The sequence below is a fragment of the Emys orbicularis genome, chromosome 9 (assembly GCF_028017835.1).
Source record: "Emys orbicularis isolate rEmyOrb1 chromosome 9, rEmyOrb1.hap1, whole genome shotgun sequence".
NCBI classification, from domain to species: domain Eukaryota; kingdom Metazoa; phylum Chordata; order Testudines; family Emydidae; genus Emys; species Emys orbicularis.
In genome coordinates this window covers 40,981,315-41,125,493 of record NC_088691.1, presented here as the reverse complement: position 1 = coordinate 41,125,493, position 144,179 = coordinate 40,981,315, and the positions used below count along the sequence as shown (strand labels likewise).

The window sequence follows — 144,179 nt, the reverse complement described above, 5'->3', positions numbered from 1 at the left end:
TTTGGTAAATATTTCAGTTTTTGAAACTCAAGATTTTTACCAAAAATGGTTTTTGAAAACCCAAAAGTTGTTGGTTACTTTTTTCAGTTAAAAAAATCCGATTTCCCCTCCCCCCAATAAAACATATAAACAATTTTTTTCTTAATTTTTCACAAAAATTGCCATTTTCTCACCAACTCTAGGATCAAGCCCATGTTTATTGTGAGGCTGTCATGAAAGTCACAGATCCCATGGTTTTCTGTATCTGTCCGTTAAAAAATAATAAATCACAGGTCCAATTACCTCACCTAACAGAAACATGTGCCAATGCTACAGCAGGAGATGTCCCCAGCTGTCCGTCTCAGCAGGGTATGAATAGCTTCTACTGCCATCAGCATTCACTCACCACAGGGCATGGAACTTCTAACCAATAGCAAAGAGCAACAGTGGTGCTGCTTGGGGAACTACTGAAGCTAAGTGCATTTTGGGGTAGTGAAGCTGCTGACTGTTGTCCTCTCAGGATATGGTGAAGAAGCTGGGCCACCAGAAGCAGGGTGTTGATGAGTAGCAGCTGGTGGTGATGAGATCATCTATGGTAAAGGGTGGGAGAGGGTCATGACAGTGCAGCTGGGGAGGTAATGGCTGTGGGGGGAAGACAGGGAATGGAGTATCTAGGGAAACTCACCAGGACAAACTCCAGGTCCTGAGTTTGCATCATAAGGGAAAAAGCTGGACTTTATTTTTTGTTTTCTTAGATGGCATCTCAGATTAGAACTGTTTCAGAGTAGCAGCCGTGTTAGTCTGTATCCGCAAAAAGAACAGGAGTACTTGTGGCACCTTAGAGACTAACAAATTTATTAGAGCATAAGCTTTCGTGGGCTACAGCCCACTTCTTCGATATGCATCCGAAGAAGTGGGCTGTAGCCCACGAAAGCTTATGCTCTAATAAATTTGTTAGTCTCTAAGGTGCCACAAGTACTCCTGTTCTTTTTGCAGATTAGAACTGACATCAGAAGGACTAGCCACCAAATCCTTGGCTAAATATTTCATCTCCACAGCTGCTGCTGTCTAGTCACTTAGAAGTTCTAAAAGGTGTTCTTGCAGTGTGTTTTCAGGTCATTTTGTTAAAAAAAAATCACACTATGTGCTAGGGTTTAGGATGGACTGTGAGAATGAGAAATTGGAGTGCAGAAAGCCACTGGGCATGAGCAAACAAAAAGGAGTCACTTTCTGCCAGGAATCAAAAACATAATATTTTCACTCCCCTATAAATCCATGTGTGCACAGCTGATTTGCTTCATGCTTTCCAAAAGCAAAGCTCTCCTGTGGCTTGAGGCTCTTCCTAAGAGTTACAGGCCAAAGAAGAGGGTCTGTTTTTGGCTAAGCTAAAGGATGGGGTTAAATTAGGGCTTACTTTGGAATCTTAGTGGCAATTTGAACCATGGGTCTGTAGCCACAGTAGCATTAAGCCTTTTATCTTTCCTTGAGCTATTAAATATTTAACTTAGTGAAGCATGATGGGATACAGTGGGCATTAAAGGCCCTGTAGAAAATTGTATTCTATTGTATCAGAATACCTAAGATGTGTAGACAATCTTCTGCATTTGGTTGCTCAGATACCACAGTAAGGGTGCAGAGAGAGAGAGAGAGGATGCACAGTTCTCCTTTGTTATATTTTAATGGTTCATACAAAAATATCAAGCAAAATTATTCTTCTGCCTAAATATCATGAATAAAATTCACTCCCTTTCCCTTCTGTATTTTTTTTTTTAAATCCAAATTCAGCCCTTGCTGACACTGTGCAACTCTGGAATAAATCCACCAAAGTTACTCTCGATTTCCACAGGGGCATCCGAGCACAGAATGTAGATCCTTATTTATTTTTAAAGATTGAGCGTGTTCAAGATTATCACTTGCCAGAGGAAATGGTCAGTATTTTTGTGTTCCGTTATGGAAGGGCTCCTTGTTGGGCGATGGGACTGTGACATCCAAGGGAACAGAGCCTGTTTGCGGAGAGATGGCTGATATCCATTTGCATACTGCAATCCCTCAGCGTCTTTGCTGAGAGTGGCAGCTTAGGCGAGAGTTGACCGGGTGTCTCCTGCGTGTGGAGCCTTTGACGTAAGAGCTGCTGCCACCTCAAGAGAGGGAGTGGTGGATTAAAATAGTGGCGACATTGCCAGTCTTACTCATGACTACAGTTTGAGTTAAACTCACTTGTCAGTAGAGCAGAAACCTTTGTATTTTTTTCTTTAAAGTTGCCAGTTTCCCTCTTGACTTCACAGTTGCTTCGGTCCCAGGCTACGTCAAAGGCACTGCACTGGAGTTGCCTCACGATGATGCTCCCAACTTCTGCCCAGCCCTCGGGTGCCAAACACAGATGGTGATGCAGACCCCAAGCCCCATTGCCTAGCAGTGCAATACACTAGGTCAACCATCTTCAGACTCCACAAGCATGTTCCAAACCAGTCATCATCCTCAGTAAGTATGTTTTGAATATGTGTGGTCCAACAGGTAGGACATGGGACTTGTAGTCAAGAGCATGCGTACTAGTTCCAGCTTTGCCACTGACTTACTTTTGTGACTCGGGGCAAGTCACTGCCTCGCTCGTTGCCTCAGTTTCCCCCACTTACAAAATGAGGCTCGTGGTACTTAACCACTTTTGTAAAGCAACTGGAGATCCATGGCTGAAAATTGTTACTTATCAAGACTATTCTTTTTAGAGTGCTGTAAGCTATGAGCACATCCAACCTTACCATTAAGAGCTGTTATGTTACCTTTCATCTATAAACACACACATGAGGGTATGTTTACACTATATTGCAAACCCCAGCTTGTGGATTCAGTGGGTATGTCTAACACTGATAAAAACCCCATGGCATGAATCTCAGGGCTTGGGTCAGCTGACGCAGGCCAGCCAACCCAGGCCAGCCACAGCCACGCCACAGGTCTTTTATTGCAGTGTAGCTGTACCCAGCATTTCTAACCCTGCACTTAGGTGTCCACACTGCATTGCAAACCCAGGTTTACAATTGCTTGACCCAGGTCTCACAGTCATGCTGACGTATTCATACTGCACTACGCAGACCTTCTGACTGGGTCTGCAGCTTCAGCTGTGTCCACACTGCAAAATGACAGGGCTTGGACCCAAGTCACAGCTGTACGCTGTCTCTGACCCACCACCCCAATAGAGTCCTGTCACCGGATGCCCCACTTACTGCTACACTGGTGCCTCCTGCTGGTCACTTTGAGGATTAGCTCACGAGGCCAACGCCTCTGTCCACAGTTTGCACATCACTCCAACTCTCTGCCTCTCCAGTCTGCAGCTGCTCTTGCTCCAGGATCCACAGTGTCCTCTTCATGACTCAACCCTCCGGCTAGGTCACTTCTCCCTAGGAGTCCACGCAGTCTTCCCTCTCGTTGCCCCATGGGGTCCACTCCCTCCATGACTGGTAGGGGAACCTGGACTCACCCTTTACTCTGGGTTCCAGTCCAGGGACCCTCAGCTCAGCAGTTCCAGGTTTTCCTCTGAGTCCTCACTGCTTCTTCCCTGGATGGCTTCCTACCACACCTGGTTCCCCTTCTCTCTCTGGATGTACCAGCTCCAAAGTCACAGCACTGCAGTATTGCATTATGATATCACACCACAGCCACACTTCTATGCCACCTTAGGAGCTCAAAGAACTTTATGAACATTAATAAGCACTGGGGGTCTAAATTTAGGCACCTAAATCCATGTCAGCACCTAAATTAGTGGCCTGATTTTCACAGCTCCCACTGAAAAAAAGACATCTCATCCACATAGGCCGAAGAAATTCCACCTAGTCTCTATGGGTAGAATCTGAGTTGGGTGCACAGCCCCCTTAGGCATGGTTGAAGATTCCCACCCTACATGCAAATTGCACTGTAGGCCCATGTTCTTAGCAGATAACTTGATAAAGATTTCTTCTGTATTTCCGCCTCTTAGGGTCTTTTAACGAATGTTTAAAGTATTTTAAACGCCCCAAACCTCTAGGTTTCCAGGTTTGAAAAGCTTTATCCGCAGACTTTCTATGCCTCATGCCCCCATCTGCAGAATGGGGATGATTGATGTGAAATGCTTTGAGAGCCTTACAGTAAAGTCACCACAGAAGTGCAGAGTATTATATTCTATTAGAACTCTAAAAAAGTCTTTCCCCCGCTATATAGTGCAGTTACATTCTAATATCCCTGACAAGCCAGCCCAATGCAGGGGCTGGAGTATAGGAAGGTGCTTCTTAGTCAGCTGGCAACACATGTTGAGCCTGTGTGTGCTGCACCCTATAGGCAGGGCTCCCTCACCAGCTGGTACAGGTGAGTCAGACTCAAGCAACATGAGCTTCCCAACTGGAGTCAATGTCAGGGGCAGAGCCAGGTGACAAGCCTACCTGAGGGGCAATACGGATGCACCTCTTTAAATGGATGCGTGTCAGTTTGAATGAGGCTGCGGGAGCGGGCAAGCTGTGGGATCCGGCAGGGTTGTGCGTGGCAGGAGATGGGGTGAGAGCAAGTGCAGAGTGCGGGGTTTGGAGAAGAATTCTGTGTTATCTGCAGACAGCTCTGTAGATCTGGCCACCACCCATGCTGCCCGCCCTGCATCAGACCTGGCGAGGGAACAAGAGGGCAGTGCTAGTTTGTGGACCCCTCTGCAGGATCAGCTTTTGGTCTCTTTCAAGACTAAGGGCAACAGCTAATTCCTTGAAGAACCAAGCAGCTCAGGTCAGTTTGGGGCTCTCCTTATGCACTCAAGTCTCCAAATCTGCTTCTAACCCAATTCCCCAGCTCTGTGGTGTGTGGAGATCAAGGGAATTACCCAAGGTCAGCCAGAGGGGTCAGTGACTTAACCAGAGTTAGAAGCAAGATCAATCTAGCTCTAATCATCAGGCCACGCTGCCTCACTCTTATGCCTGAAGGTGGGTAGGCTCTGGGGTGCAGCGGTAGGGGGCGAGCTGGGAAACACCAATTTCATCATTGCCTTGCATCCCGTGTGATCGTTTACGTCAGTGCAGACGCTGCCAGATCAGAGTGATATCATTTGGCACCCACTCTGCCCTGGTATAAATACCAAATATAAACATATAAGCTATATCCATAGCCCTTTTCAACTATCGATCACAATGCTCCTAACAAAGGAGGTCCGTATATTACCCCCATTTTACAGATGGGGAAACCGAGGCACGGAGAGTTAAAGTGACTTGCCCAAGGTGACCTAGCAGGCCAATGGCAGAGCCAGAAATAGACTTGAGGTCTCCTGAGTCACACCAGTGCTATCCACCTGGTTCAGGCAATGATGAATTGAGCCCTGAGATTTTGTTCACATCCATTTTCAACCTCATTTTGAGCCCTGGGAAGTAGGATTCTCTTTATCCAGAGAACAGGGGCAGCCGTGGAACAAATGTCTTTTACACCACTCTTCCTGTCTGTGTCTTACCCCGTCCTCCACCATCGACTCGCGTTTCAGAGAGCAGGTTCGGGGGGGTGATGCACCAGGATGACTCACCCATGTCAGATGAGACGTCTGTCTGCAGACCTGGGGAGGAGTGGGGGTAAGGAAGGAGAGAGTGGGCAAAAGAGAGGTGGGAAAGAGGGAAGGAATGAAAGAAAAGGAAAGCAGGAAAGTGGGGCAGAAAGGAAGGAGAGAAAAAAGGGGGGTGCAACTGAGGAAAAGAAGTATCTGAGCTGCAGCACATAGGCCTCGTTAAAGAAGCAGGGAAGCACCAGAAGCAGGGTACGGTCCACCTGCTGCTGCCTGCACTAGCCCCCCATTGCCTACTCTCTCCTTCCTCCCCTGCTGGCTCCCTCCTATTTAGTTGCCATCAGAAGTTTTTTGTTTGTTTGTTTGTTTTGTTCCTGCTGAGTTCATGGAAAAAAGATGACCCTGTTTCACATACAACTGCCCTTCGCCGGGAGAACAGCAGAGCGAGAGTGCGAGCGCACGCTGCCTCGCTGGATAGTTTGTAGATGGAGCACCAGTGGGAGCCTGACACGCTCTCCTTCCCTGAGCCGGGAAGGCTGCTTTGGTGATGTGCTCAGCTGGGCATGAGAAGGCCTTGTTATGGACAGAGAGGTCCTGCGGGCCCTCGCTCTGCTACTCACAGGCAGCTCGGCTGAGAGGGGATGCACTCACCAGCTCTTTTATCTGCATTGTTTCGTACTGGGGATTTGGATCCTCTCCTGTCTTTTACCCCTGGATGGGCTGGGGCCTCCTGTTCTTTGGGCTCAATCCTGGGAACTTCCTGGGGTCTTTGTGTGGCACTGTCCAGCTAATGTTGAGGGGCTATGGTTTTGGCTTGTGGATAGGCCTATGCATGGACTGAAGGGGGCGCTGTTCCATTCCTCGCCACCCTACCATTCCCCTGCTACACACACACACAAACACACACACGGGGAGGGGGGTTGGTGAGTTACAGAGAGGAGCCTGGATTTCTTTTAAACACTTACAGAACACCTGTTATGAGGGCAGGAACATTTCTCAGCATCGGGATAAGGAGTGCATAGAATACCATGCCCATCTCTAGCACCTTTCACATAAGGAGCTCCAAGAAGGTGCAGGGCCACCCAGAGGATTCAGAGGGCCTGGGGTCGGCGGCGGCAGGTCCCCGCCGCCGAATTACCGCCGAAGACCCGGCGCTTCGGCAGCGGGTCCCGGGGCAGAAGGGCCCCCCGCCGCGGGTCTTCAGGGCACTTCGGCGGCCGGTCCCGGAGTGGAAGGACCCCCCCGCCGCCAAATTGCCGCCGAAGGCCCGGAGCGGAAGAAGCTCCGGGGGCCCGGGACCCTCGAGAGTTTTCTGGGGCCCCCGGAGCGATTGAAGGACCCCGCTCCAGGGGCCCCGAAAAACTCTCGTGGGGGCCCGGGGCAAATTGCCCCACTTGCCCCCCCCCCCTCTGGGTGGCCCTGAGCAGGTAGCAGGCCTTCATTAAACACCATTACCATCCCACTGTGCAGGATGCTTCTCCCTGCTGTACAGATGAGGAAATGGATGCACTAAAGTGGCTCGTCCAAGTTCACTCTGGCAGGGTCGGGAGTAGAACACAGGAGTCCTGACTCCCAGGCTCCTGCTCGCACTGGACTAGCCCACCCCAGATTCTGCCCTCATGCAAATCCGCTAGCTTCCAGGAGGTTATCCAAGTGCAAATGAGATCCAAGATGAAGCAAGGTTAATTCCCAGCTCTGCTACAGTCTTCCTGATTCACCTTGAGCAAGTCACTTAGCCTCTCTGTGACTCAATTCCCCATCTCTAAAATGGTGATAATAGCCCTGTGTCCCAGGGGTGTGAAAGTGTGAGGTGGTCAGACACTAGGATGATGGGGGGGCAGGGGAGCTATATAAATACCTAAGAAAAAAGAATTCAGCCTCATGGAGTTTGGAAGGTAGATTAAGTTCTAGCTCTGTCTCCTTTGCCCAGTTCCTCTCCCCACCACCCCTCGTTGTAGCCACCATGGGCACTGTTCTGCTATTGCTACTGCTCTGACTGCATCACCAGCCCAGCTATATGAATCTGTTGCAGGGAAAGGAGAAACTGGCTTTGCCTGCCCTTCATTCAGAAGCTGCATTTAATGCCCAGCACCCAAGATGCCCTCCCTGGCTGGTAGGTAACATGTCATTTAATTCAGTGGTGCAAATGCCATAATTATCTCTGTACACATCTATGGGCAATTTCTGGTCCACTTAGGCCTATTCACTTAAGAGGGCTGCCACTACTTTCTAGGTGTAGGAAATCCCAGCATTGTTTTAATATAGCTATGCTGGTGTCATACTTCCAGGTGTATGCACCAGCTTTCTAATCTCTGGGACTGGCATTTTGTGCCATAGCTCCATGTATATGTGCATATGTATGTAAAAAGATTTGGCACAACTGAGTATCGGCACATTGGCATTTCTCTATAAATCAGGGATTTAGCTGTTGGAATGTCATCCGTCAGCAGAAAAAGGCCTTCTTGTTGTCTCAGAGGGATCTGTCCCAGCTGCCTTTCCCCAGACTGCACAATATCTGCAAAAGCATCCGTGTTCTTAATCAACCCCATCTCATCGAATTAAATTCCAGAGCTGCTGGACCGAAGCTTAAAGAGTTATGTTAAGGGGGAGAAAAAAGGACAACTCCATCCTTTATGAAAGATTTATTCCCTCCGCCTGGAAAGCCCAGTGATTCCCTGCTGCCCAGGTTCCGTGTAATTTTCCATGTCAACCTGTTTTGGGGTATTTTTCTTTTTCCTTCTAATCCTTGTACTCGTTACACCTTCTGCATGGGAAACAAAACCAAAAATAAATAAAAGCCTGATCCCCAACTAATGCAGAGCGCTTACTCACTCAGATCTGTGTGTTTTAATCATAATCGCTCAAAACACAAAAAGCAGGAATGACAAAGCCAGCAACCCAATCCTGCCGACTAAGTTATTTTTTCCCCCTCTCTCTTCCTCTGGTCTGAACACTTCTGTAAATTGCTGGTTTGATTCCTTAGCCTCTAGAGACCGTCAGCTGAAAAAGGGAGCTCTTTATGTTTTACTCTCTCTTTTTTTTTTTTATCCTCCACTCAGCTTTGTCTCCTCGCTTCAATGAAATCCATCATGGGGGTCATCTAAGCAGACGTAGGCAGATTCTGCTGGCCTGGCTGATGCCTTCAGATCTCATAAGAACAGAACCAGAGATGAGGGGTGGGTAATAATTTTGGGGGGCCGCTCTGATACATGGAAGCCCTGAAGCCATGAGATCTGATTAAAGCAGCTAGTCGGCCCCAGCAGGGAGCGTGCCAGACCTAAGAACACCCCTTGATTCTCTCATTGCAGAACAAGTTACTGTCTAGAAGAGGTTGCTAGAGTTGGCTATGGGGTGTTCACCCAATGAGTCACATTTCATAGTACAACAGGTCCCAGATACTCAGGTCCAGACTTTGGTAGGAAGTTTAACTCCAGATCAAGACCTCAATGTTTCAGCTCTGGCCCATATCACATTCACAATAACCACCCTCACTGGAATTCTCCTGAAGGATGGGGCATGGGGATGTTCCTCACTGAGCCCTGGGCATGAACTGAGGTGGACCTTTTCAGTCTGTCAGTCCAAATGGCACTTGTCTCTCATGAATGCTATGACAGTGTCAGTGTTACCAATCATCCAGTGCAGTGACTAAATCAGATTCATCTGCAGGCTACAGACATTTGGGCTAATTCACCTTTCACCCATCGTGATATCTGGGTGTAGAGCAAAAGATAAATGAGTTTGCTGATCTCTCATTCTTGTCCTGGCTTGAAACAACACTGTGCTTGGCATGACTGGAAGTATCCGAGAAGTAGGGGCCATGAACATACCAATAGTGATGCTGCAGGGCAGGACTGAGATGCATCAGCTGAGCAATGTGAGAGGGTTCCCAGGACTGGAATTGCAGAGAGTGCTGCAAGCTGAAACTGAAGTGCATTGGCAAATCTGTGGTAGGACAAGAGTAGAAGGGGATGCTGCATGTCAGGACTGAAGTGAATTATCAGAGCTGTGAATGGTAGGGTGGGGTCAAGTGTAGGGGAAGGAGGAGAATAGGAATGTGAGCTGCCTGTCAAGATTGAGCAACACTAGGTGAGCTGCATGGAGAAGCAGGACTAGTGAAGCAGGGGTGCCACTGGTCAGGAATGAGTTGCCTTGAGGGAGCTTTGGATACTATTGAAAGAGAATAAGAAGAGAGAAGGGTGTGAATGAAACTGCCCTGCAATAAGGGAGAGCTGAGAATCATATCAATGAGAGAGAGTACGTGGGAGTCTCGCTCTGAGAGAAGTTCTGGAGGGCAGAGGACCTGAGACCTCAACCCCTTGTGATGTAGGAAGCATGTTCTCTGGCATAACCTTGAAACCCTAATGAAGAATCATAGAATCATAGAATATCAGGGTTGGAAGGGACCTCAGGAGGTCATCTAGTCCAATCCCCTGCTCAAAGCAGGACCAATTCCCAATTAAATCATCCCAGCCAGGGCTTTGTCAAGCCTGACCTTAAAAACCTCTAAGGAAGGAGATTCCACCACCTCCCTAGGTAACCCATTCCAGTGCTTCACCACCCTCCTAGTGAAAAAGTTTTTCCTACTATCCAACCTAAACCTCCCCCACTGCAACTTGAGACCATTACTCCTTGTTCTGTCATCAGGTACCACTGAGAACAGTCTAGATCCATCCTCTTTGGAACCCCCTTTCAGGTAGTTGAAAGCAGTTATCAAATCCCCCCTCATTCTTCTCTTCTGCAGACTAAACAATCCCAGTTCCCTCAGCCTCTCCTCATAAGTCATGTGCTCCAGCCCCCTAATCATTTTTGTTGCCCTCCACTGGACTCTTTCCAATTTTTCCACATCCTTCTTGTAGTGTGGGGCCTAAAACTGGACACAGTACTCCAGATGAGGCCTCACCAATGTCAAATAGAGGGGAACGATCACGTCCCTCGATCTGCTGGCAATGCCCCTACTTATACAGCCCAAAATGCCGTTAGCCTTTTTGGCAACAAGGGCACACTGTTGACTCATATCCAGCTTCTCGTCCACTGTAACCCCTAGGTCCTTTTCTGTAGAACTGCTTCCTAGCCATTTGGTCCCTAGTCTGTAACAGTGCATGGGATTCTTCCGTCCTAAGTGCAGGACTCTGCACTTGTCCTTGTTGAACCTCATCAGGTTTCTTTTGGCCCAATCCTCTAATTTGTCTAGGTTCCTCTGTATCCTGTCCCTACCCTCCAGCCTATCTACCACTCCTCCTAGTTTAGTGTCATCTGCAAACTTGCTGAGAGTGCAGTCCACGCCATCCTCCAGATCATTAATGAAGATATTGAATAAACCAGTGCCTAGGGAGACGGGCATATGGGAGCTTCCATGACCTCGTCTGTTATTCATTACTTCCCTTTTCTTCACACTTTCTTTAAAAAAGAAGCTAGGAGTTGGTCTGAAAGGTCAGGCTGTACTTTTGAGGACAGCAACAGTAAAGCCCTCCAAATGTTACATGCCACTCAGGAAAGAGTTTGCTTTAATTATTGTTCTTTCATAAATTAATTCTCTTTATCTGTTGGCAACTTTTCCTCCCCTAAAAGCAATTCCTGGAAATTGAAATGTAGTGTGTGACTACAGTCATCAAAAGGTGCCAAATACAGTGGTTTGGCTGTGACTCCGTTGCCAGAATGACTCTGTACTGACTGCCTAAAACTGTTCTCTGTGCAAGAGTACATGGTGAGAGAGGCTGTGGACGTCTAGAGAGACAGTGATAGAACACGGGATATGAAACCATCCAGACAACCCCCCCAACAAACTCAAATGGTGGCTCACAATGCATGTGGATGGAATCTGCTCATAAACTCAGCCCAGCCCTACCCAACTGTGGTGCTGGAAAAAAGATATGATGACGATGATGAATTATGAGATACAGGTCAGGCTTATGTGACTTACTCTATTTACTATTCCACAAAAGATAGCTCGGCTCTCTCTCTGTTTAATGCACTATGTTTTTCACATCAGGACAATGAAGCTTGGAAATAAGTGTTGTTAAGTGTTGAAGGCTGGAATGTCATTGCCTTAGTAACGCTGTTTAGGCTGCCCAGTTCTTCTGTCCTTGGAGCTCCAATGTTATTAGTACTAACAGCAAATAGAGCAGTCTACTAATTTAGCAGACCCACAAAGGGTTACGTCGAAGTACCCCAAAATTTATTGACTGAGACAAACAACTGGGATAAACAACTTACATATCACCTTATGTGTTTCATAGCATTTGTTACCTCCCATTGTTCCTAATATCTTGGGTAAAACATTCCTATTCATTATTTTGTCAAACCATCTTATTTTGTAAAGTAGAACCTCAGAGTTACGAGCACCTTGGGAATGGAGGTTGTTTGTAACTCTGAACAAAACATTATGGTTGTTCTTTCAAAAGTTTACAACTGAACATTGACTTAATACAGCTTTGAAACTTTACTATGCAGAAAAAATAATGCTGCCTTCCCCTTTTTTAGTAGTTTACATTTAACACAGTACGTCCTGTATTTGCTTTTTTTTTTTTTTTTTTTTTGGTCTCTGCTGCTGGCTGATTGCATACTTCTGGTTCCAAATGAGGTATGTCGTTGACTGGTCAGTTCGTAATTCTGGTGTTTGTAACTGAGGTTCTACTGTATTAAATTGGGATGTGTCTGTGCTAGCTGGAATAAATTTATGTAAATATCCAGTGCTCAGTACTCTAGCAGCAACTTTGCCAAGTTCATATACTAAACAGTGAACTTGTAAGCATCTGCTTTAATACATGGCCTAACTTTTGTTTACAGCCTCTGTTCAGACCTCAAATTTTGCACCAAACCCAGTGCTCCAGGTGCTCTCTCTCTATTACACTAGGGCCCTGTGGAATTTTAGCTTCCTTCTCCGAGATTGAAGATCTTTGTTAGTGTCATCAGAGTCAAACAGACCCAACACTGATTTAATATTTTTTTATACTTGTGGACACACACACATGGGCTCCCACAGCAGCTACCAAATAAACAACCAAATGAGCACTTGCTCCTCTGACATATATATGCTTGTTCTAGGCCTCCCACGCAAATACCTTGCAAACTACCCTTGCCAGTTACCTTTACCTAATTAATGGTCTGAAGAGGGCAGGCTTCATACGCACAACTGTTATCCCCTTTCTTCTTTAATTACTGTGTGTACACTTTGAACCCTTGTCTACTGTATACCCTGTTGCTGAGGTACCATCAACAGGCTTCCCCATTCACCCTGCTGAAAAGGTCATAGGAGGGTGAGGTGGCAGGCCAATAGAGAAAAGGAGGAGGACACCCATTCATTCATACTAAGCGAATTGTTCGGCACTCCTATTGCCACTACAAAATGAGATGACAGTGTGGTCTAGTGCTCAGGGGACTGGACTAAGAGTCAAGAGATCTGGGGTGAAATCATGGCCCAACTGAAGTCAATGGCAAATCTGCCTTTGACTTCAATGGAATCAGGATTTCACCCCTGGCTTCTGTTACTAACTGTGCCTCTGTGTGACTTTGGTCAAATCACTTAGCCTCAGGGTGTCTTCATTTTCCCTCCTGCCCTTCAACTCTCACTTGTCTATGTAGAGTGAATGCTCTTCAGAGCAGGGAATGTCTCTGACTCTCTGTTTACACAGGGCCTAGCACAATGGAGCCCTGACCTCAGCTGGGCCTCCAGCTGCTACCACAGTACACAAACTACAGCAATAACACTAACATAGCCACAAACCCCTTCCCATCTGGGCAGCCCCACCCCCAACCACCTCTCAGCTAAAGGGATGAAGGAGAAAACCCTAATCTAGGAGCTCCTCTTCCAGGGACCCTAAAACAAGAAAGCAAGTGGTCCCCAGGCCTGCCACAAGCAGGGTAGATTTCACACCACAGATCCCTGTCTAAACTCCCAGTCAGACATTGTGAAGGCCTATCTATTGTGTCACACATCTTTGATAAATGGAGAACATGAACTCCTTGCTCAGCCAGGAGGGGAAAGTCTCAGCAAGGTGAATCCAGTACCAGTGAGAGATGCCAGATTAACAGTCTGGATTCCTCTAGCCACAGTACAAGCAGAGCAGGGGCAGTCATCATGGAAGCTTTCATCACACACTGTCCCACCCGTGTGTCACAGCCCTGTGACTTGAAGGGCTCACATCCTGAAGACACCTCTTCAAATCTTTGTTGCTCAGGCCACCAAAAAGGATGCTACTTAGTGCCAGCTAAGAGTGGCAATTTTGCAGCGTGGGGCAGTTGTTGACAAAGAACCAGACTCAGTCCCACCTACTCCTTTCCCATAGATAGGTTTGGCAGGATTCGATTTTTATTGGTAAATGTCGGTAACCATCAATTTCTCTGTACACACACAAAGCAAAAAAATATATATTTCCATCGATAATCATTGAAATTTACAGCTAGGAAAAGTAAGACAAACACACGTGGGGACTTATTAGATTTTGATTGAAGGATATTTACTTCCTATATTTTGACATGTGATGTTGACAATCTGTATTTAACTGTTATAAAGCTTTGACGTTTTGAATCTCAACATCTACTGTCAATAAATAATTACTGTCTGACAGCCCCCACTGTCTGACCCCACCCTCATAATTTCCCGCAGCTGTAAAAATTGTAATTGATAAAAATTTTAAAAATGCTTAAAAATAAACATTGTGATTTTCTGTCAAAATTATAAAAAATTTAAATTCTGCTAAGCCTACCCATAGGCCAACCGACGGGATTCCGGTCCATCTGCGGATGGGACTAACGTAGGCATTAATGAAGTCTGCATTTCCCTGACTGCCATCCTTAGGTGACCCAGGAGACTCCAGACCCTATTTGTTTCAATCAGTTATGGTCACCGTCCGCCTTTCTTCCTGCCACACACTTTTTTTTTTTTTTTTTTTAAGAAAATTAATCATTTAATTAAAAATCTTCAAGGAAAAACACAAGTTGGCCTACGTAATGAATTTCTACACCAGCTTTGTCTCTAGTTACAAAGAACTGAATCAATTATGGTCGCGCGCCATCCATTCATCTACATTAGTGAGTTTATGTGTTTCCTGCTCCAGGGTGGGTTTTTTTTTTCTACTGTGGTTGCTAAAAGTGATGCCAGGGGATTTTTAACAGTTCAGTCTCTGTGTCACAATGAGCTCCCTTGGCTCCAATACTTCCTTGAGCAATAAAGAAGGATGGACCCAGACTTAACTGGTTGGTGAGTGTTCTGTGCAAACTCCAGTGGGTAGAGCTAGCACATATCAGATCTCTGCCCAACACCTTAAAGGGGCACTGTCCTTTAAGAGACTATGGGCCCAATTCTCAGATCCACTCTGGTGGACCAAAGCAGCTGGAAAGAGGACTTAAAAATCTCTCGAGGAGTCATTTGCATGCATGAGTAATCCCTGGGTGATGCAGAGCTGCTGTATTAGCTCATATACTCCCCCACCCAGCCACTGGCATTGGGGTCACACTTGGGAGAAAGTGGGCATAATACCTTGGAATATCCCTGGCTGCTCTAAATAATGCCAGGAACAGGACTACCCCTCAGATGGCCACAGAACTGGGGAAATGGGGGAAAGAGCCACCTTTATTCCCTTCCCTCTCTGTCTTTAGCATCCTTAAGCTGAGGGCTGGAGGGAATTGAGAAGGTGCATTAGAAAGGTGGATCACAGAGTGGGGCAGGGAAAGGGCAGAGTATTAGAACAGCCTCGAGAGAGCTGAAAAATGAAGTGACTGGAGACTCTGGGCAGGCCCACGGGAGGGCAAAGCACATGTTCTCAATCTGGAGGGTCTTTTTTTCAGAGGAAGGAGAACAAAGCCAGGTCTCCATGGGGAGTCCAGTGAGTGCATTACTCCTCTGTAAGAGGCTGAAGAGGCACACTATGGGGATACTGCTCAGGGCCTGAACACACCCCAGTGAAGTCAATATGAACTTTGCCATCAACTTCAGTGGACAAAGGTCTGGACACAGGTGCCTTCGATGTTTAAAGGCACAGGAAACAAAGACCACAGAGGCGTCCACATCGCCAACGAGTAACTTATTGGCTGTATGCAACTCTTCTACTACCCCTCTATTACACCCTGCTCTTCTTTCCCCCTTCTATATCTCCCCCACTGCCTTTCCCTCACTCCCTCTGTCCTAACAGCATTTCTCTTTCTCTCATCTCACTCTGCTTCTTCCCCTCCCCCCGGTGCTGCCTCTGTAGTACAATGCTCCTTGCTTTCTCCGCTTGCCTTTCCACTGCAGTATGGAACCTCTTTCTCTCTCTCTTTCCAACCAGGTGGTATTCTTTCCCCTTGAGAGCCTGGCCAGGCCACCCAGACCCACTGCTTGCACAGGCTGTGTTCTCCGCTCCTCACAGGCACCTGTGTGGACTGAGCGGGGTTAACCGCCCTGGAACTGTAGGGGATTCTCAGGTTAATTTGCGAAATTAACTTCAGACTCAGCAGCTGCTGCTGCTACTTCAAGGGGGAAAGAAAATGCTGATGGTAACAGCTGCCTGTGTGATTTATGAGCACTCCGGGAGCAGCCGGCAAGTTTTGGAGAGCCGCACATAGAGAAGGGGATTTTCCTGAGGACAACCTTCCTGGGGAAGGGTCACTGTGGGTGTGTTTGGGGGGAAGTTTGTATATCAGCCGATGTTGGGGGGAGGTTCCCTGAGCAGTGACAAGCTCCATCTGCCCTCCGGTCTGTCTGCTCATCCTCCTCTTTTGAAGCCTCACCCCCCTTGATGGAGATCCAGCCAAGAGGACAAATGCATGGGGTAGTGGGGGGAGGTGGGGCGGGGGGGAGTATGACATCCTTAGAGACCATGGAACAATCCTGATCGAGAAAACGGTCTCCTCCACGTCTCAATGCTGCAGAGAAAATGGAGGGTTAAATGGGGGCCTTTCACAGCCCTCCCACCCCAGAGTGACTGTGTAGGCAACCAAGGCAGCCAGGGTGCATATAAGAGGCCCTCTCACTCCTTCCATCACCTTGATGGTCCAACCTGCTTCATGGTTAACCCATTAAATACATCAATTTCTATTCACGTCACGTTCAGATTACAACACCAGCTGGTCGCCCTGCTCCAGGAGAGCTCTGGCAGGACTAATTCGTGCCCAGGAGCAGTGGGCGTGCTGCCCCATCCCTGAGGAGACTGCAGTGGGTTCCCCTCTGATCTGGCTGGGCAGCTCCACTAACAGGTGCGGTTCTCTATCATCTTTGGGACGGGAGCAGCCCTAGAAGTTCTGTGTCTGGAACTTGCATTGCATGGAGACTGTTTGCGTGGTGCACCGTCCCTATTTGTGTACCTAGACAAGGCCATGCTTCTTTGCTGCAATCTAATATGCTCCAGTGGCCAGGGCCCTGCACCAGGAGTCAGAAGACATGGGTTTGAGGCCTACCTCTGAGCAAGTCACTTCACCTCTGCTTCCCTTCTTGTCTGTTCAGACTGCAAGTGCTCTGACTCTGTGTATGTACAGCACCTAGCACATTGGGGCCTCTACTGTCATATAAATAGTATTGTAGCTTGAAACTAAGTGGAAATTTCAACCCACGCATTTACAAAACAGAGACTTCTAGCTCTGTGATTTTTAGTTCAGTTAATAATTACATTTCTTCATTTGTTTATTGGTCTGGAGGCTTGTCCTCCATGAGCTTTCAAATGCTAATGCTCAGCTCTTCCTATGTTACATGCATGTGTGTGGGGGGAGGAAGCTCATGTTCTTACCCTAGATACAGCAGTAGAGCCATCTACAACCACTGAAAAAGTATTAGTCATGCCCATTGTTGCATGACTAATAATTTGCAAGAACACATCCCCTCCCCATGTCCCGGGGTGACTCTGAAGCAGTCCTGCCTCAGTGTCCCCGCTCAGCCTGCTTTGGCAGCTGCTGTGACTTGCTGCACTGACTTGGCCCTCAGCTAAGTCGTTAAATAAACACCCACCTGTTCCAGAGATTCCAAGTACAAAAATAAACTGAGAATAAAGGCTCTTCCCCCAAGACCCTAGCTGGGCTCAGTTCCTCCTACCTGAGGGTCTGTCCTCTCTGGTTCGCTGCAGTCTTCTCCACCTGGTAGAGGATCCGAACTAGCCATGGTAGTTCAGGTAGACTCTTCACTGATTGCTGTTCCCCTTTTCTTTCTCAGGCCTCTCTTATCTACAGCCAGTGTCCTCATTTAGCCTCATGACCCATGTGTCACATGACATCACTCATCATGACTCATTCTCCTCATGTGAGGAGATGAGTTAAGTTTGTCACAGGTAGATTCTGCCTAGCTCCCCTTAAAGGAGCCAGCCACCCCATGACACCCTCCAGAAATTATGAGCTTTGTCTTAAATATCATGAGATCATTACAAATTAATAAATGTTAGGTTCTTTTCATTTGCCGTCTGGCATTTGAGCCTTTAGGCATCCCATTTTCAAGCTTTTCTCTGCAGCCATGAGGGCTAGAAATTAACGTTTTTGTTTTTAAATGGAATCTGAGATCCTGATGTCTTCAAATGAATCCAGCAGCTGGGGCTTTAAGAAGCATTTAAAACACCATGTGACTCATGCTGAAGTCACGAGAGCTGGCACCTGGATTTAAAGGTGGCTCTGTTCATGCTTGCATAACTTTAAAATGGCTGAATAGATTTTGCTCAAACTTTACAGAAAAACCAAAACAATCTTTGGGTTGAGAAACAAGAAGAGAAAATGTTGGCCCTTATGGGGAATTCTTAGCAGACGTCTTGATAAAATCATAACCAGGGCCGGCCTTAGAGGTGGGCCTCTGGGGCAAATGCCCAGGGGCACCATGATCAAGAGGGCGCCATGTAGCAGCACAGAGGCACATGCTGCTGGTGTAAAGTCAGAAACTCTCCCAGCTGGCAGGGGAGCGCTCGGTGGGGGGTGGGCGGGCGTCCATATTTCTCCCTGCTTCCTCCCAGCAGAGAAACATGGGGTAGGAGGGCGAGCGGTGATGCAGATACTGCTGCCCCGCAATGTTCCTCCATGCCCCCCTAGGGGTCTGCGAGGTGGGGAGCAAGGAGCAATACCAAGTGCTCCGTGCATCCAGGTCACGTTCCCCACTGTGAGGCAAGCATCAGGAGCTGCTGCTCTCTGCCCACCCCTTACGCAGCCAATGTGGGGAAAGTGACCAGGATGCAGGGAACCCTGAGGTTGATCTTCACTCCCCCCTCCCTCACAGCCCTTAGGGGGGCATGGAGGAGCAGTATTGGAGAGGGGGAACAAGCAGCAATGCCAGAAGCTACGTGCATCCAGGTTAGTTTCCCCAAGTGGGCACAGGGGGTGCAGGGGTTCAGGGCAAAGGGGGCACAGTGCAGGGGTTGGAGCACAGGCGGGGGCAGGTCTTAGGGGTGCAGGGGGCACAGGGTAGGGGTTAAGGGTGCAGGAGGAGGCAGGGATTAGGGGCGAAGGGGGACAGTGCATGGATTAGGGGCACAGGCAGGAGGGGGTTGGGGTGCAGGTGGGGAGTGCAGGAATTAGGAGTGAAGGGGGCAGAGTGCAGTGGTTAGGGGTGCAGGAAGGCAGTGGAGGGGGCAGAGTGTAGAGGTTAGGGTGCAGGGGTTGTGGCAAAGGGGGGAGTGCCGGGGTTAGGGATGCAGGAGGGGTGATCAGAATTAGGGGCGCAGTAGGGGATGAAGGGCTGGGGAGTCCACGGGGGCCAGGGGCAATGGGGGGTGGCACCACACCCATGGGGGTGAGGGGCGCCAAAATACAAGTTCACCCAGGACAAGTTCTCCCAAGTGAACAGCGTCATAAACAGTGTCCACGTAGCCCAATGTGCTGTTCACATCTGTGTCCTAATGTCCTACTGTGTCACTCAGTTTTAAGCAGACGGACCCAACCGACAGTGGCTCCCTTGGCAGGTGCAGGCTGGAGAAGGGATGTCTTTTGAATGTGGTGTGAGGCTGAGGCCCAGGTGCAGCACTGAGACACTATACCACAGAAGTAGTAGTGGCAATATCAGCAGATTGCTGACCTTCTACCCTCTCCCTGGGGAAAAGACTCCAGCCTTCCATGTAGCAATCATCTTAGAACTCAGAACGTTAACAAACAGGGACGCAATTAGCCCAGCTCCCCTGATGAGAAGTGCATCTCTTTGTATCACCTGTGGCCTGTAGATGAAAAACCAGGCATTTGAATTGTAGTCAGTATTTACTGAGATACAGACAGTGAGAATTCATGATGGGATGTGTGGGGATGTGTGTGTGTTTGGGGGTGGGGATCATAGCAATACACCATTGAATCTACACCAATTTATATCTGCTCTGGATCTGCCCCATTGTTGACATGATTTGGGGTGTCTGCAAAGCACACAAATACACTAGTTTGTTATGCAGGTCATCCTAAAACAGGGCCAGTGAATGTTTTGCTCCATACCATCATGTGTTCTGTTCACACCAGGTTTCTAAACTCTTATGGGCAGCAGGGCTGGCTCCAGGCACCAGCGTAGCAAGCAGGTCCCTGGGGCAGCCAATGAAGAGGGGTGCGGCACATCCGGCTGTTCGGTGGCAATTCGGTGGTGGGGCCGTCACTCCCTCTCGGAGCGAAGGGCCTGCTGCCGAATTGCCGCCGTAGAATGAAGCGGCGGTAGAGCTGCCGCCGATCGCGATCGCGGCTTTTTTTTTCCCTTCCCTGTTTGGGGCGGCAAAAACGCTAGAGGACCCTGATGGGCAGGGACCATTTTTCCTAAGTAGTTGTACAGCACAAAGCACAGTGACACCCCACCCTGCCTGGGACCTTTGAGCACTACCGCACTGTAAATTATAATAATTTTATCCTTAAAAGTTATTTTTGGAGTGTTTGAATGTTTTGTTATCGGTATTTAGTTTCACAGAGCTCTGGCTGGACTTCCAAATGAGAGGACAAAACAAGGCAAGAAAAGTTTTGGACCAAGCTGTAAACCAGAATGGACTGATTGGTTTCATTGATCTGGTTGTGCCTGTAACTTCCTGGAAGGTGGAGGTGTCAGGGCACAAGGAACTTGGTCTTCGGTCCATGCTAATTCATGCAATCGGTGGTTAATAAAGTGTTAGCCCTCTGATCTGATCAGGAATGTATGTATTTCTGAAATTTGTTGGGTGACACTGATGAACCAGTCTGCCTCTGTTGGCTTCTGCCACGCATTCAGTACAGTATAAATCAAAGGGGTACTAGCAGGTGTGTGGGAGAGTATGTATAATAATGCTATGTGCATCCATCCTTAAATGTAGGAGGTTGCCCCCCATCCCAAAACTAGATTGAATTCAGCGTGTCCATCGTGTGTCAGAGTCTAAGGATGGAGTTAGGACGAGACTAGTGTTAGCATGCCGATTGCACCACTGCACTGCGGAATCCCTGCATGATCTAGGTGGGGCACTGGATGCACCAAGGCAGACAGTGCATGGTGACTTTAATATCTACACTGATGACAATTCTTCTGAGACAGTGCTGGGTATCAAGGCCATCGTGATGGCCATGGGTTATCCCCGGTGGTTGCTGGTGAACTTCGTACAGATCTATTGTGTGGGTTGGGATTGGAGTCGGGGCTACTGGAAATTTTCCCCATGTCCTAGACTAATCATTATGATGGTCTTATCCAGTGTTTGATAGATATTGGGCCTGGCTAACAGCTAGCTGGCTGAAACTCAGTCTGGAGAACATTGAGATGATGTAGTGGACATGACCAGAAGACAAGGCAATCGTTTAACTGAGGGTGTTTTTCCACCATTTGAGTTTGCAGCCAGAGTTCCGCAGCTGCAGTTAGAGGATCATAAAGCAGCAGTGGCAAGGAAGGCTTTTTGTCTCTGTCTGGCTCAGAGACTGCGACAGTTTTTTTTGGATGTGGGCCTTTCTGCCGTGATTCATGCCTTTGTCACTGTAACATGCTTAACATGAGGCTACACCTTAAATCAAACCAGAAACCAAAGCTGGTGCAGAAGGTGGTAGCTGCTCGGTGATCGGTAAATGTTTCTGAGAGCACGTGACCCTGCTGTTCTGGGGATCTGCACTGGGGCCCAGATCCTCAAAAGTATTCAGGTGCTTAACTCCCATTTATTTCAAGAGTAGGTGCCTAAATACTTTTGAAGATCTCGGCCTGGTTGTCTATTAGTGGAGTTATGAAGCTGTAAAAGGCCTGGGACCTGGCTATTTAGGAGATGCCTCTGTCCTGTGCCTACTTCTGCAGAAGTGGTCAGCGAAGATACCTGAGTTGAAGCCTTGTGGTATAAAAAACAGGGAACCATCAGTAGGTGTTTTGTCGATGGGCCCTCGACTGGAATTCATCCTTCTCTTGGCCTGAAATAGCCCAGACATGCTGGCTTTCAGGGCATGCTGCCTGGCATGATTTCAGGAAAGGAGAGGTGAGATAAGGACCAGCATTGTGTGTGTGCGGGGGGGGGGGGGGCTGTCTTTGGGCTATTGTTGATTGAATGGCTTTGCTTGGTAGTAGAAGACCAGGCATGAGATTGGAGGTTGGTTCCCCTTTCTGATAGCGCTACTCCCACAGGCTGGCCACAGCACATGAATGTTTAATATTTAAACTGCTGTTTGTTGTTGACACAGTGGCCTATTTAGCTGCCTCACGTGCACCCTCATTCAGACAGCTGCAGAGTCTGAGGTGGCTGAGTGATCCTAAATATCCAGCATGAAATACCTAGGTTCCCTCAAACCACAGGCTTGGAGCCCCCTGTAACCTTCCCAGAGAGAGAAACTGAGATCCAAGCACCTTTCTGCATGAGAGTCTATTGGATGAGACTTTCAAACTAAGCTGCTGTCTGCTCTGTGTGGATCCCATTACTCTTTACTTTCAGTTGGGGACAGCTCATGTGGCCACAGTCAAAATTTTCCCCTCTGAATGGCTGCTACCCTTCACCCTGGAGGTGGCTGAATTTCAGTGGTACTTCACGCATTCAGAGCAGTTTGGGCTAGAAGGTGCTGTAGCAATATAATACACTATTAGTGCTAGTCATCCTGGAGGCATGTGTCTGTACCATAGCAATGGTATGTCATATACAAATAGTTCTATACATGGTGATAGTATTTTACACATATGGGGCAAAATTTGCAAAAGTGTCTATGTGATTAGGAACCTAAGTCTATAGCAAGTCAATGGAATGGAGACACTTGAATCACGTAGGTGCTTTTGAAAATTTTACCCATTAGCTAATCCTTGTTGGGGACTTCAGGTGCTACCATGATATAAATACTTCCTAATATTCACCACTACCACTAAACCACTGCTAATCATCACGATAATCCTCACAGCATGCTGTAAGGTAGGTGGGCAGGTTAATCTGTTCTGAAGGGGCGTTGTGGTTGCTGCTAATGGTAATGTAGACCAATCTAGCCAGCTTTCAAGAGGGTTTTGGTATATAGTAGTCCCAATTACAAAGTAAGCATACTGCATACAGCTGGTAAATATGGTACAGAGGGTGAAATTCTAAACTGGTCAAAACTCTTAATAACTGGTAACAGAGAGCAGTGAGAAATGGGAACAGATCAAGTAGGCAGGACATGACGACTGGGAGTGATACAGGTATTGATGTTGGACCCTGCTTTGCTGTCACGATCCACCAGTGGCCTGGAAGATGGAATATACATGCAGTTGTGCAGGTAAGTAGATGGTATGACATGAGGTATATCTAATATGTCTATCTATCTTCACATCATTGTAGTATCTAAGTAACACATATAAGGTTAAGGGTCATGTTCGGCTGTCCGATAATTGATCTAAATCTCTTCCCCATTTCAAGATGCCTTCTGAAGTTGGATCATTTGTGGTGGTTGTTCTTCCAGGAGAAAATGTGGATGGTCTGTAACACTAGTCCATTACTAGGGAAAGTCCTGCTCAAACAGAGGAGTCTTGCAATGAGTAAAAGAAGTTTGGCTTTTAAATGGACACATTGCAAAAGACAGCAGTGGATAGGGAAGCAAATGAGACGATGACATGAAGTCTAGACCACCCTGCAGAAGAGTTTGATAAGCATCCATACAAAGTCTAGCGAGACCACATTTAGAATACTGTGTACAATTTGAGACACCAAGGATGTGAAGGAACTGGAAGCAGGACAGGAGAAGGAAACTAACTGGAGAAAGAGTCTCACTTATATATAGAAGAGGCTAGATTTATGTTCACCAGTAGACAGGTGAGCAAGAGGAGACATGGCTGTGGTGTGTACAGTTCTCAGGGATCTTAAAAGACCAACGTTACAAAATAGTGTGAGAAGGTAACAGGCTCGGAAACATATGAGCATGGTGTGAAACTAAGGAAGTAGCTTGGGGGGGCTTCTTTATGGAGAGGGTAATTGGTGTGCAGAACAGTCTTCCAAGGGCAGTGATAAGCTTGTGCATCATCATCATCATGGCAAATCCCGAAGGGTCCTCCTTGCATATCAAGAGCCACCTAGACAAAAAGTCCATGCCACAGCACCACTATTAATGGATTTTATAAAGTGTTAGACACTTAATAAAAAGAAACATATCCAGGAATTAACATTAGCCAGGTTCCTTCCCATCCAGAATGTAGGTTCTTCTTCAGCTTAGCCAATAAAGTAAGATTTATCCCAGACACTTTCCAGGAAGTGTGGGTCATAAACTTAACAGGAGTACTTGTGGCACCTTAGAGACTAAGTACTCCTGTTATTTTTGCGGATACAGACTAACACGGCTGCTACTCTGAAACCGGTCATAAACTTGTTTACTCGTGTTTCAACTTCTCTGTCAGTGTTGCTCTTCCTACCACCCTTCTGGGAATGGGAAGAGTGACAGTTTGCAGGCCTTTGCCTGTTGCAGACACAAAGAAGGAAAGGAAAGAACTAGGGCCGAACTTTCAAAAGCAGCAGCCTGAATTGTCCATGACAATCCCTCATGTGTGCATGCAAATTGACTTGTATGTGCACAAACCAGGCAATAGCTTGTCTGTGTGTGTGTGTAAATGCAGAATGCACATGCACAATTTAGGCAGCAACTTCTAAAAAATGGAAGTTGTCTGTGTAATTCTTTTGTTCCTCCTTGAAGAACAAAGGGATGCTGTGAGAATGAGGTGTTGATTGATGGAGAAACCTTTGTGTGGGTCTGGCATAATCTGTCATGCTTTGCCTGATAAGCTCCCACTGACTCACCACCCACTGGGTGAGAGCCAGCGGCTAGCCTTTCCTCTTGGTGAAGAACTAAGTCAAATAAATAATAATAACATAGGTAGTGAAGGGTCCCAAAGCACTTTACAAATGAAAAATAGATTTAGATATAGAGGAACGTGAAAGGACACAAAGGATGGTAATGTGCCTGGCTCCCAATGAAAATCAATGGACATCAGGTGTCAAAGTCTGATTTCTACCTTTGAAAATCTCCCCCGTAAAGTACACATAGAAGATTCATTTAATCTGCCACTGAAATGCACTAACATCTGGGAGAGGAATGCAATAGCTGTTAAAGCAGTGTATAGCAAGTTTACGCTACAGTTTAAGACAGAAAATAAAGACAAATCCTATATCTAAGAGAAAGTGGAAGGTGATGAGAGGTTAGCACTAGAGCTGGTCAAAGATGTTTAGGTAGAAGAGTTTTCCACTGGAAAATGCAGTTATATCAAAATCAAAATGTTTCACAGGAAGGTGTCAATTTCATTAACGTTTTCAATGGGGAAGTGTTGAAATGAATCATTTTGACTTTCTCATTTCATTTCAGTAATGTCAAAATGCTTTGTTTTGATGAGGTAAAACCGTTTTACTTCAACTTCATCATTTCTATTAATTGCATTTCAACTTTTCATTATATTAAAATATTAATTATATTTAATATTACATCTTATTTTTAACATTTTAGATGATGTTTTGACACTATCAGAACAAAACATTTTACCTTATCAAAATAAAACCATTTGACATTATCAACATGAAATATTTTGATGTTTCTGAATTTTATTTTATTTTTATTTTTTGAAATTTCAATTCTGTGGTACATTTTGAAATTTTGTCTTTTTCATTCTGATTCAGAATGAGAACAAATTTTGAAACATCAGCATTTCCCACAGGATGAAAATTCCATTTTACAACCTCCTCTAGACTAGTTAGCAGGTTTAGCTGCAACAGGACCAGAACACTGGAGCTAATCCCCCTACTCTTCCAAAAAGTGTCATTACTGATCGTAGTTTATTGGAACATTGGTTTTATATTCCATCCACCCAAAACCTTAACCGTCCTCTTCCCTTTTAAACTGAAATGAAGATTATCTACTTTCTTCTCCCCCCCACCCCATTTTTCTCATCTCTCTAATCCATTGGTCCCAAACTTTTCCACATCATGACCTCATGTTATACCAGAGAAATCCTATGGAAGCCCCCTCGCCTTTGTCATAAGTAAGGGGATGATGATGGTAACCCCTTGAAATCTATTTGAAGCCCCCTAAGTGTCAACCTCTCAAGTTGAGAAGCCATGGATCAAAATCTATCTAATCTATATACCTATCTAATATTCATTAGCATTATATCAAAGCCTCCAATCCTTCAATGAGCTCTGCATCTTTGTGGAGTTCCAATGAAGTCTCTCATGTGGAGCTCATTACAAGACCAGGGCCTGCATGGTCCATGAAATGTGACCATCAGACTTGGGCGTTGGTATGAACTTTCCACCATTTGGCATCCAGAATTGACTCAGAGCCAGTAGATAGTGAACTTCGAGGTGTCGGAGGTTGCCAAAGGGCTACAGAGACCATGGTGTTTCCTTTGAAAAACTGCCAGTTGGAGCTAGGTCATCATTGACCTCCCTGTCTAGATACTCCACACCTCCCAGTCTCCCCCTGCTACTGATCAACCCGAGTCTGAGGGCAACCCAGTGATATGTGATCATTACATCACTCAGCAAATGGGAAAGAATGAATTCAAATACTGAGCAGTGGAGAGAGCTGAAGGAAGAGGGTGGTCTGTCAGCAGCTAAACTCACACTAATTTATCCCTCTAAAATCATCTGAAGGCAGGAGGAGAACCTAGAGCAGGGGTAGGCAACCTATGGCACGTGTGCCAAAGGCGGCACACGAGCTGATTTTCAGTGGCACTCACACTGTCTGGGTGTTGGCCACTGGTCCAGAGGGCTCTGCATTTTAATTTAATTTTAAATGAAGCTTCTTAAACGTTCTAAAAACCTTATTTACTTTACATACAACAATAGTTTAGTTATATATTATCGACTTATAGAAAGAGACCTTCTAAAAACGTTAAAATGTATTACTGGCACGCGAAACCTTAACTTAGAGCGAATAAATGAAGACTCGGCACACCGCTTCTGAAAGGTTGCCGACCCCTGACCTAGAGCATGACCAAAGCATCCCATGGGCTCTAAGGAGTGACTAGTTAGCGGGAATCATAACTGAGGGCTTGTCTACATTACCCACCGGATCGATGGGCAGCGATCGATCCAGTGGGGGTCGATTTATCACGACTAGTATAGACACGATAAATCAACCACTGAGCGCTCTCCCGTCGACTCCGGTACTCCACCAGAATGAGAAGTGCAAGTGGAGTCGACGGGAGATAGTCAGCTTCACAACTTACCGCAGTGAAGGCACCGTGGTAAGTAGATCTAAGTACATCGACATCAGCTACGTTATTTACGTAGCTGAAGTTGCGTATCATAGATCAACCCCGTGCGGTAGTGTAGACAAGCCCTGAAAGTCAAAGCAACAAGGGACTTTATGGCTGCACTGTTTTCCTCTACTTGTTTTCCTCCACTGCAAGAAATGAAACCATCTTTCACATCATGCTTCTGGCAGATACTATGCAGTTGCCATTTTTTAAGGCAACCAAATATTGCCTTATTTTTCTGATTCTCCACCAGGCTGCAAATATCCTTTTAGCTTGAATCATCCTTCTAGGGCATGCACTAGACGGTCTTGTGGGGATGAGATTTTAAATGTGGCCTAAAATATTTGGATGACAATTTCCCAGTAAATTCAATGGGAATTGGACATCTAAGTCCCCTGGATGGCTTTGAAAAATCTCAACCTTACGCAATAAGATTGTGGGAGTGTAAGGGTGTTTGCGTGTGCAAGAGGCAGAGAAAAAGAGAGAGGGAGGCACATAAAGAGACAGACAGACAGAAGGAAAGCACATACGTGGCCAATCTGTCACACAGATCCCAACATAGTAGCTGGTGTGCCCTTTCAGCCCCAAATTACTCTCCCAATAAAAAGCAGGATTTTAATTACTGTAAATATGGGGATTTTCTAGCAGCTCATGAAGAAATGCAAAAGTTTAATTGTCACATTTGAAAAAAATAAGGTAATGACTATATTACAGAATTTGTACTCAGTGAAAAATCCAACCAAAGGGGGGGGGAACAAACCCCAAAACCTTCCCCAAAAGAATTATACACACCGTTTGCTGAATGAAAAAGCATTTCCAAGTATTAGTCAGTGCTTAATAGAAGAGCAAGAGCTATATTTTACATTGTGTGTTTTGAATGTAGCTTCTAGTGTGATTCTTTCCCAGCTGTTTATCTGTGCTGATAACTGGGCCTGGTCAGAGCCTGACTGAGGGCAGCATCCCCAGCCACCTGGTGTTTCCCTGAACCAGAAGCGTGTTGTGTATAGCAAACATTTCTGCTCTGCCAGTGTAACCTGCGGCCTTGCAATCTCCTAAGCTCTCAAGAAGCAAGGACTGGATCTCCAGCTAGAAGAGAACTTCAATCACCCAAGTGCACTGTCAGCCTCTTTCCAGACCTCTAGTCACTGGTGAGACCTGCTTTCCTCATTGCGCTGTTTTTGGTGCTTTACAATTGTCACTCAAGGGTGACATGATTTGTGGTGCCCCAAACTGCCGGTAGGGCAGAGGAAGAAATCAGGCTTTAAGAGGTCTCCACATCCAGACCCATGGCTGCCAGGAGTGAGGGATTTGAGGGGCAATCCTGGTAGTCTGAGCCATTTAGAACCTCTAGAGAAATTGGACCCTGAATGCCTAAGATTTCCCCACTGACCCCAAAGTCCCAGGTGTAGTCACTTGTCTTAGTCGTGTAGTTGGCCATGAGTCACATCTTCCAGGCAATTTACAGAGAGAAGCAACCCTCTCTGTCTCTCCATCATTATTCTGTAAGTTATGCTGCAATACCATTTCCTCTCGCACCACAGCTGTTCTCTCTGCAGCTATCTTTCTTTGCTATACTGGGGCCTGAGGGTAAAATTTTCAAAAAACTCCTAAGTGACTTAGGTACGATCAGTCCCATTGACTTTCAGTGGGAATTAGCCACCTGAATATCTTTGAAAATCTGGGCCTTAGTGTCGGTCACTTTTGAAAATAGGATTTAGGCGCTTTTGAAAATTATATCGCTAACAGCCTGCCCCAAAAGTCAATGCTAGTTACTCGCAACCTATAGTGGAAGAATTGGGCCCTAGGTTTTACTCTAATCATGTCTTTCCTCCCTGCTAGGGCAATTTAGAAATATTATGTTTTCCCAATCCCCAGTTTCCAATTCTGGACTCTGGCTCCATTTCAGCAAAGCAGTTAATCATGTGTATAACTTTCAGAATGTGTTAAAGTCCCAGTAAGTCAGTGGGACTTAAACACCTGTTTAAGTTGAGTTAATGGGATGTGCTTAAAGTTAAGCATGTGCTTAAGAGCTTTGCTGAATAGAGGTGGTTTGCTGAATTGAGGCTTCTATTGCAAATCTGGCCTAAAGACTGCAAACTGAAACCTGCATTCAAACCAAAAATGGAACATTTCTCCTTTCAAGGCTATATTTTAAAAGTGTTATTTCTGGTCTGGGTAAGAAAAAAAAAACCAAGAAAGATTCCTAACCAATTAATAATTAACAACTTTCAAGTACAGTTATGTCCACATACATTGTCATTTGTTAAAAAAAGATATTTTTTTTTAGTGTTTTAACACTTTTTTTTCCAAAAAAAGAGAAGAAATTAATGTACACATTACATAATTTTGGCACTGTTATGATCATTTTTAAAAACATTTTTGTTAATATTTATCGTGGTTTGTACAAAACTGTAAACTATTTTCAAGCTTTTTTTTGTTTAACTTTTGTTCATCGTCAGCTTTCAAAAACTGTCGCTTTAGAAGAAAAAACTGGAACAAAGCAAAAACCGAGCACAATCCATCCACCCTGGAAAAAAAACAAAACAGAGACAGTTTTTGAAAGGACACACAGGAAATGATTGGTGAGCATGCCCTTCCTGACAAAGTCGTTTCATTCTGCAGAATGTGGATATTCAATGGCAGTCCAACACAGGAAATGCCTGCCTCAAGACAGGGAGTGCCCGCCCACCAATCGCGCTGTCACACCTGTAGGGTAGACAAAGATGGCTCTTTAGGTCATTTTATTTTATTTCTTTGTTCTTGTTTTTTCCCTTTTTTTCTCCTTTTTTCCCCCCTTTTTTTTTTTACAAAAATTTCTACATCTAAATCACTTTGCTAGAAACATTATTTTCTTTTTTTCCTTTTGTTTCTTTTACATTTGTTAAAGCAGAATTCACTTTTGTGAAAAAAGACAAGGATCAAGGTCTCATTTCATGCAGAAAATGCAAATTAAAGATAAAAATGGGTGTTGAGTTTCCTTTTTAGTTGTTTTGTTAGGTTGGGTTTTTTTTTTTTTTTTTTGGTTTTTTAGTTTTTTAATTTTTTTTTTAGGTTTTTTTTTCAACGCTGTACAGGATGCAACGCAGCCACGCAGAGTAGGTATCGATGGTCCATAGCAGTCCCTGCAGTAATATACACTGATATGTCATGACTACACCATTGGTCTCCCTGTCTTTTTGTTGGTGGTGGTGTTAGGTTGTTTGCCTGAATTTCTGACCACACAGGATGTCCCCCAGTTACACATAATGTTGCCTCTTCTCTAGCTTTGAGAGAAAGATGGATGGATGGAGTCTGAGAGGTTGACACATTGGCATGCGAGGCCTATAGATTCTTTTGAAGGATGTCCCGGCCTTATACAGTCCGAAGAACAACTGATGCCACCACTGTGGCAAACCTTTCCGTGTTCTGTTTGTACATCCTGGAGGAAGGTATCTCCACATAGCGAGCACAGCCCCGACTGGACATCTGTCCTTGTTTAGAAGCTGAGGGCAGCATGGGCCAATGGGAGTGGTGACCCATTTTAACTTTTGCAAAATGGTGTGATTTTACACAATGATACAATATCATGACATGCCAGGCAATGGAAAGTTGTTACCATGGAGTGTGCAATGTCCTCCAATATCCACACCAGGAGAGTCACACATATTTGCCAACCGGTCTGATTGTCCTGGCATACTCCTGAACCTACCCTTTGTCCTGAGTCGCTCAGACAGCAGGGCTTAATATTTTTGATTACAGTTTTTTCTTCTGGCATAGCTCTCAGTCTATCTGTGCGTTTACACTGCACCCAACACCGTGACATCTGCTGAACCCTTGTAGGGGACGTTGTTGTGATGGCTTCTGAGGTTGCTCATAATTGCCTCTCTTGGGGCTTGAACCTGCAATATGCTGAGCATTCCAGCTCCGATCCAGCAAAACACTTTAGCCCGTGCTTAATTTTAAGCATGCGAGTAGCCCAGTCGAAAGCAGTGGCACTGCCCCTGTGCTTGAAGCTAAGCATGTGCTTACATGATTTGCCAGATCAGAGACTGAGTGTTCTGCACCTTGCAGGGTGCAGTGCTTACTGCTTCTAGGCTCCCCCATCAGCTCCCCGTGCTGAGTGCTTTCCTGCTGCAGCATGGGGCAGAGATCAGACTGAGGGGGTAGGGAAGACAGGGGGAGCTGGGAGGAAGAGGAGACAACCACCATCACACCAGCCACCTCATTGTCCCTCATCCCCCACCACTCCTCACCATCATCAATAGTGGCAGCTTTCCCCAGAAGGGGTGTGTGGGGTGGGGGGGAGAAAGAGAGAGAGAGAGAGAAAGTATAAGGAGGCACCTAGGGAAATGTGGGGAAGGGAAGGGAAGGAAGGCGAAACGCCACAGAGTGGGGGTAGCATTGGGAGGATCCCGTGGGGCAGAAGAAGCAGAGACACCCCGGGGTGGGGGAGGGAGAAGGTGTGGTGAAAGATGGCGGGGAGTGTGGAAGGAAGGTCTCAGGGACTGAGGGGAGGAAGGGGGAAGAGGGAGAAGAAGTGACTCGTGGAGTTATTGGGGTAGGGTCTAAGCCTGCGATCTGCCCCATGAGGATACCAGCAGGAGAGAGCAGACATTCCCCAACACACCCAACAGGGCTGGTTTGCAATTAGGGCTTGCCCCAGTACAACAGGGACAGGCAGGGAGAAGCCAGGCTAGCTTAGGCAAGGGCTGACTGTGCTGGAGAAGGTCCCAGGACCTGCTGTGAGACTCTCGGTTCAGAGAAGCACTCAGGATGAAATCCCAACCCCATTGAAGTCAATGTCAAAACTGGGTTTCACCCTTAGACTCATCCAAAATCTGAAGCCCAGGGCCGTTCCCTCTGCTGGTTTTCCACCTACTCTTGCTACGTTGGCAGTGGCGCTGCCTGTGGCTTGGTAGCATCGTGCTATGGTGATGATATATCAGTATGTGCTGATGCAATGTTGTTAGATGTAACAGCCGGCAGGGGTTGAAGTAGGTTGAAAGAGAAAAGGGGAGAGGTCCCTCTTCTTCTGGCAGAAGAGGGGCAGCTAGAGTGTCCCCCCACCTCTTACTTCAACCCCTGTATTAAGGGCATCCCTGGCCATGGGGATCCTTGCTGGCTTAGGAGATGCTGTCTATTTTCAGGCCCTGATGAGGAAGATATTCCTATAAAAAATAACTAGGATCCATACAAGTGTCCCGTGGCGGGTGACCCAAGGCTCTCCAGAGCTCCAGCTCTTCCAGACTGTTGTCCCAGGAAAAATGCTCTAAATGTTGGCAACTATGTCAGAGCCTCAGCTCTTGACCAGGTGTATCTCATTACGACAGCCACGCAGCTCCTGCGTGACATGTCATGATACGGCGTGAGGCTCTCTGTAAGGCAGTCAGAAGTTAACATGTCACCAGGGCTGGTCATTGTTACAGCAAGGGGCTTTCCATTTGCACCCCACCCTCAGCGTGCTAACACTAGAGATTACCCTCCTTAGGAACAGCCATTCTCTCAGCAACACTCAGCTCTGCACATGCAAGCCTTCACAGCTCTGCTGACAGCAAGAGGAGGACAAGGATGGCAAATAGACAATTGACAAAATCCACAGCACTCCAACGGGCCATTCACGCCTAGGGCATTGCAACATGGGGCATGCTGGCAGGGCCTTGCAATGTGGGCACGGATTGTGGCAGCAGTGAAATAAAGAGGACCATATCTGGATGTGAGAAGGACAGAGCCAGCCTTTCCCAGTGTGGGACAGAGAAGACCCTAGAGAGCAAAGAGAGGAACATCTCTTCTAATGGAAGGAGGAGTTAGTGAATTCCTCTAGCAAACCCCTGAGAATGGGTGAGTCCCTCTCTCAAATGCCCAGACAATATCTGCATGTTAGCAAGTGAAGCCATGTTTTCTTTTCTCCTTTATTAATAGCTCCCCAAGTTCCAGTGCCAAGCACAAGCTATGTTTACTCTGCTTCTCACACCCTTTCAGTCTCCCAAGAGCCCAGAATGAGAGCCAACCCTTGGGTCGCTCTCTGCCTAACCACAGCCAATGCTAGCAAAACGCACCTGAGCGCAACAACCAATCTGATGGAGCAGTCAGCAGACCTGGTGCAGCTAATGATGGATCTTGCCAGGGCACTTGGGACAGGGAAACCATCACCAGTCCTACCACTTGAGCAGGACTGTCCCCTGGACAGGACCACCAAATAGAGCCTGGAAAGAGAATGTGACTGAGTATAGTATTTAACCCTTGGGCTGCCACACATCATCCAGCTGGCTGGCTGGAATGGCATAGCTAAGAGAGAGGAGCCCTAGTAGAGGGTAACTGCTGAAGCTGCAGCAAAATGAGGGCAATAAGGGTATTGTGAAGAGAACACCCATAACATATATCGATATTGGGGGGCAGAAACAATTGCCCTCCTGGTTGCACAGTGATAGTCAGAAGGCAACATCACACTATCAGGAACTTTTTCAATAACACTTTCCAGGACTGTGGCTTGCCCCATATAAACTCCATCTCCTCCCCATGCAGGCTTTGAAATATCAATATCACTCAAGAAGCACCTTCTACACAAGGTACATGCAGATTATGCAACCAGCTTGCCCATATCTTCCAAAAGGCAGGCAGCCAATTACTCTCCTGCTACAAGAGTGGGAGGGGGAAGTATGCAAATTTGGCACACTTGTATTGGGGCTTTCAAAAGTACCTAGCTGGTTTAGACTGTAATATCTCTGGGGGCACAGCCTGTCTTTTTGGTCTGGGATGGTTACAGCACCTAGCACAATGAAGCCCTAGTCCAGGACTGGGGCGTGTAGGTTCTATCACAATACAAATTGTTAATACTAACCACAACAATGCAGGTGCAAAGGTCTTGTTGACTTTCAATAGAATGTGTGCTCCTAAATCACCTAGGTGCTTTTGAAAATGCTACCAGCAGGTTCTGATGTGGGACAGATAGCAAACTCTGCAGATGAGTGGATGTGAACTTCTCTTAAGCCTCCCTGCTAGTCAGAACAACTCCTCCTAGTTCAGTTTTGCAAATGACCTGTAACAGACCATCCTTTCCTCCCTGCTATTCAATTTTAGGCCTCTCATGAGCAGAGTCCGACACCGGTTCCATATAGTTTGAGGGCTGTGTGACATGGGCAAATATGGGTACACCCTAGGCTGAGTAGATGCCATTGTCACTGCAGTGGAGAGAGATTTTGCTGTTTAAGAATGACCATTCCTAAGAGTCTAGGATCAAAATCCCACCCCCCTTGCAAATTTTTCATGCACACACAATACAGCATTCATTGGCCAGCTGTTGAGCCCACCTTTCCACAGGTTCTCTGTCAGTTCGACTGCCCACTACTAACCCAAAGCAATTTAAAGATGAGATAGACAAGCAATGTCTCAGCAATGCCAGGACTTTGTAGTTTTCACCCACCAAATCTCCCCCACACAAAGAAAGATGTGACTGTCACTTGATGGGTGGTCACATTTATCCCTGCATTGGCCATTCTCCTCTCACTTGATGCAGAAGAATACCAAGGTTCTTATGCCCTCTTTCACCACCCTAGTCCACGACCCATCATCTCCGCTCCAACAGCGCTGAGCCAGGATAGAAGCCAGCACAGAAAGTAGGTCCCCATCAGTCTGAATGCTGACAATTCCCTGCACTTGAACCCATTTGCCTGCACTACTGACCTAGACAGCCCCAAAAATCCAAGGATGCAGCTTTGCATGAGGTTTTACGAGCAGTTCAACAATGTCAACAGCCACTAAAAGAGGCAACTAACTATAGTGTTAGGTACCTGCTCTTTCCCCCATCCCCATCTCCACAAGAAACCAACCTACAGATGAAGGTGAATTAAATTAGAGAGGGTTTTAAAATGTCTTTTCAACTGGAAGGTTTTCTCAATAATTCTGCTGAGTGCCTGGGCATCTCCTAGCCCTCATCACCTCCTGCATCCTCAAAACACTATGAGAAAGAGCTCAGCAGCAGCAGCAGCAGCAGCAGCTACCCTTCAGAGAGGGCTCAGACTGACACTGCCTTCATATCATCTGAACCATTGTTCAAGGTTTTTGCACGTGGCTCCTCCCTTATGATGCTCCTTGCCCCTCAACCCTACACCCTAAGATTTGGTAAGGCAGAGTTTCCGCCAGTGGAATCAATGATGGTGGAACCCTGCTTTGAAAAGCCACCCATGCACCATCATCTCACTTCTCTTCCTCCCACCTCTAATTTACTCTGGCTCAGAGGAATCAGCCGGTGCCAGCCACTCAGCTCATCACCACAGGCAGCTGTGTCACACCCAGCTCCCCCCCTTGGAAAGGTTTTGGGAAGGGGTGTCAGAAGGCTGAGCCAGAGAACATTTATCACATTTGTCACCTTTCAGCTGTTTCACTTCTCTTCTGAATGCATGGAACCACTTTTATTTGGTTTACAACAAGACATTATAAATCAAACAATTTTTTTTTTTAAAAACCCACTATGTACAACCCTTTCTCCCCAACCCTCCCCAACCACACGGTATCTGCAATAGGACCTGTTTTCAATGCATCTGCTGGAATTCTCTCCCTCCGCCCACACCCCATCTTTCCAGACTCCTAAATGCTCCCACCCCTTGGTAGCCCCCACCCTCATCTTCACAGAAGCATTTGGCAACTCATGTGGTTGGCTTTGACATTTGGAACTAGGGTTGAGCTCAGCCTTTGATCTTGGTTTTGGGTGACCTCCCCTCCAGTTACTTATCCAAACCCAGCTCCTGCAAATTGTCAGGATGCAAATGATTGTCCCAGTCTAAAGGAACTGAGCTAGCACAGGGGCCAGATCACTTCTGAGGCTCTGTCTACATTTGAGCTGGGAAGCGTGATTCAGGAACACATCCCGATTCGGGACAGCCCTTCAGCCTGTCCTTAAGTGCTTTCCTAAACTGAGGGCCTAAATTTATTCTCCTGGATTTGTCTTGTATTTACTTAAGAGTGTGAACTCTTCAAGGCAGGAAATGTGTCTTTACTAGAGTTTGTAAAGTACCATGGAAATTTGTAACACTGCATACCCATGTTAGCAGTGCTCCAGCTAACATGCTAAAAGTAGCCGTGTGGCTGGGGTAGCAGGGGCAGCGGCTCAGGATAGCTGCCTGAATCCTCCCCCAGGGGATCTGGATGGGTATGCACTCAGGCAGCTAGCCCAAGCTGCCATCCATGCCACCCTGGCTACCCAGCTAGTGTGCATATGTCTACGTGAGCTGAGAATCACACCTCCCAGCTCTAATGTAGAGATAGCCTTAGTCCATTCCCTCCCCTGTCTCCTGACCCCACTCTCTTCCAGAGACTGTGGTCTCTGCAGGTTAGGGTTAAGAGTCACAAGGCCAGGTCCATTTATGGCTGCCTGCAGCTATACCCAGTCTGTTTGGATCAACAGAGATCTTCAGTGTCCAGCGCCCCCAACCCCTTTAAACCCATTGGAATTGCACATCTTCCTCATGCCATAACCATCTCCAGCTCACCACTAACTTTTCAGCAGCCGCCTTCCCTCTGACCAGTGACCCTTGGCCTGCAGCTCCAGAGGTTTCTACTGTTTTGCCATATAATGACTATAAGAGGCAAAATCTCTCTTCTCCCTACCCCCCAACCCCAAGGTCTCTGGAGGAAACCTAGTCAAATAGACCAGCTTGATCAGTGACCCAGATGGTTCTGTTTCTGGGAAGTGTATGGCGCTGTCCCTTGGTAGAGGACATGCCAAGCTTTGGCAGGTTCCCCACTTATTTGCAAGACATAAGCTGCTGGTGCGGTGTCAGATGTGCATGCGTTAGCAAGAAAGCTGGATGCCACTACAGTCCTGTTTGTTTCATGCACTGTGAACTTATCCTATATACACTATGGGCAGGGTTATGGTTGAAAACATGAATACAAAGGCATATATTTTCTTGTTCTCTTAGTAACCAAGGCTTCAGTCTCCCACGGAATAGCAGGGGCTTGCTACATGGACTCTCATTTTTCCTCTCTGTCTCCCAACCCTCAATTCTTATGTCTCTAGCTTGAAGGAAAGGGATGGGTAGGGGACAGGTAGGATATAGTCCCAAGGTCCCAGTTCCTAAAGGTCCCTGAGTGACAGCCATACACCAGTGTCAGAAAATGAAACAATTGGGGTAAATTGGCCATGTTTATCCTGAGAGAATTTCCAATTCTATTTCTCTTCCTTTTCCTCCTCCTCTTCTCCCTTCTTGGACTTTCTGGGAAAGAACAAGCACTTGTCTCCTCCCTTCCCCCCTTTTTGATGACCACATGGAACATGGGGCTTCTCTCTTGGATGTGAAGGAAATCACTACCAGGTGATTAATGCAACGGACAGTAATCCTGTCCCAATCTGAGATTAAACCCCCCATACAGGGGCCTGGATCACCTTCACCACTGAAGCAAAGAGGCAACATCAGAGATAAAACCAGAAGCTTTGATAAAGAGGAGTAAGGTCCATTCCTTTCTTTCCCACTGCCCTAGCTTCACAAAAACGAAATGGATGGTTGTAGCTGTGACCAATATTTCTAACCCAAGCAGTACCTTTGGGTTCCACTGTTTTAAATGAAATGTTTATGTATGGTTGTGTTCTACTCCATGGGGGAGGGCTACCACAGCTCCTCCAGGAACTAAAAAGAGTGGGTGGTGATATTAAGGCAAATCAGCCAGGCTGAACCCCTGACCCAGAGAGGTACCACCTATGGGGGAGGCTCACATCTACTAGTTCAGACTGGACTCTCCAGAGGCAACAGACAAAGAAAGGACTTTTGAATAAATAGCCTGTGTTTAAACTGACTCAGGGCTTTTGTTGTGGATCTAAGACAGATTAACTTGTAACCACGCAGAAAACCCAGTTGTGGGTTCTGAAAGACAAAGATCCACCAGAGCCCTAGGTCAGAGTTTGGGTGACCTCTGGGAAGATTTTTAGCATGCGTGCAGGTTCTTTTATTGTTTCTAATGTGTTTTCTCTGTAATGCTTTCACCATAAGAATAAATGTGCTTGCTTAAAAGGAGCAGGGTGGTAACTCGTGCCTGTGAGCCATGTCCTGCACATAGTCCTCAGAGAGAAGGCAAAATGCAGTTGCTGGCAGATAGTCTGGTTTACCGGGAATATCACTGTGTAAATTAAGGAGCTGTGCAGCCTTAAACCCCCCAGTCAGAAGGGAGTGAGACTCTGCCCAGAAGAGATGAGGACTGGGAGCCTGAAGCCTAAAGTGGGTGCCCTTGGTGCACCAAGGAGGGGACTACAGGTGCAGTCACCCTGAAACTGTGACATGGGTGGGGGCAGCGTGTATGGGATCTATGCCAGTGTGAATTGCCATAAGAGCCAACAGCACTGGAAGCAAGCACTATAGAGGGGAAACGCTCGCTGTTTTTTTGGGAAAAGTATAGCAAAAAGAGAGACGGGGAAAATGAGTTATGAGCCGCTGAAGAAACAGCAGCTGTTGAAACTTGTATGAGTAGCAAGATTTGTCTGCTGATCTGAAGACAGCGGAGGCAGGATTGGGACAGCAGCTATGAAAAGTGAGTGTTGCTTTCCCCTCATACCTCCAGTGGAACTTGCCTTGCATTTCCTTTTCTATAGGCACGTCACCCTTTTCCTGCACCCTTATGAGAGCGTCAAACCTGTGCATCGTAAGAGCACTGTTAGCAGATTTAAGATTATTTCCCCTATCTGCCACCTCCTTCAAAAGATCTTTCTGGAACCACTGATCCCCCATAGTAACACTGTGATTCATTCTCCAGACAGCTGTGGAGTGGAAAGAGTACAGCTTTTGCCTTGGAGGGAGGTGTTTTGAGGGTTCTCCTGCATTTATCCCCTCTCCCCCATACAATAAAACAAGAGAGAGCTCTATTAATCAGTTGATTTACAGGGCTCTTTTGTTCCCTAGCAGTCTATCTTGTCACCAGAAATTAGGAGGCTGTCCCTGGATGGTGTGAAAAGTCCTGACCGCATACACTTTGGCAAGATTATAGTGTAGAACCAAGGAATCAGGATGTCTGGAAATAGTAAGACTGATTCTATCAAGCAAACCTGACCTAGTAATGATAGGTCAGAAACATTCAAAGAAAGAAAGTAGGGCAACTCCTGATAAGAAAGAGAACCCAGCTGACAGAGAACCCAGACAATAACAAAGGAGGCTGAATCAAACTCTCAGATGGCTGCATCACCAGTGGACCATGGCTTAATCCCTGACTGCTGGAGCCTCTAAATGGAACGAAGGCACTCTGGGCTCAATCCCTGATTGAAGCCTTAAATAGAAAGTACAGGACTTTGTGTTCACTCTCCAGCTGCAAAAGGCCCTGGAGAGTAATTATGGGGCCCAGATTCAGTCAGTGGCTGGTAGAGGCCCCAGTGCTCAGATGGCAAATAACCTTGATGATCGTTCCATCCTCCACGTGTAGCCACGTGTCTCTATCACTGCCGGGCATCAGTATTGGCTGAAACTCAAAACATTTAGCCCTGAGGCCTGGGCTCTCCCAGCCAATAAGGATTAGCCAGGCTTTCCCCATCCCTGCAGAGCTAATGACTGTAGCTCCTGAACAATATTCCACAGCATCATCTCCTCTATAACTTGGCTCTTTGCCTTTGTTCCTTATCTACCATTTGAAAGCGTCCTGTGCTGTAGCTTTTATTTATTTTGGCCACACTTCATAGTAAGGATCCATTTACATGGAATTAATAAACAGTAATTGGCTGTTTTAATAAATGGCCAATTCATTGTTATCGACACTTATGAAAATCCAGCATGTCAATAGGTAGCATATAACCATGGCTTATAACCACCAATAACATCTTCTGATGTGCTTATAACTTTCTATAACACATGCCACTCGTGTCTGGAACATGCTATGCTTCTACTAAATGTTTGTAACCTTTTTTAAACCATTGATAAATGGAAACTTAGTATAAAGTGCAATTTACTTTCTTGCCTGCCACATTAGTGTGACCCCGCTCTGTACCATATGGACATGGTTCACCAGTGCAGTTCTAATGCTATGCTCATGCTACACTCAAACCCCAGGCCCTTCTTTCATGCCCTGCCATATGGGAAAGTGGTTACACTAAAATCCCATCTGCACCACAAGTGCAACAGCATTGGGGAAACCCGCTTACTACAGCATTGTCCTCTGATATGAATAAAACATGAATCTTGTTTTGCAGCGTAGTCAGAAACATGAGCAAGATTTAAGAATTGCGGAGGCAGGGTATGTGTGCATGTGCAAGTGTATTAGTGCAAGAGAGATACACAGGTGACGGCTGAGAGGGTGTATCTAGGATCCTATTAGTAGAAAATGTATAAGACACATTGCTCATATGAAAATAACAATACTTATTACTCATATAGGACCAGATCCTGCACCCACCCATGTCTCCTTGCCTTCAGCAGTGCCAGATCAAGTCTATCGTGCTTTACATTTTCAAAGCACTGTACAGACACAAATTAGTGAATAAATCAATATACAATAAGTGCACGTGTCACTGGGGATATGGAGCATCCACTGGTGTCAGAAGCTCTGAGCTTTCTTAGCCAATGGGAATCAAGGATGGAGGGGGAGAAAGGAAGAGAATGCTAGGGACATTTGCACTAACAGCAATGTGTGCCTATTGCACGTATAACCTTGAATGTATACAAGCAAAGTTCTCCATGACTGCACCATGTATGGAAGGCATAATGGAGAATGATCCTAGGGTTAAAGTTTTGCACTTGTGAATTTATTTTTTTCATGGCTTTTATTGGCGTGCAATTGTACAGGAAATATTCTAGGCCAACTTTTTCCAAAATGGCCCGTGATTTTGGGGGCTAACAATGGAGGAACCTGAAATCACTGGCTGCTTTGGAGAATGTTGGCTCTAACGTCCCAGGACAAGTTACTTTCGTGTATCATTAACAAGTGCTAATGGTTGGAGGCCACCAAGAACTTAGGGCTTCCACAAGCACCAAAGGGATCAGTGTTTCCATTTCAACCTCCTGCCTACCCAGCCTTTGGAGACCATAGCCTTCCAGAATGATGTTTCCCTAGCTCAGTGGAACTCTGACATATAGTTAATACACCTTCTGCAAGAGGTGAAGTGGTGTGTTCCCTTCTACACTCTAGCTGCATTAATGGATCTGCAACAAGGCCTGGCTTAAGAAGTATGCGTCAGAGGGCCTCAGCCCGCCCCTTGCTTCTAATGCTTTTACGAAAGGGCCTAATTGCCACTCACAGGTTTCTCCACCCAGAAGTCTAGAAAGACAAAAAACACACTGGAGTGGTCTGAAGTCATCTAGTGGCTTGGAGTCCAGAAAGTTGTACACAGAGAGCAGGTGGAGGAGGAATAGGGTTTGGTTTTAGACTCCTATGACTGGTTCTCTCCCGAAACTCAGCATGCCAGGATGGAGGGTGGGAAATGTTAGAAACACTGATCTCTGTCCCTCTCATTACTGGGCTGACTCAAGCTTAGTCAACAAGAGATCAAATGCCAACTGCGGACAGTGGCACAAGTTTCCTGGCCAATCTTGGACCCCCTCTCCTTAATATTTGTGTACCTCACTGTGTGACCATTCCAGGCTGGGACCCCCTCCCCAACATTTCCTGCAGTTGTAATATGCACACAAAACCCTGCTATTCCCCTGGAAACACCACCGGTTAAACGTGACCTGTGTCCTCCTTCTACAAAAAAAATTACAAACCCTCCCCTCCCCACCCCAGAAAACATGCACACGCGCACACACGCACACACACTCGCATGCTCACACTGGAAAAACAGCTTGCAAACTCCTGAAGGTGGAAAAAGGCAACTTGCAAATGTGCCTTTGTTTTTGATATGCACCCTCCCGCCCCACCCCGCCTCCCTCCATCTCCCCTCCCCAAGTAATTCCCAATGCCCTCCCCCAGCTGTTCCAAAATAAATATTCTTTTTGTTTGTTTAAAAGATTCTTTTACACCTGTAAGCAAGAGACAGAGAGAGAAAGAAAAGAAAGACCATGCAGTGTGAGAATGGAACTCCCCGATCTCAGTGACTCCAGGTGGGAATAAATGAGAAGGAGCTAAGAGTGAAAATGAGAGAAAGATTAAAAAATAATATCAAGAAGAACAAAGAGATGAGACTTCAGTGGTAAAATGGAGGTGTGGGCAGCGCATCAGTGAGCACATTCAAAGATAGCTTATTCCTCCATCCCTGTTTTCGACTCCGTTTCATTAAAACTTTTCTTCTTCTTTTTTTAAAAACTTTTCTGTGTTTTTGATTTTGGGGTTGTTGTTTTTTTACAATGGTGAAGTTCTTCGGCACAAAACCGAAATCAAGACGAGGCCAACCCTCCCGAAACCTGAGACCCATCCCCGACCCCCCTGCCCCACCACCCCATGCTCCGTGTTTCTAATGTGCTGAAAAGAGAAAGTAAGCTTAGAATAAACCTACCAAACAAAGGAGGAAATGATAATAAGAGAAAAGAGTAAACCCAAACCCAAAAGACCACAGCGCTCCTGTGTTGTCATTGTCTGAGTGTCTGTGCCTATCGCTCCTGGAGGCCGCAGGCATCAATTTACATAGTACAACCAGTAAATGAGGTTGAAGAATCCAAAGGTGATTGGAAAAATGATCCGTGACCACTTGTCAATGGTGCTGACGTCTGCCAGGTCCGGGATTTTGAGCTTCAGCTTAGAGGACCGCCGGCGGAGGCGGCAGTTGGCACGGTTGCGGACAGCAGCATGGTGGGTCAGTGGGACATGGCGGTCTAAGGTGGGGTGGTGGCCAAAGCCATCCCGAGAGGCCAGCTGCTTGCGGAACTGGATTCCTGAGCCTTCGAAGGACAGGACAGAGTTTCGAGAGTCGCCGACACTGCTCATCATGTCCGTGGCCAGCAGCTCGTTGTTCATCTCCAGGGTGCTGAGGAGGATGTTGCCATAAGGGTCAACCTGGAACAGGGAAGAGAGAGAAAGATGGCAGTGATAGTCTGAGCAGAGCACACTCGGGGCCAGATTTATCTCTTGCATCTTTCCACTGGCCTCAGGGATGGTTTTGGACTATTGTCTGGGTAACAACAATGCCCCGGATTGAGTCATTTACAGAGACTGAGCATTGGCCTTCTGATCTAAAAGCAAGGGGTGTTACTGCTGTAGCTGAAGAACATGCTCCATCATCTTAAAGACGGGGGCTGACTCTTATAGCGCTGTATGTGATTCCACCACAAGAGGGGGACAAAGTCCCACTCTGTTAGCGTTGAATATACCGTATCACATCCTCGTCTTCTCAGAAGAGGATGGACCTATGGGGCAGGGTGAAGGGTGAGGACAGAATGAGCACTCTAACCTCAGGAGTGTTTGGTCCTCGTGGGCATCTGTTTGCGTAGGGTGTACGCTTTAACCTAGTGTATAGTGAACATGGGGACTGTCACAAAGGGGAGAACAGCCCTTCCAGGACGCTCCTGGACCGAACAAAGGTGAAGAATCTGAATTCTCCTGCTAGAAGGTAGGAAGGGGACAAACCTGCTCCCTCATCCTCTTCTCCTCATATCGTTGGCGCTCATTGTTTGCCTTGCTGAGCCGCTCACTCTGCTTCTTCTGCTGGCGAGGGCCTCGCCCAAAGAAAATGTAATTGACAAAGGCATATTCCAGGAGCGCCAGGAACACGAAGACGAAGCAGCCCATGAGATAGACGTCGATGGCCTTGACGTATGGGATCTTTGGGAGGGTCTCCCGCAGGTGGGTGTTGATGGTGGTCATCGTGAGCACCGTGGTGACCCCTGCAACGAGAGTATGCGTGCTCCGTTACCGAGATGGGGTGGTGCCACAGCGCGGCACTTGCTCACTCTCCCCTCCATCTGAGCAATGCAGGGAAGGGGATAGATCAGGGAGTGAAAGGAGGCCAGGGCTCTCAGACACTCCCAGCCCCATTCTCTCCCAGCAGGTGTAGCTGCAGAGAGGGATAAGCAGGATGGCTGAGAGATAGACTATAGCTGTTCTGATCCCCACCTCCCAACAGGAGTCACTGTAGGGAAGAGCCAGGAGTCGTAGTGAGAGAGGAGGGTATAAACTGTGCTTTAGCAAGATGATCTGTATCAACCCCCTCTGGCTCTGCTCCACCTCTTTGTCCCCTTCCTCCTCCACTCAGGATGGCAGAGAATACCCAGCTCTGCTCTCTTCTCCTCCCCCTCCCTCTCTTCTCTGACTCCAAGGTCTCCCTTCTCATCTCTGTCCTTCTTCCACCTGACTCCATTCCTTCCTCTCTGCCTGACTTGCTAATTCCCTCTCTTTCCTTTCCCACTCACTCCCTCCCCATCTCATTTCCCTCTCTGTCCAGCTCACTCATGTTCCACCCATCTGAAAGTAAATGTCCCTCGGACCTTGTCTTCCTCACCCACTCTGTCCCCGGAATCCTGAAGTGTCTTGTTCATTCTCACGGCTTTGATTACCTCTCCTCCAGCTCCTTCCACCGCCCCTGCCACTCTGTCTTCCCCACGCTCCAGGCTCTCGGCACTGCCTTGCACAAGGTCGCTGACAGCCTTCTCACAGCTAAAAGGCTCTCCTTGACCACTCTGCTGCCTTTGAAGCAGGGAAGCACTCTGGCCCCCTTAGCTTTCACAGCTCAGCTCTCCATGTACCTTGTTGATCACCCTGTCAGTGTCTCTTCTAATGATCCTCAACCTCCTCTCCTGGCTGTTGGCAATCCCCACGATCCTGTCCTTTGCTCTCTCATTCTCCTTTTCTCTGTGACCTTAACTGTGCCTGTGGTTTCAACTACAATCTCTACAACAGTGGCTCTCAGTCCCAAGCCCCTCTATCTATCTGTGATGCTCTGTACCTCGAGAGAACACCCTATACCCCCATGTTCATCTTTATAAAATGATTGTGTGGTATCCAATGCAAAGTTTATCATGTTGGGTGTCTTCGGAGGGCTCATAATGCACTGAGCATGGTTGTTATAGTGATGCTATAGTAATTGTTACAGTAATGTTATAGGTTATAATTTCATGTATATAGTTATGAGGCTGAAAATGTATCCTCATGGCTTAAAGCAAGCCCAGGCAAAAACTCTCCAGGAATAGAGGGGCAGTTCACACTTCATCAGGGCAGGTATGGGTCAAACCCAGCCCATCCTCACAGGAACAAAGGACACTGGCCTAGGCAGCAACAAAAGAATTTGTTAGACTCTCGAAAGAGTCACCCCCCTTCCTTTGGTCAGTTTGGAACTGCGATGAGGTAATGCTCACCTGACTCTGAAAGGGGGGGGGAGATAAAGCCAAGAGGGAAGAAAGGACATGATAAAAGCGAGAGATGTTTTGCCACGCCCTTTCCCTCTCTTCCACCTCCATCTACAGACACCACACCAAGCGACTGAAGCAATGATCAAAGAGGAGAGCTTGGCTGAAGGGCAACCAGCCAGCCTGTGGTGGGAAGCATCTCAGTTTGTAAGGGCATTGAAAGTGTTAAGATCAGCTTAGAATGCATTTTGCTTTTATTTCATTTGACCAAATCTGACTTGTTATGCTTTGACTTATAATCACTTAAAATCTATCTTTATAGTTAATAAATCTGTTTGTTTATTCTACCTGAAGCAGTGTGTTTGGTTTGAAGTGTGTCAGAGTCTCCCCTTGGGATAACAAGCCTGGTGCATATCAATTTCTTTGTTAAATTGATGAACTCATATAAGCTTGCAGCATCCAGCGGGTATAACTGGACACTGCAAGATGGAGGTTACTAGGGTTGTGTCTGGGACCAGAGGTATTGGCTAGTGTCATTTAGTTGCACAATCCAAGGAGCAGCTTACATGCCAGAGGCTGTGCATGAACAGTCCAGGAGTGGGGATTCTCATAGCAGAGCAGGGTAAGGCTGGCTCCCAGAGTCAAGGATTGGAGTGACCTAGCAGATCACCGGTCCAGATAACACCAGAGGGGAATGTCACACTATCCCTGACCTCTTCCCCTCTCTCTAATCTCAGATCTTTATCCCCTCTCTGATGTTTCCTTCTGGGTGTCCAGCTGCCACCCCAACCTCAATATTTCTATACGTGAATTCTTTCTCTAACGCCACTCCATTGTCCTTCCTCTCACCAACACGGTCACCCTGAACACTTTTCTCTCCTTCTCCCCCAATATCCAGTCTCTCACTTTACCTTGTATAACACCCACATCCACCCTTTCCTTGCTGCTAAAACTCCTATCTGTGCACTGGTTACCTCTTGCCTTTATTACGGCAACCTTCTTCCTTCTGGCCTACCAACTCCACCCCCAAAGTCTGCCTGAAGTCATCTTCCTCTCCCATTGCTCTGTCCGCACCATCCCTCTTTTGAATCTCCCTATTGGCTCCCTGTCTTCTACTGTAGCAAATTCAAGCACCTTATTCTCATCCAGCCTACATCTCAGTCCTGCTAAACCTCTAGCCCTCCTCTTACTCCCTACACTGATCTCAGTTCCCTCACCTTACTGTCCCTTCTCTATTCTTCCCTCCGTTGAACCTTCTACCAGACTGCACATGTCTGTTCTGGTGTTCCAATCACCCTCCCATCCTTCAACTCTTTCTTCCAAACCCACCTCTTCAATCAACCCCACCTCCTGTCTCCTGATTAAGGTTCATTCACCCAGGCTCTGATTCAGGAACACATCCCGATTCGGGACAGCCCTTCAGCCTGTCCTTAAGTGCTTTCCTAAACTGAGGGCCTAAATTTATTCTCCTGGATTTGTCTTGTATTTACTTAAGAGTGTGAACTCTTCAAGGCAGGAAATGTGTCTTTACTAGAGTTTGTAAAGTACCATGGAAATTTGTAACACTGCATACATTCCCCCTGTGCCCATAGTCATTCATTCATCATCTGTCTGTCCGTCCATCCATCCATCCCCAGTGCCTATCTATCCACCTAACCTAACTGTTTTATCTGCCTCCCAGTCAATCGTTAGACAGACACACACACACACACACCAGCATGCGCGTGCGCACACACACACACACATACAGAGTGAAAGGAATGCCATCTAAGTGGTAACATGGTTATGTCAGAGGAGGCATGTTCATTTAAACCCCTGTTTTAGAGTCTCATTTTGATGCCGCTGAAGTTCATGGCAAAGCTCATGATGTGGGATCAGACTCTTAAGACATAGACCTATCTGAGGGGACAAATGCCTCTTTGAGCTGAAAATTCTCAAGCTTGTTCTGAGAAAAACGGTGAGTTTATCTTGCAAAGTCTGCCAGAGTCTGTTTGGCTTGTTTTGTGTGTTACCTGAGCAGAGAACAGGTGGTTTTCACACATTAAAAGATATTCAGGTGCTTTTATATACTGGGGTAACTCCTCAAGAGTTGAATCCTGAAACTAAGTCGCCATGGACTTAGTCCTCTGGCAACAAGTCTCTTTGACAGATCTGAAGAAATGACTTCAATGGGTGAGCAGGTTACAGGTGTTTTGAAAATGGCATCATGAACATGTGCACTGCACATGCTTCCGCTAAGGGCTCCCTAAAAGTCCTCCTTCCTTCCCTGCACTGCTCAACCACACAAAGGAGGGGAGCAGCTGCAACTGGGCAGACAGGCAGGGACTGGATGAAGATTGGGCTCCATCCTCCATAATGTTCTGATCAGCATAGCTGAGCCTGCCTGGCAGGGGAAGTAAGGTGCACCAGGAAAAGGGCTGGCAGAGTTTACTTCTGCCCCGCAGCGAGAGAGTAGCAGGCCCTGATCTATGATTCAGAGATGCTATTTTCAAAACACCTACAACCTCTGCTCTTGGGGCAGCATAGTCAAGCACTGCCCCTGACTAGGGATGGCTGAAGGTGCCACTTCACCCTTAATATGTTTCCAAGCAAAACACCCGTATGCCTGAATGTGGAGCCTCATGGAAATACAAGCCAGTGCATTGATTCCAGTGATTAGATGTGTCACCTGTGCATTTGTTTGCATGTCTGTTTGATTACTACATTGCACAGAGCTGATCACTCCAATAACTGCACAGATGTCTGTATACCTGGATCTCTGCATATTTGAACTGCATCTCACCAGATATGTTGTGGTATCTTCAAGACTGACCCTCTTGGGAGATAACAAAAGGTGCAATGTGTATTTATTTTGCTGTGCGATCTCTATCAGTCTTTTAACCACTCTGTTCTCCTTTTCTTTTTCAAACAATCCCAGCCCACTCCCCTCCCCAAAGGAAACCCTTATAGAGTGTAGAGTGAAAAGGGACCTACCCAATGCCACCCGGGCAGCAGAGGCATCATAATTGATCCAGAAAGAGACCCAGGACAGGATGGTGATGAGGATGGAAGGCATGTAAGTCTGGAGGATGAAGTAACCGATGTTCCTCTTGATCCGGAAACTCAGGGATAAGCGGAGATAAGAGCCTGTCAATCAGATACCAAAAGGAGCTGTCATTTGCGGAAGGGCCAGGGCTACAGGTGTGATAAGGGGGCAGGAAAAGGAATGGGAATCACCTGGGAATCACTCATATCTCTCCCTCTTTAGAAGCAATGCTGGGGAGGGGCAGGGGAGGTAATCCTGCTAGTCTGCCTCTCCATTGATGGCATAGATTTATCACCTTCAGGAAGAGCCTCTTTGGAGCCTGGTCAATTGGGCCCAATGCCTTGGATCTTTAACCACCTTGAGTGGTAAGCAGCCCAGGCTTTCTGAGCATTAAATGGGAACAGATTCTCCCATAAGCAGTTGCAGTTGGAGAAGACAGAGGATCTCTTCTGCTAGATACCATGTGCTCACTCACAAAAATAAGAAGAAAATTTACTCCTAAATAGTGGAAGGCAGTGTGTTAGGCAGCTGCTGGGAAAACTCGGGACTGTCCCAACCACAAGGTTCCTGTTCAGCCTCATTGCTCAGATAAAACTTCCAGTTTCATGTGTAAGCTCTTCCATAAAATGCATGTGCCATTGCGAATCTTATTTTCCCTGTGCAGGTACCATAAAGGTGTGTGCAAACTGGGCAAATGCAAATAGCTTATCTGTGCAAGTCTGTAGAGGACTCCCGTAAGAACTCACCCTTCTGTAACTCTCCCCTTTGCTATGAAGCTGAAAATTCAAGAGGTCACCCTGCCTCAACTGCTATCTTAACAGCCGAGGAAGGGGATAATGTGTTATGACAAAGGGACCCTCAAGGCTAGCAACCAGCCTAACTGGGCAGGCAGTCTGGTTTAATGGTTAGGGCACTAGACTAGGAAGAAAGAGACCTGGGGTCTGTTCTCAGCATGCCTCTTTATCTCCTTGGACAAGTCACTTCACCTCTCAGTGCTTTTGTTCCCCTCCCACTTTTTGTCTGTCATACTGTAGGCTTTTGGGGGCAGAGACTGTCTTTCACTATGTGATTGCCCAGTGCCCAAGCCAATGGGGCACCCAGCTTGGTTGGAGCCTCCAGGCAATACTGTAATAACAACTGATGATCTTGGCAGTGGTCTCATGTAATTTAGAAGGTCTTAAGAGCCAATGTTTGTGGTTTGTTTTTGGCAGTGCACACATACTAGATAAAATTAAGTCTGTCACCAATCACAGCAAATTTTCCAGCTGCACCATCAGATGTGCAGTCTCACCAGCTCCTTTCCCCATGACACGCAGGCAGGTTTGCTTCTCGTTCATAGGTTGCACACTTGTTTTTATGGAAATGTTTTTCTTCTTATTGTTATTTTTATTGGAGCTTCAAGAGCCACTTGGAAATCACATGGAAAGAGTGGTAAAGGTGGGAACCTACCAATGAAGCCCTGTTTGAGGGAAGTCAGCATTTTGGCCTGTCAATCTTGAGGGTATCTGCAAAAAATGGCACCATTCACCTCTTGCTGTCTGAGGGCAGGGATCTGAAAAAGCAGGGTTGGCAGGAATGGAAGAGAGACCAATTTTCCAAAGTGGCACTGCAAGATTAGAACCCAGATCCTCAAACATCCTAGACGAGTGCTTCTACATCTAAGTTAGAGAAGCAACTGCATTGATTTTGCAAAGAGAATCCTTTATATGTTCCCCAAACCCCTTTGCACAGAACCTCACCTGTGGTGAAGACCACTTCTCTGGTGACCAGTCTCTGCTCGATGATGGTGAACTGGGGCAGCTCCAGCATCTCCATCCCCGTGACGGCCGAGTTGTTTCCTTGCCAGAAAAACACAATGTCATCGACTGTGTAGCCATCTGTGGGGTGAGGAAGCACAGTACACGCAGAGTTAACAAGTCCTGGCAATCAGCATCTCCATCTCCATGAAGACTTTTCCCATGGGTCCCAAATGGAGTCCATTTATGAGAGCATAGCAACCATTCCCCACCTCTTGATGCACCTTCGCTCCTTAGCCCAACTTGGTAGAACAGCTACCTGGAGAAAGAAACAAATGGCCAAGACTCCTTCTGAAGACTAAGAAGTGGAAGGTGAAGGTGGTAGCTGACCCCTAAGACTGCCACACAATCCTTGGTTTGCTTAGCGGGGATTTGTACATCAGAAACCTCTCTCACAAGCAATATGCACAGCTTTTCCCTGCATGTCAGCAGGGGGAGATCACACAATGCTTTTTTGGTGTGGCCCATGAAAATGGTGCCTACCTGTTTACAAAATACAAGAGCAACAGGGTGGTGGATTATGAACAGCAGCACTAACAAAAAAACCCACAACATTTGGGCCTTTCCCCTCCAGACTCTCAACATTTTCACCTAGGTCAAAATGTGAACTTCTTTGTTAGGTGAATGCCTTCATTAAGCAGACATTTAGAAGAGCTTTAGTGGGAGAGAGGGCTGGATGGCTCTGGGAGATAATAATGAGCTATCAAGTCTTTCATTTCAGCATAACTGGTTCAAATGCAAGCCTGGTCCATCATGACCTAATGCAAATCCCCCTTTGGGTTTGGTCCTGCACTGTATGCATGTGGGAATCTGCATGTACCATCACTAGGTAACAAATGCTTGGCAGGACTGGGTGTGCAGGGGAGCCCAATTAATGAGAGCACTGCTGAGCAGCTGCCAAACTACTCCTGTCCAGTAGCAGGAGTGAGGCCAACAAGGGACACATACAACTAAGTGTCTCATTGGCATAATGATCACACACCCATTCCCTGGCCTGTTTTTACCTTGCACCCTTGAGAGTAAGGGTGCAAGAGGTTTATTATTTCTCATTGCAGAAGACTCCACCCAGTGGTTCAACCTCACTTGCATCTGAAAATAGCCTCTGTTCACGACCAGCACAACAGCCCTGCAGAGCATGCAAGTACTTGAAGCATCAAGGCATTTTGCTAGTTCGTGTGGAAGGGACTGGCCGTTCTTAGTGGGAAGGTGTCCACAACATATAGCCACCATCACAACTGGTACCGATTGTCAGTAATGTCCACAGAGAGACCAAGAACTAAATGGACCATAGAGACCTGTAGGGCCCTAGAGGTGCATAGTCCCTCCAGAATAGAGTTGAGGCAAAGGATGGCAGCAAAGTTTGCACTATCTCCGTACCTGCCCTGTAGATAAACAGTGAGTCACTTAGCCTTAGATATCATTGCATTTATTCAAAGCTGCTTTAAAAAACATCCCCAAACATTGGACCAGATCCACAGCTGGTTAAAACAGCATAGCTCCATTGACTTCAATAGAGCAAGCCCAAGTTCCACCAGCTGAGGATCTGGCCCATGAAAGCTCACTGCTTCTGTGCATTGGGCTGGGGGTTCCTGCTGAGCCCATTCTTCCCTCTTTTGGGAGGAGAAGATCTGCACCACACTTGAGATGTGGCTGATCTAGGTCCTAGGGCGACCATGCTCCTGCTCCCACTAAAGTCACTGGCAAAAATGCCATCGGCTAAAGGACAGAGTCAGGTCATAAGCCCACACAGACGCATAGTGTTTAAGGCCAAAAGGGACCATTAGATCATCTGGTCCAAGCTCCAGTATATAACATGACATTAAATTCCACCCATTGACCCCTGTATTGAGCCCAGTACCTTGTGTTTGTTTGGCTAAAGCATCTCTGTCAGAAAGGTAGCCAGTCTTGATTTGAAGGCATCAAGAAATGGAGAATCGACTACTTCCCTTGGGAGTTTCTTCCAATGGTGAATCCCCCTCGCTGTTAAAAAATTGGGCTTAATTTCTAAATTGAATTTGTCTGGCTTCAGCTTCCAGCCATTGGCTCTTGTCCTGCCTTTCTCCATTAGGTTAAAGAGGCCAGTATTTTCTCCTCATCAAGATACTTATACACCATAATCAAGTCAGCTCTTAATCTTCTTTTTGATAAGCTAAACAGATCAAGCTCTTTAAGTCTCTCTCTGTAAGGCATTTTCTCCAGCTCTTGAATCATTTCTATTAGTCTTTTCTGCATCCGCTCCACTTTAACCGTGTACACCAGACCTGGATGCAGTATTGTAGTATCAGTGTCACCAACCCCGTGTACAGGTAAAAATCCCTTCCCTACTCACTCGCTATCCCCATGTTCAGACATCCAAAGATCACATTAGCCCTTTTTGCCTCAGCATTGCACTGGGAGCTGGTGTTCAGTTGCTTTCCCACTATGACCCTTCAATCCTTTTCAGAGTCACTGCTTTCCAGGGTACAGTCCCCCATTCTGTAGGTCTGGCCTACATTCCTTGTTCCTAGATGCATACCTATGCATTTGGCCGGATTAATACACATGTTTGTATGGGCCCAGTTTACCAAGCGATCCGCATTGCTTTGTCCTTATCATTATTTACCATCCTGACACCCTCTGTGTCACCCACAAATTTTATCAGCAGCGATTTTATATTTCCTCCAAGATCATTGATGAAAATGTCGAATAGTGTTGGGCCTAGTGCTGATCCCTGAGGAACTCTACTAGAAATCCCCTCATTCAGTGATGATTACCCATCGACAACTACTTTTTGAGATCTGTCAGTTAGCCAGTTTTTATCTATTTAACGTGTGTTCTGTGGATACCATATAGTGCTATTTCTTTTTAACCAGAATGTCAAGTGGTACTGAGTTAAATGCCTTAGAAAAGTCTAAGTATATTACATCTAACTACCAAACTTGTAATCTGTCAAAGAATGAAATCAGGTTGGTTTGACTATTTTCCATGAAACCACGTTAACTGCATTAGTTATATTCCTATTATTTATTGGTTGAATCCCAGATCAGCTTTTCCATTACTTTGCCCAGGATTGATGCCAGGCTAACTGGCTGATAGTAATTGGCACAGCAGTCAGGAGGGCACGTGAAGAAGAAGCTACCTTTCAGGATGCAAGCTCTCAGCTCACAAGGTTATGAAAATGTAGCCTCATCTCTTTATGACAAACTCTTTTGTGAGTCTTATATGACATCCTTCCCCTCCTCCAGCTTGATCTTCCCACACCATTTGGGTACTAATCATCTAGGTATACCTCACTTGGGGCTCGCCTAGACATACAGCGTGCAGCAAGCTAGGGGGAAATCTACCGCACACTAACTGTCCGTGTGGTCAATGCTGCAGTGCTCTGAAAATTCCATAGTGGATTTTGATCTAATCCCATTTCAAAGGGGGATAGGTCAATGCATACTAAGGAACTTCTAGTGCACGGCATCAGAATCCACATGGACAGTTAGCACATTGCAGGCTACTGTGGGGTAGATTACCATCCGAGCCTGACGCAGACTAACTATTAGTCTAGATGAGCCCTTACTCAATTCCCTGCCATTTCAGAGGCCTCAGGCATTGGTGCACCTCGGTCCCTCCTGTTCTCTGCCTGTGGCACACAACACTTTAGTCTCCTCAGGGTTGTAATGCTTTGGCCTAATTCTGGTTGTTATTTGGTGTGGAGATGGCTGGTGGTGTTCAGTGGTCTGTGATATGCCAGAGGTCAGACTAGATGATCTAGGGTTCTCTTCTGGCTTTAAACCTTATGACTCTGCAACTGGCCTATATTATCATAGCCCTTGTTGTTTGGAGCAGAAGAGAGGAGCTAAAGGGGCTGCAGTTGCTGATGGGATTCAGGGCAGAACTATCAATCTGGCCCCCATGCCCAATAGAATCCTCAGAGCAATACGCTGCAGAGATGTCCCATCACACCACTGCTCCATGCAATTAGTCCAAGCCTCCTTAATCCCTTGTATCCGAGAACTGGCTCACTGTTGGAGTCACACAAACATCATCACACCATTTGTGTCCCAAATTTGACCTATCTTGCAATTGCCATAAGCTGATGTGCCGGAGGAGAACGTCTTCTGGATTCTAACTGTCCACTGCTGTTTCATAAATCCATAACCCTGTCACTGTGAGAGGGATGTTTTGGTGGGTTTTAATTAAAAAACATTTAGGTAGGACCATAGCAAAATAAATAAATAAATAAACAATGCTTCTATTCCAAAGCTGTGCTGCTGACACCATTGGCAATGCTGGCACACAAATGAGAAAGGAAACAAAATGGAGCTGTGCTAGTTTCAGACGCGCCAAATATGTAAAAGACAAAATCATTAAGGAACTAAACCCTCCTCTGCATGGGTCTTTTACATACTGCAAGGAAACAGAGCTCTGATGCTAACAAATTAGCTTGAAGGTGTCCCACTAAAAACACAATCACAAGATGGGGAGCTGTGGGCAACTCTCTGCCTTCTGTTTTCTTGGTTCTACTGTAAACTACACTCAATATACTAAGAGACACCAGCTATGACATGTCATTACTGCCTCCATCAGGACCTAATTTACATTCCATTATGCACCATGCTAAGTGCTGCAATTTGCAATTTGCCCTAACCAAATCAAAACTATTGCTGGAACTCAGGCTGCCCGGCACATGAAGCATTATGAAGGCAACATGGACATTGCAGACTGTGGACATAGTGGGGACATTCCTTATGAAAAAGGAAAAACTCCAGACACTTCATCTTCACTACTGTGAGAGTTGTGGCTTTGGATCGTTTCTGTAGGATGCTGCGATGCATTTTCATCTTTCCTCTCCTGCAAATATTCAGTAGGCCAGAAAATGCTGCTGGTGCAATGGCAGCTTCTAAAACCCTTGCCACAGTGAGTAAGATTTTCGATCTCACCCTGATGCTGGTGCCCTGGTATCCTCTTTCCTGACTCTCCATTGCTGGGGGTTCACCTGAGTGGTTCCCACCCTTCGAAAAGGGAGACCGAGAAGCCAGGCCAGACTCTTCCATATGCCCCAACCCAGCCACAAAAGAGACAAATGGGTGTGGAAGGCACAGCACCCAGTCAGGGGGAGAGTGCGTGTACTGCACCAGTGGGGAGAGAGAGAAGAATTGTGGATCCCCAGCAGCAATCAGTGGAAAACAACACAGACTGGAAGGGGAAATAACATGCAGGGACCCCCTGCTTTCCCTCCTCTTATGACATGTGCAATGCTAGTCCTAGGGGAGGCAGGGGAAATCACGAGGCATACGCACAGCTCTCAATTTCTAGCGTGCAGTTCTGCTGGTCCAGAGGGTATCTTCTCAGATCCATCATGCAAGCAGCTGTGGTGGTGATTCTGAAAAGGAAAAAAAATATATTAAAGGAAGACATGAAAGTCAGGCAGCATGAGGGGCCGCTGTTTCTATGGTAACCAGGGAGAGCCATGGTGGGGAGGGAAGTATGTGGGGAGGGGGAACTGAATGAAGCTCACCCTCAACTGCATGGCTTAAGTCTTTCGTGACTCACGTCAGCCAGGCTGCATCTTTATTAAAGAAGGCGGGGGGGGGGGGGAGGCTGTGTTCCCTCTGTATATACATGAGAGAGAGACAAAGACACTGAGAGGGGCAGGGCTTTCGAAATGAGGGAAGAAGAGAGACATTTCTGTCTGTGAAAGAGAGAGAGCGAGGACACTCATGCCTATAAAAGAGAAGACGTGTGTTGATTAAATTGCTCTGCATTGGGGCATAAGGAAGAATAATTCATCTGATTATCTGTCTATTCAGCCAGCCAGCCAGCCTCTTCCAGTCACCATGACATTTGTCTATCACCACCCGTACCCCTCCATCTAATCTATCTTTCTATCATTGAATCTGATTATCCAAATCCCACTTCTTTGACCCTCCCTTTCTAATGAATTGCATGTCTCCTTTTCTATCAACTCCCAATTATGTTAACATATTGGGCATAGCACAAATGGGTTGGGTTGCGATAGATATGTGTGTGTGTGTGTGTTCACACACACACACATATCTCACACAGCTCTGATGCGGGGATGTGAGAGTGCGTGGATGGGGCTGTGCACGTTTGTATGCGATGTGCTGTGTCTGTGGGGGGTGAATGCGGAGATACGTGTCTTTATGTTTGTGGGGAGTGGGACTGCGTGTGTCACATGTGTGAAAGACGGGGAGCAGCAGGTGAAAGAAAGACCGGGGGGGGGGTGTTCACTCTGCTGCACTCCCTTTGCATGTGGCTGCCGTGCGCTTCAGATGGCAGGGGGGCAGCCAAGGGGGGATAGAGCAAATCACTGTCTAGTTAACCAGCCTGGCAACACAACACTGTCCTCATACTGTGCTGCCCCTCAGACATGCCGGCTTTGCTCCCCCTCACCTGACTGCCCGATCTCCTTTGAATGCAATCTCCTTTCTGTGCAGTGTGTGTGTGTGTAGCTGGAGGTGAGGGGGAAGGGTTGGTCTCCCTGCACCCCTTTCAATTAAGCATCTGGAAGGCATTAATCAAGCAACACATATTTTAGGATGCAGGCATAACCAGTGAACTGTTAACAGGGAAGCTTTGTTATCTTCTGAGCCCTGTGGCCTGGGAGGTGGAGAGAGGAAGGGAGAGAAAGAAAGGGTGATAAAGAATGAGGAGATAGAGAGCCAGAGAGAATGAGACTCAGATCAAGCAAAAGAATCAAGGAGGAAGGAAGAGATAGAAAGCCAGGGTGTATGTGGGGGGGTACATAGAGATAAAGCGGGGGGAGGGGGGCAGAGAAAAGAAATGGAGAGAAAGCACTCAGCTGAGCCAGAGATGCACTCAGTGCGAGAGAGCACATCACTGAGCAGCTGTCTCTTTAAGAAATCTTGTGTGCTAAATTTATCTCTCTGCTGTCTGTGAAGACTGTTTGTAGGAGATGAAGCCTTGAGGAGAGCCTTTGCCACTGCCTGCCATGCTATAAATAGATCTGGAGAGACGGAGGGAATTTATATATATCCTCACGGGGTCTAGATACAACATTGCAACTGCCCTTTGTCAGAGGAAAGGGCCAGGGTGGGAAGGGAAAATTAACCTGTTAATCTGAATGCTGGACAATGAGGGGGGAAATGAGCTGCCTAAAACTGATCGCAAATGACTGTGTATTTCATTTATTGCTTTAGCAGCAGTCAAATTTTGCACCTCCAACTGGAGAGGCAATGCCTGTCCCATCCCTTCTCAGCAGTCTTGCTATGGTCAGGAGACATCTCAGAGGGGCAAAGATGAGGTTTCCATGGGGCATCCATCCCTACTGAAGACAGACCTCGGAGTCAGCACAGCGGCTAATGCAGGCATGCGCCAGGACTGACGAGTTGCAAATGTGCATGACTCATCCCCTATGCCGCACATGGCATATACTGTACATATTATGCCACACCTGTGGGAAATAGCATCTACAAATGCATTCTTCAATTTTCCCTAAAGTGCGAGATGCAAAAATGTATTAAATGAACATTTTTCACCCCATTTGCGGGACCCTGTGGGCTAAAACCTTCCCAGAGCCTCTGTCCTAACTTTGCCGAATCAAGGACGATTAGGGGAGGGCTGCCCTGATTTTCAAGTGACCCTCTGGCCTCCCAGCAGGACTCTGCCATCACCTGCAGTGCTGGCTTCAGATCCAGAGCACGACACGGTATGCTATGGATGCTACACTCCAAAGGCCAATTCCATTCTAGGCGTAAATCTGGCTTTCAGTGGGTTTACTACAATTTACAGCAGCGTAACTAAGAGCAGGATATGGCTCCTTGCATTTTGGAGCAAATTCAACCACCAGTTAGGGATGATCATTATTGTGCAATAAACAGGATTGAGATATATTGGCCCCAGAGAATCAGATAAGTTGCCCCCTTCCCCTCCTTAAACTACAGCCCAGCCAGCAGCGTGTGCCATGCATGCCTGGTTACATGCCCTCCTCCCTTTGCATGTTGTGATGTTACCCACGGGATCGAACGGGGGCATGTGGAGGGATGAACCTGCCCCAGAAGCTGATGATGATCCTGCTGCTTTTTGAACATTCATGTGCTGGGATCCCCTCTATCTGTATGACCTGGACTCCGAGAATTCTGCCTTACTCGTCTCCTGGATTAAAGTCGGTAATGGCAAGGAGAAAGGTGAGGGTCAACACCAGCTGCCTTCATGCCTCAGATATGGCATGGATGAGACTGGCCATGTGCCCTCTGCTGCCCAGAGACAATGCGGGCATGTGGATGAACTCCACCCCTGGAAGTGTGTTTATGCTGTTAGGGCCTGATCCAATGCTTTGGCAGCCCGTGGTCTCTGCCTAGGTGGTTGCATAGGTAGCCCATTTGGCTCAACCCTCCATTTTGCCTGCTCTATTGTGTGGCACGTTCAAGGAATTGTAGGGCTGACATGGCTTATTTGGCAGTGACTGAAAGCCATGACCATCAACCAGCTTGTCGGTGGTCTACGTGACAGGAGCTGGTAGGACTCAGCCTACATCACAAAAACCAGAGCTGCCAAGATGGTCCAGAGCAACTCTGGGGCACGTCAGTGAAGGGATTGCTCCGCCACTGACCATGCCATACCTGCTCTGTGCATAAAGCCTATTAGTCTCCAAGGTGGTAAGTCCAGCATCTATCACATGCACTATGGTGACTATTAAAATGGTATATCCATTGGGCACATGTAACAAATCCACATGGGAGGATAGATAGATCTGTTCATTATATAATATGGACTGTTGGATGGCTGACCCTTATTAGGAGAGCAATCAAGGAAGAGGGGATGTAAGAAGGAGAAAATGGGAAGAGGGGCAGGAGAGATGAGAGAGCGAGGAATGACAGGGGAGGATGGAGGAGAGGTGAGACAACAAAGCAGGTGGTAAAGCACAGGAGGCAAATGGGGGAAAGAAGACAGAAACTGAGGGGGATCCAGAGAGGCAGTGAGGGGAAGGAGATGGGAGAGGGATGGCAGAAGAAGAATGAGAGGTTAAAAGACAGAAAGTAGGAGGAGTGGAGTCTCCCCCTGTGAGAAGGGAGGTGAAGAGACAGAGAACAAACTATGCCATGGTAAACAGTTACAGACAGAGCGCACTGCCTCCAGGGGGAAGACAAAACAGAAAGGGAGAGAATGGCGAGGGGACATGGGGGGGGACGGACAAAAGGGAAGGATGTCACATTCTCTTTGACATTAGAATGCCGCCAGATTGTATCATTTATTTATTTATTTATTCAAAATTTGTGTGGTCTGAAATTTTGTCTGCTTTGATGGGAATTCATAGAGACATTGCCCATCAGAGGGATAAACTCACCAGCCTCTTGCACACAGCATTCAGTGCAATGGCCTGATTTCGTGGCCTCCCACTGACCACAAATGCTGGCTAGCTCCCTGTGGCTTGGACACAATCACCCCTACTACCTTTGCCCCACCCCACTTTCCTTGAAATCACAATCTCCTCCCCTCACATACCTCCCAAAGAGGATTTTGCCCTTCCATGTAACTCATTTCTGCTCAGCTCTGACAGGCAGAAGAAGTCACACAGAGCTGCTATTTCTGGTGAACAAGACAGCTTTCATTTGGTGGGAGATGGAGGCTAGGACAACTCTGGAAATCTTTTTAAAGGAGGAATCTAGCCCAGGGATACACAAAGTACGTTGGATAAAAATCTGTGGCTGGTCATGTGTCGCCACTTCCCTCTAGGGAATGGAAACAGAGCTGAGTCTGTGTCATAGACACCATACTGCTAGCAGCTAGTGGGGATTCTCCTTCAGCACAAGTAGTAGAGGCATGTGCCTTGGCAGTTGCCACCATGAAGCTCTGAGTAGGTGTGAAATGCCAGGATGAGACAGCAGTGAAGTTCTGAGTTGGCTCCCGATTTGTTACAACATGAATGGATCCCAAACTGCAACTGGAGCGTGAACCAAACCTTAAGGGAATACCCACTTAACATAATCTTCTCATTGTCACTTCTGGGCAGCAGCAGAAGGAGGCTGTTCTCTCACTATGAGCTGCCGGGCACCCTGGTCTCCCACTGAATTCAGAGAAATACGTCAATCTATTCCTGGCAATGGTAAAGGGGACACTGTTCTCATGAGATGTGCAGCCTGATCAGAGGTCTGTACACAGTTGTGAGAAGCATCTTATCTACTGGGAAGCATCAAATGAAACTGTTAGGGGTTTTCCCATCGCTGACGTAGGCAGAGAATTATTAGGCTGTGTGTATGTGAAGGGGTGTGAAGAGCCAATTCAACCTCCTAATACTTCTGCTTATCATCATGAGTTAGGAGGGACCAGGGGGCTTTATCCTGCCTCACCTTGCTCGTAGCTCTGGCAGGACTCCTGAATCTTAACGCGTCTCATGCTAGGGACTCCCCTCTCCCAAGATAATCTGTCTTTTCCCCCTGCCTAAGTGTTCCAGCTCAGACAGACACAATACCAGCCATTTTGTTTCCTTCTCTGATCCTCCTCATTGCTGTTTGTTTATTAATGGCTTCTTCTGTCTTATGTAGAGTGATTACATAAGATCGCAGACACGGAGGGAAAGAGCTCAGAGCTGCTATTAAAAACCTGCCATATTCAAGTCTCTGCCTGTGCCAGGCCCATGCTTCGAAGCCTGTAGATCAGTTCCAGCATTCTTGGGCACCTGGTCCTGACAACTGCCCCGGCTGGACCTGCTTTTGGATTTGGATTTCCCTTCAGCCTGCTTTTTCCCAGTTGTCTGTCTCACTTGTTATCCCTGTGCCTTGTGCTCCTCCCTTGATGACAGCAGCTCCCTCTATCAAACTTCTCCATTCAATTCATTCAAGCTCTTTTTGGCCTCTCACCATCCATTTGCCCTCAGTCCCTTCATCAAAGAGGCCAGGGGAAGAACACTCATCAGCTGGCACAGTAAAGTGGCAAAGCACTTCATCAAAACTTCCATTGCCTTCAAAAGAAATGGGAGCAGACTCTTAATGTGGTGTGTGTGTGTTTGCACACGCGTGAGCACAGGGGGGAATTTCCCTCCTTTGAGGTCTTCCCAAGTAGAATGAAGTCCCTCTCCTCCTAAATTTTCCTCATCACTGCAAAGCCCGACACCGTGACACCATGAACTCTGCCTTATCTCCAGAAAGTCCGTCCATGGTTGTGAATGAGAGAGGGGAACACTGTACACAATTGCCAGTTCCTGCAAGTGAGTGGAGATGGAGCCAGCTCTTTGCTAATTTATTTCAGTGTATGAAGTAGGTAGGTACTGGTACAAACCCTAAAACACACACAGTCGATACCAAGAAAAAAAAATCATGTTTTGTCTCAAACTGGGGATCGGGACCCCTCAGGGGGTCGTGAGGTTATTACATGGGGGGTCGCAAGCTGTCAGCCTCCATCCCAAACCCTGCTTTGCCTCCAGCATTTATAATGGTGTTAAATATATTTAAAAGGTGTTTTTAATTTATAACGGGGGGTCACACTCAGAGGCTTGCTATGTGAAAGGGGTCACTAATATAGAAGTTTGAGAACCACTGATTTAAATTCTCCCAAGAAGCCAAAAAAGACAAAGTCCATCAAGGCAAAGACTCCAGAAGTGAAGGAAAGTGAGCAGGGGCCACCTCAGAACTGAAACGGCAGAGGGCCAGTGAGCCATGAGGGGGCTAACCCCACAACTCTGAGCAGCACAGAGTGAGTTCACCTCAGAGGGTTATGTCTACATTGCAGCTGGGCATGAACATCCCAGCCCAGGCAGAATGACTCACACTAGCAGGCCTCGACTAGCATGCTAAAAATAGCAGCATGAACTCCGGTGGAGACTCAGGCTAGCCAGTCCAGCTCAGGCCCAGTGGGTCAGGTCAGCTGCTGCTTGAGCCACAATGTCCACATTGCTGTTTTTAGCACACTAGCTCAAGCCCCGCTTGCATGAGTCTGTCTGTCCAGGCTGGCAAACTCACTTCCTGGTGCAGTGTAGACATGCCCATTTGGACTCCTACTGACTTTAATGGGGACTTATAAAGGCAAAATTATTAATTGCTCAATGAGAAAAATCTCAAACCTTTAACCTTTCAAAGTCTCTCAGAAAAATATGCTGGCAAACATCGCTTTCTGCCTGGCAGCGAACACAACTTCTGAAGGCCCTGAGTGGTTTACAAATCCCTGGTGAATCCCTGTTTTTCCCTTACTATGGTGGTGCAACAAGTTAACACAAGCTGCTATTCATGGCTGGAGTGCACAGCCCCAAACCCTCCAGCCACAAAGCTGAAAGAGTTTGTTTTCTATTCAGCCTCTTTGTTCCATTACAAAGTTGCCACATGACCAGCAACCACTTCTCAGGATTGAGGGACATTGCAGGGGTCTGGAAATGGAATAGCAAGGGGGTGATGCAGATCAGGATTGAGGTGAGTTGACAAAATTGTGGGGGAGAAAGCAAGTTTTAAATCCTTGGAGTGCAACAGATCTAGACTGAAGTCCACTGACAGCACTGTGCGGTGCCTGGGACTGGACTAGCCCAAGGTCAAATGTAGGAGCATTGTCAGAGCTACTGTATATGGTGGAAAGTAGCTTATATAGTACTGGCCTTCACAATGCCCGGCATGAAGATGCAGTTGCTATTCAGCATTTGTGGCTTGATTAAACTTCTGTTTTGCTTATGGTATCTTTCTGGTATCTCTCACTCTTTCATTGGGGGAACCAAAGTTTAACCAATGGCTCTTGAACCCCAAGGGCAAGGGCCTTTTTCACAGTAGCTCAGAAAGGGTCTGACATTTGCAGAAGATCTGCCCCAGGTTCCAGCCAAGTTATTTTGGCTTTTTCCTTTTTCATGGGACCATGGGCATTAGAGATGTCATGCCCATGTCTCTTCCTGCACCACAACTCCCCAGGCTCCTCGCCCCCGAGCTTTGGGTTACCCTCCCTACATATTTGCATTTTTTCCTCAAAATTGAATCAGGTCTGGTTATTTCCTGCCCTGGTGTATGACTCCTCCAGGATTCCTGGCATTATAGAGTAGAGGTCCCATTTGTTTATGGTCCTCCAACTAGCTCTCAGTCCAAGCCAATACAAATTAGTTGTGGAGTAAGTTTCATCAGACATTGTGTATCAAACACATCCCCAAGACAAAGCAATATTACATCTGCTGCATTCCCTTCATCCACTTATCTGCTAATTCTATCAAAAACAAGCATATGTGCTTCGCCCCAACAGAGGGACTGTCACAATAGAGCAAAGGGGAAGAAGAAAAAGGCCTCATTTGTCCATGAAAACAAAGTACTCAGAACTCAATCTTGTTCTCATTGACGTTAACAGCAAAGCTCCCATTGACTTCAGTGGGGCCTAAATGGACCCTGGGGGCTCTATCCTGCAAGGTGCTGAGCTTCTGGCCCTGGTACAGCAAAGTACTTAAGTGGGTGCTTAAAGCCCTTGGTTTGTAACTTTCTGAATGCCCCTGCATTTCCGACATCACAGTCTGTTGCAAAGAAAATGACTGGGATGCCACAGCAAGAGGGAGTAACTTCACTGCAAGATCAACTTAAAGGAGAGGATGGGACTGGAAGGAAGGTGGCACGTGAAGAAACAAACATAGCTATGGTACCTAGTAAAAAAGGCCAGGAAAACTATGAAAAACACAAGACAGAAACAAAAATCACCTTGCTTAGCACTGCGTGTCAATTTTCTCCACTCTGGAAGCTCTGTTTGAAAGACTGCCCTTTCAGCGAAACTCCCACATGCCACAGAACCCAACAGATCTGGCACCAAAATACAGAAAGGACCTGATGTTCAGAAGAACCCTGCGATTTTGCTCCCATGTTTTTGCAGATGCATATGTAAGCAGAGTCAGGATGAGCTCTACCCTGACATCTGGTGGTGAATTATGGCGAGTGTGGAAAAGAACTCCAGGGGCTGATCTTGTTTGCATAGGCACACCCACCCACCTGGCATGAGACAACAGCAACTGAAAGTGGTTACTTTGGCTGGTGTGGGATCCTCAGTTTCTCTGTTATTGGGGCAGGAAGAATAAAGTTTTGTTACCCTGATTCTGTGAATCAAGGCCAGTGGAACTGTTGTATGACAGAAGGACTCACCATTAACTAAGTAGCACTCGCTTGACAAGGGGCATGGGTTACAAAACCTAGTGAATTGAGAGAGGTTGGGAGCAAATATTTGTACCTGGTGGTGTGAGCCTGAAACACCAATTGCACCTTCTTCTCTCTCCACTGTTGAATGTCAGAGCTAACTTTGATTCCATTAGAAGTCTAGTTACAGGCTGCTGAGCTGAATTCACTTTGGGCCAATAGTGCACCAGCACTGGGGCTCCCCTACTACTAGCTGAGATCACTGAGTGCTGTGTTAACTAGTGGCTGGCGGAGCAGCTAGCAGAGCGGAGCCTTGCGGGGACGGTTGGAGCGACCCAAGGAATAGCGAGCGGAACCCTTTGTGGGAACGGCTGGAGCGGAGCAGCTGGTAGAGCAGAGCAGTTCGTGGGATGGCAGGAGCGGCTCGTGGTGAAGGCTGCGGCGGAACCCCATGGAGAGGTGGCCGGTCGGCCTCGGATCATGTAAGGTGCCCCTTAACACCCTGCGCGCCCCCCTTTGAACTCTGGGGCTGCACTGACCAGGGACAGAGACTTTGGGGGTTGTTGGACTTTTGGGACTTTGGTGATTCTTGGGTTGCTGGTTTCAAGAACCAACGGGAAAGGACACGGTTCAATTTGCTGGGGTGGGTCTTCGCTCATGGTTTGGTCTATGAACTCTAGTTGTGGTGTTTTCCCAATTTAATGCTATGTCGTTTACCTCATGTTATTAAACATTTTCTGCTACACTGAGACTCTGTGCTTGCAAGAGGGGAAGTATTGCCTCTTCGAGGTGCCCAGGGGTGTGTGTAAGATTTCCCCAGGTCACTGGGTGGGGGCTTGAGCTGGTTTTGTGTTACGCTGTTGGGAGGGGACCCCTATGTACTGAACCCGGCCCTTGCTGCTATCAACTCAGCCTGGCAGAAGGGTTACGCATATAACTGAGGGTGCAGTTTTGTGGATCTAAATAATTGCAAGCATAACACTTCAGTATTTAGCTGCCCAATTGCACCTGCCGGTCAGGTGTCCACATACTACTGAATGTGCTAGAAATTATTTGTGGCCGCAAAATTGCACCTTGCAGTTATCGATGTCAGCAAAAACACAGGTGCAAAATGAACGGCCCCTAAGAAAATGTTGCCTCAAACCTCTATGCACATGATGGATGGACTTTTTAAAGTGTCCCTCAGAAGACTGCAGTTTCATCACATTAAGACTTCTGGCCTGCAATGAACATCGGGAACTTCCACTGAATGCAACAGGACTTGCAGACTCTGAACCTCTCATGATTTTTTGTGGTGGGTTTCATTGTGCTCTGCCATCAAGGGAGCAGACTCCAGGCAACCCAACAGACAGTGTTTTATTTAAACACAGATCTTAACAGGAGCCTGTAGGTAACAGTGGCAAATACCTCAGTCATCCTCTTCCTCCTTAGCCCAAATACCAGGCCCCTTGTCTCACCCCTGAAGATGGCCTGTCTAGGGTAGTTCTGAGCAATTTTTAGCTGCAGCCCCAGCAGTTAAGTAGAAAGGAATCGTTGTAGAATGTATGAAATGGAAATTCCCCCAAAACATGCAGCATCAAAGGAGCTGGTGCTGTGTATGGTAAAGATTGGTGCAGTCCATTCCAAATGGAGATGTTTCCTTCCCCTTTGCTGGGCTGGGAAGAGAGCCCAGTGCAGCTCTCTCATTTATTTGTGACTGTTGGAGGCAGGTCTAAGAGCTGTGTGTAAACTTGAGCACTATTTCCTTGCTAAGTATCAAACTTTCTATCCCCAACCATCCTGGCACTAGTGTCAGCCAGAAAAGAAAAAGCTGCAGGAAGTTATTTATTTTATACTGTGGAAAGTATATCTTTATACTGTCTCATATTAAGAAACAGCTGATCTGATTTGCTTCAAACTTTCCATCAATATTCACTTTTGGGCAGAGAGCAGACCTGGAAAATTTCATCTCTATTATCCAAACTTGCAGAAAGTTATAATTAATGTATTATTAAAATACTGAGCTGTTAGATAGAGCTTTTTATCAGTAGAACTCAAAGAACTTTACAGAGGAGGTGGGTATCATTATCCTCATTTGACAGATGGGGAAACTGAGGCACATGGCAGGGAAGTGACTTGCCCCAGGTCACCCATCAGGCCAATGGCAGAGCTGTAAACCCTGCTCGCCTGAGTCCCAGCCCAGTGCTCTATCTTCTAGGCCACACTAGGACCTTTTGAAAGGGGCATTTCAAATGGAAACATTATGCAACCTGAACTATAGCAACCTGAAACAGTATGCAACCTCAATTACTCCTCTGCCCCTAATACTGGTCTTCTCCAGTTCAGGGATCACTTTGCCCACCACTGAAATGCAACCACTTCTGGTGTGGAATGCGATATTAGACCACTTAGAAGTAAGCAACTCTTGAGCAAGTCTTTCTTGGCCTGGCTGTGCTTTCTTTAAAGACGGATTTTGAGAGCTGCTCTGCGTATGGCCAGAGAGTTGGATGATGGGAAAAGCAATGTCATTCATGAGCATACAAGTAATGAAAACTTCTCCCACGCTTACCTCAAGCCATACAGCACTGTCCCATCTGGATGGAGCCGAATCATGCGGTTCTTCACTGTCACCCCATGCAGGAAGGACTTCTTGTCATTCAGGAAATAGGTGTCAGGAAGCCACAACTGGTCAGCCACCCGGTTGTCCAGGGTCAGGTTCAGAGGAAGGTCACTGTACGCTAGGCGTTTGTCCCGCCAGCTCTGCTGGAAATACATGGTGATAGTGTAGTCCTGGGAGAGAAAACACACAACCGTCAGGTTGTCCCATGGGAGACACCCTGGTCCCTTGTCTCACTCCTGCTGCCACTGAGATGCCTGACATGTCTCCAAAGCTTTTGCACCCAGGGGTCTGCATTCCCCACATGGTGTGTTATAGGAACTGTGCCTTCTTTTGGAAGAGTAAAGCTACAGGGCACTAGAATGAGCTTTCTAAGGGGAGGAATTGGCTTGACTTGTCACTGATTCAACACTCAAAGGAGAGAACTTGTTGCAGTTCAGCCACCTCTTCCCTGCTCCACATTCTGCCCACTGCTCCTTAACACCAGAGTCACAGTGTGGTGGCGTGTGTCTGAGATCAGGGAGACAACAGAATACATGCAAAGTTGGCTAAATGTTTTTGAATGGCAGTGGCCCCATCAGTAGAATTGGTCAGTAAGGTCCCGTGGGAGGAAAATCTAAGGGATAAAGAAGTTCAGGAGAGCTGGCAGTTTCTCAAAGAGACAAAATTAAAGGCACAACTGCAAACTATTCTGATGTGAAGGAAAGCTAGGAAGAATACTAAGAGGCCAATATGGCTCCATCAGGAGCTCTTTAATGACCTGAACATCCAAACGGAATCCTACAAAAAGTAGAAATATGGAAGAATTGCTAAGAAGGAGACCAAAAGAACAGCACAAGCATATAGGGACAAAATCAGAAAGGCTAGGGCACAAAATGAGTTACACCTGGCAATGGACACAAAAGGCAATAAGAAGAGATTCTTTAAATATATTAGAAGCAAGAGAAAGATGAAGGTAAGTGTAGGTCCTCCACTTAGTGGGAAAGTAGAGATAATAATTGATGACATCAAGAAGAATGAGGTGTTTAATACCTGTTTTGATTCAGCCTTCACTGAAAAGGTTAATAGTGACCAGATACTCAAAATAGCTGATATTGACAGCAAGGGGGAAGGAATGCAAGCCAAAATAGGGAAAGAACGGGTTAAAGAATATTTAGATAAATTAGATGAATTCAAGTCAGCAGGGCCTGCTGAAATTCATCCTAGGGCAGCGGTTCTCAAACTGAGGTCCGCGAGGGCATTCCAGAGGGTCTGTGAGTCATGTCCAGGGCCACTGGCCCCACCAATCAACTCCCCCATCCCAGTGCCTCCTGCATGCCACGGAACAGCTGTTCAGCAGTGTGCAGGAGGCGCTGGGAGGGAGGGGGAGGAGTGGGGACAGGGTGCGCTCGGGGGAGTTGGCAGAAAGAGGAGGGGCAGGGGTGGAGCAGGGTCAGGAAGAGGTGGAGCGTGGTGGGGCCTTGGGGTAAGGGGTGGACTGGGGGCGAGGTCTGGGGCTGAGCGGGGGTTGAGCACCCCCAGGGAAAATTAGAAGCTGACTTGGGGGTCCATGAAAAATTTTAAATCAAAATGGGGTCCTCAGGTTGCTAACGTTTGAGAACCGCTGTCCTAGGGTACTTAAGGAATTGGCAATCTCAGAACAGTCAGCAATTATCTTCAAGAACTCATGGAGTACAGGTAAGGTCCCAGATAACTGGAGAAGGGCAAACATAGTACCTATCTTTAAAAGGGGGAACAAAGGGACCCAGGGAATTATAGACCAGTCAGCCTAACTTCAATACCTGGAAAGATATTGTGACAAATTATTAAACAATCAGTTTGTAAGCATTTAGAGGACAATAGCGTTATAAGGAATAGCCAGCATGGATTTGTCAAGAACAAATCATGCCAAACCAACCTAATTTCCTTCTTTGACAGGGTTACTGGCATAGTGAATGGGAGGAAAGCAGTAGATGTTATATGTCTTGATTTTAGTAAGGCTTTTCACATGACAGTCTCATAAACTAATTATGGAAATGTGGTCCAGCTGAAATTACTATAAGGTGATGCACTTGTTGAAAGTACGTACTCAAAGAGTAGTTATGAATGGTTTGCTGTCAAACTGGGAGGATGTATCAAGTGGGGTCCCACATGACAGTCTCATAAACTAATTATGGAAATGTGGTCCAGATGAAATTACTATAAGGTGATGCACTTGTTGAAAGTACATACTCAAAGGGTAGTTATTAATGGTTTGCTGTCAAACTGGGAGGATGTATCAAGTGGGGTCTGACCGGGGTCAGTCCTGGGTCTGGCACTATTCAATATTTTCATTAATGACTTGGATAATGGAGTGGAGAGTATGCTTGTAAAATTTGCAGATGACACCAAGCTGGGAGGGGTTGCAAGCACTTTGGAGGACAGGATTAGAATCCAAAACAATCTTGATAAATTAGAGATTTGGTCTGAAACCAACAAGATGAAATTCAACACAGACAAGTGCAAAGTACTTCAGTTAAGAAGGAAACATCAGATGCACAACTATAAAATGGGGAATAACTGGCAAGGTGGTAGTACTGCTGAAAAGGATCTGGCAGTTAGAGTAGATCACAAACTCAATGAGTCAACAAGGTGATGGCATTTGAGAAAAAGGCTAATATCATTCTGGAGTATATTAACAGGAGTGTTGTAAGACATGGAAGGTAATTGTCCTGTTCTATTCAGCACTGGTGAGGCCTCAGTTGGAGTATTGTGTCCAGTTGTGGGCGCTACACATTGGGAAAGAGGTGAACAACTTGGAGAGAGTCCAGAGGAGAGCAACAAAAATGATCTTAGGTTTAGAAAACTTAACCTATGGGGATAAGTTTAAACAAAATTGGGCATATTTAGTCTTGAAAAAAGAAGACTGAGGGGGGACCTGGCAACAGTCTTTAAATAAGTTAAGGGCTGTTATAAAGAGGATGGTGATCAATTGTTCTCCATGTCCATGGAAGGTAGGACAAGAAGTAATGGCCTTAATTGGCAACTAGGGAGATTTAGGTTAGATATTAGGAAAACTTTCTAATTATAAGGTTAGTTAAGCTCTGAAATAGGCTTCCAAAGAGAGGTTGTGGAATCTCTGTCATTGGAGGTTTTTAAGAACAGGTTGGACAAACACCTGTCAGGGCTGGTCTAGGTTTATTTGGTCCAGCCTCAGCACAGGGGGCTGGACTTGATGACTTCCCGAAGTCCCTTCCAGCCCTGCATTTCTGTGATTCTATGAAGACCCCAAAACTGTTGGGGATCAGGCTGGGGTTTGTGTATATCCCAGATTCATTCATCAGTCATATTAATGGTCATGTCTATGGCTCTCATCACCACAGTGTTGATGGAGTGCTGGCACATCAAGCTTCACTCGGCACCTCTAGCGGTTGGACCTCTAGAAGGGAATCTGTTCCAGGTTTGGGTGTATAATTATTATTACGTGTCTTGCAGTAGCACATAAGGGCCCCAACCATGATCAAGACCCCATTGTTCTGGATGCTGCACAAACAATTAGTAAGAGACAGTCCTTGCAGAGCTTACAATCGAAATAGACGAGATACACATTGGGTAGAAAGGGAAACAGAGGCACAGATAGAAGTGACTTCGCCAAGGTCACCCGGTGGGTCAGTGGCAGAGCTAGGAATAGATGACGGGTCTCCTGACTCTCCCTGCCCACTGGATCATAATTCTCGCTCTCTTATACAGCACTGCCTTTTAGCAACCAAAAAAGAAGAAATTATATATATCGATATATACATAAACTTAAAGAAAATATATCCCAGGGGTAAACCTGTGAGGGCGTGAGGCAGGGAGGGGATTTCTGGCTGGCTCGGCCATTGTTTGTTGCAAAGAAGCAGGCAGTGGAAGCCACTTTCACTTCATTTATTCTTTTAAAAAGCAGAGGGATTGTTAAGGAAGATGGCAACTTTCACCTCTAAGCCAGAGTTTTAAAGTCAGGCTAGCTTGGCAATGACCAAAAGCCATTACCCCTAGATTCAATATATGAAGCGAATTGGGGGCTTCATTGAAGTTCTAAGTAGGCAAGGAAGCATGTCTTGAAAACCACAATGAGAAGGGGACATTAACAGCCCTATGGCTTAGCAGAGAGGCTGACTACATAATGAGGCAGGGAGGCTGAGATCTTGTTCCCTGTGGAGCTGACCTGTCTGTCAGGGTTGGGGCATGTTGACAGGATGGCGGGGAGTAGCTTGCGCTGCCATCGCCCATGCTGCACTTGTTCTGGGGATTAGCAGAGGACTTTGCTCTCTAGGGCTGTCAGTCCAGCACTAAATCCAGCTAAAAGCCCAAAATAATGAAATGATCCCGCATGTGTAGGAAGCCCTCCCTGGGTGTCTGAAAATAGGCCAAATCTCAGCCAAGTGAATGGAGCTTGAATTTCCATGAGAAAACATCAACACAGGGCAAATGGGGGGGGGGGGGCCTTGATTACTGTGCAAATAATTGCTGCTAAATCTTTCAGCCCATTCCACCATGACTCTGTCACCTTATAAGAACAGTCCTAGATGGTAGGCATAGTAATTACACAATACCTATACAGAGCGGCTGCTTGCTGTTCCCAACTATCTTGCTTCAGCTTCAGAGCAGCCTGGAATGAGTGTTGTGATCTCATGACCCTGTGTGTGAGCAACCTCCTCTCATCATCTTGTGAAACGCTGATTGGGCTGGAGGGGACAGGGTTTGGCTCATTCCATCTCGCTCTCAATTCAGGATTTTTTTCATCCTGCAATTCAGCTGCCCTTGTCAGGATACAAGATGGGTTTGTGAAAATTGGTTCTTTCTCCTGAAGCTTATATGGGTGGTCAATTTATGCACAATGGTGCCATATTTAGGAAGCAAGGAGATTATGGTAGCCCAAGTTGCCATAACACTGATGATGGAGTGCTGGCACACCATTGCTTTCTGTTTACATGGAGAATATCCGTACAAACAGTCTTGATTCCTAATCTATTGTACTGCTATGGTATGCTATGGAGTGGGTGGGGCTAAAGACATGTAAGAGAGTGGGGTGGAGTTACGATATATCCAGTGGGGCTAAAATAAACTGAGTGGGTGTGGCTAAAGTAGGACAAGGAATAGGGTGGGGCTAAGGCAAACCAAGGTAGGGGATAGGCTACAGAAGTTGAACTGAAGTTTCAGAATGAATTACTGCTGGCGAAATAATGGCTAAAAAACATTTCATAAATAAGAAGTGCCCCATCAGTCACTGTAGGAAATCCCTGTAAAGTAATGAAGAGATGGTACAGGAGGCACCCTACCCTGCGGATTTGCACTGGGGGCAGCCAGACTCCTGCAGCTTCTGAGGGTGCAACCTCCCTCCTGAGGGATGTAGGAAGCCTGAGCTACCCCTGCGGTGGGGCTGCTTCGTGGAGCAGCTAGCTGAAGGGGACCCGTGCTGGGAAAGTCAGGGAGGCATTCTGCCAGCCTCACTCCTGCCAGACTTCAACTGGAGCTGTGAACGCTCAGTGCCTCTAAAAACTAGGCTCACGTGGGGCACCCAAGAGTTGAGGTACCCATAACTACTTGACACTTGCAGGAAATTTAGGCCTAAGTGTGGCCCAAGGCCAGAGAGCTGGGGTAGACCCCAGGCCTCCTGACCCTTACTCTGTGTTTTAACCCAAATCCACATACTGATATCGCCTTCTGACTTCACCCCCGAACATGCCAGGAGTTTGGTTAACAAACAGGCTTTTTTAAGGATTGCTGAATTCCTCCCTCATCTCTGAGGGAGCTCAGCATTATCTTCAGAGGGCCTTTCCCCAGGAACTCCACACACTTGCAGTGAAACACCCTTCAGCAGTCTGGCCCCACATTCCCCTGTAAGAGTGAAGGAGCAGAACAAATCAGCATGGTGCCTATTTTTATTATTATTGAACCACCAGTTCTGGTATTCCTCCCCAGTCATGCCAATGCTCCTCAGGTCACCAGCAGTACCTTCTGCTGTCCCAGTCCTAGAACCCCTACCTAGCTCTGCCAATACACCTCAGTTCTGACCCTGGCTTTCCTAGTCTGGGCTCCCCTCAGGACTCTGCACCTCAGCCCTTAAACAAAACACCCCTCTGTGATATACACTGAGTTCCAAAGAACAGGTGATGTCCCAGAGCACCCCCTTGTGGCCTGGGACAGCCCTGAAGGCACCTGGCCTCAGTTTCCCTCTGAGTTCCAAGAATAAACCATTTACACCCCATCTTTAAGAACACTATTCCCCTTTTATCAGTGCTAATTTATTCAGATTAACCATCTCCCCTTTTTGATTCAGGGTCTTTCACAACCCATCTTCTTGGGCCTGTGCATTACCAGTCCTGGACTGTCAACTCTCCACTCAGATTCAAGGACTGCACAGCCTCCATCTTGGGGCTGTGAGCTTTGCTGTCAGCCCTGGCCTTAATAGCCTACAGACTCTGCCCTGAGGTTCAGAGGTTTCACAGCCTTCCTTCCTGGTGACTGAGAGTTTTCAATCCTGACCTCCCCAGCCTGCATGCTCTCTCAAGTCCAGGGTTTCACAGTCATCCTTCTAGAAACTGTGCACCTCAAACTCATTCATCCCTCCCTCCAGGCTTTTTCAACAGCTTCTCCTTGACTAAGCTTGGAGCCTCCTCTTAAGTCACCAGCCCAGACACTAATCAGACTCTTGATTCTCCCCAGGTGAGTCTAATAACCTCAAACACCTGTCTGCACTGGTTGGGAGAGATGGGACCCTGGCCTGACTCAGTCTATAAGGCTCCTAGTCCCAGGCCCTTAAAGGAACAATATATTCCCCCCTCCCCAACACTAACTGCTTCCCGAGACCATTTTCCTCTCTCCAAATGATTGCTCTAATTATTTTTCTATTCTTCATCTGCTTGCCCTGGATATCTGGGGTAACTGCTCCCCCCCCCCCAAACAAACCTATCTCCCCTAGCTTTAAAGGCCAGTACCCCATTAGAGGGCAAATGATCAGTACTGACCACAATGAGAGTATATAAAACTCATGGCTTTTGTGCTCTGATCCAGGCTGGAATGAGAGGATCTGGGGGTTAAAACATAAGGTATTAACCTTCTGAATCAGCATACTATTTCCCTACTGGTTTTATAAACCAGTCATCTAGCACTGGTGAGCTACAGAGAGCTTTCTGGGAAGTGGAAGAGCAAATATTCAAGCCAGTTCTTTCCCAGGTTCCCTGACTGCTCCTGTGTGCTTCCTTTCCCTCCAACTCACAGCCAGACATTATTGTGCAATGCCATGCATCTGCATTTCCAGATAACCCCTCTTATCTTTTACAAAGCACTACAGTCCACCTAGTATTTAGTGCTTCTCATGGACTCTCCCCCTCTCTGGCTCTCTTTCCCTCTCACTCCTCCTCTCTCTCTTTCTGTCCCCCCCACCCATCTCCTCCTTCACTTTCTCCATTTTGATTTTTCTCTCCTCCTCCTCCTCCTCCTCTTTCCCATAATCTTTCTCACTCCATTTCTCAGTATCTTCCCTTCCTCTACCAGCCCAGTGCCAATCTCTGCTGAGTGATGTGTGTGATTGCTGGACAGAAGTGAAAGAGCCAGGCAGGCATCCAATATTCAGAGGTCAGAGTTCTCTTCAGGAGAAGAGGTGACACTGACACTGAGGTATTAATGGGCTGCAGCTCCAAAGCACAGGGAGGGGAGACTTTGAGAACGGAGCGTGCTCTCTGGGAGCCGCTAGCAGAGTGCAATGCACATAACAGGTACCTTATCACATCTGAAGGAGAGTGCACCAACCCAGAGTCCATGCCACAGGGGAAGGCACTGATAAGTTACCCTACAGCATGCAAGAGAGACTGTATCACAGAGGAAAGAAACCGCGCATGCCAATCATGTACTATGTTTGATAGATGCTGAATCCCATGGAGGAAGCAGGGACCCCATGAGCTCTACCCAGTTCACCTGTATCTTCCTAATATTAACAGACGATAGACAGATGAAAAAATATCCGGACATGGATGAATGGCTAGAACTAGAGGTATCTATCTGTTCAATGCGGGTCACAAGGCTACAAACCTATTAGAAAAGATTACAGTGGAAGCCTCCCCTTCAGACATGGATAACATCTTAACTGAGGGTGACACCATCCTTTTGGAGCAGGGTAACCAGACTGATTCAATGTGTGCAGTATCCACAGGCTCTGGATTCCTGACTCCCTAAACTGACATTCTCACAAGGCTTCAAGCAGGGACCCCACAGGGCATCAGTCAAGATCCCTGTGTTCTGGGGTTTATCCACCAGCCATGCTAACATCGTAGCTTCCCAAACCTCCCTGTCTCTGCACACTCTCACAAGCCAACGGGCCCCCCAGGCAATGAGTTGATTCTCAAGGGATGGGCATCCCCAGCAAAATGAACACCTACTGTCCTCCATCAGCAGTCTCTGCAAAGAGGTGAGAAACTGACTGGGCCTGGGGACTGAACACACCTTGCAGCCCTCGGGCTGTTCTCCCCAGGTCAGCGTTAGTGGGACAGTGTGGGCTATGGTCACCCTGCTGCCTGTGCTGGGCTGGTGCGGAGGATAAACAGAAGAGCTTGTCGCTATGGGGAGGCTCGCACTCTAAGTGATTTTCTACAGCAGTGCAGCTCTCTGGCACTGCTACCCACAGCGGGAGCTGCGCTACAGACACAGTGATGGGCATTTTGACCTCCTTGTTTTCAACCAGGTTGGAGGGCACAGTGGTACCCTCTCTATGCTGCAGCTACCCCACTGGTGGAAATGTGTCTGTGCAAAACTGCTTACACAATTCCTAGTACAGAGGAGGTGGCTAGAGCTCTCAGTTTAGCACCTTTTCAGCTGCATGCATTCACTCAGGGCCAGGAGAGCCCACTGAGTTCTTACATGGGTATGCAGTGGGAGGTGAGGGTTGCATGGCCCAAACAATGGCCAGGCAGAATTCCCTTCTCTGCACTAATGAGGGGGCAGAGGCTGATCCCTCCCCACTTCCTTGGAGGCACACAGCACCCCAAAGTGGATATGCCCTGATGAAGTATACTAACCATGAGCCTAATTACATGTCTGGATCCCCTGAACTATATCTTAGCGCCTAGTCTGTGCACAGTTACTCAACCTGCATGCTCAAATTCTCGGATTCTGCAGGCGCAGTGGCCGTGTGTTTCTGTGGGTACTGCCATTGCATTTCTGCTTTACCCTTTAAAACTTTGTCATCAGGGCCAAATCCAGGTTCCACTGAAGCCTAGCATTTGTGTTACAGATGCCAGTTGGTAGCAGGACACTGCGTGGGATTACCATGTGGCTTGTATTGTCTAGGATTACCTTGATTTGAGAGCGACCCCACACCCAGCTCATTTAACTCCCTGGGACACTATGCTCTTGCAAAGACACACACAGTTACATGGGCCACAGCAGACTGGCTCCAGCTGAACTTGGCTGCCATGGCTAGACTTGCTGTCACTTGTCTGTGCCTGGCATGCACGGTGCCCCAGCCCCACCACAGGGAACTGAAATAGGCAACAGGCAGCTGAGGGAACAGCTCCTTCTGGCCCAAGTGGGAGCAGCTGGGTTAAGTCTTGCTCAGCTGGAAGACACTTGCACGTCCATCACAATAATGGGAGGAGAAGCATGTGTCCTGGGCTATCTCTAGATAGGGGGCTTCCCCTCTCCAAATACCCTGCCAGGGTCCCTTCACCTAGTTGCTGTGGAAGAGATGTGGAGAGGCCATGTTGGCTGTGGAGAGGCCATGTTGGCTGGCTGGTCTCTGGCTCTCCAGCTACTGCTCTAGGTTTTTTTTATTTATTGTCCCATTTTTTTTCATCAAAGAGTCAGCCCTGGGAGCCCAGCTGCGTGACAGGCCCCGCTCAGCGCTGCGCCTCCCATTCACCCCCTCCTGGAGCAGACACAGCACCTGAGCCTGCTGGAAGGCTTTCCGAGCATAACCGTCCTTTTGGGATCCCTTTGGGATCCCCCTACGTTACTGCCATTCCCTCCACATCACTAAGCCACTGGCTCTTTCCGAGCTGCCAGCTCCAGTCCCCGTCTCCTCCCCCGCCCCCCAGTCTCCGGTTTGGTGGAGGGTTTTTTTCCCCTCTCTCCCTTCCCCTCCTCCTTGCACACACAGAAGAAAGGTAAGAACACCCCAGGGTCAGACAGCCATTCACATTCCAGAGCTGCTCCTCTCTGCTGAGGAATGCTGACTAAGGCCTTGGCTACACTTGCGAGTTACAGCGCTGTAAAGGCTCCCCCAGTGCTGTAACTCACTCCCCGTCCACACTGGCAAGGCATTTGCAGTGTTGTATCTCCGTGGTTGCAGCGCTGCATGTACTCCACCTCTCCGAGAGGAATAATGAGTATTGCGCTGCCGCTTAAGCGCTGCGGCGCCAGTGTGGCCGCCCAATGCGCTGTGAATGGCCTCCAGAATTATTCGGCAGTATCCCACAATGCCTGTTCTAGCCACTCTGGTCATCAGTTAAAACTCTACTGCCCTGGCCTCAGGTAACCAACCATGTGACCGACCCTTTACATTCCCTGGGAATTTTAAAAATCCCCTTCCTGTTTGCTCAGCCCGGCGTGATGTGGAGTGCTACCAGCGAATCTTTCCAGGTGACCATGCCTCCACGCACCAAGCGAGCCCCAGCATGGAGCAATGGCGAGTTGCTGGACCTCATCAGTGTTTGGGGGGAGGAAGCTGTCCAGTCCCAGCTGCGCTCCAGCTGTAGGAATTACGATACCTTTGGGAAGGTATCAAAGGACAAGATGGAAAGGGGCCATGACCGGGACGCCCTGCAGTGCAGGATTAAAGTGAAGGAGCTGCGGAGTGCCTACCGCAAAGCCCGCGATGCAAACGGCCGCTCGGGTGCTCCCCCCGCGACCTGCCGATTCTACAAAGAGCTGGATGAGATACTTGGGGTTAACCCCACCTCCACTCCGAGCACCACCATGGACACTTCAGAGCCGGTGGGGGGGGGGGAGGAGGAAGAGGAGGAGGAAAACGGGAGTGAGGGTGGTGGGCCGGATGGAGACAGCCCGGAATCCCTGGAGCCATGCAGCCAGGAGCTCTTCTCGAGCCAGGAGGAAGGTAGCCAGTTGCAGCGGCCGGTACTTGGTGGAGGACAAACAGAAGAGCAGGTTCCCGGTAAGCGGGTTTTTTTTTCGGGAAGGAATTTTTTCGGTGCGGGCTCTTTGGGAGAGGAGGATTAGGCATGCATGCCTAGATGCGGAATAGTGCATTGATGTGGTTTATCACATCGCGGTAATCGGCCTCGGTAATCTCCTCGAATGTCTCATCCAGAACGTGTGCAATGCGCTTGCGCAGGTTTATCGGGAGAGCCACCATGGTCCTTGTCCCAGCCAGGCTAACGTGTCCGCGCCACTGTGCCGCGAGGGGCGGGGGGACCATTGCTGCACACAGGCAAGCTGCATATGGGCCAGGGCGGAAGCCGCATTCCAGTAGAAGACCCTCCCTTGCTTCCCAGGTCACCCTCAGCAGCGAGATATCATCCAGGACGAACTCCTGTGGAAAATGTTGGGACAGTGTTCAGTGTAGGTGCTCCCTGAAGCTGTTGGCTCTCCCCAAGGCACAGAAACCCAGAGGACAGTGCAGCCCTGAAACAATCAGTCCCCCTTACTCACCATTTTGAGGCTCCCGTGGGATATGTGTGCTCCGTTTCGGACGGGAAAATTATGCTATTGTGTAGACCCTGTGTGTTTTCTACTCCTTAAGTGCGGGGGGAATCATTACTCTGTCTGGTATAAACAATGCTGCCGCTGTTAAATGTTGCATTTTGCCTATACAGCTGCATCAACCTTGAGACCTCAGCCGTCCCTCTTATCGCCTGCTCAGAGACTGCAAAGACTCAGGAAGAGACCGCGAAAAAGCAAAGAAGACATGCTGCAAGAAGTGATGCGGCAATCTATTAAAGAGAATGAGAAAGCACAGAACTGGAGGGAGAGAGAAAGCAGGATCCGCCAGGAAAACGCAGCGCACCGGCGGCAAAGCACCGTGCACCATCAGCAAAGCACGGATTGGCTCATAAGCATCCTGGAGCGCCAAGCAGATGCTATCCAGGAGCTGGTAGCCATGCAGAAAGAGGAGCAGTACCGCAAACGCAAACGCCACCTCCCCCCTACAGCCCTTGTCCCAAAACTCTTTCCGTTGTGCCCCACTGTCACCTCCAACCAACTTTCCCCAACTTCCGTGTTCTTCACGCCACCCGCTGCCTCCAACACCAGTATCTTCACCACCCAGCCCTGAAAACCACGACCCTTACCCTCTGCACTCAACCCCCATCACCATGCAGTATAGCTGTCCTGAAGTGCAGCACTCACTGCACAGCACACCAGACAGGACATATGCAAATCTGTGATTGTACTGTTCCCCACTCCACCCCCTTGTTTCTTTTCAATAAATATTTTTTTTTCTTTTCAATAAATGGATTCTTTGGCTTTGAAAACATTCTTTATTATTGCATAAAGTAAAAGACTCCTTAGCCCAGGAAATAAACAGGCACTGCAAGTCTGCTTGTCTGCTAAGCAGACACTGATTCCTAAAGATTGGAACTACTGCACTTCACTCCCGTGCAGGGCACCAGATATCACTGCTGGTTTTCAGCCTCAAATTGCTCCCTCAAGGCATCCCTAATCCTTGCAGGCCCGTGCTGGGCCCCTGTAATAGCCCTGCTCTCTGGCTGTGCAAATTCAGCCTCCAGGTGTTGAACCTCAGAGGTCCATGCCTGAGTGAAGCTTTCACCCTTCCCTTCACAAATATTATGGAGGGCACAGCACGCGGATATAACCGCGGGGATGCTGTTTTCGGCCAAGTCCAGCTTCCCATACAGAGATCGCCAGCGGCCCTTTAAACGGCCAAAGGCACACTCCACAGTCATTCGGCACCGGCTCAGCCTGTAGTTGAACCGTTCCTTGCCGCTGTCAAGACTCCCTGTGTAGGGTTTCATGAGCCACGGCATTAACGGGTAAGCGGAATCTCCAAGGATCACAATGGGCATTTCAACTTCCCCTACCGTGATCTTCCGCTCTGGGAAAAAAGTCCCGGCCTGCATCTTCCTGAACAGCCAAGTGTTCCGAAAGATGCGTGCGTCATGCACCTTTCCGGGCCAGCCTGTGTTAATGTCAATGAAACGCCCACGGTGATCCACAAGCGCCTGGAGAACCATAGAGAAATACCCCTTCCGATTAATGTACTCGGATCCTAGGTGGGGTGGTGCCAGAATAGGAATGTGCGTCCCATCTATCGCCCCTCCACAGTTAGGGAACCCCATTTGTGCAAAGCCATCCACTATTTCCTGCACGTTACCCAGAGTCACGGTTCTTCTGAGTAGGATGCGATTAATGGCCTTGCAAACTTGCATCAACATGATTCCAACGGTCGACTTTCCCACTCCAAACTGGTTTGCGACCGACCGGTAGCTGTCTGGAGTTGCCAGCTGCCAGATTGCAATAGCCACCCGCTTCTCCACTGGCAGGGCAGCTCTCAATCTCGTGTCCTTGTGCCACAGGGTGGGGGCGAGCTCCTCACACAGTCCCATGAAAGTGGCTTTTCTCATCCGAAAGTTCTGCAGTCACTGCTCGTCATCCCAGACTTCCATGACGATGTGATCCCACCACTCGATGCTTGTTTCCCAAGCCCAAAAGCGGCGTTCCATGGTGCTGAGCATGTCCATGAATGCCACAAGCAATTTCGTGTCGTACGCGTTACGCGGCTCGATAGCATCGTCGGACTCCTCACCCTCACTCTCACTGTCACTTTGGATCTTAAGGAATAGTTCGACAGCCAAACGTGACGTGCTGGCGAGACTCGTCAGCATACGCCTCAGCAGTTCGGACTCCATTTCCTGCAGACAGATCGCGCTGCACAGAAACCGTTGAAAGATGGCGTCAAAGGTGGACGGAAACAAAGGGATTTCTGGGATGTGAAGCGATGCATCACGGGGCATTGGGACAGGACCCAGAATCCCCCGCACCCACGCCCCCTTCCCACAACCCACGGCGCCAGAATGGGAAAAGGTGCTCTGTGGGATAGCTGCTCATAATGCACCGCTCCCAATAGCGCTGCAATTGCTGCAAATGTGGCCACAACAGTGCGCTGGGCAGCTGTCAGTGTGGACAGACTGCAGCGCTTTCCCTACTCAGCTGCACGAAGTCAGGTTTAACTCACAGCGCTGTACATCTGCAAGTGTAGCCAAGGCCTTAGAGGCTAGCAACAGCCTGCTGTGGTACTGAAATCAGGAGCCTGCTTGCAGGCCGCCTGTGCCTTCTCCCAGCTGCTGAAGGCAGTCCTAGCCTCCTCCTGCATTAGGCAGCCATATCTGGGAGAGTCCGACAGTTGTGGCCCCACTGATTATCTCAGTGTCTGGTGAAGCTCAGCAGAGATCCCTTTTCACGCCATCTAAGGGCGCCTAAGGAAGTGATCCAGGGAGCATGGTGAAGCATTTCAGTATTAGGCTAGGATTGCACCAAGGGGAATGTGGCCCTGCAGAATGCCAGAGGGAATGGGCTTAGGTCGATAAGGGATACACTAGGATGCTCTTCAAGGTACTGGGAACAACCAGTGTCCCAGGGGGCATGCTGGATAAAGCTGAGGGAACAGCAGCAAAAAAAAAAAAAAAAAATGGTTGGCATGTATTAATTTGAATTCCAGAGCAAATTTTCATTGGATCATGTTCATGACACCATTTGTATTTGCTTTCCTCAGCTATCAGAGCCCTCAAGCTTCCCTAGCCATGCACACTTGTGAGAAACAAATTCTGAGCTCGAATATCCATCAGGAGCAAACTTCAGCTTGTACATTATAAATCACAATATATTGCTGTGTTGGTTGGTTACATAAGCCATCCAATCAGGGAAGAGAAACAATGTCACATGACTCACGTAAGTAACCCACACAACGTAATGGGTGAATACTGAGAATGTGCTGCAGATGGAGAACTGTTCACTGAGGACATTGGTGTGTATCCCCATAGAACAAGAATCAGCTGGGTTGTGTGCAGACAGAAAGGAATTCACCAGTGAAACACAGTCTGGTGAGCTCTAGAGTCAGGATGTGTGAGTCCGGGATGCACCAAGGGGTAGCATGTTGGGATGAAGCTAAAAGACTCCTCAGAGTGCCAGACAGAATCACAGGACAGCCCTGGAGGTGACCTGTGGATACTCTGCAGAGCACAAGATTCTCACTGAGGCACTGGGAAAGCCAGGAGGTGCCAGGACCTACAGATGAGACAGAGAACACTTGGGGGCACTGCAGGCTGTTTACATGCCACAGAGCATGTTGAAACTCATCTAGGGGCACCAGACCCGAGGATGGGCCAAGGAGCACAGCAAGATGCTCCACAGGGAGAACTGATGCAGCAGAGTGACATGCTGAGCTGTTCCTGGACCCACCAATAGACAAGGGAACAAAGCACATAGCGCGTAGGGGAAGGGAAATGCAAGTCCATAATACCAGCTGATTCTTTACCATGATGCCACAGCTGTCAGATCCCCAGCCCAAGCACATGAGACTAGGCTGTTGGGTGCAGCTGGGAGAAGAGGAAGGGCAGTGGAATCAGAAACACCACCGCCACCAATATACATATCAATGGATAAATATTTTCATTGTCCCAGGGAGCCTTCCCCATCATACTGGGGAAGAACACGCAGGTCCCAGTCCCTATGCTGTAAGAACTCCCCACCCCACCCCACTCCCAGTGATCCCAGACGCCAGCAATAAGATATTGGGCTCCATGTTAAAGGCTGAATTATCAATCAAATGAGCCAAATGCACAGGGCTGGGATCCCATCTATCCACTGGGTTCTCAGTCCTTTGCTTGCTGACATGAAGCAAGTTGTGGGGGAGAGGAGAAGAAACATCTTGAACTCTAGTGTGGAGCAGACAGCTGTCCTCTGTCCCAGGACAGGGCATGAAGTAATGGGGGCAGTAGGAACAGCTTGGGATAGGGAGGGGAGGTGGGGGAGAAAAGGGTTGTGAAGAGGCTGGTGGAAGGGAGGAGTTCAGCAAATGCTCAGAGCTCAGCCAAAACACAGGGCAACTGGAGCAAGAGCCATTAATATACCAGAGGTCAGTCTCCTCCTTACCCTTCTGAAACAGCCGCCCACGAAGCTCCCTCCCACCACAATCCCACCTGCCCAAAAGCACAACACAGCCGAAGAAGTCACTCAGTGACAATGACTCAGGGACCCTCGGCTCCAGGTTTAGGGTCATATTCTACAGGCCTGATCCATAGCCCATTGATGGCAATGCAGCCCAGATCCTCAGAGGTATTTAGGCACCTAACTCCCATTGCTTTGTGGGAGCAGGGCACCTAAACACCTTTGAGGATCCGGGCCTGGGAGTCTATTGACTCCAATGAGCTTTGGATCAGTCCCAAAGCTCTCTAGCCCAGGGGGTTGGGTGGAGAGTTCTGGGCCTCTGCCATAGACTCACACAGAGCTCTCTTTCTTACCCATCCAGGCTGCATCCTCCTGGGACCCCTAAGTAAATTCCCTGCATTTCTGTGTCGTTGCCCCTGTGACATTTCCACATGGCTCAGTTACCACCAACTGGCCCACCCCGCAGTATGATGTATTTGTTTGCACTGCAATAGAGCCCCAAGGTCGCAATTGGGATCAGGGCCCCGCTGTGCTGGCTACGGCTCCAACATAATTCCTGACCTTAGGAGCGCACAGGCCAGGATGCTACCTTGTATCTGTGGCAATTTCTGTGTACGACATGTTGCTACCCTGTACAGGATTAGGATGGCCAGGGATACATTCCCATGATAAAAGAACACCACATCTATTTCTGCTCACTGTGAACAAATGGGGAGAGCCCCTCCAGTCTGCGTGTGCGTCTCCCACTTCTTCTTGCTGCCCATCTCAACTCTCCTGAAATCTCACTTTGCCCTCATGTCTGACACACCCAAAACAGATCATTCCCCACCTGCATGTTGCATCCAACATACATCATATGCCCAAGGGAGGAGAGCTGTTGCATGGGTGAGTTTGCTTAAATACGGAGTCCAGGTTAATTCTAGTGACTGCAGTTCCCAGTCTGCTCTTTTCAGAGGGTCGTCACTGGGGAACTGATTCAAATCAGATGAATGGCAATACTTTTTCATGTAGGGTCCAATGAGCCTGTGAAACTCACTGCCACAAGATGTCATTGAGACCAATAGCTTATCAGGACTGAAAAAGAAATGGGCATTTACATGGAGAATAAGAACATCCAGAGTTAGAATAGGAAATATTAAAACACTACATAAGAGTTTGGGGAGGCATATAAACCCTCCTGCTTCAGGGCACAAGCCCCAACCTTTAACTAAGAGATTTAGGAGGAAACATTCCTTCTGGGCAGGCTATTCCAGACTTGCCTACTGCAGGGTTCCTTGTACCTTCCCCTGAATTAACAGGTACTGGCTATTGTGCATGTCAAGATATTGGACGAGATGGACTATTGGTCTGATACAGTCTGCCAATTCCTTTTTCCTATCAGTACGGGACCTCCAGCACAATCCTTAACCATTGAGCTAAAGGAGTATCTGTATTAGCAGGGAGATGTAGTAGGCTCTTACCTTCTGAGGACCAGCCACTAGATGGGGATGAGTAGCACATGTTGAATCAATGGATCAAATCTCCACTCAGAACACAATTCTGGTGATGTGGATCTCTGCTGAGTCCATTTTTCTCCTCAAAATGACTCAGAGACCACTGCTTTCTCTAGTTCCCTCTGGAGAGACAGTTATTCTCGGCCCCCTGTAGATGTTATATTTCACAAAGCACGTGGAAGCTACTGGGAGTGATAACTTTTTGGCAGGGAGAGAGAGAGAGAGAGAGCTCTTGCTGATGCACCGCTTGGGACATGAAGGACAAAGGACATTTTACAGCTTACCTGCCACACCAGCTGTTCCACCTGATTCTATAGACTTTGCTAAAGCACATCTCTTTTGAGGGGAAAGGGACCAAATAAAAATCCCATCCCATGTAAGCAAAGAGCATTGCAGTGCTCTGAACCTGTGGTCATAAAGAACATCAAGAAAACTGCTACTCTGGAAGAAGGGAGAGAGAATGGAACGTCTCCTAGCTGGTGGGAACTCAGCTGCCAGTAATGAATGGCTTGTTGGCTTCAATAATGAATTTTTTCAAATTTTGTTCCTGTCATTTCTGAGAGAGAACCTAAAGGACAAAATATTCCTCAGTTGGGTGTCGTGTTAATTCTTGTTTTTTAGAGAAGAGATGGGTTATATCTATAGCCAGCTGACTAGAGCAGGAATGAGTGATATTTATGAGAGGACACTGGGGGACAGAGGGAAAGTAAGACGATGGCAGTTTTTATGTGAGTTTGCTAAACAAGGAATCCAGTTTAGCCCTCCTGATGGATTACTTCAGGGGTCAGCAACCTTTCAGAAGTGGTGTGCTGAGTCTTCATTTATTCACTCTGATTTAAGGTTTCGTGTGCCAGTAATACACTTTAACGTTTTTAGAAGGTCTCTTTCTATAAGTCTATAATATATAACTAAACTATTGTTGTATGTAAAGTAAATAAGGTTTTCAAAATGTTTAAGAAGCTTCATTTAAAATTAAATTAAAATGCAGAGTCCCCCGGACTGGTGGCCAGGACCCGGGCAGTGTGAGTGCCACTGAAAATCAGTTCGCGTGCCGCCTTCGACACGCGTGCCATAGGTTGCCTACCCCTGGATTACTTGCTTCATTCCAGATACAATGAAGAAGAGGTTCTGGACTAGCCAAGTGCTTTATGCCAGTACTTACAGTGGTCTGAAAAAAGTGGGCCTGAGAGTTGGGGGGAGCTGTCATGATCTGAGAGCAGCAACTTCGGACAAAATTAAAGTGCGCCCCACAGTGACCTGGCTCGATTTTTATTTTTTCGCCGAGCCTGTGGCCTTCCTGGCCCACTTTAAGCACTTTGTTCTGAAAGCCAGGAACAGCACCAGTTATTCTGAGATAGCAGAGGCAGGACGAGGGTTTTTTCAGCTCTCCATGGCCTATAAAATTACTCATAAGCTTCAGTTAGGGCAGAAGGAGGCAGTGCTTCTCAGAGGGATTTGCTCACATCTGTGTAGACTGCATTGACTTCTAATTTTTTTTCCTGGTGGAAGTCTGGGAGTTCATTATGACCTATAAAGTCCTGCCTGGTTCAGGCACTACTACTTTAGAGACTGCCCCTCTTCCTCAGCTTAGTCCAACAGCTGAGATGAGCTTGGACTCTCTGTCTCTCTCTCAATTTGAATGCCGGGGTGAGAGCCAGTCTCGGTGCAAGCCCCTTGGACTCTGGAATCCATTTCCACCATTGTTCCAAGGGGATGGGAATTGGCCAACCTCCAGGCCATGCCATCAGTCCTTTCTGTGCAGCAGGGCTTTGCTCTGAGGGGCTTGAATTTCTCATGTCGCCTGGGGAGTAGTTTTCCTGGAGAACTTCCCTCATTGATTTGTTGTCAGTCTAGGTTTGTTTTAATCTGCAGGTTTGTAATTGCTGTACATGTGTCCAGTGCCTGGGACAGATAACTCAGCTGTATCCCGCACTGGGGCTTTGAGTATAAAAATTCACTGTGTCTCACCCTTCTCCCCCATATCGCCCCAGCACCCAGGGGCGTTATACCAGGGGTAGGGAACCTATGGCACATGTGCCGAAGGCAGCACGCGAGCTGATTTTCAGTGGCACTCACACCGCCTGGGTCCTGGCCACCGGTCCGGGGGGCTCTGCATTTTAATTTAATTTTAAATGAAGCTTCTTAAATATCTTATAAACCTTATTTACTTTACATACAATAGTTTAGTTATATATTATAGACTTATAGAGAGAGCCCTTCTAAAAACGTTAAAATGTATTACTGGCACGCAAAACCTTAAATTAGGGTGAATAAATGAAGTCTCGGCACACCACTTCTGAAAGGTTGCTGACCCCTGCGCTATACCAACAGGACTGGCACGAACCACTGCCCTAACAGAACTGACTCTGTATCCCCTGCCCCCTCTTGGCTCAGCCCTTGGAGGACACATCTGACCAGAGGGCAGCACCGAATGGCTCCTGCGTTAGCCCCCTGTCAAACTGGAAACTCACAAGGCGAGAGGAGGAGCAGCCAGCACTGGGGTGGGAATGGGAGAGGAACAGCCTATGTAATGCGAGCCTGTAGGTAATGGTGGCCTCACTCACAGAACGCGCTTTCCAGGACCATCACTTATGGTACAAGTATCAGAGGGGTAGCCGTGTTAGTCTGAATCTGTAAAAAGCAACAGAGGGTCCTGTGGCACCTTTAAGACTAAAAGAAGTATTGGGAGCATAAGCTTTCGTGGGTAAGAACCTCACTTCTTCAGATGCATCTGAAGAAGTGAGGTTCTTACCCACGAAAGCTTATGCTCCCAATACTTCTGTTAGTCTTAAAGGTGCCACAGGACCCTCTGTTACTTATGGTACATGATCTACCTGGAACCTTAACCACGCAAACCAGTTTCTGTGTGATTCCCCTCAGCACTGGCTCACAGAGATGGCTGGATGCAGAGAGGGGGGTACGCTAAGACACCCGACAGGATGGTTCAATGTGATCCCCACCCACCACTTGCCATGCTGAAGGCACAGTCCTTCCCAGCGCTGCTGCTGGGACAGTGTAGCTCTGAACTGCCTCTGCATTCAGGGCCATAAACAAGCCCTGGGCGGCTCACCAATAGGCCAGGCGGTGAGAGAGTTCTCCCACCTTATCAGTGTGGGGATCTCATTTCCACAGATCTCCCAGGAGGCTTTGAGTGCAACTTATGTTTGTAAAGGGCCTTACCCAACTCTTCAGACCCAACAGACCAACCCCTACCATGTTTGCATGGGGGAATCTTCATTAAACCATTTAATTTCTCTCCCCCAGCTCTGTCTTAGTTTCCTCCAACAGAGCTGTACCAAGCCAATATCCAATGCAGCTGCTGACCTAGCCTATGGTATCTGTGTCCACTATACACTTGTTGCCATGGATATGAACACATCTTGGTGTTTACATACCAGCCCATTCTCCAGAGCTTTCCTCTCCAGGTTTACGGCTACACCAGAACCCCTCATTTTTTTTCTAATTCGCAGTTGCCAATGGCCCGCTGTATACATAACAGACACGTCTCTTATTACACAGCTGCTAAACCTCAAAAAATATGTTTTTAATAATCACTTTGTATTTAATTAACATGCAACAACTCTCCTGTTAAATCTCAATTAACTCTGAATATGAGACACTTAAAGTGTGACCGGCACAGCTACTGGTTCTCTACAGCCTCTCTTATAATGATGGGGGAGGAGAGAACATGGGATCCTACCAGGGCACAGGATAACTTTGGGGTTTTCCTACATGGCCCCATTCAAAGAGCAAACATCGCTGCCTCTCGTGAGGCATGCAGTCACCAATGGAATTTTGCCTCACAGTCACTTTCTTGAAATGAGCCAGCAGCAGCAGTAGAAGCAAGCAAGAAGCAAATGTCCTGATTTTATAGCAGGAGGATTCTGAACAAGGTTACCTCCTCCTGGCCCACCATTGTGCTGCTGTGCCCAGCAATATGGCAGGGAAGGAAAATGTCTTTTCTAAATGGATATTCCTGGTGCATTTTTTCCCCTAGCGTGTTTGCTATAGGGTATAAAGCTCCCCCTAGAGATCTTTTCAAGGATCTTAAATACACAAATCCAGTCGCACCACGCCATCGCAGAGGAAATGTTGTGGAGTTGTCGCTGTATGTGTGGCCCAATGGAAAGAACACGGGACTAAAACCCAAGAGATTTGGAGTAAAATGTTCAGAAGCACTTCAGTGACTTAGGACGTAAGACCTAGATCCTCATAGGTATTAAGGGACCTACCTTCCATTGAAATCAATGGGTGTTAGGCACCTAACTTCCTTTGGGGATCTGGGCCTAGGCTTCTAAGTCACACAGGGTAAGTCTACACTGCAACGAGTCTCAGAGCCCAAGTCTACAGCCTCGGGCTTGCAGGGCTCATGCTACAGCGCTAAAAATAGCCCTGTAGACATGTCAGCTTGGGCTCAGAGATCCATGCCCCTCCCCAAGCTCCCCAGGCTATTGTGTGAGCCTGAGTCTGTGGACCTGGGCTCTAAGAGTCACTGTTATGGGATTTCTTTGTTTTGCAGTGTAGACATACTCTAAGATATTTTTGAAAAGTTTACCCCTGAAACTTATTCCCAGCTCATCTACTGCTAACTCGCTCGGTGTCCTTGGGCACCTTTCATATGCCTCATTGCCTCCTGCCCCTCCCCCCCTAACATGGAGATAATGATATCAACTCGCCTTCATAAAGCACTTTGAGGCCCTTGGATCTATAGGCAAGTGGTAAGTGTATATAATACACATTGGAGGCTATTTTTTCCTCCTGGGCAGAAAATTAAATAGAGCTTGTAATTCATTGTGGCAGTCCAAAAGGACAATGCTGTTTGGGGCTGCATAGGTAGTGGTATCATGTCACACATCAGGGCAGTGAGAGTACTTCTCTGCTTGGGGTGTAGAGTGGAATCCTGCACACACAGTTCTGCACACCAAAACCATTAGAATTTCTACAGCAATAGAAATGTTCCTGGTGCTCTACAGATAATGCCCCTATCATGTGTTTTCAGGAGAGATTTAAAGGAGGGGAGAGGAACAGGATGATGAGCCAATTCAGGAAGATACCAGAAGGACGTTAATAAACAGGAGGGTCCAAGGGAAAAACCAACAAAACTGATTAATGGGGTGAAGGGACTGATGTACAGGATGATTAAAATAACTAGCTATGCACAGCATAGTTTTACTAAATGAATACCAAGGAAGGTTGTAAGAGTGTGTAAGGATCTGTTGGGTCTGAACACAGAGAGGGGCTATTTAGGATGGTTTGGGATGTGAGGGTATAATGGGATGAAATTAAGGACACGAAACGTTGGGTGAATAGCAGGACATACAGGTCTGTTGCGTCTTACGCGCATTTAAAATGTGCGATTTCAGCTTTACATGGTCGGCAAAAACAAAAACAAAAGAGAAAAATAACAATTTTAATACTGTACCTGTAGTGCGGGCGATTCCGCCCGCCATTCAACTCAATGTAATTTTGACTACACGCGGTTTTCGCTTTACGCGCTAATCGCAGAACGGAACCCCCGCATAAGATGAGACTCGCCTGTACTCCCAATGGTAACATCTATTGGACCATGGAAGAGTCTCCCAAGAGAAGTGATGGAAGCCCCGTTGCTTGAGAAATTTAGGGCCTGGTTTTCTTCAGCAAGCCCAAGCAATTGTGTGTGCCCAGTTTGCACGTACAAATACAGACGCCCCCCGACTTACGCAATCGTTCAGTTCCGGAAAGCCGTACGTAACTCGAATTTTGCATAAGTCGGAAACGTATACCCGTAAGTTATGCAAAAATTTCCGCAACTCGAAAATCCTATTTCTGGCTTATGGAACTTTTTCCGCAAGTGCAAATTTGTGTAAGTCGGGTCTTGCATAACCCGGGGAGCGTCTGTATAATGAGTTGCAAGTGCAAACAACTCCAGTTATGCATCTAACTGCCCTCTTGTATGTACAAACACCTTGCACACCCACAAAGTCAGCAAACTCAGTAGTACATGCTCATTTTTGAAAATCAAGCCTCTTAAAGGCTGGACTCTGCACTGCAGAATATATTCCAGAGAACATTCTGCATTGTGAGAAGGATTGGTAAAATAGTGGCATGACATCATAGGTATAGTCCATCTCACGTTCTAATTATGGACCAGATTCTGCTCTCAATTGCACCAGTGTCAACCCTGAGAATCTCTATTAAAGCCAATGGAGCCACTCCAAATTTACCTGAGCATAAATGAGTGCAGAATATGACCTGTGGTACCCTCCTCCCAGTTGAGCAATTCAAGTTTCAGCTTCATAAGTATCACTAACAGGTTTAAGGTGACTGACCGACAACAGCACTTAGGTTAGATCCATATGAGGGTCTCCCTGATTATCCTGGCTTACATTGTGCATGCAAAAAAATGGAGATTTCAGCAAGCCCAGAAAGTCCACAGGCAGGTGTCAAATGCTTTGAATTTATGGGCAGCTGAATGCAATTCCAAGCTGAAGGAAGAGATACCGATCTGCAATGCCCGTCCGTGGTGAGCAAGTGCTCTCTGCAGTGCTCAGGACCAACAATCCCAGAGCCAGGGAATTATATTTGCAGAGTTGGCTGAAAGTTATTGGCAAAGAGCCCATGCGAGCTCGGTAAATAAAGTATCCAGATAATAAAAATACCCAAAGGCGCTGTGTAATTTTTCCGAGGTCTTTGATACAACTGACAATACTGAGAGGGGACAAAAGCCTGTGCAGGGATAGGAGCGGGACCTGCCAATGGGCACAGCCCTGCGATTTAAGGAGGGGTTGTCATAGAAGCATGCGATACCCAGTTGCTCCCAGACTGCCCCGCTTCACGCAGGTCCACCATTGTGTTCATACAGACAGATGGACAAGAGGGAGGATGACCTTTGTGGTTAAAGTATTGGCCTGGGACTGAGAAGATCTGGGTTTAATTCCCTGCTCTGATACAGTGCAAACCTCTATACCTCAGTTCTCCATCTGTAAAATAGGAAAAAGGATCGTTCTCTACCTCCGGAAGGTACGGTGAGGGTAAAACATCAATGTGTGTGAACCGAAGGAGGTCAAGAGTGGGGGTAGGGGAAACCAGGACACAACCCATGTCCCCTTCCAATCCTGCTATGGGGATCCCAAGGTGGTGGCAAATTGTTTTCTCCCCTGAGGCTGGAAGAGGAGACAGGGTCAAGCCTGTGAGTTGCTGAGCCTGCATGAGCCATGTTCCCCCACTCCTATGCAACTGGGACCCAAAATGTCTGCTCTGAGTCAGGCAGTTTCCGGACACTGGCTCAAATGCAACATATCCCTGACTGGGGGAGAATATAGGAGGGGCACTCTCCTGCCCAGATGTCCCCCTATGCCAGTGAGTAAGCAGTACAGGGCAGCCCTACCCCGGTTGAAGATTCTCCTCCTTTGCTGCCTCAAGGGGCACTCGGGAGGGACTGAGAATCTGGCCTGTTATCCCAAGGTCTCCCCTTTAATCTGTGGGAGCTGCCTGGGATCACTGCTCAGAGCAGAGCAGCAGGGTTTGCCTAATCCCTGTTCCGCACACAGGCACACAGGCACTCTATCCCGCAACACATTTCGTCGTGACCCCTTTTATCTAACCGGAGGGCCTGTCTGGACCTCCAACATCTCATTAGTTCCTCTCCCTTTCCTACCATTCTTCTGACTTGAACAGTCATTCTTCTCTGTTGCCTAGGAACACGGCACAGACTCAGAATATTAACTACGCCCCCTCCTCCAGAGACCTGCAAATGTGATAGCAGAAGGGAGGGGATCCAGGAAACGTGGGAATATACAGGGAGCCCTGTTCCAGCCTTCAGAAGAAGCAAGGTTTTTATCTGCCATCATCACTTAGCATGTATATAATGTATAGAGCTATATATATCCTTATTTATTTACGTATTCAAATTGCAACCCCCCCCCCAAACGCATTTGGATTCAGAACTGGTTTCTATATTGAGAGGCTCGTGCGCATACCCACACCCACACTCCATAGCTGCATGCTTTCAATGTATATATTCTGGGTTGTCTATAGGCCAGAGCCTGGAGCTCTTTCAATTTTAAGGCAGTCCATATCCAGATGAAGCTTTCACCAATGTAAGGAAAATATTTAAGCATTCTACAGTATTCCTCCAGTACACTGCAGCACTGTTGTTGAAAGAGGCAGAGATGTGGAGCATTGCTTTAGAATATAGCAGTTTTTTCAATAAATAGGCATTCGGAGTTTTGCCTTTCTAAGGACTGAGAACAGACTGAGTAGCTACTATAAGCTTTTGACCTAGGTATGTACAGTACTCTGCAGCATTTCCAAATACTGTAGGAATGCTATTGTGAACTGCAGTAGTTTGTATTGTTACTATAAAATACTGCAGTATGTGCCAATCTAAAGATGAGCCATTTGGTACAGAAACAGATAGATAATTGTAATATTTTATATAGCACCATTCATCCCAAAGCACTTTTCTCTATACTATAGCACCCCCAAAATGCAGCTGGCTTCAGCACATAGTGTGGGGAAGGAAAATCTTGGCTAAAGAATCCTAGGTAAACTCTCACTCTGAGGATCATGGGATAGTTTAATGTGAACTCAGGATGCTCTCACCTGGAAGGCCACCATATTAGGAAGATGCATGGAACTCAGGTTATCAGCACTGGAATGAACAAGGGCTGAGTCAATCCTACTAGGGCTTGGACTTGTGGTTCCAGGCGATCTGGGGGGTTTCAAATCTAGTGCTTAATGCTAAGAGCTCCAGGCAAAGAGATGGACGGAGAACGCCATTTGAAGTGAGCAATATTTTATTGGGACGACACAACTTGGGAATGGTGCTACAAATTCTTGAGGATCTTCTCCATTAACTATTTTCATATATACAGAAAGAGCTTTCTTGTAACATGGAGAGCATTAAGACACCCCACAGAATCTTGGGCCACATTCACTCCCAGGGATGCAGGCGGATGGAAACAGCTTCACAGGAGGGTGGGGGCCCCCGACTCAGGGGAAGGGATTGGTGGGACTTCTGTCACTCTCCTCTGGTAGGAGAACAGCCAGGTCTCCTAGTGCCTGGCGGGAGGAGTCTGCCTGGTAGGGGTGCTGAAACAGTGCCCCCTTCCCAGGCCAATCCTACCCATTTTGGTACTGTACCAGCTGTCTTTGGGATTCCAGGTCTCTTGTGCAGCTGCAGCCCTACTCCAGGCAGACATGCTTGCATCTTGGTGGCCCAGGTGGTGAAGCTGGCACTGTTGCTATAGGAATTTCAGTTCTATGTGATGGAGTGGAATCATCTGATATGTTGCATAGCCAACTAAGTCCTGTACCGGGCTTCTCCTCTACCAGGTATCCATGGGCTGGTAGGTATCCCTGGCTATTTCTGGGGGATAGAATCAGGAGCGGGGCACAGAGGCTACATTCTCATACCAGGGTTATCAGTGTTTCCAGCACAGAGGTGGTGGTGGCTGGATGTTTGCTCAGAGTCTAATACAAAATTGTCCCTTGCTTAGCCCCATAGAGGCATGTGGAGCTCGCCCATAGGAAAGGGGGCAAGGAGCCGGATTTGTGCATCTTCCAGAGGGGTTTTCTCTTTGCTTAAACTTGGACCAAAGGAGGCACAGCTAGTCAAAGAGCAATGGAAACCCTGATTTAAAGCTCACGATACTCAGCATCTCATAGGGAGAAGCTGCATAGTTTTCCATTGGGAATAAGGCAATACCACCCCTAACTTGGTATTCTCGGTCTCTCTAGGACCCTTTGAAATCCAGCTGCTACTGTAAAATTACTGATCCTTTCCTCCAGTTCTCAGATCATCCTCCGAGGGGGGATGCTGCAGAAAGCCAGGATGGTAGTGGCTGACGATGCATTTTTTGTCCCTTCCTCACCAACAGCCCTTGGTCACCATGTCCCACTCTTGGTTTAGTACAGGGGTAGGCAACCTATGGCACGTGTGCCGAAGGCGGCATGCGAGCTGATTCTGAGTGGCACTCACACTGCCCGGGACCTGGCCACCGGTCCGGGGGGCTCTGCATTTTGATTTAATTTTAAATGAAGCTTAAACATTTTAAAAACCTTATTTACTTTACATACAACAATAGTTTAGTTATATATTATAGATGTGTAGAAAGAGATCTTCTAAAAACATTAAAATGTATTACTGGCACGCAAAACCTTAAATTAGAGTGAATAAATGAAGACTCGGCACAGCACTTCTGAAAGGTTGCTGGCCCCTGGTTTAGTGCATCCATTCATGCAGCTTCTTATACTTAGACCAGTCCCCCACTTCTTATCTCCCTCTCCTCTTGCAAGTCCAGTTCTTCTTCCAGGCATATGTCCTATTTCCTACCATGGTCTCTTTACCATTGATTCATACCCTCATTCACTTGAATTGTTGCACTGTGCTTTCTCTGGTTTATATTGTAAGATTGTTGGGCCATATCCTTCTCTGTGTTCGTGCACATGAATCACTCTATAATCATATACTAATCCCAATACCAATCTTTGGTCTTTGCAATAAATTCCTGCAGGAAGCACAGAAGCAAAAGGTGTGATGAATTTCCAATTCAGAGAAAAATAAAGGGCCACGTGTTTTCTTCTTTGAAATGTCCCCTGTGATCCACTAGGGACTGAACATGGGGAGCTGCCACATTTATGACCCACAGTATAGAGGATATAAGCCATTTTGAGTAAAATATGATGCTCCCCTGAAGTCTTGTCCAGAATCTGAACCAACTTATTAAGGACTTCAGAAAAGTTCTGTAACTTTCAGCCCCATTATTTTATATTTCCCCACACGTTTGTTTTTCCTGGTTCTAGCTGGGATAACATGCATAAGGAACAAAATATTGCACTGTCCATGACAGAATTCCAGCCTAAGAGCCTGTCCTGGGGATCATGCGAAATATGGACCACCTGCAACTCCCAATGACATTAAAGCCAAACCCTTAATTTTGCGGACACACGATGTTCAGATAAAGCATCCAAACTTTGCAGGTGCTTCCTTTCACCAAACCAAAATGTTGGACATTTGGAGGAATCTGAAGAGACACAGGAGGGCAATATCTGAGCAGTATTACATAGGTACCATGGTGATGGGTATTTTGTAAGAACCTGGGGATTAGACAGACAAGTAGATGGACAATCATTAAAGAAATGAAAGAGAAGAAAGGGAAGAAAACAGAAATACAGAAGGAAACAGACTCTTGGCATGGGTCTGGAAATTGAGTTGATTTACTCTGAAAATCTGTTACAGATAACCAACTCTTTGTCTGCCTTTTTCAAATGGTCAGGAATATGGCAATGCCAACTTGGTCTCTCTAGTCATTGAGTAACACTGACCTATTTTCCAATTTCTAAACCGGGGCGTCTCTATGTAATCAACATTTGTGTGTGATAATCAATTTCAGACCAGTGAATTAGGAGCACTACAGAATGCCGCACAACTGTTTGCTTTATTAATAATGAGAGCACTATCACGCTGCTCCATCCACACAAGACTCTAACTCTAGTACCGAAGGATCACCCGTCCCAGAGTGGAGAAGGCAATTTAGTCACCGTGTTTGTTCAAACCTGAGCTTCCTCCACATTGCTCTAACAATGGATTTACATTGCATTCATTGAGCCAGATTCTTTACTCACATCGTGTAGTACCTTACTCCAGAAGAAGGCCCATTGAAATCAGGGAGATTGCTAGTAGAGTAAGGCACTATTCGATGCAAGGGTGCTGGAACAATTTGTATAGTGGCGGTGCTGAGAGCCATTGAACCAAACTATAAACCCTGTATATGATGGAACCCACTTCAAGCCAGGGGGTGCAGCAGCGCTCCACCCCTCCCCCAGCATCCCTAGTTCCAGCACCTATGATTCGATGTGATTAACGGTTTCAGCATCTAGCCCTTAGCTTTTATGACTGCACTCATGCTGAAGAAAGATGCTCTGATCCCTGGCAGACTGCACTAAGATGCTATGTCTAGAAATCAGTTGAATGTTTTCCCCACCTCCTATTTCTCCAATCTTCCTTTTGGTTTGGGGAAAACATATAAATCCCATTTCTCCTAGTAGTTAGGTGGCTCTGTTGATGTAATCCACCATGCACTGGAGTACTGCTGGAGTAGATGAGAGCTGGGGATGTTTAATTAGTCATCATAGTACAGAAGAAGCAAAATAAACTGAGATGTGAGAATGATGGCAGGAGTGTAAGCATGCTGTGCATGTGACGGTGTAGTATGCAGGATTGGCAACTGTGTAAGGAAGCAAGCTTTGTTCAGGATCAGCCTTTTCATTCTCTGTCAGCCCTCTCTTTTGGGAGAGGTATGGCTACATGTATGCATATAGCCACTACTTGTCTTCACAAGTAAATGTACACAAGCAAACGGTAAATTACAGCACTGCACCCAAGAACTTGAACCAGTGACAATAACTACATGACCTAAGCTGTACTACAGTGAGCTCTTTGGCAGTAGAAAGCAAAAGAGAAATACCAGCTGTGATGCATTATATTACAGCACAGTCTCTGGAAACACCCAGCACTTGAGATATGTCTGCAATATCCCATTATATGTCAGCATCTGGGAACCCCCAGCACTGAGACAGGACTGCACTACCTCTGCTGTATCACAGCACAGCATCTGGGAATTCCCAGAGACACATCTGCATCACCTCTGTTATGTCACAGGCCAGCTACCTTGAACCCCTCCCCAGCACCAAGACAGGGCAGCATATTGCATCTGCTATATTGCAACACTACCATATCCAGGAACCTGCAGCATTGTGACATGACTGCATCACCTGAGTATATTACAGCTCATAACTTCTAGCATATGACTGCATTAGCTGTGCTATACTACAGCAGAATGTTTAATATTCTGAGCAAGAAATTCCCAGATGCTGTGCTGTAATACATTGCAGGTAATGCAGTCATGTCACAGTGCTAGAAATTCCTGAATGCTATGAGAACACATTCATGACTTCAACAGGCATTACTTGTATCCTGGAATAAGATAGTAGCCACTAAGAACTTCCAGCACCAAGACATAAATGCTTCATCTCCTCTATGTTCTAAAACCTTTTGGCATCAAGAAGCAGTGAACAGAGAGACTAACCCACATTACTTCTAGTAAATTATTTGCATGTAATTTCCCTAGTTGGGCTTTTCTGGAGGAAAACCTATTTTAAGAGTTAAAGAGGTGAATAAAAACCCCATAACTATATCTTTGAAAAGGACAGAGGGGACTGTAGATTCTCAATCTTTGTTAGGTCATCACTACCATTGGTGAATCCTTGTAGCGATGATGGTGTTTTCCGTCACTGGTAACTTTAAATATAGAAGATGAAATCCTGGCTCCAGTGAGGTGAATGTCAAAATGACTTAAACGGGGCCAGGATTTCATCCAGAAAGTTTGTCTACAAAGACGACAGGTTTGTGAAGGAATTCAAGATGGGGGATCATATATATACACTCAGGTGCCCACTCTGCTTTCCTTCTCATACAGATTCATTCTTCCTTCCTTCCTTCCTCCCTCCCTCAATCCTGCAAGGAGCTCTGCGTGGCCACAGGACTGAGCCCATGCAATTGGCTTTTTGTGCATGAATCAAATACCGCTCAGCTATGGAGTCTAATAGCTCCACTCCTTATAGTGTCCACTTCTCCCCAGCCTCATCCAGCACAGCAGCAGTAACCCACACACAAAAGGTAAAGTGAAAATAATAATATATAACAATAATAAAAAAACAAAGAGCAAGTTTATATGCACATTCCAGTGAGAATACAAAATATTGCCAAGCTTAATATGGGCAGATACTACCACAGAGATAGGCACATCTGAAATAGAGATAGACAGATAGCTCATAATAAAGATAAAGGATTATCCCTGTTTGTGAAGGATCAAGAAACTATAGGCCTGGTCCTTCAAGGTCCTGAGCACCCTCATCTTCCCCGTTCACCCTCATCTCCCATGTCAAAATAAGGCTCAGTATTATGCACTCAGCTAGCTCGAAAGCAGCTCTGTTTATAACTTGCATTGGGCATGTGCTCAACATCGCCTGCATAGAAATTGTTGCCTTTGCCTCGTAGGAAGAAATTTGGTTTTCAAATAAGTTTCTAGAGGTTGGAAAATAGCAGGCACAATATGTTACCTTCCTTAATTCAGACCGACGTAGCGCAGTGTGCCCTCCGCGATGCAGTCGCTCTCATGAACATGCACACAAATAGTGGAGTGTAGCATTAAGCAGTTATAAGAGAGGGTGGCCAAACAATATTCACTGCCTTCAGGTTCAGTCCTGCATGGCACCTTGCCCCCCCCCCCTAATTTATTTCACTGCACATCTTCATCAAGCAAATGTACTATAAATACCCTATACATCGCACCATCTTCATGCACATCGCTGGGAAATTTTTCCACAGGGAAGCTCCATCATGACCCTTTCCCTGCCAACAATAACCCTCCCATGACTTTTCAACTTGTCACCTGCGTCAAGGTTTATAAAATTTTAAAGCTAATGGTATAACAAAAACTCAAACAATGATATTGCAGATGTAGGAGTGCATCCTGGGATGAATAAATTATGGGAGCCACAAGAAGTTGCAAATACAGGGAAAGCAGCTGGATATGTAAACAGTGCTGTCCATGGTGCTTATATATTGCTTTTTGGGTTTGTTGTATCATTCAGCTTCACATTTTTGTATACTTCAGAGCAGGAGACCCAGTAGAAAAGTCACAGAGGGTAATTGTCTTTTCTTTTTTTAAGCACAGACAGCTGGTTTGGGGTTCCCACCCTTCCTGACTCCCATGCTCAGATAACACATGAATGGCTGAAGGGATTTTTATTAACTTCCTGATTAACTGAATTGCAGCATGAGAACACATTGGATGAATTTCATCTCCAAAAGTAACCTTCAGAGAAAGAGCTAGTGCTAGCCTCTAACTGATGGGAGTTAGGAGAGAAATTCTACAATAGATAGATTATTCCATAACTGTTGACTTTGGGTTTTTCCAACTCCCTCTGAAGCAGCTGGTACTAGCCACTGTCAGATGATACCAGACTAAATGGACTTGTGATCCAGTCTGGCAATTTCTAGGTTTCTTAATGCCATATTACACGTCTGCCATACTCCACAAAGTGAATCCACAGAAATGGTATTATGGAGCTCCATGTTCATTGTCTCTCAGTCAGAGCTGGTTGGATAACATTTGGCAGATAATTTATACAGCAAATTTCCTTTACCAATACTCACAGGCACTGTGTTCCATTATTTGCCCAGCTCTGTTATCGATGATTTCTAGATCATGTATGGTAATTTTATATGATTTTATTTTTCAGCCTTGAAAATCCACCTGGAGATATGAGAGGAGTCAAGCTAGACTCTTTCCTTTGCATTGTCACCTGTAATGAAGGCTGCATTTGACCGGCAGAACCTTAATCAATACCTGCCTGGTTCGGCACATGGGATCCGGGACAGGTGATTATATCAGTGTAAATGGTCGGAACTTAGCATGTAGTATGTAGGAATATGGAGTATGTAGGAATAAAACACTACTTTGGTGAGTAAAGTCAGAGGATAGGAGTCTGAATACATGCAGGGAGCAGCTCTGGTGAGCAGAAAGGGGTTATTTTTTCCACAGTCATTTTTCAGAGAAGTGCACTTTAATTATAATGTCACTGAGAAGATATTACAATTCCAGCACTACAGCCAAGCACCTCTTGCACTAAGGCATGACTCCATCACTTCTGCTACAATATAGCACAGCATCTGGGAACCTCCAGCACTATCACACAACTGAATCTGCTTTACCAAATCAGCACCTGGAAGCCTCCAACCCTGAGACACAACTGCATTGCCTCTGCTACATTAGAGCACGTAGGAAACTCCCCCCACCACCACCATTCTGAGATATTCCTGCCTCATCTCCTCGGTATTACAACACTTAGAAAACTACTGTATCGCTGTAGGACAGAGCTGCATTACCTTGCAGCATTGTAGCTGGCTGGAATCTCAATGAAAACTAACTTCTTGTGTAATACAGCACAGCATCCAGTAACCTCCAGCATTTACCACCATTCTCTCTGTGCCTGGTCTGCCGCAACCTGCCCCAAGAGAGGGTAAACACAGCAAAGGGACCTGGCAGGTGAGGGGGCACTCCGATCACAGCAGCAGCACCCATTGTGCCAGAAAGGGATATTTGGGGATTAATTAATTATCCTACAAGGGGCAGTAAGGAACAGCGCTCGTTGTGTAACAATAGAAGCTATCTGGTTTCCATGGCAACGCAGCCCCGCTTGTGCACCTTTAATTTATTCCTTGAACGGTTATTTCCTGATCTCACACAGTGCTGAGAAATGCCTTGTTTTTCTTGCTGCTATCCCTGTGCCCGGACCCAGGGTGAGACACCGACCTTTCCCAGGGGGATTTGCTACCCAGTGCAGAGAGCAAGAAGTCAAAACCTACTCAGTGCAGAAGTTCACATCACACGGTGAATAAAACTATCCCTGGCTCCTTTAATGTCTGCTTGTTAAGATGGCTCCAGTCTTCAACCCCTTGCAAAGCTGCCTCTCCCATTCTGATTCTTTAAGTTACAATGGTACTTCAAGGTCCTCATGTCAATTAGGGTCCCATCATGCCAGAGCCTTTACAGACATGTAGCTAAGAGATGCTGCTCACCCAGCTTATAGTCCGAATTGACAAACCAAAGGGTGGGAGGGGAAAACAGCGGCCCAGGAAAGTGACTTGACCAAGGTTACCCTGCTGGTGAGTGGCAGAGACAGGAATAACACCCAGGACTTCTGAATCCCAATCTGGTGCCCTGCCCACTGGACCAGACCATCTCCTTACCAGGCATACTTAGTGTGTCCATCAAGGGTACCACGCTAAACCCAGTAAGAACCTGAGCCCCCAGCATAGCCAGGGAGAAAGCTCCCACACTGAGAACATGACATAATAGTCACAGCTTGGAAGAACGTCAGTCCAGTGAGTCTCATAGAGCCAGCACAGGGGGGAAGAAATGTCTGCCAATGAGCTTCCCCGGCAGAACCAGGCATCCCCAGCATGGGCAGACACAACACTTCTCAGCAAGGGTCCCTCTCCTCCATACACACATGTGGAGAGATCACAGGAGAAAGACACACTCCCAGAGCGAGAATCTGAGTGGTTCATCAGGCACAGGTAGGAGACCGGTCCTGCAGAATATCATTCACAGGCAGGCAGGACACATTCCTAGGAGACAGCACATGAGGTACAAGGAATGGGCAGGAGCCAGGTCCTCTCATACCCTGCATGGGAGAGAGAAATGCCCCTCCAGTGAGGACACGACATACCCATCAAGGCAGGTAGGACAGTTCTCCTAAGAAGGGATCAATGTACCCAAGGGGGGAAGCAGACAGCCCCCGTCCATCCTGGTACGGACCGGCCATAGCCAGTGTGGATAGGTGGAGCGCCCTCTCGTGTGGACCCAGCACAGATGTGATCAGTGCCAGTCTGCCAGTGGAGACACTACAGACATGGTACATGGGTGGAAGGCCTGCTCTCCTGGAGCGGGGTAAGCTGTCTGTGTTTGGCGGGATGACTGCATCGGGTTGAAAAGTGGTGTTAGCACAGTGGGAGGAAGGATGGTCCAGATGCAGAAGGCCTAGATTCAATTTCCTGTCATAGATGTAGGGCAAATCATGCAGGCCCAGATTCTCAAAGGCACTTTGGCGCCTAACTTCCAGTGCCTCTGTTCCCCGCCTAACAGGGGGGTGATAGCACCATCTTATCTCACAGTAGGGTTGTGAGGAGACATACATTAAAGACTGTGAGGTGCTCAGATACTACAGTATTGGGAGCCAGAAACCTATACTGGAATTTTGAGTTTGTCCCACAAGACAAGCTGTTAGAAGTAGCAATAAGAAGCATATGCACCACATGGAAGGCTGAGGGTTGACCTGCAGGGAAATCTAACCTGTCCTAGACAGATCCATGGCAAAGCCAGACCTCAACGCAGTACTCCAAGGCTTTACTGTGCAAGAACTTGCAGTGCAAATGGTTTCATCTGAGAACATGGATGCACCATGAGGTAAATTCAGCCCTGATGCAGATGGGTGCAACTCCAACTCAACTCAACAGAGCTGAATTTGGCCCAAGCTGTTCCAAGTGTAGAGAAGATTTGAAACAAAAGTGTCCCCCCTCGACTCCTAAAAATCCCACCTCCCACACACAAACCAAGAGCAGGAGCACTGGTGGGCACTGAAATCAGACAGGAATGTCCGGACCCAGAGAAACAGGGTAGGAGCATTGGGACACAAAGGTTTTAATTCTCTTCACTGGCCAGGGAGCTCTAGATAAAGCTGGGCTTCTTCTACATAGTTCAGAACCGAGAGAACAGAGGAATAACCTCCAGTGAATGTCTCCTTCACCCTTCCACCAACACAGCCTTTCAAAAGCAGCAGATCCAGAAGAAAAGCTTCCTGGGGGTGACCCCAGGGCAGAGGGAGGGGTCTTTTTCCTCATAACTCAGCAATTAGGTGTCCTTTGTTGAATGCCCACAGGGTTCGATGCACAGCCATCCCATTGCTAGACAGTCACCAGTCCCAACTTCCAGCATGTGGGGAAGAAAACATGGGGGAGATACATGCCTCCCACACCCACTCTATTGACCCCCTGGATCAGCTCATCTGGGGTCAGGAATCTCTTTCCTGAACAGGGAGAGAAGCACCAACCCATTAGTCCGACGTTAAACCAGCCCAGCCCATCTTAGTACAGGCATCTCCATCTCTGGCAGCATATTCTTGTTTCCAGACAGTCTCTGAAACACCACAAGGCAAGTGTTTGAAGCAGCAGTCATTGGACACATGCTGACTTGTAATGCCACCACTGGCCCTGTGATGCTGGAAAAGAGCAGCAAACAGACACATCTGCTCTTTGGAGGTCTAACCACTGAAGGCTAGCAGAAATGTCTACGATGCCCAGGAACGGTCCCCCGCCACGCTCTTGATGGAGCATGTGATACAATTAAACCAGCAGCCATTCTCAGAGATTCTCCATCTAAGAGTCCTAACAGACGGTAACAAAGAACTCACAGAGTTTTAGGACAAGTCTACACTACAAAATTAAGTCAATCTAAATTACGTCAATGCACAGTCATCAGAGTAATTGAATCGGTTTTGCACATCCACACTATGCTCCTTGTGTCAGCGGTGCCTGGCTTCACCAGGAGCGCTTGCATCTATTTAACTGCCAGTGCGGGGCACTGTGGCACGGCTTCTGAAAGGCAGCAACAGTTGACCTAACTACATCGACCCACATACTATGCCTCTTGGTCGGTGTAGTGGGCAAGTTACATCGGAGGGAGCTACATCTTAGGGTATGTCTACACTACGAGAGTAGTTCGATTTCACTTAAATCGAATATGTGGAATCGATATTGCAAAGTCGAACGTGTGTGTCCACACTAAGGACAGTAATTCGACTTTGTGAGTCCACACTAACGGGGAAAGCGTCGACATTGGAAGCAGTGCACTGTGGGCAGCTATCCCACAGTTCCCGCAGTCCCCGCTGCCCATTGGAATTCTGGGTCGAGCCGCCAATGCCTTCTGGGTAAAAAAATATGTAGAGGGTGCTTTTGGGTAACTGTCGTCATCCGTCCGTCACTACCGCCCTCCTTCCCTCCCTGAAAGCGCTGGCGGGAAATCAGTTCGCGCACTTTTCTGGTCAGTGACAGCGCGGACGCCACAGCACTGCGAGCATGGAGCCCGCTGCTACCATCGCTGCAGTTGTGGCGTTGTCAACGCCTCGCAGCTTATCATCCACCTTTCCCAGAGGCAGATGCAGATAAATCAGGCGAGGAGGCTACGGCACCGCGGTGAGGGCCTGAAGTCTGAGAGTAGCACAGGCCTGTCAGAAAGCACGGGACCCAGCGCCGAGGACATCACGGTGACAATGGGTCATGTGGATGTTGTGGAACGGCGATTCTGGGCCCGGGAAACAAGCACGGACTGGTGGGACCGCATAGTGCTGCAGGTCTGGGATGAATCCCAGTGGCTGCGAAACTTTCGCATGCGGAAGGGGACTTTCCTTGAACTTTGTGAGTTGCTGTCCCCTGCCCTGAAGCGCAATGACACCCGGATGCGAGCAGCCCTGACTGTCCAGAAGCGAGTGGCCATAGCCCTCTGGAAGCTTGCAACGCCGGACAGCTACCGGTCAGTCGCAAACCACTTTGGCGTGGGCAAATCTACCGTGGGGGTTGTTGTGATGCAAGTAGCCAACGCAATTGTTGAGGTACTGCTCTCAAAGGTAGTGACCCTGGGAAACGCGCAGGCCATCATAGATGGCTTCGCCGCGATGGGATTCCCAAACTGCGGTGGGGCTATAGATGGAACTCACATCCCTATCCTGGGACCGGACCACCAGGCCAGCCAGTACATTAACAGAAAGGGCTACTTTTCAATGGTGCTGCAAGCACTGGTGGACCATCGGGGACGTTTTACAAATATCAACGTTGGATGGCCTGGCAAGGTTCATGACGCTCGCGTTTTCAGAAACTCTGGTCTGTTTAGACGGCTGCAGGAAGGTATTTACTTCCCGGACCACAAAATAACTGTTGGGGATGTGGAGATGCCTACAGTGATCCTCGGGGACCCAGCCTACCCGCTAATGCCCTGGCTCATGAAGCCCTATACTGGCACCCTGGACACTGAAAAAGAACTGTTCAACTACCGGCTGAGCAAGTGCAGAATGGTGGTGGAGTGTGCTTTTGGCCGTCTCAAGGGGAGATGGAGAAGCTTACTGACTCGCTGTGATCTCAGCGAAACCAATATCCCCATTGTTATAGCAGCTTGCTGTGTGCTCCACAATCTCTGTGAGAGCAAGGGTGAGACCTTTATGGCGGGGTGGGAGGTTGAGGCAAATAGCCTGGCTTCTGATTACGCCCAGCCAGACAGTCGGGCGATTAGAAGAGCCCAGCGGGACGCGCTGTGCATCCGGGAGGCTTTGAAAGCTAGGTTCCAGAGTGAGCAGGGTAACCAGTGACTTTTAAGTTTCTGTACAGAGAAGCTGAACCTGCCCCCGTTTCTTTACCCAGTTAATGTTGACTATCCTCTCCAGTTACATACCCCCTTCACCCCCTTCCAAAAAAATAAAATCAGTTCTATTTTGTTAATGAACACCGTTGTCTTTATTACTGTTTTCGCGGGAATGTTTTAAACCTGGGACGCAGACTGTGGTGGGGAGCGGGTGTAGTGTACTGATGCAAATGACGCTTCTAAACTCCAGGAATGACAGGGTCCGCAGTGGTGGACTGGTTGTTTCAACGGAGCCTGCCAGCCCTCCTGATCGGGACTGCGTGTATGTGGGGGCTATGTGACTTTGTGGCAGGGGGAGGAGGGTTACAGATCCCCTGCTGCGTGGCTCTGTGATCCAGGATAAGGACCGCTGCATAAGATCTGTAACTGCCCTCCCCCGCCACAAAGTCACAGACCACCCCCCCCCCAGAACATGAAAACCACCTCCCAGACTGAACAGGGTAACTAGTCACTGCACTGTGTATGTGCCCTGCTGCTGGACCTGCCCCCGCCTCTGTACCCTGCTAAAGGTGACTGTCCTGTCCAATTACCAACCCCCTTCCCCCCCTTCAGACAGACTCTCCTCCAAAAGAACATGATGGAAACAGTAATTAACAGAAACGTATATTTTATTAGCAACTACACATGAAACGGGGGGTTGAAACTTGGACGGGGGCTTGTGTGAGGCGGGAAGGAAAGGACTTGTCAAATTTTGGGGAATGAGAGCCTTCTAGTAGTAGAGCAGTCTGCAGGGGTGGAGTGACAGTTTTCACGGACTCTGCCGCCCCTCCTTCTTTGGACTTTGGGTGAGGGGGGTATGGGACTTGGTGGCGGGGGAGGGCGGTTAGAGATAGACTGCAGCGGGGCTCTGTCCTCCTGCCTCCGTTCCTGCAGAACATCCACAAGGCGCCGGAGCGTGTCCGTTTGCTCCCTCATTAGTCCAAGCAGCGTTTGAGTCGCCTGCTGGTCTTCCTGCCGCCACCTCTCCTCCCGTTCCATGTGTGAACGGTGCATTTGGGACAAGTTCTCCCTCCACTGGGTCTGCTGGGCTGCCTGGGCTCGGGAGCAGCCCATGAGTTCCAAGAACATGTCTTCCCGTGTCCTCTTCTTCCTCCGCCTAATCTGCGCTAGCCTCTGGGAGTGTGATGCCAGGCTGGGTTGGGAGACAGTCGCAGATGTGGCTGTGGGAATGGGAAAAAGGGAGTGAATTCCTCAGAAAGATAAATGTAGTTGTGAACAAAGAACATAGTCTTTCTCTGTGAACAAGACCATGCACTGCACCTATCACATGCGCACTCAGGACAAGGTCGAATTTTCGGCCCTCGCATTCAGTGCCTGGGGTCTCGCACTGCCGATCTGAGAAGCGGGGCAGGACACCGGAATTTGTGTAGCAGGCAGACATGGTAAGCCGTAGACTTGTGGGTGCTTAAAACTTTAATAGTAGCACTGGCCTCCTTTCACATTGAAAGCAATGCCAGTCTCTGCTGCCAGCAATCCGGCAAGCATGAACTCTGCCACTGTCCCACCCCCTCGTGGCTGTCCCAGGGAAAGATCCCTGTATGCTGCCCCTCTCCCGCCTCCACCGCGTGGCTGTAAACCGGCGGTTACAGTTCTGTAAAGGAACGGGCAAGCAGTCCCAATACTAACATTCCCCTACCTAATTCAAAGCAGGTCACCATGAGCGACATCACCCTGATGCGGATCTCAGACAGTGATAAAGAAAGAATGCTTCGGGAAAGCCTGCAAAGACCAGGGCCGTATGCCGCCATGCTCTGCAGGGCAATGATCCCGGAGTACTTGATTGTCTCCTGGCACGGAAACGTTTCCTACCACGGAGGACCCAATAAGGCCGCTCTCCCCAGGAACCTGATGCAAAGGCTTTCCAATTACCTCCAGGAGAGCTTCGTGGAGATGTCCCAGGAGGATTACTGCTCTATCCCCGGACATGTAGACCGCATTTTACTGTAGCTGCACTGGCAGGGACTAAACAGTAGAGCGGCTTGGGCAGAACAATCATGCAAAACCGGACATTGTTAGATTTTTTTTCAATAGTTGCACTGCCCAGGACTGAAACGTTAAGCGCCTAGGGCAAACTAATCATGAAAAACCCATTGTTGTTATTGTTAATATTCCAGTTCTGTTAAAAATAAATGTTTAGATGTTTAAAGCACTTACTGCTTGATCCTTCCCCTGATTCTGTGTCCGGGTTAACGTCTGGGGTCGGTTGGTAGGGGATCTCTGTAAGGGTGATGAAGAGATCCTGGCTGTCGGGGAAATCAGCGTTGTAAGCGCTGTCGACTGCCTCGTCCTCTTCATCTCCTTCCTCATCTTCCCCGTCCGCTAACATGTCCGAGGAACCGGCCGTGGACAATATCCCATCCTCAGAGTCCACGGTCAGTGGTGGGGTAGTGGTGGCGGCCGCACCTAGGATGGAATGCAGTGCCTCGTAGAAACGGGATGTCTGGGGCTGGGATCCGGAGCGTCCGTTTGCCTCTTTGGTCTTCTGGTAGCCTTGTCTCAGCTCCTTGATTTTCACGCGGCACTGCGTTGCATCCCGGCTGTATCCTCTCTCTGCCATGGCTTTAGAGATCTTCTCGTAGATCTTGGCATTCCATCTTTTGGAGCGCAGCTCGGAAAGCACAGACTCATCGCCCCACACAGCGATCAGATCCAAGACTTCCCGATCAGTCCATGCTGGGGCCCTCTTTCTATTAGATTCCACGGCCATCTCTGCTGGAGAGCTCTGCATCGTTGCCAGTGCTGCTGAGCTCGCCACGATGTCCAAACAGGAAATGAGATTCAAACTGCCCAGACAGGAAAAGGAATTCAAATTTTCCCGGGGCTTTTCCTGTGTGGCTGGTCAGAGCATCCGAGCTCAGACTGCTGTCCAGAGCGTCAACAGAGTGGTGCACTGTGGGATAGCTCCCGGAGCTATAAGCGTCGATTTCCATCCACACCTAGCCTAATTCGACATGGCCATGTTGAATTTAGCGCTACTCCCCTCGTTGGGGAGGAGTACAGAAGTCGAATTTAAGAGACCTCTATGTCGAACTAAATAGCTTTGTGGTGTGGACGGGTGCAGGGTTAATTCGATGTAACGGCGCTAAATTCAACATAAACGCCTAGTGTAGACCAGGCCTTAGTGTAGACGCTTGCAGAGTTAGGTCGACGTGAGCTGTCTGACATCGATCTAACTCTGTAGTGTAGATCAGGGCTTAGTGCTGCACAGACATCCAGACAGAATAAAGGTGCTCATATAGGTAGCAGAACTTTAGCAGAAACCTAGCAGCTTTACCTGCAGTCACCCAATGATCTGAGACACTACAGAGGCAAAATCCACCATCAAGAATGGGGTGTACATGCCAGAGATCCCGCACATGTTGGAACATAGGTTTATTTCAGTATCATCTTGCAATCTGGCTGAAGCTGGACAGCAAATGTCATGTGCATTCTCAGTGGCACATGTCTGCTGGAATCATGAATCAGGGGGAACAAGGAGTGAGGCACACAGAACTAAACCAATACATGTGTCATACTGTGATAGGAACACGTTCCTTTGGAGGGTAGGAAGGGATGTTAGATATCCTTACCCTTGCCTGCCCCCCTCCCACTCCACCCCCATTCTTTGTTTTAGTCCTGCTACATACATAGCAATGACACATGAACACCTTACATTTTATCCAGGAAGAACCTTAGTCACTTTACTCTGTATATCCCTCACCTGCCACAGAAATGCAACTACCTCTGGAGTGGAACATGAAAGACATTCTGCACCACCAATAATACAACACAATTTTGGGAGGAGAAATGAAGAATAACTGCAGAAGGAATGCAGGGAAACCAAATTTAATTACACACACTGGAATTTAGCCACCCCTCCTATGTTATCTCCCAAACTCTTGCAAAAAAAAAAAATACTCCTGTCGCTCTAATGACTCTGAGTAGCCATGGCTTTGGATTTCTCTCTCACCAGAAGATGGATAAAGTTTGTTGGCTTTTTGCTTCTTTTTGGACTTACCATGTTGACTTCTGAAATCTGGTCAATGCTGGAGATATGGATGCTCATTCCCACTGTAACAGGGTTACCTGAAACACAAAGGGCCCAGGTTAGAACAGTACACAGCTCCAGCCGCGCTACCCCCACACTGCAGTGAAGCTTACTGCGCAATGAAGTTACCAATGGAAAGTGAAGATACAAGGTCCACTGGGTTGAAAGGCTTTCCACATCAAGAGTGCTCAATTTACAAGGGAAAAGGTGGATTTTTCTAACTGCCAGCCCTGCAAACTCACCCTGGGAACTGAGAGAGAAGCTGGATTCTTTCCTTCATCACTAATAATTCACTTCTGCAGACCAAATGATGCCCTCACTGATACCTGTGTAGCCTCACTGCCTTCCAGTGCTGCCCCCAATGACACCTGTAGGATCCCACGCCTGGCCACAGGCTTGCATAGGTGTAACTGATTGGCCATGTAACTGGAATGTAGCAAACAAGCCTGCCGCTGCGGCACAAGAGGAACTAGACTCCAGCTCACTCCCTCTTCACGGAGTCGGCTCTGCAATGCTAACCATTTTAAAACCGTATGTTAGTCAGTGCAGACAGCAGACAGGCCTCTGGACACGCAGGGAGCAGATCTGTGGAGGAAGCTGATGCCGTTTTTCACATTCACTTCTCCAAGCAGAACTGCACTTCAGTTCATCGTCAAACTTAATCTGCTTGGCAACAAGATACTGTCTTGCTCTGCCCTCGTGGCCAATGAGCTATGTGGACGCCTTTTGGTGTGTTTTTGCTGACTAAGTGGTTAATTGGGATATCCCCTTCCCCTGGAGGCTTCAGTGGCTAAGTCACCCTCACCTGTGGATAAAGAGCCAACGCCTGACTGGAAAGTGTAGAATGGGGGTGTGAGAAGAGCATAACTTTCCCAGGATTGCAAAGAGGTCCCTTCCCCTGGCACATAACCCCTTGTTATACAAAATAAAAGTCCTACTATATTCTACATTGCTAACCCCACATGGCAGGATTTCAAACTGCAGTGCTTTAGCCCAATACCTTAGTGCTCTCTGTAAGGACAACGCTTCTAACATATGGATTTGTGCCTATAAGTGAGTAAATGTGATGTTGCTGGCTATTAGCTAGGCCCACAGAGAGAAAAAAGGATCTGCTACTCTAACTGTGGCCAGCTAGAGGAGACCATCTGTCTGTTAGGTGATCAAAGTCTTAGTGGGTTCTAGTCTACACCTCCATCCAAACCCCTCTGAGTGGGCACCATCCCCAAGAAATCAAGCCCCTCTTCTTGTGTGTGTTTTACTGAGTGATTTGTTGCATGATTCCAGAAGAGGAGGGGCAGGAAATTTTGCCACACACCGTGGATCAAGTCATTAGCAGCTCCAAGTGCTGAAATATTTACAGATAATCACAAAATAACTAAAAAAATAATTAGCAAATGGGGGGGGGGGGGGGGAGGCTTCTAAACTGGAAATGAAATGATATATTAATTGTGTGTTACCAGAAATAGGAAAGTAGTGTCATTAAGGCTTCCTTGTGATTGGGTGTGCTATTACTAAGACCCTATGCCTGTAAATTAGACAACATTATCCTTTAATGGGATATGAATAACACTTAAAACATCAGAATCAATAACTACTGTAATTAGGACCTCCTATGCAAATCTCCTTAAAGAGACAGTGCAGTATTTTTTTCCTCTCTGATTCAGAGCTTGTTGGACATTCTGCAGCAGGAGCAGCCATTCACGCTGCAGTGCTGGACTTTAAAGTATACAGACAGCAGACTGCTGGCCGTTTGTCTGAAATGAGTGGGTGGGTTCTCAGTCTGATGTCTGCCCGACTCAGAAAACCAACCCCACAGGGGGGCACTAACTGGCCACTCCGTGGTTGGCAAGCACAGAGCTGACCTGTCAGCCTCACCTTTCAAGCTGAGTGAAGTGTGAAAGGTGTAGCCGGCCTCAGCAGAGACAAGCCATGTGAATTTTTAAAACCCTTTCAGTCTTAATCACATTGGGTGCTATTAGGAGCACAAGGAAAGGTTTTATAAGAAAAAAAATCATTCTAGTGTCAGGAAACTGACACTATTTTTTATTATGAGAGCACCAGCTAAAATCGGGGCTATTATTATTATTACTGTGCCAGTGGTTATACATTTGCATAGCAAGACATAGTCCCTGCTCCTATAGCTTACAATATAAATAGACAAAGCTAGCCTAGAGACTAGCCCAAGGTCACACAGCAGGTGTGTGGCAAAGCCAGGAATAGAAGGCCAGGTTTTCTGAGTCCCTAGTCTCATGTGCCATCCAATGGATTATGCTGCTTAAATCTAGCAGAGGAAGGTCTAACACAATCCAAAGGCTGGAAGCTGAAGCTAGACAAATTCAGATTGGAAATAAGGTGTAAATTTTTAATAGTGAGAGTAATTAACCACTGGAACAATTTACCAAGGGTCACGGTGGATTCTCCATCAGTGGCAATTTTTAAATCAAGCTTGGATGTTTTTCTAAAAGATCTGCTCTGGGAATTATTGTAGGGCAGTTCTTTGGCCTGTGTTGTACAGGAGGTCAGACTAGATGATCACAATGGTCCCTTCTGGCCATGGAATCTATGAGTCTATGTTTCTTCTCCCTTCAAAGGTCCTACCACTGCCACCAACCACCCCACTTTCTTCCCCTTCACCTCCCGCCCCCACATACATACTGACAATTTTTGTGGTTTTACAATCAAGTTTTTGCCATCTAAAAATATATGTTTCTCTCCCCTGTTGCCACATGAAAGACCCACAGAAACAACAAAGGAAATTGACTGACTATAAGGGGAAACTGACAATGACGCTACACAAAGAGCTGTCAAACGCACAAAGTCTATCTAATCTAATCTATCAGTCTAGGCATTTATGCCACGCTCATCACCATGGTATCTGAGCGCCTGAGGTCACGCAGTGACTCAGTGTCAAAGCCATGAATAGAATCCAGGACTCCTGTCTCCCAAATCCCTGCTCTAAGAAAGACAAGTGATGGATTTAAGATCCACAAAGTGCCACTTCCAGCTGAGCTGAGCTTAGCACAGCTTCTACGGGCTCAGCCAGAGAGAGATCTCCGCGAGTGGCTGCAGAGACCAGAGGCCTAGTCACTGGGATGCCAAGTGGGAGATGTCACTAATTGCTTAAGCCCACCAGCTTGCAGACCCAACAGTTTAAGAAGCCTGTGTCCTTCTTTGGAAATACAAAGATGAAGGTTTATGGGGTCTGTCTCCTACGGGGGTTAGGAAGCAATTGTGAAATCTGTGCACAGAGAGCATGCCTGAGTCATATCAGAGGGGGCAAGGGACAGAGAGGAGCTGCCAAAAGCAGGGGGTTACAAAGTGGCTAAAGATCTGATCCTGATACCCTTGCTTTGGTTCAGTAGCCCCTTAACCCACATGACAAGCCACTGGCTATTCGTATACCAAGGTATTATTCAACATCAGAATTTGCCCCCATGGGATTACTCATGTGCGTATTGTGAAGTGGATGACACGCCCAGGCAGGGGAATGAGAATCCCTCTCACATCCCTGAACGAGCTACCTGCACCTTAAGGCTAGCACACAGGGCTAAGCGCTCACTCACTCCAGCCCCTCATGCGGAAGTGGCAGGGGTGGGGTGGGGAATGAATGCAGCCTTGCCTTGCCCCCATCCCAATGCACTATCCAGCACAGATGAGCTCGTATGGGGGTAATGGGCTGTTGGTAAAGTCTGGCAACAAATTACTCCCCTCAACACTAGGGCATGGAAGAATCCAGGAGAGGCTGGTGCATCAGTGAGGTAGCAAAGGGCAGTGTGGTCCAGTCAGCAGGGCAGCAGTCCATTACTCAGGAGAGCTGTGGGCTATCCCTGGTGTAGCCATGGTGAAGTCATTTCACCTTCTCTGTTCCTGGGGTTCCTGTCCTGTCCTTTGCAGAACTTGTCTATTTAGGTTTCAGCCTTATCAGGGCAGACACTATTTCTCACTATATATTTGTGCTGCACCAAGCACAATGGGGCCCGGTCTCTGCTAGAGCCACTAGATGCGACTGTAAATTGGGTCATTTCATCTTCTATCTACCATCAATGTCCAAGCTTTGAGTGAAGCGTAAATAAATAAAATAAACAAAGGACATCCATTGTGCACAATAAATATAACTCTGCCAATGTTCATAATCTCAGGTGGGATTAATACAAAAGGTAAAGGATTTTTAAAAAAAGGCATTATCTGTGTCACTTTTTGGCTAATAGAGAGAGCCCTGGGCTACTTTATTTGAGTTTGGGTGGTGGAAGCAGACCCAATATTCATGGCATTTGTTGATGTTATGATGCTCTCTGATCTGTGCCATTAGCCATATTAACAAGAAGAAATGTTTCCACATGAAAAAGGATTCCATCTACATGGTAGAGATTGAGATGATGCCATTTTCACCAGTGAACAGCATCTTTCCACGATGAAGGATAGCCAAGTTCCTTACCATGGACAAATTGCAAATTTTCCCACAATTACTCCTAGGGGAAAAATTCCCCACTTCCCATCATCAGTGGAGAAATCTCAGCTGTTTTGCAGCAAAAGCAGCTTATTGCCTGTGACAACTGTATTAGAGGGGAAGGGAGAAAGAGACTCTGAAAAACTAAAATTCAAGACACAACCAGAAAAAATGAAACCGGCTAAAAAGGGATTTTATAGTGACAGAATATTGTTACTCTATGACAGCTGTCCAGTGACTTATGTGAGAGCAAATTAGTAGCATTGCCAAAACTCACAATTATACTGTGACTCTCACAATATTTGATTTTTTAAAGCCTCAGCTACTGGAGTCTTGTGATTGTGTGAGAATCTGATATTTCATTAAAAAAAAGTTTCTAGACCTTACTGTTGCAAAGAAAAGCTTGAACATGTGTCCCTGAAAGACTCAGAAACCAGAAGGCAAATGAAAAAGAACTCATGTTGGATTATTTATTGAAATCTCATGATTTTTTAAAGCCAATTTTGTGATTTTGGGGGGCCTGGCTCAGGCTTTACAAACACGTGGGGTTGGCAATACTGAGTTTGGTTGGTCTCTACATTTCCTAGAGGATGTGTGTCTGCCTCACAAAACCCATGCTGAGGGATGCACAGCGAAGAACCTCATGGGACTGATCACCCCCTGGCCCCTCAAGCTTCTCCCTTCAGACAGGAAGTAGCACCTGTTGATGGGGCAGCACGGGCCTGCCAGTGCTGTAACTGGCCTGTAGATGAATGAAGAATTTTGCCCTCTGGGCTGTCTTGCACAGCATTAGAGCCATGCACAGAAAGGAAAGGAGACAATGTGATTTTGTGCTTCTTTACCTGGTGGTTAGGATTTTTCAGCACAGTTCTGAACTGGACCAAGGAGTTTTCTGCTCAGGGATCCTGCCTATGGAACTTCCTCCATGCGCAAGTCTGGCAGAGTCCCTCAGTAGCTGCATCAAAGGCTGGCTTCCTAATCAGACCAGTTTGGCTTTGACCATGATGGGCTCCCACTCTCACGGGTAAATTTACTTCTCTTTGCCATCCCCTCCTTTTCTCAGGCAGAGTGTTCAGCCTGTCTGGGGCCACTGGACCTATATATAGGAGAAGACTGTGCCTAGCCCTGAAGGAGACATAAGCACAAGTAGTTTCTCCCCAGATTCCTCAGGGTAACTATGAAAAATAACAATCTTTGTTCCAAGTGCTCAAGATTCAAGGAGCCTGGCACAGGGCTCCAGAAACAGGCTGGGGCAAGATCAAGATCATGTCCCACTCCCAAATGGCTGGCAGAGCTGTACCAGCACAGGTGGAATGCAGGCTGCACCTTGTGAAAGGTTGTACCAGTTGGTGCTACCCTTACATTTCTCTTCCGGCCCCACACACCTGGTGGTGCATGCAGCTATGAAACTGGGATGTCCTTTTTCTGCACTTGCACCTTTACATTTATAAGGACCCTGCCTCTGTTCAGAGACAGCTGCTATTTTGTTCTTGGAGTTTCTGCAGCCTGTTGCAGGGGAGATGCACACACTGCGCTCTCTCTCTCTCACTTATGGAGACTTTTCTTTGGTTCTTTCTCAGCATTGTTTTCCATAATCGTACATAATCGTTATGTTAGATGGATGGTATATGCTTTGTTCTTTATGTGTGGAAACAGAAAAATTTCCCTGAGCCATTCTGACTGTATGTGGACAGGTACTGGTATGTTAGAGACAATATCCCACAGGTAATCATAGATTACAGAGCATGGCTCACATTCAGCACTATATTATGAATGAATGACGTGTCACTAGTGCTGATCTCCATTAGGGTCCAATGACCATAACACTCACCACTATTACATAACCTGGCTGAAAAGGTCATGAGCTGAGCGCATCTTGTAACCAAGAAATGCTATACCAGCTGCCTAATAATGGGCATCATGGAGTGTCTTTTTGCTTTTATAAGATGGGATGGCTGTAATAAAGGGGATTGTTAATTAATGCCATTTACCTGTATCATGGTGGTGCCTAGCAGCCCCAATCCAGATCGGGGCTCCCTCGTGCTAGGTGCAGGACAAATATTTATTAAAAGACAGGTCCCTGCCTCACAGACAAACCAGCAGTAACAGACAAGCATAGGGTTAGTTCAGAAATGCTTGACATACCCCCCAAAAAGTTTTATGGCTTAGCATTTGGGGCAGAGGTGCCTGAGAATCAGAAGGGGTTATTATTGGTTGTGGAGCAGGGATAGCTGACCATGTGCCAGGAAAGCAGAAGCAAAGTGTTTTGGGAACTGATTTTATCTGGTGTCTCTCTGATTTGTGGTGACGTTTAGAAGCAATGAGTTCAGCTGGGTCACTTAAGCACCTGCTTAAACCTTGCCAACACAATCAAACTTTAAATACACATTAAACATCCCCAACCCCTTTTCACCTGTTTTTATTCCCTCTGCATTTGTGTGACTCACAGCCGACCTCGCCACCATCCCCCCAGCCTATTGCAAAGCACACAGTTAGCTTGTCCTACCAGCGCAACAGCCAGAAACATCAAACATTTACAGAGGTTGATATCAAAGCACTCCCTCCAGCATTCCTGTCAGAGTCTGCCCCTGTTCCTAGCAGGCCAGGCCTTACCCCACACTTCACTGGTCTGGGCATGGGGCAAAAAATACCCGGGAATAAGCAGATGGGGGCTAGATTGCAGTTTAAGGCACTGTCCCCACATTGCCAGGTGGGGGATGAGAAGGCCCAGGGCAGGGAGCTGGGGTGGGTGGGGAAGGAAGATGGCCCCATTCTTGCCTTGCTGTGATGTCTTGTCTTTGGATGTGTAGGAGTGAGTGTGGTGTTGCCTTCAAGTGGCTGGGGGCAGAGATAGGATAAGGGACTTACTACTGCAACTACCTAAGGAAATTCTCTTTTAGCTCAAGTGCTAAAAACATGCTTTTTTGGAGCTGAAAGAGCAGCCTGGCCCACATTAAGGGTTTGTCATGGTCAGATTTCCAGGACAAAGTCAATACCAGAGGTCAGAACTTGGGTCGGGGTTCTAAGCAAAGGGTCAGAATCCAAGTCAGAGCCACAGTCTCTGTGCTCATGCTCCAAGCAACAGAACTCCAGTGTTGACAGCAGTGGTAGAAACCCCACTGATTTGGGGAAGGGCAGGGTAATGAATCCACGTGTTGCAGAAAAGCACACCCAATTACTATCTAAAATCACACCTCTTCCTGGGTAGCCAGGGCTAGACGCCTGCTCCTTCAGCTCCAAAAACACATGCTTTTAGCCCTTGAGCTAAAGGAGAATTTCCTTAGGTAGTTGCAGTAGTAAGTCCCTTATCCTGTCTCTGCAAAGTTCCAGGAGTTTGGAAGCAGTGTCAATCATGGCAGCTCACTGGGGATCTAAATTGTTGATGGACACTTCCTAGTACACCCCATGGGCTTATATGGGGTAAAAAGGCCAATCGGGAGCCTCCAAGGGAGTCACTTGGGCAGGACCTTTCATAGTGTATGTCTGCTGCAGTTTGCAGCATCTGAGGAGTGGCAGGGTTATAGCTACTGCAGTGTGGCAGTGTCTATTGTCTGATGGCTCTGCTGACCTGCGTTTGAGTCCTGCTGATCCTTATTGGGATGAGGGATGGAATATCTCCTTGCACCCACTCCCATCTATTCACACCTCTGTCAGACTAAGCACAACATAGCCCTGAGTGATGAGGCTAATGATGAGTTCCAACTGGTGCTGTTCTACTCTCTTAACAGCATGGCTTTTGGCCAGTAGCCAATCAGATTGCTCAATTTGCACAATTCATTTAATAAGGAGGAATATTAGGGATGTCCCATGGGAAATGGAAAGTTAGAGTGAGCCGTTTCCAAGATACAGTGGAGTACTGCGTGGGGTTTGAGGGAGTAATTAGGACTCACATAACAAAACGGCATCTTCTGTATATAATCATGCCATGTTTTTGCTGCAGTCCTCTCTGGTCTCACAAGCTAAGAGAGGCTTGGGCTAGCTGGGTACTCATACAGAAGAAGATTTCTGTGGAAAACCTGAGTCTACATGCATTGAACCAATTGCTAAGCATGGAGACAGGAAGCTGCTGGCTGTTCCACCTGTGAGCTGAGACATAAAACTGACCACTCATACTCATTAATATCCCCTTGCATTCTTTCCAAGCGTACAGGTGTTAACCTTGTTGTGATGGCCAAATCCAACAAGCTGTTGACCTAAATTTCCCCTGCAGATTTGAATGGATACAGTATTTTTCATTTCCTGCCCTCAACTGTTGCATAGTTGGACATTAGGAAAAAGTTCCTAACTGTCAGGGTGGTTAAACACTGGAATAAATTGCCTAGGGAGGTTGTGGAATCTCCATCTCTGGAGATATTTAAGAGTAGGTTAGATAAATGTCTATCAGGGATGGTCTAGACAGTATTTGGTCCTGCCATGCGGGCAGGGGACTGGACTCGATGACCTCTCGAGGTCCCTTCCAGTCCTAGAATCTATGAATCTATGAATAGTGTTGCTGTGCACTGTTGAACAGCTGCTATGTTTCACCCCAGAGAGGGTAGCATTGCAGTTGTGGGTGAAGTGAGCCCTATATCAGTTTGCAAGGTGCTGCTGTGGGATCCTTCAGAAGGTGAGGTGCCATGCTGGTATAAATGTAACAATCATTATTTTGTGAATGTTCCAGGGAAAGCCGGAAACTAGAGAATGCCATCCGTGAAGCGCAGTGGATTACTGAGGCTATCCCATGGGCATTTTTAATGGATTAGTGGGGATTAAAGTGGGATATTGTGACTATCCCATGGAAATTTGGAAGTTAGAGAGAACAATCAATTGGCTGCAATAGACTACAAAAGCCATCCCGTGGGTATTGAAGGATTATAGAGGAAGCTAGATCGAGGTTGATTTTAAAAGATGGTGGTAGGCATGTACCTGAGCTGAATAAAAACAAGGTATCAATTGTGCAGGCTTAAAACAGAGAATGAAAAGCAGCAGCAAGCAAATTAACTCTGGGGAATTCCTTTGAAAGCCTCCAGGTCATCCAGGCACTCATTCAGCAAGGTGCCTAAGCACATGCCTCATTGTAAGCATGCCATCCCATTGACTTCACTGGGACTATTAACATGCTTAAATTTAGGCATGTGCCTAAGTACCTTAGGCCAGGTTTACAAAGGTATTTGGGCACCTAACGATGCGGCAAGGCACCTAACAGGATTTTCAAAAGGGTCTAAGCAGTTTACACACCTAACTCCCATTGAAGGTCATGCTGTGTATACTGAGAAAGGTGGTTGTCCCTCAGATTTGCAATAAAGTCCCAGGGCTCCGCTATAAACTCCCTCTTCACCCTCCATGCAGGTAAAATACAGGCAAATATACCACTGGTCTAGTACATTTCCTAGGGCTTGATTAACTTATAAGCATTACGGGAGTATGTCCTTCCAGCATCCAGAGGACTGGAGAAGTTTCCCTTTGGATCACAGGATGCTGTTGATCAACTGGATCACTATCGTCCATCTGTTATGCAATGCACCTTTGCTGTGCTCTTTGTGTGTCACTGGCTGAGCCCAGGATACATTGGGCGTCAGATTTCCAGCACAGCTCAGCTCTCGTTTCAGCACCTAAATAAAGGGCAGATTTTCAAAAGAGCTCAGCCCACTGGGCACAAGTAGCTAGTTGCCTAAATGGGAGTTGATCTCTTCTGTCAATCTGGCCCCAGCTGTGGGTGCTGAGCTGAGTTCCTTTGGAAACCTGGCCCTCTTTTCCTACGGGCGACTCTGCCAAGCTCCCAAGGAGGGGCAGAACAGTAAACATTTCACAAGGGCAGCTTTCTCTCCATGCTGTTCCCTCCTCCTTTATGTCAGATTCATCCATCACAATACAGGGGACGGTGTGACTCCTTGGACAGATGAAGATGGCGGATGCTGGCACAACAGCCCAAACCCAGCTGATGGGATAAGGGAAAGAAGACGACAATAGGGAACTATGTCACACTGCCTGCCCCATGTCCACCTCAGGTCAGCATGGGGAAGACAGCAAGGGGAGCAGCCTTGAACCTGGGTCTCCATCATGGATTTGCAACTCATCTCACAGTTGAATGCTGGGTTTATTTTCAGGCTCCTGTGTCCCTTATTATAATTATTTATACAACTGCAGTGCCTAGCTATCCAGAAGGAGAGAATGTCACCAATTGGCAAGGTGGCAGCTGCATTCACCAGCTGAAACAAGGTTTAGATTTAGAAAATCTTCAACTCAAAGACCAAACAATGAATGTTCCACTCCAATGTTATTTCCATCTTCCCACGTGGGTGTGAAAGCTGGAAAGCCAGCCAAGGTACAGACGGACGTCTAAATGTCTTCGAAAGCAAACGTCTCAGAAAAATACCAGGTATTAGATGGAATCTAACAAACACTAAGAGCCATCAGAGAGTTCCAGAACCCCATTCTCTCCAAAGTTATTCAGAAAAGAAGGTGGAAATGTCTGGGACACATGTTAAGAATTAAGCCAGAGCATGCGCCATGACAGGCATGCCTTTGGACAGCTGGAGGGGCACACAAAAGCAGCTGACAAAAAGAATCCCTCTGTTGAACGGTGCCCAGAGAGGGAAAACATAGAGGACATGCAAACAGCAGCCCAGGATGCACAGGGATGGCAGGGCTTTGCTTGTGCCCTAAGTGATATCTGACCACATAGGAAGGATGCAGAGTGCTTAGAACAGAGCCTTATGGTGCTAGGTGCTGTACAAACATATGAGGCAGTCCCTGGCCCCAAGAATTTACAGTTTAAATAGACAATACAGATCATGGGTGACAGGAAGGCAGGATTACTGTCCCCACATTACACACAGGGAACATAGGCATAAGGAGATTCACGCCCTGATCCAACCTATTGAAATCAATCAAGCCCTCTGTGACTTGCCCATGGTCACACAAGAAGTCTGGGGCAGCAGGAGGAAGTGAAACCCACAAGACCATCCTTCCTCTGTCTGGCAGAGCTTTTGTGGATTTCACTACCCCGCTGGCTCACAAGAATGAAACTGCAGATGAGGGAAATGTGTCTGATGAAAAGCACATGTACTCATGTGACATGCATGCCCAAGTCTGCAAAGCAAACCAAGGCTGATGGGTCTACTTACCAGCCCTGACTATGTCCTACTAACATATTTTCATGCAAGCATGTCAAATCATTCCTTGATGTTTAATCCAACATTAAAAGTATCTCTTTTTTTTAAAATTCACCGAGAAACTTTATTTTAAGATAATTTAATGTTGGATGAAGAGCTCTAGAGACTGAATTAATCTATTTAGCCACAGAATGGACAGTAGCTGTGAAAGCTGCCCCCATATTGCCCCGTCAACATGCCTTAGTCTTATGATTACCTTTATAGACTCATAGACTCATAGACTTTAAGGTCAGAAAGGACCATTATGATCATCTAGTCTGACCTCCCGCATGATGCAGGCCACAAAATCTGACCCACCCACTCCTGGAATAATTCTCTCCCTTGACTCAGCTGTTGAAGTCCCCAAATCATGATTTAAAGACTTTAAGTCGCAGAGAATCCTCCAGCAAGCGACCCCTGCCCCATGCTGCGGAGGAAAGCGAAAAACCTCCAGGGCCTCTGCCAATCTACCCTGGAGGAAAATTCCTTCCCGACCCCAAATATGGCGATCAGCAGAACCCCGAGCATGCGGGCAAGATTCTCCAGCCATACCCACATTGACCATTGATACTAATTACCAGCGATGGCAGTTATTGACTTATTGACTAAAATCACGTTATCCCATCAAACCATCCCCTCCATAAACTTATCAAGCTTAATCTTAAAGCCAGAGAGGTCTTTCGCCCCCACTGTTTCCCTCGGAAGGCTATTCCAGAACTTCACCCCTCTGACGGTTAGAAACCGTTGTCTAATTTCAAGCCTAAACTTCCCGACGGCCAGTTTATATCCATTTGTTCTCGTGTCCACATTAGTACTAAGCTGAAATAATTCCTCTCCCTCCCTGGTATTTATCCCTCTGATATATTTAAAGAGAGCAATCATATCCCCCCTCAGCCTCCTTTTGGTTAGGGTAAACAAACCGAGCTCCTTGAGTCTCCTTTCATACGACAGGTTTTCCATTCCTCTGATCATCCTAGTGGCCCTTCTCTGTACCCGTTCCAGTTTGAGTTCATCCTTTTTAAACATGGGAGACCAGAACTGCACACAGTACTCCAAATGAGGTCTCACCAGTGCCTTGTATAACGGAAGCAGCACCTCCTTATCCCTACTAGAAATACCTCGCCTAATGCATCCCAAGACCACATTAGCTTTTTTCACGGCCACGTCACATTGCCGACTCATAGTCATCCTGCGATCAACCAGGACTCCGAGGTCCTTCTCCTCTTCCGTCACTTCCAACCGATGCGTCCCCAGCTTATAACTAAAATTCTTGTTAGTCATCCCTAAATGCATCACCTTACACTTCTCACTATTAAATTTCATCCTATTACTATTACTCCAGTTTACCAGGTCATCCAAGTCTCCCTGCAGGATATCCCGATCCTTCTCCGAATTGGCAATACCTCCCAACTTTGTGTCATCCGCAAACTTTATCAGCCCACTTCTACATTCGGTTCCGAGGTCAGTAATAAATAGATTAAATAAAATCGGACCCAAAACCGAACCTTGAGGAACTCCACTGGTCACCTCCCTCCAAGCTGACAGTTCACCTTTCAGTACGACCCGCTGCAGTCTCCCCTTTAACCAGTTCTTTATCCACCTCTGGATTTTCATATCGATCCCCATCTTTTCCAATTTAACCAATAATTCCTCATGCGGTACCGTATCAAATGCTTTACTGAAATCTAGGTATATTAGATCTACTGCATTTCCTTTATCTAAAAAATTTGTTACTTTCTCAAAGAAGGAGATCAGGTTGGTTTGGCACGATCTGCCTTTCGTAAAACCATGTTGTAATTTGTCCCAATTGCCATTCACCTCAAGGTCCTTAACCACTTTCTCCTTCAAAATTTTTTCCAAGACCTTGCATATTACAGATGTTAAACTAAAGGACATAGGGGAAGTTGGTCTATGTGATTGATTCATTCCTTAACTTATTTCCTCAGACTGTCAACAAAGGAGCCAACTGATAACAAACATGAGGGGTCCTGATATCAACCAGTAACTATTAATCAATTAACTGTTGTCATTCACTATAGATCAGGGCTGGATTTGAACCCAGGACCTATTGGTAGGAAAACATTTGTACATATTACCAAGCCCTGAGCCATCCAATCCCTTAATGCAAAGTGATCTGAACCAAATTAATTTAAATAGGTTAATGCAAACACTTTGGTTGATATCAAATCCATTACCCCATTATGAAACACTGCAAATATTTGTAACAAGAAAATCTGTTGACTTGTCATATTTATCAAAGGGGCAATGGGAAGGTATCTTTTCCTTTTTTAAATTTTTAATGAAGAAATCACACTTCCTATTCATCGTTCACTCACTCTTCTGTTTTACAGGATACCACTAGCTCCAGCTCCGACATTTATTTCAATCAGCACACGAAGCACGGAACAGTAGCACAATGTGACGGCTGAGAACATGCCAGTTTTCTACAAATATAGACATCGGGGCCTAGATTTTCAGGATCTGGCTAGTAATTTGGGGGACTCCAATTCTGGCGTTTGCCACACTGAGATACTGTCAAGAGGGTTGATTTTCAGAAAGTGCTATACCCCAACCCCTGAAAGTCAGTGTAAGCCAATGGGCCAACTCACTGTCAGATAAAGCTCCCAACAGTAGCAGAATTTCAGTCCCTTTCTTCAGGGTTTTGATTATTTAACACTATTAAATAATCAGCTAAATCATCCATGGATTCTATAGCTCCTTCCTGAAACCCACAGCTGCTCCTGGCCTTTCCCCATTACACCTGCTCTCTACAGGTATTTCCTACCAGACTGTCTATCTGACTGAGACAGGGGACCCTTCGTAGGTCTTCTACTAACCCTGCATTTTCCTTTCTAACTGAGCAGGCTCCCCCTTATAGGGAGCATTGCCTCTGAGCTGTCACATGACCCTTGGTCACTTGACTCACCAGTTGGCCAGAGACCTGAAATAAGGTGCTGAGTCGTATGTGTGTCTGCACCTCAGAACTGTTAGGCCTCTTTAAGATGCAGTATTGCCAACCCCGAACATTCAAAAATCATGAGCCAGGCCTGAAAAAATCATGAAACTGGTTTAAAAATCATGAGATTATCTTAGAAATCATCAGAATTTTTAAAAAGAATAATAAATTTGGGATTATTTTTCTTTGCCTTCTGATGTCTGAACCTTTAGGTTGCACTCGGCTCATATTCTCCACCTTTTCTCTATAATCTATAAGCTTTTTCTTTTAATGAAAGCGGCAGTTCACCTGTAATGACTTCACTTCAGGAGCTGCAGCTTTAAGAAAAACACCAAAGATTATGTGACTTGTGCTAAAATCACAAGAGTAGGTAACAGCGAAGGGGATTCAAGGTGGGCACCCAGAATCTCTTGTCGCTTTTGAAAGCTTCCGCCCCCAATGTGCTGATATTATGGTCATTTCAGCAGAGATTTGCCTTACATAAATGTCCTGAAAATTTATCAGCCTTTTCACAAAATCCACTTGCCCAGCCTTTGCCAGCACAACTGATAATAACAAAAGCAACTAACGGTATGTCACTTGCACATCAAAAGAATTACTTGCCTGGGGTGCACGGGTGATTAGGGTTTTGTAAGGCGGATATATATGTAGGCATCTTCTACAATTCTTCAAAGTGAGTAGCACACACTATTAATCCAGGTGCCTGTCAATTTCTGCTCCAACTTCAAAAAATGGAACTGAGTTAACAGTGCAAAAACCAGAAACACATATGGAAAACTCCTGCTTTACGTCCTACTTTTGTCATCAAACCTCCCCCCATTCCCCAAAACTTCCTTCCCAGGCTGAGACAATTCTGCCGAGCTCCTCTCATTTCTGGTAAACACCAAAGGAGCTGTTCACTTCAGTGATTAATTGTATTCCCCTTTTAATATTTCTGCTGACATCAGACTCTGGAATTAAAGGAACTCCGGCTCAGATTCTGGATGCAATAGGCAATATTAGTCCTCCCCTTCCCCCCTTTGTTCTCACCAAAGGTCTGATTCAGAGCTCACTGAAGTCTACAGGAGACTTTCCATTTATTTCTATGGGCCTCTAATCTCCAGCTAACAGGAAGTACCTATTGTGTCCCTTTCTCCAAACCACTATCAACACTTTTCTAGCACAAGGAGCACAGATAATATGAGACCCTGTTCTGCCAAGCCGTTGGCAAGCAGGTCTTATTCACATGAGCGGAGCCACTGATGTCAATGAGCGTGGGCTATTCATGTGTGTAAGGCAGGGGTCTCAAACACGCATGTGGCCCGCGGAGTTATTTCCTGCGGCCCGCCATAGGCGCCAACTCCACCAGCAGCCACGCTCCCTCCCCCACCCTGAGCGCGCCACGTTCCCGCTCCTCCGCCTACCTCCCAGCGCTTCCCGCCGCCAAACAGCTGTTTGTCGGTGCTTAGGACTTTCCAGGAGGAACAGGGGAGGAGCGGGGACACAACATGCTTAAGGGATGGAGGAGGAGAAGAGACGGGGCCGGGGCGGGGATTTGGTTGAAATGGGGCAGGGAGGGGGCGGAGTTGGGGCAGGGACTTTGGGGAAAGGGTTGGGATGGGGCTCGGGGTGGGGGGTGAAGAGGCGGGGCCTCGAGGACTAGACGAGCAGTCTGAGGTATGAAGTTCAGCATGTATGATTCTTTGCTCTGAGTAGTTGGGAAGAATGTTTGTGAAAATTGGCAACATATTTTGTATGAATAGTTACTTTAAAAAGTTCCTGCCATTACAGCTATGTTGATAGACTGTTAGTGTAGATCAGCATCAGTGTTACTGACTACATAAGGAATAGTTACAGGTGTTTATATTTTATTAAAAAACCCTCTTCGCATTACAGTTTTTAAAAAGTTAATACATTGACTTTTAATAGCATACTATATTACTCTTCATTTTTTTCATTTTTGACTATACTTTTGTATCGTTGTATGAAAAGGTTTCAGTGATGCGGCCCTCAGGCCAATGTACTAGTCCTCATGTGGCCCTCGTGGTGATTTGAGTTTGAGATCCCTGGTGTAAGGCTTTGCAGGACTGACCCCATATAGGGTTAGGTTACTAAAAGCATTAAGCACTGTCCTAACTCTGCTGCCACTGAAGCCAATGGGAATTTTACCCTTGACCCCAATGGGATCAGAGTTAGGCTAATGTTGAATGCTTTTGAAAATCGCTTCTGGAGCCATCTCCAGTCTGGGGTCTACAGGTGATGTGACTCACCCCCTAGGCACCACAAGGGGGACCACCCTCCCCAATAGGAAGAGGGGAATTCAGTCTCCATGTTCATTCAGTCCTGAGCTTCACCGTGCACTGCCTCATCAATGGACTCCCAGCCATAACCATGAGGGCTCACCCGCTTCTGGAGTGACAGGGGAATTCAAAGCCCAAACCGACACCCAGAACTGTAATGGATGCAGGACTGAGACCACAATCTCCCTGTTTCATTTATTGCTATCTTATCAGCGAACTCCCCAACATGGACTGGTACAAGAGGGGAATCCATTCTCCTTTGAGTCCTGGCCTTCCCCCTTGCACTGCCTCATTAATGGACCCCTCAGTATGACCTGGAGCAATCACCTTTCCCTGGATTTAGAGAGGAATTCAGTCTAACCAACAGCCAGCAAACCTCCTGGAAGAAGGAGGTTTAAAGAAGGATTTTCTCACTGGGACAAACTTATAAACAAAGAGACCATTTAAACAAACAGCAATGAATGGGCTAGTAATTCTCTTTGTTATTACTGGAGAGATGTGCATTTCCTTCCCAGACCTGTTCTGACCTGGGCCCATGGCATAGCCGCAGTTGTGACATCATAGTCTGCTCCAATGGAAATTAAAATGACAATTCGGCATGATCATTTCTCAGCTGGGTAAGACAGACTGGCCATGACAGGAAGCCTTCCTTTAAATCCAAGTGCTTTTGATAATAATGTATCATGGAAAGAACATGTGACATATTAGCTAAATGTCATGTCTTCCTCTAGTGGCTGCTCCATGTAGTGGATAAAAGTCTAATACTGCTGAAGTTACTCTGTTAGCTCAAGTAGTAGAGGCCTGTGCTTTGGTGCTGAAGGACCTAAAGTCAGTAGCTACTGACAGCTTGTGGTGGGATTTGTTATAGAAGCTTATGAAACGTAAAGGTCAAAGTCAGTGAAGAATTACATCCTGCCCATTTTTCTTACTACATTATTTACATATACAGTTTTTCATTATTAAACCAGCTCTGGGATAGTCAAATAATATTTGTGAATTAAATTATTAGCAATTCCCCTCTCCCCCCCATCAATCAGAAAATAAATTATCAGTGAATAAACTTGTGATACAGTGTACTTTAAAGCTGTGTCAGAAAGGCGAATGCCCCTATCTGCTCCCCTTGCTGAGTTCACCGACTAACCCTAACTAGAGAAGGAGTATGGTTTAGTGGCCTAGAAACCTGGGCGCTCCTGCATTCTACTCTTACAGTTAAGGGTGGCAGAAATTCTTGGGTCCAATCCTGGCTCTTCCACTGATCTGTTGCCTGATCTTTAACAAATCTCTTAATCTCTCTGCACCCCAGCTTCCCGAAGTGTACAATAGGGGTGGGAATACTCCCCCACCTCATAGGGCAGTTGAGAGGATTCATTAGTCAATATTTGCACAGCACAGCATCTTTACTCCTCTCTGTCACACAGAGCCAATAATGCTACAGAAGAGCAAATTACATTCACACAATCGAAAAATCACATCCAGTTAAGCCCTGATTCCAGAATCTTTTTGCTTGGTGATGATGTCCAAAGCAGAGAGAACACAGCTTGATTTCCAGATCCCAGGCTGAGCTTGCTGCGCTGGCAGGTAGAAATATCTTGTTTTGACTGGTAAACTGAGCAAATTTGACATGGAAGTCGCTGAGGGAGAACAAATATGGAACAACAAGATGTAATTTTTACAGAGGCTCTTTTCCAACCATAACCACACTTCAAGCCATCCCAGACTTGATCTAAGGGGTCCTGAGGTCTGAAACCAAAGCCACACGAGGTCCACTGGGCCTTGCCCCTGCCACGGGCACAGATATCTGTGATTGCACAATCAGTTAACAGCAATATTCTAGTGTCAGTGCAAAGGGAAAGGGACAGAGTATGAAAAAAAAAAGGTCAAAGAAAGAGATTTCTCAGCTCCTACACACAAGGGAAGGGAAAAATGCTGAACACAGAAGAATAACCCTTTTCTATCTGAATAACACTGTAGTGACATCTGAACCACCATGAAACGCAAACCTGCTTAGAGCAAACTCTGATTCTCTTGCAGACCTGTAAAGAGGACAGCCTTGAAGAGCTCTGTTGAATTATGTGCAATGGGAACAGGAACAATGGGTTTGAGCTATGGAATACCGATTCACTGAACAGCTTTATGCTTGCTACAGGGCTCTGCTTTCTAATGTATTTCACCTTTTATGCACATGGAGTTAATTCCTTTAATGGGTTTTGTGCCACTGTCGAGTGCAGCATTTGTTTAAAAGCACTCAGCCATTTTCATATACAGTTTTTAACAGGTGCATGCAAATATACAAGCTTTCACATGAACTGTCCATATGTGTGTACATAGCTAATTACATCCCCTTTCATGGGTTATCAGCGAAGATTGAACCTCTGACTTTCCGCATCAAACTTTAGCCCTTGACCTAAAGGAACTACATTACATTACATTAGTAGGCTCTGATTCACTATGTGAACCAGCCTCTAGAAAGAGAAATGACATACTTAGCCAATGTGTTACATATATAAATAAAGCCTCTGTACCTCAGTTTCCCCAGCAGCAGAATGGAGGTAAAAATATTGACTTACCGCATATGGGGGTTGTGAGGTTTTAGTAAATTAAGGATTGCAAAGTGCTTTGAGATACTCTGCTCAAGAGGTGAATATTTTTCATTAACACTTTTCAATTTTTAAATGGATTCACTTTAGCTGTGTTTTTTTTTTTTTTTTTTTTGCACTCCTTCTGCATTAGCTTTCTGGGAATAGTCTGGTAGGTGAGCTTGCTGGCAGGTATGTGCATGGAAACAGTGATTTTTAAGCAGATATTAGAGAATATTCATGGAAAGTGAATTTAAAATTCATAATTGGGAGCATTCAAACCAGAAATCTGAGTCTAAGAATGTCACTCACCCAATCAGGGAACAGAACAAACACCACGTGACCTATGAGGCCACTCAAAAAGCTCATATTTTGCATACTGAATAATCACAACAAACTGCTTATGACCAATCTACAGACCAAGAATCATTCAGCCAAAAACCTTTAGTAATGAATAAATGTTATTAAATCACAAATTGTTCATAAACAGCTTGTGAACAGAAAAAAAAGGCAAAAGTCATGGAAGAAATGCTATGTTAAAAATTATTCACCTCGCTCTGAATAGAACTATATATTCAGTATAGACAAAGGCTTATGTTTCAAATTTATGAGTCAGGTGATACTAATAATAGTAATTATAATAATGTCTTACCCATTTATAGACAGCCATCGTTCTAAAAGGATCCCAAGGCACTTTATAAACTACAGCACAGGTAAACAAGAATCGATTAAACCACCACTGAAATGCAGCCACCCAGGGTTGGAATGAAGTAGCAGTAGAACAGAATAAAGCCATGGTACCCAACTGTTTCAGACAGGAAGTGAAGAGGAAAGCATCAGGCGATTTAGGGAGGTGGAATGCAATTACTCAAAATAGAATTTGGCCAGAGCCAGAAAACAAACATCCTTTCCTACTGCTGTAAAAAGGGTATTGGGCTAATTGATGACCACAAGCATTCAGGACCTCAGTTTTATGTCTAATCCAGAAGATGGCACCTCTCACATGCCCCCTAGCTACATAGTAGGGAAGTGCCACCTATTGAATCACCAACCCAACTTCCTCAATTGCCAGGGTTTTCCTTGCACATCACTCACTATGTTCCCCACGCGGCTTGGCATGTGAGACCCCAACATAGGCCTGGCTAGAGCCAGCGAGGGTGTAATAGCGTACATATGTGACCCGAAAACACCATTCCCCTGGCCAAGGCCTAGTAGTGCAAGAGACAGACTGGGAGGCAGGAGAGCACGGCTCTGCCTGGGTGTAAGAGTTTGGGCAAGCCACCTAAAATTCTTTTAACCTTTTGGTGCCCAAGCTTCCCCCCTGTGAAATGGAGATACTAATATTTACCTTCTAAGGGGACTGACTCCATGAACAACGACACCATGCTAGAGAAGTCCCAAGCATTATCCCAGGATGGACAAAGGGAGCAGTCTCAGGTACCTTGGCATTAATGTATAACAATGTGCCTAACTCCTTACGCTACAACACCACGACAGCGAAATATTTTTCAGCAGTCAAATGCTGGGCAGTGAGGGCTAGATCTGCTGTATCCCTCCACCCCTGCTCCTGCTGCATTCCCTTCAGCCAACATGGTGGCTCAGCCTTCCAGCACAGTCACTTCAGGAGCCCTGAACTACTGACGATGTTTCGCTGCAACACTTTATGCATCAGCAATCATTTATTTTTACTATTTGCAATTGCAGGTGTCGATGTTGCACAGTTTCTAAAGGGAATGGCTGAGGATGGAATTCCATTGAACTCCATCCTTCCCGCTCATCACCTGAGGAGAAAGTATGAGCAGGTGTGTGTGACACAGAGGGGAGTTTGGAAGAATAGAGAAGTGTGTGTGTGAGGGAGGGGAATTTGGGTCTGTACTGGTAGTAGGTGAGGACAAGTGTAGGAGGCTCTGAGGGGGGACGGAGGGGAATTTGGGGTTGTAGTGAGACGGGGAGGACAGGTGTGCGTGTGTTTGTCTGTGCATGTCGGTGAAGGGAATCTGGATCTGTGAGGAGAGGGGTAGAGACAGTTGTGCCTATCTGAGGAAGGGGAAGAAGGATCTGTGAGCAGAGAAGTGGAGACAGGTATGTGAATCTGAGACATGGGAATAGGGGATCTATGAGCAGAGAGATGGAGACAGGTGTGTGTATCTGAGGGAGGGGAGAGCGGATCTGTAATGAGAGGGGTGAGGACTCCTGTGTGAATCTGAGCGAAGAGAGCAGGGATCTGTGATGAGAGGGCTGAGGACAGGTGTATGCATCTGAGTGAAGGGAGCGAGTATCTGTGATAAGAGGAAAGGGGACAGTTGTGTGTATCTGAGGGAGGGGCAACAGGATCTGTGATGAGAGGGTTGAAAACAGGTGTGTCTGTGTGAGGAAGGGAATGGGGATCTGTGATGAGAGGGGCGAGGACAGGTGTGTGTATCTGAAGGAGGAGACCTCGGATCCGTGACTAGAGGGGTGAGGACAGGTTTGGGTATCTGATGGAGGGAAACGGGGATCAAAGATGAAAGGGGAGGGGACAGGTGTGTGTATCTGAGTGAAGGGAGCAGGGATCTGTGATGAGAGGAAAGGGGACAGGTGTGTGTATCTAAGGGAGCAGCAACAGGATCTGTGATGAGAGGGTTGAAAAGAGCTGTGTCTGTGTGAGGAAGGGAACAGGGATCTGTGATGAGAGGGGCGAGGACAGCTGTGTGCATCTGAGCGAAGAGAGCGGGGATCTGTGATAAGAGGAAAGGGGACATGTGTGTGTATCTGAGGGAGGGGCAACGGGATCTGTGATGAGAGGGTTGAAAACAGTACTGTCTGTGTGTGAGGAAGGAGAATGGGGATATGTGTTGATAGGGGCAAGGACAGGTGTGCCCATCAGAGGGAAGGGAGCGGGGATCTGTGATGAGAGGAAAGGGGACCGGTGTGTGTATCTGAAGGAGACCTCGGATCTGTGACTACAGGGGTGAGGACAGGTTTGGTTATCTGAGGGAGGGGAACGGGGAACAATGATGAAAGGGGAGGGGACTGGGGTCTGTGTGTGTGTGTGTGTGTGTGTGTGTGTGTGTGTGTGTGTGTGTGTGGGAGACTGGGGATCTGTAATGAGTGGGGTGAGCACAGGTGTGTATCTGAGGGATAGAAGCGGGGACCTGTGATGAGAGGGGTGAGGACGGGTGTGTGTATATGAGGGAGGGGGAATGGGGATCTGTGATGAGAGGGGTGAGGACAGGTGTGCGCATTGGAGGGAAGGGAACAGGGATCTGTGATGAGAGGGGTGAGGACAGGTGTGTGTATCTGAGGGATGGAAGTGGGGATCTGTGATGAGGGGGGTGAGAACAGGTCTGTGTATCTGAGGGAGGGGAGCGAGGATCTGTGATGAGAAGGGAGAGGACAGGTGTGTGTATCTGAGGGATGGGAGTGGGAATCTGTGATGAGAGGAAAGGGGACAGGTGTGTGTATCTGAGGGAGGGGCAATGGGATCTGTGATGAGAGGGTTGAAAACGGGTGTATCTGTGTGAGGGAGGGGAACAGGGGATCTGTGATGAGAGGGGTGAGGACAGGTGTGTGTATCTGGGGGGGAAACAGGGATCTGTGATGAGAGGGGTGAGGACAGGTTTGGGTATCTGAGGAAGCGGAACAGGAATCTGTGATGAGAGGGGCGAGGACAGGTCTGTGTATATGAGGGTAGGGAATGGGGAACAATAATGAAAGGGGATGGGACAGGTGTGTGAGTGTGTGAGGGAGGGGGAACGGGGATCTGTGATAAGAGGGTTGAAAACAGGTGTGTGTGTGTGAGGGGGAAGGGGGGGACCCGGGATCTGTGATGACATGGGAGGGGACAGGTGTGTGTATCTCAGGGAGGGAAACCGGAATCTTTAATGAGAGTGGTGGGGACAGGTGTGCATGAGGGAGGGAGGGGAGCTTGTATCTGTTATGAAAGGATTGAGGACAAGTGTGTGCATCTGAGGGAGGGGAGCTGGGATCAGTGGTGAGAGGGGAAGGGACAGGTGTGTGTATCTGAGAGAGGGAAGCGGGGATCTGTGATGAGAGGAAAGGGGACAGTTGGGTGTATCTCAGGGAGGGGCAACAGGGATTTGTGATGACAGGGGTGTGAACAGGTGTGTGTGTGTGAGGAAAGGGAACGGGGGGAACTGTGATGAGAGGGGTGAGGACAGGTGTGGGCATCTGAGGCAGGGAATGGGGATCTGTGATGAGAGGGGAGAAAACAGGTGTGTGGGTGTGAGAGCGAGAGGGGAGCGGGGATCTCTGATGAGACTGGAGGGGACAGGTGTGCGTATCATAGGGAAAGAAGCAGGGATCTTTGATGAGAAGGGTGGGGACAGGTGTGTGTGAGGGAGGGAGGGGAGCTGGGATCTCTGATGAGGGGATGAGGACAGGTGTACGTATCTGAGGGAAAGGAGCTGGGATCAGTCATGAGAGGAGCGGGGACAGGTGTGTGTGTCTGGGGGGGGAACAGGGATCTGTGATGAGAGTGGTGAGGACAGGTGTGTGTATCTGAAGGAGGGGAACGTGGATCTTTGATGAGAGGGGTGAGGATAGGTGTGTGTAAGTGTGTGCTGGAGGGAAGTTTGCATTTGTAATGAGGGGCATGGGAAAGGGAGCATAGACTGCAGCATTCTGACGTCTTTGAAAACCAGGACCCCATAAACTGTAACTAATTCTCCCTAAGGAAGTGTGAAGAGAGATCAGAGCAGGAGAGGCTGCTGGACCTCCATGCTTTGCGGTGTAGGGATTTATATTTATTCCTTAAGGACCCCCAGTCATTCCCTCTTCACCTGAGATTTCCAAACACGGTACGCAAATTCCCTGGAGTGGAAAACCCAAGAGCCCCTGACTTTGTGGGTGGAAGGGGGACATGGAAAAGATCTTGCTCCCCCTGGCTTCAGCCAGGGAGGGCTCCCCCTTTCTCTGTTCTCTGGAAGCAGGGCCATCTCCTTGAAACTCTTGTGAAGTTTTGGGCATCGATGCACCAACTGAGAGCAGCTGAGTCACTGTGCTTAACAGGGCTCCTCGCGCCATTTCCTGCATCTCCTTCTCTGACCTGGGGCAATACCTTCTTAATTTGCTTTCTTTTGCTTTGGAGTTAATGCTTCCAGAAATGAGAGGCTAAGAGCACTAACTAGAGCCAGGCACTGTGCAGGATGCTGCTGTGAAAGCTTCCTGCTTCCCTTCCCCCTGCCACCCCGTCACACCTTCTCTTCTAAGAAATAAGGCCTGTGCACCACTCTATCAGTGTGCCCCAGACGTAGCTTGCTGGATCCCATACAACTGGCAACTGAACTCCTGATGCACGCTTCGCCAGCTGGTCCAGTGCTGGGAACCTGCCCTGCCCCCTCAGCTCAGCCAAAGCACCCTACTCCTGCCCTCTCCCCTACCCTGTTCTTGCTATTTCAGTGCTGAGATCTCCCCTCCCCACAGACTGACGTCTCTGTCAATAAATCTTAGTCCTCCTCTGTAGCACCCCCTTCTATTCCAGTATGGGGACCCCCCGCACGGTTATAACAAGGCCTCTCAGGCTGCTCTGCAACAGCGCCCTGCTATTCCAGTCATAGGACATATCCTAGTGCTGTCAAGGCATCTTGGACATCCCGAGCTATCCCAGCTATTCCCACAAGGCCCTTCCCTGTACTCAATGCCCCTTTGCTATCCCAGACCACCCCCTGAGCAGATATGCTAGCACCCACTCCCAGAAGAAGCCAGGTGCCAGCTAAGAACTAGGCAGCGACCATCCAACTCAATGAATCTGTCACTCAAGCTAGTGAGATTTAGCACCTGAGCTCCTAAGATGTGATGCCACTGATGAGTCCACCAAGTCATGCTCCATTCTCCCCCACCACCCAAGCTCCATCTCCCCAGCTAGCAACCTCTGGACAGCATGGTCCAAGTCTGGCTGTCTGGCTGGGGAAGGTGGACCAGGATTTTCCAGGAGCCCCTCTCCACCCCATTCACGGTTCGGCTGAACTGATGAACACGTCACTCCCTCTGCCATGGCGCCACCCCTGAGAGCCAACCTGCTCATCGGTCTAATGGGCTTCAAAGGGGGGAGTGAGTGGCTGACGCTTTTCAGCCGCTCAGCTCGACCCGGAGCTAACGAGGCATCTCGAAATTAAAAAGTGAACTGCAATCCCCAGCAGGCCTGTCCTCCTTTTGGCATTAGTTGGAGTTCTCTTTCTATCTCAGAGAGCTGGGGAGCAGTGAGCGGCATTCAGATCTGTCGAGGCACTGTGTCCTGGGTAGTGCACAGGGATACTGGGATGGGGAGGGCCTGTGCCTTAGGAAAGATGGTGTGGGGGGTCCTTTCAGTGAAGTCAGGGCCCCCAGAGAGATTCCCTTTGGGGAGTGTTTTCTCTTGTGGGGGGGCAGAGGAGAACTATCACTGATTGGCTGGTTTCTAACTCTCTGGCCACCCATTTACCTCACATCAATAGAGCAGCATGGAGGGGATGCAGAGAAGATAAAACATGGGATACAGGGAGCGGGGAGAGGTAGTGTGTGTGTGTGTGAAGGAGGGAGAATTTGGGCTGTAGTGAGAGGGGGCGGGCAAGCGTGTGTGGGAGGGAGAGGAATTTGGGTCGTAACTTGGGGCTGGTGAGAGGGCGGAGGGTGTGAACAGTAGTGGCTCTATCATCCCTGGTATGGATGGGGATACAGAGATCTGTTTGGAGTACCATGCAACAGAAAGTGGGATAAAATTGTGCGTATGAGAAAGACAGAGAGGGGGAACTGGACTGTAATAAGGGGAGGGCAGGATGCTACTGGGCCAGAGAAAAGCACCGTGACTTTTTGAAAAGTCTGAGGGGTGCTCTGGCAGCTCCTTATTGCCAGGTCAAGGTGCAGCGATGGTGTGTGGGAGCATAGTGGGGGTGGACATGCACTAACAGATAATACCACAGGGATGACAAACTGGTATCACTGACAACTCTAGAGTGTGGCTTGGCCAGCCACATTAGCTCTGTGCATGAGACCTGCAAGGGGAGTCCTGGTTGTCAGGAGGAACTGTACTTAGGCCCGGATCCTCTAAGGTATTTAGGCACCTAGCTCAATGGTTGTGAGGTACCTGAATATTGTTGAGGTTCTAGGCCCTTGTGCCTCCCTGATCTTTGGCATGAGGGTGGGGCGTGGGGTCAGAGCAAGCACAGATGCCCATAGGTCCCTGCTGGGAGCCAGCCTAACCCCTCTGATTGCTTGTGGGCCTGAGTTCTGAGGTACTTTCCTGGCTCCTACATATCCCTGGGAGAAGGGAGCCTTGCTCCCAGACAGCTTCCTGGGTCTTACCCAAGGTGTAATTTTTCAGCTTCATCTACTATTTATGGGATAGGGTGGAAACCTCAACCCCTCCATGGCAGGGATATGAATGAGATAGAAAACACAGTGAGCCATATTCATCCCCTGGTGTGACAGCACTGGCCTCAGTAGAATTGCCTCAGGGACAGATTTGGCCCAATGTCTCGGGGACCCAGATAATTGTGTGGACTGGTGCTGGTACATGGAGACTTTCACCTCCAGCTCACTAGGTTAACGATGACCGAGATGTGTCGCCATCTCCTGACTGCTGGGGGACCCTTACGTGGTCCTGGGGCTCAGTCTAATTCCTACCGCTACAATCAGTTCTCTTATTTCAGGCTGTGCAGGGACAGAGGCAGGGGACCGAACCATCCAGAGATGCTGAACACCCCTTTCAATCCGAGAGTGGCAATGGCACCGTGTGGGAGAAGCTTTCACTGCCTGCTCAGACTCGGAGCCCCGTGGGGCTAGTCTCTAGTGCTATTGATCCCTTCAAAACAGGGGAAAGAAAGGAACTGAGACTTTTATAATAAAGTTGGGAAAGCAACAATTAAACACAGGAGTGGGGGGCTCTCTCTCGCTCTCTGCTTTTATTATGGAGATCCAATGAGCACATTGCAAATGTAGGTGGAAAATCAGAGATCTTCTCATAGGTTTTAAGGTCAGAAGGGGCTGTTATGAGCCACTGTTCTGACCACCTGCATTGCACTGGTCACAGCACATTACCCAGCAATTCCTGCATCAACCCCAGGTCTATTCTTTCAAACCAGCTAAAGAGGGACAGTGTGCGTCATAGGGTTGCTCTGCTGGATGGCCACTCAAGTGGGACAAAGCACCAGATCTGTCTTTCAACAGATCATGCATGACTCCCTGCCCGCTCTGGACCCCTGAGCCATGCTCCATGGGGAGACAGGATAGCCAATCCTCCACAATCACCACTGCCCTCGCCCTCCGTCCGTTCATGTTGCCCCTGCACAGAGTTGGATCACCTATTGTGTTTTACTGTATCCTAATAATCCCAAAGGCTTACTAGGTGGTTTTCTTGCCATTTTTATGGCATCTCTGAAGTTCTCCACACATAAAATGTGATTGCACCAACTTCTGTGACTGGGGCCAGCCAGCTAATAGGGAATGCTTTGTGTTTCCCTGATAAACCTTTTTCATCAAACCCTCCTGTATTCCAGATTCAAAGAGGTTCCATTACCTCCTGCTCGCTTGCTGAGCGCTGCTACCCTCCCGAAGCTGTGTCCATTGAAGTGAATTCCAGGATGTACCACTTTGCACTGTGGAGAAGTCATTTTATACGGGAGAGTCTCTCCCCACCTCAAGCCCTCCTGCATTTCAGCAGCTGATTATACTGCTCCTGCCCTTCTGAAAATCCCATTCCACCAGCAGTGATGGGAGACAAGCATGAAAGTGGGGTGGAAAGAGAGTCTGTGAGGTGGAGGGAAGTCTGAGATGATTGATAGATAGAGAGATCATAGCTAGTTTATGGAGCAGAGAGAACCTGGGATGCTTAAGGACTGATTCAAAGCTCCTGGAACCCAGTGGGAATCTTCCCATTGACTTCAGTGGGCTTTGGATCAGGCCTGTAATGGGAGATCTCTGTCCCACACCATCATTGGCACATTTCCCCCTTGAAACCAAGAACATGAATCTGCTTTTCAGCAGTTGTCTCCAGAAGGGCCACTCAGTCCTCTGCAACTCCCAGAACTTCTGAGATAAACTCCTACCTACAGGGAAAGGGAAATTATCACCCAACTAAGGCCAAAAATAACCAAATCAAGGTAAGTCCAAGCGAAAGTGCTCCGACACTCACATCATAGTCTAGTTCCTACTATTAAGTGGGCGCCAATAAATACCCACCGATGGGGCTTCACAGCCCTGTAATTATTTCCCCACCCACCCAAAAAGGAAAAGAAGCCCCCTTTCTCTCGTCCTCTTCTTTAATGCCTGGGGGGCTGGAAAGCTTTGCCCGTGGGAATCAGCAGACAGGAATGTCCCCTACCAAATGGCAGTGAGATCGCCATCTCTGGAAGGAATATTTCATTCTGCATCCGTAGCAGGAGGCACGGAGCATTCCAGAGAGACCACGTTAACTTCCCGTACCACATCAGCTGGTATCCTGACAGACAAACCATCAGCCTGGCCAGCGGACGGTCTGACTAACTCGGGGACAAACTGCAAAACTCTCTGTACGCAGGGGGAGGCTAGCTACAGCATTGTACCATGTGGTGGAGGGAGCAGAGGGAGATATCCAGTGAGCCAATGTCACAGTGAAGCCTCTACAGAAATGACAGAGTCCATGAAATACAGACTGTAGGGTTGCTGGGGTTTTTCTTAAGCTTTTGGCAGCCCATGAGTGAGGTTAAACCCAGAGCAACACAGTTTATCCAACTGCCGGACGGCCTGTTACAGGGGTCAGCAGCCAGCGAACGATCCCAGAATGCCAAACCCCGGGACACACATACTGGTAGAGAAAGGGCGAGAGCAGAGGAGAGACAGGGGCAGGGGGAGCAGAGATGTGAGAGAGAAAGGAAACGGGGAAGAGGCCAGGGAGAGCACAAGGAAGGATTTATAGAGAGAATGACAGACAGAGAAAGAAAACTGCGGGAGAGAGGGCAAAGGAAGCACAAGGAGAAAGAGCGTAGGAAGTGGGGGGAGGGCAGAGCAAACAGCAGAGGAAGAGAGAGAGGGAGCATGGAGAAGGGAAGATCTCACAGGTTGATACATGTTGCTAGCAGCTGAACAGGTAGCACTGACATATGGAGCAGCTGGCCTCTAGTGCCTCTGCTCCATTTCCTCCAATTGCAAACTACCCCAGCGCGAGAGAGAACATGGATCACCGTACCTCCGAAGTCGGGTCTGAGGCGGACGTCATACCCCTTCAGCAATTTGTCCACAATCTCTTTCACCACAGAAATATTCCCAGTGGATTGGCTGAAACAGAGAAGAAGAAGTTCTTGTCATCGTCCCCACACAGGAGAGGCATGTGGAGGGCCTAGGCAAAGGGCAGACACATTCCCTGGCTTGCAGGCTGAACCCTGGTGTGCATGCACAGACGCACACACGCTCCCTGCCTCACACATGAGCTTTTCCTCTCACAAACACCCCCTCCCTGTCTCTCTCCCAGTCGTAGCCCTCCTCTCTCACACACACACATGCACTCACTGTCTTGCATGCACACAGCTATCCTCGCACTCTTTCACACTGCACACACCCTATCAAATACAAGCCCAGCTGGAGGCTGCTGGGGAACCCATACTTTCGGGACATCCATGTAGTTTAAAAAGCCTGTGAACCAATCCCTGGAGGGGGTGGCACACAGGGGCTACTAAATGGGCACTGTAGATACTCATTCTCTTTCTACCACTGCGCGCACACACTCTTCCCCACTTACTGTCCCTGTCACATACACCCACACTACACTATACACTCATAGCCTCCATCTTTGTCACACTCCACAGCCTTTCAACTTCCTTCTCACTCACACACCCCTTGTGTTCTCTCATACTGTACACACACTCACTCTCAAACACTGTACACAAATCTGCATCCTCTACCATACACACATACAGGACTTCCACACTCTAGTCACACACACACTGTATCTCTGTCAAACACACAAAGTATACACAAATTTGCCCTCTCTGTTACACACTTCCATGCGCTGCCTCCCTCTCACCCTGCACACACACTTCATCTCCAACACTATAGCCACTTTCTGTCCCTCACACACACTATATACAAATCCAGACTTCTCACACCTAATACACACTGAACTCCCCATGATATTCACTCAGTGCCCAAACACATTCATCTATACAATCTCCTTTTTGCATTCTGTGCAACCAGGCATTCTCTCGTGTTAGCCACACACCGAAGAACTCTCCCTCCTACACACACACCATAGATCTATGATCTTTGGCCTCTGAGAATAAATATTACACAGCAGCTTCTAATATCTTCTTAGCAACACAGACCTGGAGAGAGAGAGAGAGAGAGAGAGAGAGGAAGAGTCCATCTTTGGCTCGGTATGCCTAGATAATGATATTTTCCCTACCAAGCCCTGTGTTTTCCATCTGGAGGTTAGGTAGCCTCCATTGCTACTGGAGTTCCAATTCCTTCCAGCCATATGAACGAGAGGGATCTCCTGCTATAAATAGTCCTAGAGGCAAGGAAAGTGCTGGTGGAACATTAGGAAGGAAGGAAGAAGCTACAAGAATGAAGCTCCATAATATATGTAAGTGAAGATTGTTTCCACTTGAGTGACCCCCAAACCCAACCATAGTTCCAGCTCTGTCCAAGGAATAAGCCTTGTTTTCCAAAGAGCTTGGGTACACATGCCATCATCAAACAACATTCTTTGCAATCCTAGGTTAAACTCCAAATCCCATGAAAAAGACACATCTTTCAGGCCATCTTTCCTTCCACAGCAGATCCATCTAGGATGTAAAGCTGCAACACAATACTACCCCTTCCAGCCAATCTTGGTGTCTCCCTGGAGCTGGGGGGTTGTGTTGACATGTCCGCATGCCCCGGGTGGGTGCTTGTGCATGTCTTTGTACGCATCTGGCTGTGATTTATGCTTATAGATTTACTGTACGTGAACATGGATCTACATGCACATGAGAGCTCGAGTCAGTGTGTGTGATGTGTGTGCAGAGATCTGTATACACAGGTGTGTGTACGGACCTGGATCCTCATGCAACTCGATCTGAGTGCATGGATCAGGATATGGACGGCTGAGTCTGGGTAAAAATATAGATCTATGTATGTATGCTGTAAATCTGGGTGCACAGATACGTGTGCGTGTATAAAATATATATATATATGTGTATAGGTGCATTAATCTGTGGGTACAGGTGTATGGATATTAGCGCATGAGTCTGGGTCTAGGAACATGGGTAAATTGACCGGTGTGTGCATGTGTTATTGATCTGGATGCATGAGCCTGCGTGTGTGCCTGGATTTTCAATGCATACACCTTCAATCAGAATGTGTATGTGTGAACATAAACCAACATATTTATCTGGGCACAATCTAGGCACACAGATAAACTGTTCAGTGAATATGCTGATGGCCGTGTGTATATGAGATGGGTTTCCTATACATGTGCCCCATTTATTTAGGTATGTCTTTACACAAGTATACAGGAAAATGCAGATGTGTACATTCTCATACACTAGTCTGTGCATACATAGGTTATGGACATTTGCATAGATAAGTATATACCACAAGTACATGTGGATTTATGTGTGTCTGTGCATGTATTTTTGCGTGTACATGTACACAACTAGGTGCATGGGTTTTCATATATGTATATAATAATCAAAATGCTTCAGGCTTATAGAATGCTTTCCTCAATGGAATTTACAATATTTATTTATCCCCACAACAAGCCATGAGGTCAGAAAATATCATTACCTCCATTTTACAGACAGGGAAACTAAGGCAGGGACAGAGTACACAATATACCCAAAGTCACACAGGAAGTCTGTGGCAGAATTGGGACTAGAACCCGGATGTTCCATTCTTTCCCACAAACTACAAGTATCTACCACCAAAGTCAATGGAAAAGAAAAAATAGGGCCAAGGTCTCCTGCCTCTCAATCCTGTGCCTGTATCGTAAGGCCATCCATCTTCCTCTGAACAAACAATCTGTGTAGTTACACAGGATTTGTGTGTGTGTCTGTAGCTAAGAGTAAAATCTTTATGAACATGGGTCTGTATCCATGTAGGATACATAGACATTCAATGTGTGAATTGTATCTTTGGATATTGTACACCTGACGCTGAGCGGGTGTGCATGTGCACTGTACATGTATGTACACACCCAAATGTATGGATCCTGTATGTACATGTAAGATGCTTAGTGAGCACGGATGTGTGCGTGTACATTACGTGTATGAATTTACTTTCATGTGTGTGTGATGGGTATGTGTATACGGTATGTGAACCTGAATCTATGCATATGCAGGTGTAAACAAACACGTGCATGGGCATATATGAGTGGGCAGGATCCACATGCGCATGTGCGTTTGCATGAGTGTGTATATTTTTCAGTGTACACAGTGTATGTGTCATGCATCAAACAGTAGGAGGGAAGGGATGTGTGTGTGGGCATGGATCTGCACATGTGCATATGTGTATGCATCTGTGTCTTTGTGTAAATAGGGAACATAGATCTCGGTATATTCACAGATGTATGTTTGTGCCTGGACCTGTAGATGTTATAATGTAATGCAATATTATATATGCAAGGATGTGTGAGTATATATCTAATACATAATTACCCTGTCTATTAATGCACTGATGAGTGCATTCTATGTAAATGCACATATGTGTGAACTGAAAATGAGTGTGTATACACTTTATGTGTGTGTTCAGTGGACAAATACTTATGCATACATGCATAGATGCACTCCAAATACATTATCCACTATGGATGTGTGTACATGTGTGAATGCATGGACCTCTTGTGTCCATATATATAGTCATATCTTTGCATGTATGTATGCAATACATTACTAAGTAGGCATCTATGGACACATGCATTGCATTGCACATCTAGTATACTGTCCACAGTATATGTGATATGATATACTGCATGAATATACACGTGTGAGTATATATGATGCATAGATGTGTGTGTGTGTGCATTGGACATAAATACATATGGTTATATTTACATGTGTGCATGCAATGAATAAATCTGTATGCATGATGGATGGATGCATTGCATCTGTAATGTACACTGTATAGCTGTGTGAAGGTACACATGCATGGACGTGTGTGAGTGTGGTTGCATGTGCACTCTGTGTGTACAGACACAGGCATGGCTATGTCAGGGTGTATGTTTGGTTTTGCATGTATCACTTATATATACAGACCGGTGCTTGTGTTTAGTTCCATCTCTGCTCGCTGGACACCATGTTCCCCAGCACAAGGCTTCATTTTGTCAATTCCCCCCAATTCGCGTCAGTTTCGCTTACAGTAGGAGACTCTGATGCAAACGAGCTGCGAGGTGAGCTCCGTCTGCAGAGAGCTTGCTCTAGATCCCATGCATGAGCACCCCTCCTCCCCCTAAAATGCAATTGACTAGGAAATAAGAAACAGCAGGCATCAGGAAAGCAATTTGGGGGAAAGACCCCCGCCACCACTACCACCAAAGAAACCCAGCCCACTCCTTCAAGCCCCCCCATCTGTCCCTGCACCCTGGAAATCAAATCCTTACCTTTGCGCACAGCAGGCGAGACAAAGCGCTGCTAAAGCAGAGACAAATGCACTCAATCTGTCTGCCTGAAATCTCCACATTTCCACAAACACGATGGAGGAAAAAAAATGTTTGGAGGGGAGGGGAAGATCTTCTGAAATCCCCCTCCAAAAAAAAAAGAAAGAAAGAAAAAGAAAAGAAGAAGAAGAAGAAGAAGACAACAAATAATTTCCTTTATTTAAAAAAAAAGCACAAGACCGTAAAAAAAAATATGGGGGAAATATATATTCCCCCTCCCTTCAGTGCCAGTCAAAGAATTCGCCTCTTCTTCCTTTCAGCATCCTCTCAACAAGAGACATCCTCTGGCAATGGAGAAAATCCCAAGAGAGAAAAAAATGAAATGTCCCCAAAATGGACTCAGCAAAATGTGGAATCAAATCTCACAGGTAAAAAAAGAAAAAAGAACCCGATCTCCCCTGAACTCTCCACTTTGATTATTTTCCCCCTGCTATTTTGCCATCCAGTTCTGCAGATGTTGCATGGCTCCTGTTATCCACCTTCAGAGAAGAGGAGGAGGAGAAAGTGTGTGTGTGTGTGTGTGTGTGTGTGTGTGTGTATGTGTGTGTGGTTGGGGGGGAGGGTGAGAGTTATCTAGCAATGCAATTTTATTCTGGATTTCACCTACCCTTTACTCATCTGTTTGCCCTCCTCCTCTTTTTTTATTTTATTTTATTTTTAAGAGGGGGGGCTTTCAAGCCCCAGGGTGCAATTTTATTTTATTTTACTTGCACCCTGATGCTGGTGACTTGGATGGATTTTGTGAAAGGGTTAAAAAACAAACAAAAATAAAAATCCCTGTATGCAGAAAGAATTGCTCTCAAAAGCAGAGCTGCATGTCTCCTTAATGCTGTTGCTGCAGCTCCTGTAGAGTTTTGCTGCTCATTGCAAAGTCACAAGAGGAGGGGAGGAGAGAGGGACTTTTGTAGATTGGGGAAAGGAAAAAAAAATCTATGGGCAAATTAGGATCCTGACGTCATGGCTGACAACATTAACCCCTGCTG

At 47.2% G+C, this 144,179-nt stretch overlaps 1 protein-coding gene across 1 annotated transcript; it reads right to left on the bottom strand.

Moving 5' to 3' along the window:
* Nucleotides 1-42,497: 42,497 nt before the first annotated feature.
* On the bottom strand, nt 42,498-143,219 carry GABRQ (gamma-aminobutyric acid type A receptor subunit theta). Its single transcript, XM_065410588.1, has 9 exons — nt 143,140-143,219; nt 138,754-138,842; nt 109,192-109,259; nt 66,557-66,777; nt 55,252-55,334; nt 49,925-50,062; nt 48,134-48,286; nt 43,446-43,702; nt 42,498-42,875 (listed from the first exon to the last, which is right to left on the bottom strand). Exons 1-9 carry the CDS (start codon nt 143,217-143,219, stop codon nt 42,498-42,500), a joined length of 1,467 nt encoding a protein of 488 aa, XP_065266660.1.
* Between the last annotated feature and the right edge of the window lie 960 nt (nt 143,220-144,179).

Excerpts from the sequence above, each read along its gene's own strand:
- GABRQ (XM_065410588.1), bottom strand. The coding sequence starts at position 143,219 with ATGTGGAGATTTCAGGCAGACAGATTGAGTGCATTTGTCTCTGCTTTA. Across the intron at positions 50,063-55,251 it reads CACGCTAGAAATTGAGAGCT|ATGGCTACACAGTCGATGAC; the intron begins GTGCGTATGCCT and ends CTCACCCCACAG. Across the intron at positions 48,287-49,924 it reads AGAAGTGGTCTTCACCACAG|GCTCTTATCTCCGCTTATCC; the intron begins GTGAGGTTCTGT and ends TCTGATTGACAG.